The 144,179-nt window shown below is 40.0% G+C and overlaps 1 protein-coding gene across 1 annotated transcript; it reads right to left on the bottom strand.

The window, feature by feature from the left end:
- Positions 1–12,741: 12,741 nt before the first annotated feature.
- Positions 12,742–119,568, bottom strand: SEPTIN7 (septin 7). The gene is made up of 13 exons (XM_065400019.1): positions 119,472–119,568; positions 65,264–65,370; positions 53,368–53,468; positions 52,321–52,455; positions 46,315–46,432; positions 44,502–44,594; positions 38,906–39,002; positions 34,503–34,554; positions 27,413–27,538; positions 21,377–21,397; positions 18,167–18,302; positions 14,530–14,669; positions 12,742–13,959 (listed from the first exon to the last, which is right to left on the bottom strand). The coding sequence occupies exons 1-13, from the start codon at positions 119,479–119,481 to the stop codon at positions 13,920–13,922; spliced, it is 1,176 nt and encodes a 391-aa protein (XP_065256091.1). The 5' UTR covers positions 119,482–119,568; the 3' UTR covers positions 12,742–13,919.
- Between the last annotated feature and the right edge of the window lie 24,611 nt (positions 119,569–144,179).

Raw genomic sequence — 144,179 nt, forward strand, 5'->3', positions numbered from 1 at the left:
GGGCCTCTGCCAATCTACCCTGGAGGAAAATTCCTTCCCGACCCCAAATATGGCGATCAGTAGAACCCCGAGCATACAGGCAAGATTCTACAGCCGGACCCTTATTTTACCAGCGATGGCTCGTTAATGCCTAATTGACTAAAATCACGTTATCCCATCAAACCATTCCCTCCATAAACTTATCTAGCCTACTCTTGAAGCCAGAGAGGTCTTTCGCCCCCACCGTTTCCCTCGGAAGGCTGTTCCAAAATTTCACCCCTCTGACGGTTAGAAACCTTCATCTAATTTCAAGCCTAAACTTCCCCACGGCCAGTTTATATCCATTTGTTCTCGTGTCCACATTAGTACTGAGCTGAAATAATTCCTCTCCCTCCTTGGTATTTATCCCTTTGATATATTTAAAGAGAGCAATCATATCCCCCCTCAGCCTTCTTTTGGTTAGGCTAAACAAACCGAGCTCCTCAAGTCTCCTTTCATAGGAAAGGTTTTCCATTCCTCGGATCATCCTAGTGGCCCTTCTCTGTACCCGTTCCAGTTTGAGTTCATCCTTTTTAAACATAGGAGACCAGAACTGCACACAGTACTCCAAATGAGGTCTCACCAGCGCCTTGTATAACGGAAGCAGCACCTCCTTGTCCCTACTAGAAATACCTCGCCTAACGCATCCCAAGATCGCATTAGCTTTTTTCACAGCCACGTCACATTGCCGACTCATCGTCATCCTGCGATCAACCAGGACTCCGAGGTCCTTCTCCTCCTCCGTCACTTCCAACCGATGCGTCCCCAGCTTATAACTAAAATTCTTGTTAGTCATCCCTAAATGCATCACCTTACACTTCTCACTATTAAATCTCATCCTATTATTATTACTCCAATTTACAAGGTCATCCAAGTCTCCCTGCAGAATATCCCGATCCTTCTCCGAATTGGCAATACCTCCCAACTTTGTGTCATCCGCAAACTTTATCAGCCCACTCCTACATTCGGTTCCGAGGTCAGTAATGAATAGATTAAATAAAATCGGACCCAAAACCGAACCTTGAGGAACCCCACTGGTGACCTCCTTCCAACCTGACAGTTCACCTTTCAGTACTACCCGCTGCAGTCTCCCCTTTAACCAGTTCTTTATCCACCTCTGGATTTTCATATCGATCCCCATCTTTTCTAATTTAACCAATAATTCCTCATGCGGCACAGTATCAAACGCTTTACTAAAATCGAGGTATATTAGATCCACCGCATTTCCTTTATCTAGAAGGTCTGTTACTTTCTCAAAGAAGGAGATCAGGTTGGTTTGGCACGATCTGCCTTTCGTAAACCCATGTTGTAATTTGTCCCAATTGCCATGAGCTGATGAGTGGTGCCCCAGATGCAGCCTCTATTTGATGGTTTAAGTTCAACCACAAGTAGAATGATTAGCTGGAGTCCAGCCTGGAGGTGACAAAAGTCTGGATGACAGTCCATGTCTAAGACGAAAAGGTGCAGTCTCCTGGCCAGACAAAGTTTGAAGCCAGCTTTCCGTTGCTGTTTGTCCAGGAACAGTGAGGAATTCAGCATGAGCCCTAGGTTTTATACCACTTTGACACTCTGTGGTCTGATGCTGTTGGATGATGGGGAGGTTAGAATATGGCCACGGTCCTCTAAGCGTTTCCCCTTCTCACCAATATCACTCCTAGCTTTCCCGAACATAAGTTCCTGAACATAAGGCAACTGCTTTTCAGCTATCTGCTCATGCTGTCCAGGTATTGGAGAATCTCAGTGACAGCAGAGGCTGCATTAGCAGGGAGAAAAGTGTAGTTGAGTGTGATCTGCATATTGATGGTGCAGGGATACATGGCATTTCATGATTTCTGAATGGATAGATCAGCATTGAAGAAGGATGAGTACTGAGCCCTGGGGAACTGCACAGGACAGGGATTTAGGTGCAGCCATAGGAAATCTCTTGGATCTATCTGAAGGGAATGACCCTCTCAGGGTAACCCCATTAATCATTTTATAATACAAGATTTACTACTCTGTAGTTTGACCAATTGTCCAATTTAATATACAGCTGTTGAGGCACCCTGGTTTATAATCACAACCTTATTCAGTCACTTGGCCTCATTTGATTAGCTGGACATTTCAACTATTTGATCAAATGGCTTGTTTGAGAAAACTGCTAACCTGTATGTCCACACACACACACAATTGCATTCAATGAGATCTTGTTCTGCTTCTTTCCCTATTTCAGTTCAGTTTGCCACCTAAAGGAAATATCTCTATATACATTCCACCGCCACTGATGCTTGAAGAAAACAGATGTAATCAGATGTTTTCTAGGTGCCCCTAACTGCCATCGATGGCCACACAAATATATTGCTGAAATGATATTCATTTTATTGGGGTAGCGGAAGGACTCTAAAGGAAGACTGTCCACCTAATGTACATTAATCTGAATTGGAGCTGCTGTCTGTACACAATACACTTTCACTCCAACCACTTTATTTTTCTGCATTATTAAATGAAAGACTTTCCTTTGGAGTAGGTGGCAGAACATATCCTCTGAATTGCTAATGAGCTATTTAGAAGATTACGGATTAAACCTGAAACTTCTTCGGCTGAAAGAAGGAGCGATCAACAGTCCATGACATGGAAGAGGGACCTGGTGATGCAGAGAATGCTGCCACCTTCTGTTTAAATACCGACAGCTATCTACTAACCATGGCTTTTTACAAAATAATTTGCCTAGAAAGACAATTATATGTGCAGTTGTCAGGCTGCTGTTGGCAAGAAGAGTGTTTCAATTAGTCACATCTAATTCCTATGAATTTGTAACAAATTGATGGTTTCTCTCCTACTATATATTGCTGCCAGACCTAACAGCGAATACTATGCTATTCTATTCAGCTTTTGACACCACGCTCATCACCATAGTATCTGAGCATTAATGTGACTAAACATTGCCACATGTTGTTTTCTCATCATCTCTCCAGTGGGAGAAAAGTGTGCAGTGGAATGTCTTGTGCTGGTAATTTTTTTCTTTTGTTTTTAAATATAGCTGTTGCTTTGTGCTCATGCTAGAGAAGGCAAGGTTAAAGAAATGCACCTTGTTCTTGGAAGGGAAAATGGTGAGGTTTGTAACGGCCTTCTTTGCATTGCATAGCATCTGTCAGAGGAATCTATGTCCTCCTTGGGAGTGAGGAACTTACCACCTCTTTTTGCAGAAAGGGAACATTGTCTACCCACTGATCAACCTGGAAGGATCTTACCTCTCTACTTACGTGGTCCCAGAAATGTTTGTCCTCTGTCTGAGCTGCATTGCCTGCTCCTCTTAACATTCACTTCCAATCTCGTATTTAGCTCCATTCTCTTGTGAGTAATGCAGTTTTTAGAAAAAACTAAAGTAGGTGAGTAGTGTATGTTCAAAGAAGGTCAGCAATCCATAGGGAACATGCCACATAACAGAAAATTTGAGACTTGTTTGAAAAAAAGGAATTGGAAAACACCTGTAAAATTGACTATGTCACGTGACTGTAGACCTCACTGGCCCACACGTACATTGGATTGCTGACCTGAGTAGTGATGCGAGGATCTGAGCTGTGGTATTCCATCATTACAATACAAACTCCCCAGATGAGAAAGAGACCGACCAGAATCCACATGAGTTTGTGGGGCTTGCAGTTAGAAAAATCACCTTTTTACTTACAAATGGAGCAAATAGGATACAGAAAATCAGTCGTACCCAGTGACTATAGTACCTCACAATCTGTTTTTTCAGTCACATTTTAGGGTAGAACCATACTGTAAGTAAGAAGAACAAGGAGAACTTGTGGCACCTTAGAGACTAACAAATTTATTTGGGCATAAGCTTTTGTGGGCTAAAACCCACTTCATCAGATGCATGCAATGGAAAATACAGTAGGAAGATATATATACACAGAGAACATACCAACTCTTACGAGACCAATTAAAGTGGGCTATTATCAGCAGGAGAAAAAAAGCTTTTGTAGTGATAATCAGGATGGTCCATTTCAAACAGTTGACAAGGAGGTGTGAGTAACAGTAGGGGGAAAGCAACAGAGGGTCCTGTGACACCTTTAAGACTAACAGAAGTATTGGGAGCATAAGCTTTTGTGGGTCAGAACCTCACTTCTTCAGATGCAAGTAATGCAAGTAAGGGGAAAATAGCATGGGGAAATAGTTTTTACTTTGTATAATGACCCATCCATTCCCAGTCTTTATTCAAACCTAATTTAATGGTGTCCAGTTTGCAAATTAATTCCAGTTTCTCGGTGGAGTCTGTTTTTGAAGTTTTTTTGTTTGAAGAATTGCAACTTTTAGGTCTACAAAAACAACAAGGAGTCTGGTGGCACCTTAAAGACTAACAGATTTATTTGGGCATAAGCTTTCGTGGGTAAAAACCTCAGTGAAAGCTTATGCCCAAATAAATCTGTTAGTCTTTAAGGTGCCACCAGACTCCTTGTTGTTTTTGTAGATACAGACTAACATGGCTACCCCCTGATACTTAACTTTTAGGTCTGTAATTGAGTGACCAGGGAGGTTGAAGTGTTCTCCAACTGGTTTTTGAATGTTATAATTCTTGACGTCTGATTTGTGTCCATTTATTCTTTTGCGTAGAGACTGTCCAGTTTGGCCAATGTACATGGCAGAGGGGCATTGCTGGCACATGATGGCATATATCACAGTGGTAGATGTGCAAGTGAATGAGCCTCTGATAGTGTGGCTGATGTGATTAGGTCCTATGATGGTGTCCCTTGAATAGATATATGGACAAAGTTGGCAACGGGCTTTGTTGTAAGAAAGAGGGGCTTGTGTATGGGAACAGGAGGCTCTGAGTTAGACGTCGGTGGCTACTAATTTATTGCTGTTAATGCACAAATGTTAGGTTTGAGCTCCTGTGAACCCCAAATGCCTGAGAACCCGTTGGAAGCAATATGAAATCTAGTGGCGCGTGTGTGTGTGTGTGTGTGTGTGTGTGTCTGGGCCATTGCTCTCAACTAGCTGAAATTATTTTGTGGCTGTCACTTTCTAGTGGTTGACTCACAGAACATTAACCCACTGTAACAAAGCTGGTCAAAAGCTGAACAAAATTATTAGTGAAATTGCACCATTATTTCCGATTCTCCCAGGATTAGAAATGGACGCATTTTTCAATTTTTTTCAAAATTATTTGAAACATTGTTAGTTTATATTGAAAGCATTATCAAAATGATGATCTAAATGTTTCATTTAGTGAAAATCCCACATTTAGGTAAACATTTTCATAAATACTTCACAGAATTTGAATCCAAAAGCCTCAAAAAAATGGAGTCTTTTTAGAACAAATATTTTTTGGGAAAAAAATAAAAATCCATGAAAAAAGTTTGAAAAAATGCATCTAGTTTTAGTTCTGTAACTAAAGGAAGCTTTCCTCTAGCTCCAAGTGGTTGAAGTTGGGGTTTGGAAGAGAAGGTCCCCAGGTTCTACCCATGCTGATGATTGAAGCCTTTGCTACAACAATTTAAAGATCTCAGGGCTATTTCCGTAGATTCCAAAAAAATTATAATGTTCTTTCCAGTGTTTACATTTGTTTCCTTTTTGTATCATCTAAGCTTGGAGAGCGAAGCCAGTCCTGACTGTTTACGCAGTTTCACTTTCTGGGTTTCATATAGAAGCACCAGGCTGTTGTGCGGAGATTTCCAACACTGCAAGGGAATACTTTGAAAGTTTTATTTAAAACATTGGTTAATAGATTTACAAAACCTTAATACAAAACAAACTAGAGCCTAATTACTTGACTGTCTCTTTAAGCAACCAGGAAAAAATTCACTAACCTATAAATGGTGTTTCTCCAGTGAAGCAAGCTCAGTCCACAATTTAATGGGTTTTTGTTTAAGTCACTTGACCAGACACATGCAACAAGTGAAATGACAGAATTACTCAGCTGTCCTCTGCCATCTCAAGTGCCCAGACATAGTATTCAATTAGCACACTTACAATTTGTGAAGGAGACAAAACGCCTGGATGAACATTAAAGATCAGCCAAGGAAGAACTCCTCTCTAAGCAAACAAGCACAATAGTGAGCTTTCTATGTCATAGTAAGCAGTGATATACACACACATATGCATAACAAAGCTGAAACTAAAAAAAAGTAAAATAGATTTATGTGCTTATGTAGGTCCCTCCACCAGAGTATCTTAGCACCTTAAAAATGCATTTATCCTCTGAGGTAGGTGGTTTTGTCCTGTTTCAGATAGGAAATTGGCGCTCTGAGAGATTAAGACCCAGATCTTCTAAGTATTTAGGTGCCTAACTCTCATTGAAGTCAATGGGGGGGGGTGGGAGGCGCCAGGGTGGGGCTGGGAATGAGTTTGAGGTGTAGGAGGGTGCTCCGGGCTGGGACCGAGGGATTTGGAGAGCGGGAGAGGGATCAGAGCTGGGGCTACACAAGGTGGGGTGAAGGCTCTGGCTGGGGGTGCAGGCTCTGGGATGGAGCTGGGGATGAGAGGTTTGGGGTGCAGGAGGGTACTCCAGGCTGGGATCAAGGGGTTTGGGGGATGGGAGGGGGATCAGGGCTGGGGCAGCGGGTTGGGTTACGGGGGGGGGGAGGCTCAGGGGTGCAGGCTCTGGGCGGCCCTTACCTCAAACAGCTCCCGGAAGCAGCAGCATGTCCCTTCTCCAGCTGCTACATGGAGGCGCAGCCAGGCAGCTCTGCATGCTGCCCTGTCCACAGGCACCGCCCCTGCAGCTCCCATTGGCCACGGTTCCTCGCTAATGGGAGCTGTGAGGGCGGTGGCAGCGTGCAGAGTGGAGCCTCCTGGCTGCCCCTACATGTAGGAGCTGGAGGGGGGCCCATGCTGCTGCTTCTGGGAGCCGCATGGAGCTCCCCATCTGGAGTGACAGAGGGGGGGCAAGCCCCAGACCCCGCTCCCCAGCAGGAGCTCGAGGGCCAGATTAAAACAGCTGTCGGGCCATAGTTTTCCCACCCCAGCTCTAGGCTCTGAAAACAACCATCCTTCCACTGTTCTCAACTGCTCCATGCCAAACCCCCAAAGTGCTCTTCAGCACTATTTGATGAGCCACAGGGATAAGTCCTCTCTGAAAAAGGAATGATTCAACAGTAGCCAAAGGAAGGAGTAAACGCCACTCAGTATGAGGTAAATTACTTGAGAGCTCCCATCCATTTAGTGATAAGATTTTTAACCAGGGGCTCCTGGGAGCAGCCAAAAGATTCCTCCAGCACATACCTGAACTATGGTTTTTGTCACCATTGCAACTGTTTATTTGATTTCACTAGCCGTCTCCTGGGCTTTAGCTGCTACAGAGATTAGAGCTAGCATGCCTGGAAAAGTTAACAGAAAAGCAGGAAGAACAGGAGCCCCTAAGGCAACTGCACCTCAAGTATTATCTTGGCCTACTTACCATAGGCATACTAAAAAGGTGTGCTCCTCATAAAACCACGTGCTGGAGAGACACCCCCCTTTTCACTACCTCAGACCACTAAGGATGGCAGTTCAGAGGTGTGGCATCAGAGGTGAAGGCAGCAGAGAACTAGAGTTGTATTGCCTTGCCACAAAAGGAACGTTTATTAGTTTTTCTCTTAGCCTTTTCACATTTGTCAGCAAATTGTCTTCTTGTGATACTTCTCCAAAACCACCTCCCACTCTGGAGGCCCCTTGGGAGAATTTAATCTAGAGCAATCTCTGAAACAAGAGGAGAAAGCTCAGTGCTGTACAAGAAAAAAAAAAGACAGGTGCTCAGGACACCTGATATGCTGCTCAGCTTCTGTGATTTCACTGAAGTGTGTAAAGAGGGAAAACCTGTTGAGCAGTGGCCTGTGTTGTCTCACTTGGATAAAGTTATTTATTCCATACTTTTGCTGAGGACTGCACAAACCAAATAATCGTGGGAATAATGTTTGTTCCAGAACCACCAGATGTTTGTCTCGCTCTATTCAAACCATTCAAAAGTTTTTGAAAACAAAAACAACTTTCTCTGCACTCTAAAAACTGCCTCTCAAGTCATTTTCACAGAGCGTGTCAAACACTGGCATATAATCCACACTTCTAAAAAGAACATTTTAATCTGCAACGATTTAAAGCAATAAGAGAAGATGCCCAGAGCAACATTTGAATATTTCATTAGAGGACTGGCGGTGCTGTGTTAGGAGAAAAACAGTAAGAGGCAACATTTCAGAAGCACTCAACAAGGCTTCATACACACAGGGACCAAAAAACCCCACCCATGGCTGGCCTTGGGGAGCTGACCCAGGCTTGCGAGACTTGGCTCTGGGGCTGAAAAAATGATGTAGCTGTTTGGTCTCAGGTGGAGCCCAAGTTCTGGGGCTCTGAGCCCCAACATCTACACAGCAATTTTTAGCTCCACAGTCTGAGCCCAGTGACCCTGAGTCACCTGACCCCGGCCCACTGTGGCTTTGCAGCAGGTCTTTTATCCCCATGTAGACGGACCCTAAGAGTTTAGTATGTTTGTGAGGAGCCTGAGAGATCGTATGCAGGTAGTCTTCACAGTTGCTCCTGGGACAGAGGAGTGCCCTTATTTGGACACCCACCCGTGGCTACTACAGCCCTTGATGGCTTCCTGAAGGTAAATGAGAGGGATGGACCATGCGACGTGAATTGGGAATATGGAAATTAAAAAATTGGTGGTGGTTGGTTGCACTGGTTCTGTACTGTTTTCCCTCAGTTGAAGCAAGATACCTCAGGATTGGGCTGGAAATGTCATCCTTTAGCTTAAAAGCCTTCAGCTGAGACCTAACTAATATGCAAAATAGTTTCAAGCCGTTTACAATGAAATTCATAGATTCTCTCCTGTTCCAGTAGAAGACAGACTAATTTGCCATGGAAGAATGCTTTTCAAGAAACTCCTCTTGGCAAAAATAATTTTAGGATGAATATGCAGTGACCCAAGGAAAAAGATGGATGACTCGTTACCTAGGCCAAGAAAAATAAGAGTACCAAAAAAAAAAACAAAAAACAAAAAAACAAAAAAAACACAACCACCGCCACCACCCACCCCCAACCCTAGGAGAATGCAGCCTAAGCATGGTTAACATTCATTTACTGTCAGGTGACCCAGTTTAGTAGGCTTCTTATATGGGTAAGTAAGTATGGGAGCTCCTCCAAACTTTTATTACCTTCAGAGGAGTCTAAGTAGATTCTTCTTGAAAAAACAGAGAAGTAGCTAATTCAGAGGTGGGCAAACTTTTTGGTCCGTGGGCCACATCGGGGAATAGAAATTGTACGGCGGGCCATGAATGCTGACAAAATTGGGGTTGGTCTGCAGGAGAGGGATCAGGGCTGGAGTGCGGGAAGGGGTGCAGGTTCCAGCTGGGGGTGCAGGCTCTGGGGTGGGGCTGGGGATGAGAGATTTGGGGTGCAGGAGGGTGCTCTGGGCTCAGATTAAGGGGTTTGGAGAGCAGCAGGAGATCAGAGCTGGAGTGGGGAGAGGCTCAAGGGGAGCAGGCTCCAAGTGGCACTTACCTCAAGCAGCTCCTGGAAGCAGTGACATGTCCCTTCTTCAGCTCCTACACAGAGGCACGGCCAGGCGGCTCTGCATGCTGCCCCATCTGCAGGTACTGCCCCTGCAGCTCTGATTGGATTGCATAGGAGCCGGAGTGGAGCCATGCTGCGGCTTCTGGGAGCTGGGTGGTCTGTCCCCCGACCCAGCGCCACAGCCAGAGCAGGGCCGAGCCACGTGGTGTGGCTCGCGGGCCAGATTTGGCCCGCAGGCTGTAGTTTGCCTACCACTGAGCTAATCAGATTGACACCATCTAGTGGTATGTTATAGGAAAGCCGTGATGCTGATAAAAAAGGGAAATAACTGTCTAGTTAAGACCACAGTATAGAGGAAATGTGGTATTCAGCCTGTGATGCAAGAAGATTTACTGTGATATTTCCAGAGATGAAAATGGGCCAGTACAGCATACTGTTAAGAAGTGGCCATCGGTACAGGCCCTGTACACAGCCGATGTTCCTGTCCCTTTTGCCCCCGCCAGGGCCACTGGGGCAGGGGCCAAAAGGGGCAGCTGCCCTGGGCCCCGGCGATTTAAACAGGCCTGGGGCTCCCAGCTACCACCACTGCTACGGCAGCAGCGGCCGGAGCCCCGGGCTCTTTAATTTCACCACTGCAGCCCTGGGCAGCGCGGGCTGGTAGAAGGGTTGGCTGGGAGAGGCTGATGCCCAGCCCCGCCCCTTCCGGAACCCAGAGCCAGGCCCCCATACCAGTAAGTCTTTTACCCCTGAATATTTCACATGGGAAACAACTAGGCAGAGCAATCTATTACCTACGATGTATAACTAAAGCTCTTGGGCATCAGAGAAGATTTCTATATTGGATTGCTTAATTTATCAGTTGAAGGTTTTGGAGAGAACCACAAATTTGTAATCTCGTTATTCCCAGATACAGACCCAGGAAGTTTTTCTAATTAAATTAATTTTATCCAATTGTATTTAAAGTGTTAACTAACAGTATAGGCCATGTCATATACTGCAATAAAAATTGCAGCAATATATATATATATATATAAACATCTATCAGCCCTTACAACACAATTCCCCCCCACCTCCCAATTTGATAGATTTATTTAGCTGGATGTTGAGTAAGATTCCCAGACTTAACAGTTTAGGAAAAGGCTGGTTGTAAGTTTAAATTTAAATTTTAAACCAAATGATTTTATAAGTTAAAAATATTAAAATAAACAATCTGAATAAAAAACAGTTTTTAAAAGCTGTTTTACAATGAATAAAGAGCCAAACACTTTAGCCACTGATGGGATCTGCTGACTTATTATAAAGAATGGGGAAAATATGAAAATCTATTCAGAATTCCTCAATACATTATATTGTTTGAGTAAGTGTGGCAAAAGTTAATGGCATGCCAATCAATAAAGATGCATGTCTAGTGTCACAGCCAAATTATGGTATATCTGTGATCCAAAAAACCTGCTTTGATTTTAAACAAGTTTTCTTGTTCTGAAGTTGTTAGTAAATAAAATGGACAGTTTTAATATAAACTAAATAATTCAAAATATTACAATGTATTTAAAGAAAAGCCATTTCTAATGCTAGATATTGAAGAAATGTGCTCCAGTTAGGCAAACAAGAATATCAGCATCTAGTGTACCAGACTAGAATCTCCAACTTTTGGTCAAACCATACCCTATTTTGGGAAAGTTGCAGGACAAATTTACACACACACATATTAACCCATCATATTTTTGGAAAGATAGCAATTAGAACTGGTTGAAACTTTTCCATTGGAACAATTTTCTTTTGGAAAATGCTGATTTGACAGATTGAAAAGCTGTGTTTCATATCTATAATGTAGTCAACACAAAACAGTTCAATACGATTGTTTTATTATTTCCTAAATGATTTTTTCACACATTTCATTTTTGCGGGCAAGGATTTTCCTTCTGATTTGGGACAAAAGGAAATGTTCAAATGTTGGAATTGCCCAGCATTTGACTAGCTTTAAGAGCAACATTGCTACAGAACAACAGTTAAAGGTGTTGCTAGTCCTCTATAATTCAGATTATTCAATTTTTTTGGACACACACACACACACGAAGAGGCTCATGTTCTACAAAGTGTGTCTTGGGGGAACAATTGGGACAGCATGAAGAAGCTTTACGTGTATTACAATACAAAGGGTCTTGCAATTCAGATTGCTTAAAGAAAAGCTACACCCATTTTGCAGAGAACAGGATTCTGAATGCTAACATTGCAAGAAGTCATGTGTTATGTTCAAAGGGAATGATAAAAATAACTCAAATTCAGATGATTCTTGAGCCTTGTTCTGGGTGTGGCTATCTGAGTGAGTGCCATCGACACCAACAAAAGGGGAATCCTGTGCAAAAACAAACTGGAACAGAAGGCAAAATGACTACCGGATAATACAAGTGACCTTTGTGCAAGCAACTAACATATTTAATAAATTTTTATTTATCCATTAAATCAATACAATAAACTGGAAATTGGTTTACCAGTCTCATTGCTGGCTACACGTGTTCATTTTCAGTAAAATGCATGGAAGCCAAATTGGAGCAAAAGGTCAGTTGTAATTAAACCATTTGCAAATACATTTCAGTGTGTATGTCATGAGTTTTCTAATCATTCCGGTTAAGAGGAATGCAGTCGTCAGAATGCCACCTGAAAAAATATTAATAGGAAGGCTCTGCAGCTAACAATGGAAAAATTCTTATCCCAAATCAGGACTATACTCATTTCAAAGTAACACGTCTGGTTAAGCAAAGTGTCTTTAGGATTCTCTTCCCCCATTAAAGAAGTCCCTTCAGGTAACTATTGTTTCCTGCAATGTAGAACAAATTGGGAAGTATGCTGCCATATCTATTGTCTGAAAAATGTCAACATGAATCTTTCAGTTCTTTTGCCTCTATAATGGCAAATAAAGCTTAGTACATTCTCCTGTGTAAGGTTCAAGCATTTTACAAGCTACATGCCACCTTCCCAGCTACCAAGTTCAGTTCAGTTGGACTCGCTTACATTTTTGATAAGCAGTGGAGAAATCCCAGAGGCTACAGCCATCCCCTAGTGCCATTGATAACCATGAATACTTAAAACTTCTGGATGGAGTAATGGAGACTCACCCACGGAAAATATCAGAAAAGGTGTCTGAACACCTTACTATTTTGGACAATACAAAAAATGCATGAAAAGTTGATGCCCTCTTCTGGATAAGAAGTTTTTAGTTTGAAGTTTCAGGGCACAATTAATCATGTATAGTACTCAGCCACTTAAACATGTTTTATTAGGTCAATAACCCACAGATTGAATACACTTGTCCACCCCTTAACTGGGAACTTGACATATAGACAGACTAAATGCAAAGTTAATTTTTATATCTAAGCGTAGTTACATTGAAATATTTCCCATAGTGAATACTTTGCTATGCAATTCCTTGAAAGCGTATCACACATCAGCAGGTTACATCACAACATTGTTTATTATGTGACTTTTTACAATACAAACAAAAATACAGAAATGCAGTATATGAATACAGCTAAATGCAAAATGGTGACTTTTTCAAGAGGCCATGATTCCCATTTCTAGTAAAATAAAGAAAGACTGCACACAGGTAGAAACAGGTTGGTAGTTAACTCCACAATTTTGCCTAAAAATTACCTATAAATGCATTTTCCTGCTACTTACCATAAAATGTAAAAAGGGAGTTAAAGGAAAGATTTACTCACTGGTTCCTACCATATGAAAGAAGCTATATTCTATTTAGCAGGGCCAATATATGAAAAAATATCTAAATTAAATGTTATTACAAAAATGAAGCAGTAATGAAATTCTTCTGGCTAAAGAAGTTACTAAATGAGGATAGCATATATTTAAAGAATCCAAAACAAAGAAGGGTTGTTATAAAAAGCTTTTAGGTGCACTGTAAGCCTATAAGTTTGTTTTTCCATGTGTATTTTTAAACAATGGAAGTGTCAAAAAATAGGGTCAACTGTGTTAGACTAAATTACATTATTGTATATGCTGCACTGAATGGAATTCTTGTATTATAATAGAGAAGCATAGTTTGTATCATATTATGGCAATTTATCCTCACTGAAAACCTTCCAGAGTCCTTGTATTTTGGAATATCCTGTAAACAAAAAAAACCCACCAGAACATGATTGTACAACAGTAAAATGTTTTCTTTTGTGTTAAAATGACATCTGTTAAAAAAGGGAAAAAGTACTTAGAGCTGTTATTTTTCCAAGTACACAACATCCTAGACAATTCAAGGCATCTCAATCTCCATCAAAATTAACAAAAAATTTGTCATGCTGTTAAATCCATTGTTATGGATACAACTGGTGCAAAACTGGTCAAATGGATCCAACGAACACTGATGTCCAGGCTGGCATATTGGCAACTAATACATAACTGGTGGTCAATAGATGTATTTAAAAGATCTTCCCTTTCTTCTTGTTCTTTTCCAAGGTTCTAAGAAAATAAAACATTTTAAAATAAAAACATTTTATGGTCAAAAAAATTCAGCACATTATGTATATATTTTTAAAATATGCAATTTTCAGCTGTCCTAGTTTAGACACAGGAAGGAATTTTCCTTGGCATACAATGCACACAGCACTGGCATAGCAATATTTTTGCCATTACACTCCTACTTCCAGGAGATGGAAGATCTGATGCTTTCAGTCAGATGTTTGAGTTCCCAGCCCTCAAATAAAAGCCGAAGAAAAGTAAGTAAAATTAAATCAGCCTTCAAATTCTAATAAAGTTTTCCTACAGTGATGAATGGTACCTGTTGAGGTTAGTTTTATTTAGCAAGTACTGAACATGTGTGCCTGCTATAGAAGCTAGGGTTCTCCCCGTTTCCAAAATATGCTCATATATACGAAAAAGCAGTGTGACATTTTGAATGGGCCAAGGAAAAATTTTGATGGTCAAGCTGTGTAGAGATGTATTAAGATGATCAAATTTTCTTTTAATAATAATAATTACAGAACATATGGAACATTAGAAACAAACAACTTTAGCAAAAATCCTATGTACCTGGAAGAATTCTGTTGTTCCAAAATACGCTGTTGAGTTTCCCAGTTCGCTTTCTCATCCTCAAACTGGCGGCGCTTTTCCTCTAATTCTTTATGCTGCGCCTCCAAGTTCTTTTTCATTTGCTCATGGCGTCGTTGGAGCTAAGAAATTGAGGCAAAGTACATAGTCAAAAACTGCACAAACACTGCAACATTAGGAACAAGATTAGGAGTTGTATTGTACAGTATGCCACATCAGCTACTGTAACTAAGTGAGGACCCTGGTTAGAGACCAAAACTGTTGATTCCACTCTTTACCACTTCTAACCTATCTTCTTCACCATCTTCCCTCCAAACTTCTTGAGCATGTGGACTATACCTCCTGCCTTTATAATCTATAATGCTTTAATGCCTCAAAGCCACAATCCCATTATACAATCATAAAAGTGATGGTCCCTGGCCCAGAGTTTACAATCCAAGCAGAAGACTAGAAACAAACAGCTAGAGACAGACAGGGGGAGCACAAAGCCACAAGATGATTAGAACAGTATAAGCACTGATCATAGCCAACCAGCCACCTAGCCAATCACAATCAATAGAAGAGTCTCTTCAGTTTCATGCTAGATCTACTGCTTTTGAAGCAGACCATCTGTTCTATAATGTCTCTCTGGGGGTGGGGAGAGCATAGGGTCAAGGTGTTAAAAATCTCTCTCTACTAGCTAAGTGGTGTTTAAAAACATGTTAAAATGGGTTAGCTAACATGTTTTAAAACACCACCTTTCCCCCTAGTCTAGATAGGGCCTAAATGACTGACATCCTCTGGACATGTCACTGGCAATAGCTATTCATCTTCCCCTTCCCTCCACTCCCCTCTCGATTAAAAAGTCCACCATACTCCCCCTCATGGTGCCAGCATAACCCCATACTGCAGACTGAGCCTACACCAAAAACAGGGGTTTCTCCATCCCTGTAGGAACTCCACCTCCTCCAGTGACATTGGCTATGTCAACAAACATTTTTTCATTCACCTAGCTGCGTTTACACTGGGGACTAGGTTGGCAAAGCTATGGGTCTCAGGGGTGAGGATTTTTCACACCCCTGAGTGCTGTAGCTATGTCAACCTAAATTATAAGTAGACCAGGCCTGACTCCCTTCACTGGCTTCCTCTCCCCTTTGATATCAGATACAAGCTTTTAATTCTTACTTTCAAAGCTGTGCACAACCCAATCTATATTTACATTGCTGCTCTTATTTTCTCCTACCCTTCACCTGCTGTCTGTGCTCCTCTCAAGCCTCCTTCCCAAATGCCCCTTGTATTGTCTCTTGCTCTTGCCTTCACACTTGATTTCATTTCAGAACTCCTTCCTCTACTTGTTTGCCAAACAATCTCTCAGCATTCAATCTCACTGAAAACAGAGGCGTTTCAGAACTTCATTTAAATAAAGCATTGCAGCCTTGATCTTTAACCTATATTATATCCCATATACAACACTTGGACAAAGTTACGGTTGCTAATGTACTATCAACAGAGCCATCTAGAGTGCACATACCTCTCACAACTCAGTCTTAAAGGTATCTTTGCTGACAGAATGTAAAAGCATATCTAAATACGTTACATGAATTCTTCCCAAAGTGAAGTAAAAGTTAAGGTTAAGGTTGTGTTTTGAGTATGCCTATTAGGAATTATAGTGTGTGTTGTGGGCAGCTGTATGTAAAACGGAGGCCAGGAACATCTGGATATTATGGTATAGGTGGTAAGATGCAAATTGTGGTTGGTTTAGATATCAGTACTGATGTAACTGGTGATTTTCTTGATTCTACGTGACTGCACTGACAAGCAACCATATAACTACAACAACCATAACTATGTTAAAAATGTTGGGGGGGTGGGGCGGAGAAATTTCCAGGACTATTAGCAAAAGTTAAAATGCAACTGTGATATAACAATATATGCTCTGATAAGGCCTTTGAAAGTCCACCATAGTAAAGCAGCCAATCTCTGCAGGGCTCTCTCCTGAAGACTTTGTGGTGATCTGTAGGTGGGTCTGTGCTTTTATCCATGTTGAAAGTGTACTAATGTGTGCAAAGTTTAACATGAATAAATAATACACCCCTTGTCACTCTTATGTTTGTCTCCTTTCACGTAGCCCATGTTCTCTGTAACCCTCCAACCTCTTCCACACACATGTCCAGTACAGTTTTCTTCATGCTCCAGGTCTTCTACATCTCTTCCCTCCATGACCTGTGTCCTGAAAGATGTTTTCGTGCACCAGGCCCATAGTACACTCATCCTAAAGTACTCAGACATACTCCCTGAACCCAGTTCAAATCTCCCGGTCTATACCCCCTCTGCTGTCTTTGAACTTGTACAACTTAATTTTGTAGATGTTTACAAGTTCAATAGGGAGCAGAAAGCATACACTGGGAAGGCAATATGGGTTGAGAGAGGTTATGGAAGCAGACTTTAGTGGACTGGATATGTAATAGAAGAGAGTTTGGGTAGTGGGGGAGGACAACCGGGCTGGATAGTGAAGAGTAGCAGGGTATCACTGTCCACTTCTCTCCCGTTGTCCTGCCTGCCTCCTTGGCTCCTCAAAGAGTGGCTGGCAGGGGTTCTGTAAGTGCTTCTATTACTCCAAGCTTCCTGTAGGCCTGCTAAGATTTTTTTAATTTGCAGGTATGGTTGTTGCACCAGACCTCTTTGGAGAAGCTGCCTCCTAGCAGAGCTACAAAATCCACTTGTTTGATTTGTTTTACAAATGTGCCCATAGGTCCCAATCAGGATCAGAACTCCATTGTGTTAAGAACTGTATAAACATGTAATAGCCCAGGTCTGCACTACAAAGTTTTGCCAGCGTAGCTATGTCAGTAAGCTGTGTGGTTAAAAAAAAAAATCATGCCCCTAACAGACAGACAGCTTGTCGGCCAAAACATCTCTATAGACGCAGCTTATATTGGCAAAACAGTCATTATGCCAGTATATGCTGTGTCTTCAGAAGGTGGATTTGCTGGTTTAGCTATATTGGCAAAGCCGTTGTATGACAGACTAGCCCAGTCTCTGCTCTGAAGAGTTTACAATCTAAAACAATTGACATACAAAGGGACACGAGAGGTGAGTGAGTCAAATTATACAATTTTTATACAGATTTTCAATTTTAAAAAGTCACAAAAGTTGAAACGGTTGCAAGCAATACCTGTCTACTCCTTAAGCTAACCATCATGAACTGGTTGATTTGTTACAGGCATTATGGCAGAGTAGTCAAAGGATTTCAAGAAAGGCCTTTATTATTGATAAAAGATTCACATTATATAGTGCATAAATTAGCTGAAGTCCAAAGTAACGTTTTAGGGCAGCAAAGACAGACATGACACTAGAGGAGAGATTTTTAGCATGCTATGATTATGGAAGTGAAACGAGGGGATGTTTAAATGTGAAAGTTATCTTGAAAATACATGCTTGCCTCCTTTATTTAAATAGTGTAACTTGGGTAATTATTAGTGAGTTTCATTTAAATTCTAATTTAAGGTTATATTCTTAACTATGGAGTCATGAGGGAACCTCCAAAACATGTGTATGTTACAGTGTCTTTGAGGAAAGGATTCTCTCCCCATTGTCAGCACTGAGTATGTTATTGAAATTTAATACACATTTTGGTTACCTCAGCTTCAGAGTCCTTCAGTTTCTGAACTTTTTCTTTGACCTTCATTTCAAAGACCTGCTCCATTTCCATCTCCATTTTTTTCATTTTGGCCACATGCTCTCTTCTCTCTTCTTCCATCTGTGCCAGAGGGCTCCTGCCATAAACCCAGAGCAGGTTAACCAATAAAGAAGTGATCTTTTTTGCAATACAAGATGACAATGAAAGGCAAGGCAAACAAAAAACAAGACATTAAATGGAACGATGCGTCTGCATGTGCCTCCATCTTAAGTTAAATGTTCATAATTTCAGAAGACTGCATATGTTCGATCAAACCAATGTTAAACTATGAAAAGAGACATATGATTTATTTCATAGTTTAAACATCTTACATTTTTTATATTTAAATTTAGGTTAAATATAATGCAGTCATATGTTGAGAATTCTTTACTTACTACCTTTAATAGAACCGCTAGGGCAGTGGTTCTAAACCTCTGGCCCGAGGGCTGCTTCCGGCCCAATCAGCACAGAGCTGCGGCCCATGTGACATCTTCAGGGCAAAAGAGGTAGTATTGGATGCGGCCCACAGTGGTAAATAGGTTGAGAACCACTGCGCTAGGGGACAGTCAAATCAGGAAAAATTCAGTAACGAAAACTCAAAAATAGAAGTGGCATCTTCCTAGTGATCTTCCAACGCTACAGCCCCTCCAATCACCAAAATACTTGTGCACACAAAAATGGAAAGACAGCCTTAAACTAGAACAGAGCAAGAGAAAAAGAAAGTGTTGCAGGTAGAGAGAAACTGATTTTTAAATCTTAATTTCTAAGGGAATTATCAAATAAATGTAAGTTCATAATTTCAGCGTTGTGTTAAATACAATCTTTTCCTGTGCTTGATTCTTTTGAACGCACAGCAATTTTGAGAGGTTTTGAGCAGTTGGACTTCAGATTTATTTGTGGAAGTGTTATTAGCATGGAATATTTTACTTTGTAAAATGTTCCTAATTCAAATACATGTTTTTAATTTTTTCCAGACACTTTCAGGCAACTGATTTACTAATCTTGCTACTCAGTTTAAAATAGCATTTTAGAAATGTTATAGTCTTCACTGTTCTGTAAAATCCAGCATAGACTCATTCACTGTTCTGTAAAATCCAGCATAGACTCATTACATATTTCACTCTTTCTGGCTAATGGTTAGATAATGTATACACTCAGCCCCTTGTAAGAGTAATTTTTTTGGTACTCAAACATTAAGAACAGCCGGAACAAATTAATTTCAGCCTGAACATGTATGTTTTTCAAAAACATTTGAAAAAATGAGCTCTAACTAGCATATGGATGTAATAATATAATAAATATATATATACACACATCTGTTTGCGTTATCACTCTCTTGGATATTTACATACACACACACACACAAAACAAAAATGATAAATGAGCAGGGAATGTTTATCCATCTAAGATGGTCCAACCTTCATCTAAGAAAGCAAACTGTATTTGGAGTTGCTAGGTGTGATTACATCAAAAATAAAGTATTTGCTTTTTGTGCTTGAATGTGTTTTATGCTTTCAGAATTCTCCTAAAAGTATCTGAGGTAGAGTAAAGCATTTCTAATATGCAGTGTCTCTTTCATTCAAAACTTGCAACTCATTCTTTTAGGAGAGGGAAATAGGGTTCAAAATGTGTAGTCAGTGCAATGGAGGGTGTATCAAACATGTCTGAATTGTTTTGACTATTCATAGCTCATTTTTTACGTATAACTCAGCTATATGAGATTGCCACTAATGAAGTGAAAATGAAATGTATCCTATGAAATCAAGGCCAACTGAACAGTTTTTAAATTCCAGCATTTTCAAATATGTGCTTCAGAAGGTGACAATTTTAGGTATTTTTGAGATGTATCTGAACTGCTTTGCAAAATTTAGAGCAGCAGACCAAATGTTAGCAGCATACTAGATTTCAAATGGAAACTGATCCTACTCCAAATTCAGGATTTACTTTTACTGTACAAAGGTTGATTGTTAGCATCTGTACCTTTTGTTGATGAAAATAGCATATAACTTGGAGTGCTGTTTGATTACAAGCCCAGTACCATAATACATAAAACCAATTCATGAGAGGAGTGTGCAACATCAGTTGTAATGTTTTAGTGAATTTGAGTAGTAGTGTTTCTGTGTAAACAAACACATTGTCAAAACATTACAAAATTTAACTTCCTGAAGATATTAACATACCTTTCTTTGAGAGACATGTAAAGTTTTAAAGTTTCTATTCTATGTAAAGAACCATGGACCTAGGGGCCTCAGTCCTACTGCCACTTAAGTCACTGCCAAGACCCCCATTGACTTCAAATGGGAACAGAACTGGCTCCCTAATGACACCAGAACCTAAGAATTGGGTAGGTAGGTCTTCCAAGCCATATTTTCAAGAAAATTGTTCAGATTTCCCCCAAAATGTCAAGTCTTAGCCTCCTTGGAGAGTTCAGTAAGCTAGCAGGCCAATATCCACTGTGGAGTTCTTTACGAGTGGATCAGTACACAGTTCTCATTCTGATAAGCAATATCTAGAGAAATCAATGGGGTTTAAGCACAAAGGAAAAGGGAAGTCCAATAAAGCATCAGGAACACTCCCACCCTCCCCATAAAAAATAATATACATGTGTAATATTAACTCTTTAAGGTTTAGAGAAAGCTTATGTTATTCTATGTATACACAAAGTGGAACCTCTGCAAGCCATTTGTATGATAAAACCATAGTCAAATGAATTTGACTAAACTAACAAGTTTGCCAGTTTAACCCCTCCTTAAACAGCTGGAAATTTAGAGATGTGGAATTTTCATTACTTAAATTCTCAATAAGCACTAATATAACTATTACTCTGGAACTAACGAGAGACTGCAGAGCCAATCTGGGTGAATTACATAATTTACATACATCTTCAACCACTATAGTGCTCTTCCAGTCTTTGTTATTCTCATGCAATTTGACCGAAATCTTTCAAAAATAAGATGGAGTGTTCTATGAAGAATATTTGTCACTGAAGATATTTATAACTTTTAATCTAAAATGTTAGAGCAGTTTTAGAACAAAAAGCACTAAAGTAAAAACAGATGCAGAAGCTGAATAACAGGAAAACTTAAATTTTGTAACACTTAACATTAAAGGTCTTATGTGTTTAAAGAGCTTTTGTCTGAAGTCTTTGGAAAAATTTAAATAACCACTTACATGCCTTCAACTGTGTCAAATCTAAAAAACAAAAAATACAGAGGCTTAGCATGCTTAAATAAAACCACAAAAACTAAAAAGCAGTAATTAAAAAAGCAAATTCATTATAGATTCCTAAAGCTAATTAAAATTTGTTTTTTTTCCCCCAAAAGCAAATTTTCCACAGTAAAATGAAAGATTGTTAGTTAAAGCTGGTTATGTTTATTTCAAAATTCAGTTAGTTAATCACTACACCATGTAAATATTAATGCAGATTTGATGTGCAGAGATATTTCAAAGATAGTTTACCTACAGTGGTGTGACTAAAGTACGCATGCTTTTAAAGTGATTTTACATGTTTTAGTGACATTAACTTAACTACTTGCTCTAAGTAAGCTTTCTGAAACCAAAGTAATCCATCTCTAGGCTTATTTGCCTTATAAAATTTGTCACCTAATGAAGGTCATTATATTAAAAGTGAATGACGGATGTTATATTTAAAGAGAAAGACTGTTCAGGTGCTATAGAAACAGCACTTAACTTTACTGGCCAGCAGAGGTCTCACAGGAGGCTATACTCAACAGCACTAAAAAGCATACAATGTAATTACGTTTACATGGAGTATGGTATCTTAATTTGAGCTTGTTGTGTTAGTATCTCACTGACAATAGTAAAATCAGAAGAAAAGATCAGGTTTCAGCCTTCAGGAACTGGTATTTTTACATTAAATAATTTGCAACACAGTATGAAGCCATTCATACTATTAGGATTGCTCCCTAGAATTTCCTGTTCTGTCTATAGGAAGCGTAGAATCTTGGGTTTGTGGCAAGGTTATAAACATCTTAGGAACACAGTCAAAAGGAGTTAGAAGCAGTCTATGCTAAGAAGCAGTTAAAAGGATCTACACATTGCGTATTTTGTTACTCTGTGTGACAGTTTATTGAACATATCTGTAGCCAGATAAGGCTTATCTTTATGTCATTTATACAAATATATACCTTTTGATAATAAAAACATGGTTTATTTTTAATCTCACTGAAAATGTCTATTTCACATCAAAAAGTGAATATAGGACTTCTCAAATTAAGCATTTTTGGTTTCAAGTGCCAATTTTTGTATATGCCACACAGTGCACGTGTACAATTACACTTATTTGCATAGTGTGAAGAGACAAGTTATCCATATACCTGAAGGTTACCCTTTGACATAATATTTTTTAGAGATGGGATGATGTTGAAAATGTGAAGGAATCAGACACTAAACCTAAAATACAAAAAGGCTACGTAATCATGGAAAAAACATGCTTTGGATTTCTCTTAAGCTAATGTGTTATTTGTAGAACAGCTGATTAGAATATCTGCTAAGCAAGGGAGGAATTCAAGGCAGTCATTACAAGGCCAGAAAAATTGTTTTGTTTTGGTGCATTTGGACAATACAGAATATATCTTGTAGCACATATTACTAATTCTGTTTTCATAGTCAATCACTGAGGTTTGTTCAAAGAAATGAGCTAACAATTTACTCAAGGAACAGAGCTGCAAAGGCTAATATGTTTACATTACCACGGGGGGGGGGGGGGGGGGAGAGAGAGAGAGAGAGTGTGTGTGTAAGTAATACTTTCTCACAAGGAACTGCGTAGCCACAATAAACTCAACATTTAATACAAAATATTACAAAATACAGCTGTCAAAAATGACCCATAAGTACTTTTGATAGAGAGAGTGCTCCATTGAGGTCAGTAAATCTCTGATTAATCACTAGCAAGGTGAATGCAAGGTTTCTGAAGTTTTATGAATGGGCTCACCCACTTCACGTGCTCCCCTAACAGCCACAAAAATTCTGAAATAAGTCAGAACCACAAACTATCTGCCAGAGGTGTCAGACACTTTGCAGAAAGAAGGGACTGCTTTTTTCTGTCACAGCACAAGAAAAATGGCTCAAGCATTGCCTCAGATGGTTTTGTCTGTGTCAGCCCCAGAAATCACATCAGCCACAGAGAGAAGAAGTTTCTTAGTGAGAGCAAAAATAAGCCTAAGACTCCAGAGGGGAGGCACAAATGAAACTTATTTGTTTTCTTTTCCTTCTTTCTATGAAAGAATACACATGGCAGCCAGATGTGGCTACAGAGATCATCTTCCTATACGTTGCTCTAAATCTGGCAGGAATCAAAACTGGAAAAGCACAGTAAGGCAGCTCTGGAGTGGGAGAATGTGGGTGGTGACCAGTTATCCTGCCTGTTAGAATGAGCAAGGAATCCAATGTCTGCACTGTCAGAGTCAAACAGGAGTTATGCTGTAAAACCCAAGTAGCTCCAGAAAGTTATCATCTGCATTAAACAGCTGTGTTGCATTAATTACATTATTTTCAAATCAATCCCTTGGAATGTATGGTTACTGTTCTAACCTACAAACAAATTTATACATCTTGTACTCTTACTAGTAACTATACATAATTCTAAAAGTGTCCCAAAATAAAGGAAAATACTCTATTAAAACTGTTACTGAAGTGTACTGTTTCATGAAAACTATATAATTTGACTCCATTCTCTTTGCTCTTCTTTTCCTTTAATAAAAAGTTATTGGATACAAATATAGACCCTTAAAGATTGTCAGTGTTTCAATTTGTGACAATACTTATAAAACAGATGCTGTGGCTCAAAAGTTCTTATGGATGAAGCAACTGTTTGGTGAGAACAGTGACAGCCCATTTTTAATTAATATAAAAATGGGAAATGTTTCTATTTTTCAAAAAAGGGCAAGGTAAGAATTTACAATAGGAGCAAACAATCTGAAGCAAAGTAGTGGTGTGTGTACTTATAAGATACTGGAGAGGTAGAAGGCAAAATGACAGTAAGCAAACCCAGTTTTCTCTATTTGAAAAGGAGGCAGGAATCTGAGTGAGACTAAAAATTAATAAGGAAGGAACTGGGATGCTGAAAGGTTATGGGCCTCTGGTCTAGGATCTGAAGTTCTTTCAAAATCTGCAAGAAAATCTTTTTGCTTGTCTGCAAGGACTAAATCAGGTATTTGTAGATAACAGTAGCTCCACGATGAATGAAACTGAGGGCTCAAGCTGCCAACTAGCATATAAATTTACTCTTTATTTACCTCAGCTACACAGTAATGAAGTGCTATGATTCTTAATAGGATCCTAAACTGATGAGATTTGCCACAGAGAAAAAAGTGTTCAGAAGGGCATCTTTGACTTTATTAAATACATCCAGCTCAAAAGGCCAAACCAGGGACTGTAGTAAAGTGACTGGGGTGGTTTTGGTGGCAGGAGGTAAAATAATGAGCCATGCTTCTGAAAGAGAAGACCACATCAGTACCAATCCAGACACTTATGAGAACTAAAAGCATAGGCAACACCTGCTCTGAATAGAAAGGTCTTAGTGATAAATAAGGCTACGTTTTAGTCACGGGTATTTTTTAGTAAAAGTCATGGACAGGTCATGGGCAGTAAACAAAAATTCACAGCCAGTGACCAGCATATACCTATATACCCCTGACTAAAACTTGGGTGCTATGGGAGGGCGGGGGCACCTGGGACCCCTGCTGCTGCTGGGGGTGAAGGGGCAGCTGGCAGGCTCCTTACCTGGTTTTCTGTGGCTCCCAGAAGCAGCTGGCATGTCCCCCCGAAGTAAGTGCTGCCCAGAGCCCTAACCCCATCCCATACTCCAACGCCCTGCCTCAGCCCCCTCCCACACTCAATCTCCTGCTGCTGCTGGGGGGAGGGAGGCGGGGCATGGTGGCCTGAGACTGCCGCTGGCCCAGGGGCTGCCCGAGCTTCTTAGGCGGCCCGCGGGCCAGCCGCACCTGCCACTGCAGAAGTCACAGAGGTCCCGGAAAGTCACGGAATCCGCAACAGACTCGCAGCCTTAGTGATAAATGATAAGTGCAGCAAATGTAACATTGGTTTTGGAACCTCTGAATACTGTACACAGAATCTGTAGCAAGCAGCACACAAAAAAGTTTTCAATATTAAGAACAAAGAATACAATTGTATATTGCATTTTAAGGATTTACAGTGTTCAGACTACATAACATATGGAGAGAGTTTGGGTTTGGGGGCACAGACAAGTAGAAATCTGCTGACGAGGAACAAAATTGAAGTAAGGGTAAAGGTGTGAGATCAACAAAAAGTAAAACTTTGGAAGTCAAAGCACATGCAGTGTTTTCCCCTTACTTGACCCTCATTGTAAAAGCAATGGTATTAACTTCAAAATTATGTCACAAAGTAAGTGTGATCAGTTTCTTTTGTTTTTGTTGCAACTTTACATGTCTTGAAGATTCCGAGTTTACATGACATCCACAATTTAATGAGCTTTATAAATCCCATGGAGAAGGCAGAACTTATCAGTCCAGGATACTATTACCACTTCAAAGAGAAAGCACCCTCAAGTTTTTTACACTTAACTGTATTCTTTTCTCCTCTCACCCCTACATGCCCAATTCAAACATCAAATCAAACTTTTACATTTCTCCCTTCCTCCCCAGTTCTCTTCATAATCACTCTACCCCATGAAGTATTTTCTCAATAAGATTACCAAAGAGTTGATCTGAGGGATGAGAAGAGGTATTATCGCACTCTTGCCCTCTCAATCAACCATGCTATGCTATTTGTTGGCAATGCAGAGAAACTTTACAAATAAATTTTAAATCTCTCTGAGCACTCAAGAGCCTCAAAGGATGTGGAGCAGGATGTTGTGCAAGGTGAGAAACTCGGTCGTGTGTGTAACAACGTGACTAGTCAAAGCACAGATGCTGTTCTACTTTGGACTTCTCTTCACTCCAAAATTTTACTGTGTTTGAACTTGGTTGTGAAAAGCTGATTTAGTGACATGATTCTATTATGTGGCAGTCAGTGTAGCAGGGGGCACATGTTTAGCATCGTGCCAGCTAACTCATTCCTTCAGAACCATATTCAAACAGTAAAAATTTTTTAGTGTGGACAAGCCCTTAGTGTGAAATAGCCATCAGACTGCGACCTGCCCCTGCCAGATATCAGGGATACCCCTCGCTGAAAAACAGCTGTACAATTGTGAGACAGTCACTGTATAGGACCCCTACACTCTGATACTATATTGGAATGATATTCTCAGTCAATCAAAGTAGTATACCATTCATGACTAACTTGCCTCAAGAATAATTAAAAAAAAAAAACTTGAAATAATTTGACACTAGCTCCCTTAGACACACATTATGTCTTCACTATTACATAGATGAATATATAAAATTTTAAAATGTGTACTGATATCTAACAATTCTTGAAAATAGCTAACTTATTTGTTATATAAACAGAATAGGAAGAATAAATAGAATTTATATTTTGTGTTTCCATAATTTAAAATGAACTAGAATGGCATGCAAAGTACTACCATGACAGGGACCAACGTTTTTAGTTCTTTGTTCCTGCACCAGTTGGGGTTAAACTACTGCACTAGCAGCTTCCCTCTCACAAAAGCATGGAGATGGAAAGACTGCTGCTATGTGTTACTAACAAGTTTTCTATGGTGATGAGAGGCTTTGAACAATACTGAGCAGAATCCACTGAAGATGGGGAAGAGAATGTGTGATTTTATTCTTAGTTATTAAGCACAAAGATAAGGTGAATCCACTCTTCCTCAGAAACAAAATATTGAGCACCAACAGCAAGAGAAAGCACAGAAGCCAAACACAACTTGGGCCCAGAAATAGAAACCTTGATGTCCAAAAACTCTCAAATGATGAATATGCTTTAAAGATTCACAATGAACATTAAACTTCTTGCTTGTTTACACACAGCAGTTGTATAGGTTAGGTCAACTAAATAATTTTAGGTTTCAGAGTAGCAGCCGTGTTAGTCTGTATCCGCAAAAAGAACAGGAGTACTTGTGGCACCTTAGAGACTAACAAATTTGTTAGTCTCTAAGGTGCCACAAGTACTCCTGTTCTTTTTAAATAATTTTAGTGCTCTATTGTGTTTAGATGAGGCCTTCATAACTTGAGATAACTGACTGAAATTAAGGAGAAAATATAGAATGGTGACATCAAATGTTGTTACAAACTTAACACTTACTTAGTTAGCTGCCCTTTGTTTTTGTTGTTGTCAACTCCATTGTACGTAACAGCTGCCAATTTTCTGCTCCTGTAGTTCTCATAGTGTACATTGTTAGTGACATCCTTCAGGTCCTGCATGTGAGTTCTGTCAACAGAAGTACAGGCTATCAGCAGAGTTCATTCTTCATGAATATCAAACATGATCTGAAAATCAGATTAGATGACCTTCATTTTGCAGATTTAATAATCCAATCAAATTTATTCTGTCCTATCGAAACAATGAGGATTTGAGAACCAATTTTTTTTCTTTTAAATATTCTTGTTCATGGGAGCACCAATATATAAGCCTACTGTTAAATTCTACATAACTTATTCAAAGTGCTAATCAGTAAGGACAACAGAAAATTGCAGGAGGGTCTCCTTTTTTATGAGGCCTCATACTACTTTCCTATTACAAGCATTTATGCCTTCATTTCAAACTTAAAGAATGATGGTAGGGTCACAGAAAGGACAGCATATTTTGCACAGAATAGCATTTCAAAATTGAGAGCTTACTCACCTTATAAAGTTACTGGAGTCCTTCGAAATGTGTCACCTGATGGGTGCTCCAATTCCGGTGTGCCTGTGCCTTTGAATATAGATTTTTGGTAGCAGTGTCCATTTGGCCTGCACATTCTTCGTGCCCCGCATTGAGGCTAAAGTCCCACAACAGAGACTCCGAAGCAGAGGGGAAGGATGATGCGTAGTGGAGCACCAACAGAGACACACATCTCAAAGAACTCCAGTTATTGCACAAGGTGAGTAACCTCTCCTTCTTCGAGTAGTGTCCCTGTGGGTGCTCCACTTCAGATGACTCCCAAGCAGTACCCCACAAAGGGGGCAGGAGGTTCGGCGCAGAGTCCAACACAGAAGAGAGAACTACACTACCCATAGCACATCTGATTTCGTGGCAGGCACCAAGGCATAATAATCATTAGAAAAGGTAGACACTGAGGACCACTGCTCTACAGATGTCTGCAACTGATAATATCCCTAAACCAAGCTACAGGAGTAGAGAGTGCTCTAGTGCAGTGGCTCTCAACCTTGCCAGACTACTGTACCCCTTTCAGGAGTCTGATTTGTCTTGCATACCCCCAACTTACACCTCACTTAAAAAATACTTGCTTACAAAATCAGACACAAATACAAAAAAGTATCACAGCACACTATTACTGAAAAACTGCTTACTTTCTCATTTTTACCATATAATTATAAAATAAATCAATTGGAATCTAAATATTGTACTTACATTTTAGTGTATAGTATATAGAGCAGTATAAACAAGTCATTGCCTGTATGAAATTTTAGTTTGTACTGACTTCACTAGTGCTTTTTATGTAGCCCGATGTAAATAAAACTAGGCAAATATCTAGATGAGCGGATATACTCTCTGGAAGACCTCTGTGTACCTCCTGGGGTACGCGTACCCTGGTTGAGAACCACTGCTCTAGTGGAATGTGCTATCACTCGTGAAGTGTGTTGAAGCAGAGTTCATTCATAACAGATCTTAAAACAGCCAGAGATCCACACTGATAACCTCTGTTTCAAAATAACCGAACTCTTGTTTCTGTTCACAATGGATACAAATAGTCTAGGAGAGCTTCTAAAAGGTTTGGTCCTATCCAAGTTAAAGGCTAATACTTTCCTGGCATCCAGGGTATGGAACATGGCTTCTTGCCTAGTCGAATGTAATTTTGGGAAAAAACAGGAGATGAATGGTTTGATTAATACAGAAGTCTGAGGACACCTTAGGTAAAGATCTGGGATGAGCCCACTCTCTGCTGATTATTGTAAATGAAGAGGGGGTCCACCAATAAAGCCCCCATTTCTCTAACCCTTGGGACAGAAGTTATAGCTTCCAAGAAGGCTGTCTTCATTAACAGAACTAACAAACAGGTAGCTAATGACTCAAAGGGATGCTTCATAAGGCAATTAAGGCCTAGGTTCAGTTCCCAGCTAGGAGAAGATTCTCTGATTTGTGGGTAGAGATTCAACAAGGAATCTTGCTGTGGCCGAGTGAGCTATGAGTGAAAAACTCCCTATATGCTATTATTGCTGCGAAGTGTACCCACATGGAGCTCACAGAAAGACTCAATGTTTTCAATTCCAACAGGTAATCCAAACTCTGAGAAGGGGAGAACAAATAGGTGAAATCAGATGACTGCTACATGAACGAATACGGCTTCCATTTCTAAAGTTAAGTATTTCTTGTAGATTCTTTTCTACTGTTTAATAAAATGTGCTGTACCGCTGATGAACAGGATACCTCTATTCCTGAGAACCACTGAGGAACCATGCTTGGAGCCTCAGAATCTGCAGGCTGGGGTGAAGTGTTTGACCAGCATCTTGAGTCAGGAGATGACACAGAAGGCGAGAGGTGAGTCTGATTAGGTAGGGGCACCAAACTTGTCTTGGCCACATTGGCAAAGGTCCTGGCCCGATCTTGTTGAGGACCTTTAACAATAGCGGTGTTGCTGGATACACATAGAGGAGCCCCTTCTTCCATGAAATGAGAAAGCATCTCCTAGGGACTGGGGATTGAGACACCCTCTGGAACAATACAAGATGCATTTTGTGTTGCCTCCTGTGGCAAACAGATCTACCTACACGAACCCCCAGACTAGGAATATCACATGGAGGACTTGGGAGTTTAGTTCTTATTCATAAGAGAGAAATATCTTCTGAGGTCATCTGCCATAGTGTTCTGAATACCTGGAATCTATGAAACTTAGATGACTATCTGGTTGGCTATATGCACCAATTCCAGAGTTTTAACACTTCAGCACAGAAAGATGGGGAACATGCTCCTCTTTGACGGTTGATGTAATGCATGCATGCCACGTTGTCTGTCATTATCTTTATTGACTTGAACCTGATCAGCAGTAGAAAGTGTAAGCAAACGTATTTGACTGATCAATTCCAGAAGACTGATATAAAAAAAAGACACTCTTGTAGAGACCCTTTGTCCTGAACCTTGTGAGGACAGAGACGTGCCCACTCAAAAAGTGAACCGTCTGATGTTATGACTGTGTTAGAGCAATTCTGGAAGAATGTAACATCACCACATGTTTTGGTTGTGTCTTTCCAAAAGTTGGGGAACAGACAGTAATGTGCCTAGACTGTGCTTTCTTGGTTTGTAAACCTTTCGCAGCCATCCTTTTAGACCTCTGAGATGTAGTTTGGCGTATTGCATTACGAAGACACAAGCTGACAGCGGGATCCCGGGGCACCTTCCCCAGAGCACCCACAGCCACCCGCCCAAGTTTTAGTCACAGGTATTTTTAGTAAAAGTCATGGACAGGTCACAGGCCGTGAATTTTTGTTTACTGCCCGTGACCTGTCCATGACTTTTACTAAAAATACCCATGACTAAAACATAGCCTTATTGATTATAAATCAAAGAAACCTCTTCTGTGAATGATGAATAGCAATATGGGAAGCATGTGTCTTCTAGGCTGAGAGTTGCAAACCAAACTTCTAAATCTAATGAGGGAATTATAGCTGCAAGGATCACCATCCTGAATTCCTGCTGTTTTACATATCTGTTAATAGACCAGAGGTCTAAAAATTGGTCTCTATTCTTCTTGGGAATCAGGAAGTACTTGGAATAGAATTCTATTGCTCCTATGTGTATAAGTGAGCCAACCTCTTGTGCCAACAATTAATTGTGAGAAGTGTCCCTGAAAAAGGACAGGGAGAAGGAATAAGTGGGAGGGATAGATATGAAATGGGTAGTGTAATCAGATATTATGGCTTTCAAAACCTACTCGTCCGATGTTGTGCTCTCCCATGTAGTCTAAAAGTAGAAGAAGTGACATCTAAAAGGAGTGAGGGGGGTAGTATGTTGCAGCTGTAAAACCCTTGTCGACTGGATGGTTGAGACTCTTGTCCTACCCTTCAAAACTCTTGTTTGGGGGATGCTGATGGTTGGGAAGACATGGCTGTAACTCAAGACGGTTTCTTTTTAGAGGACCTTGGCCTCTTGGACCAGGGCTTAAATGGGCTACAGTAAGTTGAATACAGGGCTGGGCATGCTTTTTGTGCCATCTGAGACTTACTAAATCTCCTCTTATTTACAGTATAAATCCCTAAGGATCACAGTGTGGCTCGAGTCTTTTAATGCGTGAAGAGGTGTATCTGTCAAGTCTGCAAAGAGCTTGTAAGCATGAAAGGGAAGGTCTTCAACGGTGCTTTCAACTTCTCTTAGGAAGCCAGATAAATGCAGCCAGGATGTTCTCCAGTTTTGCAGTGATATCTATCATGCTGCTGTATCTGCAGCATCCAAGGAGGCCTAGAGAAACGTTTTTGCCAGAAGTTGACTCTCTTGTATAACCACTTTAAATTGGTCACAATATTCCTCTGGTTGGTGGTCAAAGGACTTACATTTGTCATAGTTCAGATAATCTTATTTGGCCATGGGCACCTGATGGTTTGCTATTTGGAATTGAAGAGTAAGATTTGTGATCAAAAAGATGATGCTTCTTATGGTCCTTACTGTTTGGGGTGGTCTTTGAGCTATGTGGTCTACCCTCTTCATTAATGGCCTCCACCACCAGGGAACTCGGAGCTGGGTGAGAAAACCAGAAACTCTGATTCTCTGGCAGGGATGTAATACTTTCTATCCACCTTCTTGCATGTAAGTAGTGTGGTTGCTGGGGATTGCTAAACAGTCTTAGTGGGCTCCATAAGAGCTTCATTGTCTGGAACAGCAATCTTCATCAGTGTCAAAAGTGTGTAATATGTCTAGGAGTTTATGATGGGATTCCCGAACTTCCTCTAAGGCAGGAGTGGGGAACCTTTTTTCTATCAGGGGCTACTGACCCACAGAAAAAAATCAGTCAGAGGCCACACAGCCCCATAGGGGAGGGTGGAGGCTCAGGGCTTCCCCCCGCAGTGGGTCGAGCCAGTGCTCGCAGCTCCAGCCCTGTGGGGGTGGGGGCTTTGGGCTTCCCCTAGGTTCTGGGGTGGGGCCAGAAATGAGGGGTTCAGGGTGCAGGAGGGGGCCCAGGGTGCAGGCTGGGGCAGAAGGTTGGGGATCCAGCTGCGGGTGCGGGCTCTAGGGTGGGGCTGGGGATTAGGGGTTTGGGGTGCAGAAGGGGGCTACGGACTGGAGCTGAGGGGTTTGGGGTGAAGAAGGGGGCTAAGGGCTTGGGCAGGGGATTGGGGTGTGGGACGGGGGTTCCAGCTGGGGGTATGGACTCTAGGGTGGGGATGGGGATGAGGGGGTTCGGGGTGCAGGAGGAGGTTTGGGATGTGGGCTCCGGCTGGGCAGCACTTATACCTCAGGCAGCTCCTGGTTGGCAGTGCAGTGGGGATAAGGCAGGCTCCCTGCCTGCCTGCCCTAGCTCCGCGCTGCTCTGCTACTGGAAGCGGCCGGCATGTCTGTCCCCTAGACGGAGGGACCAGGCAGCTCTGCATGGTACACGCTGCCTGCAGGTGCCAGCTCTGCAGCTCCCATTGGCCGCGGTTCCCGGCCAATGGGAGCTGCGGAGCCGGCACCGGGGGGCAGCACCCAAAGCTTCCCTGATCACCCCTCCGCCTAGGGGCCACAGAGACAGGCAGCTGAGAAGGAACTTAGCCACACAACCCCACATAGCCTCTGTGGGGAGCACGGGGATATGTGGGGCACACGTGCGGGCCGAACAGACACTTCTATCAAAAATCTCCGATCAAAGGCACTGGCACACCTGAAGAGGAGCACCCACAGGAACACTACTCCAAGAACTGCAGCATTCCAAACATTAATGTTATAAGTTTTACAAAAATAATATATTTTGTAGGTGAACTTGTAAATGAAGAGGACCCATATGAAATATAGCTCTCTAGTCTTGTAATAATGCTACATTAGATCCATCTAAACATTTGTCAGGCAACACGTTAGAGTTCCAAGCACAAACTTGACTTGAGTTTCCACATTTCAGGCTTACGAGTAGTACTTGTGTCTCCAAGATAAAGGTCAAGTATCAACTATCCACAATATCCATTCAGCAGCTCAAAGAAAATCCTCTGGAGTGAAGCTCAACTGCCAAACAGCCATTGTTATAAGAGATTGGGAAATAAATCTAAAATTGCCCATGATAAAAAAGGCAGAGAGACTCAATCACCTTTTAACACAGGGAATACATCAAATCCAACTGTCAGGAGGAGAAAAAAAGATACTTTTTTAAATTGTTCCTTGTCATATTGCATGACTAAAGGTTTTACTTTGGAATACAGGACTAATATGTTAAAAAGCAATCAGTTTATTCCATAAGTACTCTCTGCAGAAAGACAGTATAGAAGTGTTGAGCAATTCTCAAAACTCTTCTTCAAGTCTAACTTACTATGGTTCAAAGTCTGCCCTCACATACATCCACAATTTCTAGTAACTTGAACAGGAGTTGCATATTTTGAGTCAGATGTGACAAAACGTAGACACTGTACTTTAATCGGAAAAAACAACTGAAAAGCAATAGAAAAGTTCACTTTTAATCCAAATTTTCCTTATTGCCATTCTTTCCCCACAGGTTTGTTACAGTTTAGCAAACTTTTAAAAAGTTGAAAGGTATTATGTACTAAGAGGGCTTCTATTTTGTCCCTCTGCATTTCTATTTTCATTTCCTGCATATTTCACTGCCATTGATGTTAGGATAGAAACAAGGTTATTGGTCCAGCAAGTTCTAATCCACACTATTTAATGTCAGGAGCACTAGCAGCTCAATCTTGACCTATTCAAATATTTAAGGGACAGACAAAACTTCCATTGCCAATTAGAGAGGAAAAAATATATTCTGGAGGCTATGTCAGATAGCTGCATTTCATTGATTGTGATTGATGAACAAGTCATGACACGTTATGAGACTATTATTCTTGTATGATGAAGCAAGAGGTCTTGGAATTATAAAGTAAATATTCTGCACTTTTACTTAAGATAGAAAGCAGATCAATACTCAACATTTGCACAGGAGTGAAAGATGTCCTTAAAAAAGAATATACAATATAAGGAGATAGAGAACATAAGTTTCCTTCTCTTATATTCAACTGAAATCCTTTCACAATAGGTGTGCAATGTTCCACATAAAACTACTTACCTTATCAACATGTTCCTTAGAATTGTGAAGTCACAGTGTTCACCATTTTCAACTGTGAGGGAAGAAGGTAAAATGTATGTTAAGACAGTGTAACCAAAACTTGTGCCATACATGAGGTAGAGGGAGATATTGAGATTGAATATATTTGAGCATTAATGTTTTCCTATGTATAAATCTCCCATTTCCCTACACGTGCCCCCATATTTCTTTTCCAGAGAGAATTTTACACTTTTCATTCCAGATTACGTCAAAAAGCTTAATAGACACATCACTCAACCTACCACTGAAATGCAGTAGCTGTTGGACGGTACGTAACATTTCACAAGCTCAGGGCAGAAAGTGAAGAACAATTTTCAAATGAAACAGGTGAATTTAAAGTGACACCAACTTTAAAAAAATTGTGTTAATTTTTTCATCTATATTGTTACAAATAGCACCTAAGATTACTATAACTGAAAGATGAGAGTTCTAAATGTCAATGTGTACTTAATGAAACTAACTAAATAATGGCTGTTTAATGTACAGCTTCCTCTACATGGCGAAGTCTCAGTGCAACACAGAGAAAAATATTTAAGATATATCATAAGAAAATGTGATTGTAAAATAAATTGGTAGGGGAATTCAGGGGCAAGTGTAGTACTTTAAATTACACTTAAAAAAATTGATTAGATTTCAAGTTGACAGTGCCTCTATGCAAGTAGAAAGCAATAATCCCAACTGCATTTAATCATGATTCTGGAACAGACATCCATATATAGGTTTGCAAAGAGCCACTGAACCCTGTACTATCTGAGACAAATTCCATATAGGATATGTTACAAATTTTGGATTGCCATATTACCACATAAAAATACAAAATCAATTTTACAAGTGAAGTGACATCAAATTTGATACCAGGTAAGTTCTGCCAATTTAACAGATACAACAGTAAATTTTTCGAAGTTATAATGTCTGAACTTCATAGTACTGGAAGCAGACACAAATAAACCACACTTTTATGCATCACCTTTAAAATATTTACATACGAGTAAAGGTATTTAAACAATCCAGGAACTTTAAGACTATATGTTGACTTCGCCAGAGAGCAAGGGTAAGAAAAATCAGCACATAACTGACTAAACTCATTTTCCTAGTCCCCAGTGTCCTGATTTGCCAACTTCTTCCCCAAATAGGGCTCCAACACACCAAGCCACGTGCCATCACACCCACCATGTGACCTCTCCTGAGAACAAAGTCTATCAGGATCAGGAAAATCCTGTTTTTAAAATGTTGCGTGGTATTATGTATATTAACTTCAGAAAGACCAAATCTATCTTTAATTACACCCAATTAATCAAAAGTTCTTAAATTAAAAAGGAACTATGTAATCTGACAAAGAATCCTACAGTAAAAGAAAAATGTACTATAATATATTGACAGCAAATCCCCTTTCAAAAACTTGCCAGTTTACTAAAATCCCAAATATACCAATGCCCTCTTGATTTCCAATGAGAAATTAAATCAAAGCACACAAATATCTACTGAATTTCATGCTAGAATTGATGATTCTATCTTAATTGCTAATTTACACAGAGTTTGAAAATCATGAGCCTGTTAACTATGTATAGACATTTATATAAACGAACACTAACCCACAAGATGTAGGTCAATACATCACTTCTCAAGTGTATGAGACTGATAAGTGACTAAAATGGAAATTACATGTAGTTCTTTGCTTGTGAATCTGAAGTGTGGCTTTATTTACAGAATCCAATATCTGGCGAGTTTGTGTTTATAGATGGAATGGCAATGTAAACCATGGGAGAATTCCAAGAGGACTGGAATTCCAGCAGATCTACATAATGACCTGAGTGTAGGGTGACCAGATGTCCCGATTTTATAGGGACAGTCCCGATTTTCAAAAATAACAGGAGTACTTGTGGCACCTTAGAGACTAACAAATTTATTAGAGCATAAGCTTTCGTGGGCTACAACCCACTTCTTCCCGATTTTGGGGTCTTTTCCTTATATAGGTTCCTATTACCCCCACCCCTTGTCCCGATTTTTCACATTTGCTGTCTGGTCACTCTACCTGAGTGTCCACTGTTAATGGTCCCAGAATCCTTAGCAAACAGTGGATCAGATTAGAGTTGTTATAGATGCTCACTCCCCCCCCACACACACTTGGATCTGCACATTTAATGGATTCAGGTTAATTCTACACTTGCACTGTGGTCAGACCAACTGAGCAGACAATATAAAAAACCAGGACCATAAACATAACTTTCCTGAGAGCAGTTCACTGCAAAAGAATATTCTGCAAAATTGCAACCCAATGATGATCTTTGTAAGACATCAAGTTCCTCATTTTATCTTTATTTAGTATGTATTTAAATATTCAGTGGCTGAGCAAATCGAGGCCATGCACTCGACCCAATATATTTGCTTATAGATCAAAGAACCGTGAAAGACTCTGAATGATTTCTCCACCAGACAAAAAAAAGTAGTAAGAATAATAGGAGGAATGGGGGAAGAATGGGAGACAATGCTATGGGGAAGGGGACATGGGAGACAGAGCCCCTGGCATATGGGGAGACAGAGACTCTGGCATATGGGAAAGGGGATCACAGAGTCCTGGCATTGGGAGGGTGCAAACATGGAGCTTGTGGAGGGGAATGGAGGAATGCAAGGAGCCCCTGGTGTGTGCTATCTGAGCTCAGCCTATAGAAGCAATAAGGCTTGTGACCCTCTAAAACAATTTCATGCAACATCTATACTCCGCAGTTATTTTACTCCAAATAATTTTAATGCCTACTTTGACATTCCATTTATATAACTTGTGAAATCATACTCGCAGTAAAATATTATTTCTCTGATCATTCTATCAATAGGTGGTATATTCTCATGAGATAGATCAAGGAAACGTCTCAAATGAGAGTTATAAAAGTTTGTTTTTAAAGTAAAGAACGGTAGCACCATTTAGTATTTCAAATGTCTAAACCAAGAGCCTTAACATCTCCCCCCCCCCCCCCCAATGTTCTACTGCAGCTGGTTTATACTCTACACCAAAACCCATTTCCTGTCAGACATGCACTTCAAAGAACTACAGCACTTCCTTTAACGTATATGTACATAGTGTGCTGTTTTGTTAAGTACTGCATTAACTTGGTTCACAGTTAAGCTGCTTTAAAAAAAATTGGCTTCATAAAGTGTATGGATAAGACAATTATTGTGGTAAATACAATGTAAAACAATCTATGGTGGTCACTCCAACGTATGTTGCAGCTGGGTGCATACATATGCAAACCAAAGATACAATAAAACTTCCGGTTTCAGAGTAGCAGCCGCCGTGTTAGTCTGTATCCGCAAAAAGAACAGGAGTACTTGTGGCACCTTAGAGACTAACAAATTTATTTGAGCATAAGCTTTCGTGGGCTACAGCTCACTTCATCGGATGCATGTGATCCGATGAAGTGGGCTGTAGCCCATGAAAGCTTATGCTCAAATAAATTTGTTAGTCTCTAAGGTGCCACAAATACTCCTGTTCTTTTTTTAATAGAACTTCCCTTCGCAAAGGCAGCTGTTGAAGCCTCTGTGTTTGGGTTTTCATATACCACATTTATCATGCATGCAAAGAGGTAATGAATGGTATGCAGCAGGCAAATAATATTAAATAATAACGGTTCTCATAAAAACCAGTTATCTTCAAATCTATACTAAAGCAACAAACTACATATATTTCCACTTACAACAGGTACAAAAAGCAAATATCAAACTTTAATTAGACTTTACATGGGTTGTTAAATGAAAATGCAACTCTAAGGTCAACAGCTTTAGGGAAAACAACAATTTATTATAGTCTAGTGAAAATAAGATAATCTGCCAGGAATTTTAAATTGTATTTATTCTAGCCTAGATGATCAAACAAACATCCCTAATGTGAAAGCCCCTGGAAACAAGAGACTAGGAAACTGATAGTTTATGTAATAAACCATATGGACATTTCTGCAACACTGAAGTGGAAATATTATGAGCACTAGTAAACAGCTGAACATCAAGCATAATCTTGTTTATGTAATGAAGTATGAATTGAAATTAAAGTAAGATACTGCAGTTTAATTACAGTTCACTGGAATATACCTCCATGGGTCTTGAACAGATGATTCACAAGCAAAAACTTAAGTATATCTTTTATAAAACATTTAACTTTGGCAAGACTGCATTTGTTCTGAGGCTGGAAAAAGATGCTTTACACAAACTGTAGCACTGCTGAACAAAATCTGCAGGTTTTATTAAGTTTTCAGGTGCAAATACTTTAAAGTAAGTTAAAGTGTTTGAAGCAAAGACTGCAGTTTTTTTATATCTCAAGTATGCACTTACATTACAATTAATAAAAAAGCGACAAATACTGAAGAAAAGTTTACCTTCTGCAACACCCCAAGGATATTGCCTTCCTCTGACTCTCTTGCCATTGACTTCAATGATAGTATTACTACCTACCACAGCAAGAGGTAAACGGTCCTAAAAGATACAAAAAAGTATGATTTTTCAATACCAATGTGTCTTCTGCCTAAAGATATTGAAATAAAGCATAAGTATAAACTTGATACAAAACAAAGTGGAGTTTTATTATTCTGTAATCCAGCTCACCAAAAGTTCAGGGAAGCTTGTACTATTACTGATATGTACCAGTTACAGGAGATTTATCCAACTTTGAAATTCTCTGTATTCTGATTGGTCTGTAAATCTGATACCGTGATTTTATAGATCATATAGCATGCAACCCCATGTACTGATTAACAAGGGTTGTCAGCCAGTCTGAGTACAGGGTTTTGATCACTGGTTATTTCTCAACCTTTACAGTGATTATGTAATTCACTAGTCTTAATGGCTACTATAATGTTTGCTTTGACTGAATCTTGTACTCATAACTTTCGAATTGATTGTGATAAAAAATGGCTGCCTTGGCTGATACAGAACTCAAATTTACATAAAAGAAAAGCTGTCAATTAGTTGAAAGCAATATTTTACAAAGTTAACCCCATCTCTCTCCTACCTCTATTCTGCTTTTCAGTGTATAGGCTAGCAAGGCTCATCACCAGATCAATTCCTATATCTGTTTGTGTTTATCCTGGGAGAATCCTAGGTCTTCCCCATTCCAATTCTTTTCAATACACAATGCAAACAAAAATATTACATCTTTTCTAGGAAGAAGAACCTTGTTAAACCATTGGGAATAAAAAGAAATATAGCTGGGGAAATGGACTGAGGGAAACAAAATATGATGGAATGCAGTATGAGAGAAGGACCAAGGGTTTTTCAATTGTTTAAAAGTTTGAGCTTTTCGCACTTTGAGGGTGCTTCTATTTAACTCTGTAATAAGCGTACCCTGTGCTGTTGCACACCTATGCTTTGGGCCTCCAAGTTTATTCCTTATTTAAAAAAACAAAAAAACAAAAAAAAAACCCTACCAATTATTCTACAGCACTGGTTCAAAACACAAGAGTGTTACTGAAGTGTTCTTGACCACTGATTAATATTTTTAAATAAGGGATTTAGCACAGGATATTGTTACTACATTCAACAGGAAATGCTTTTAAATAAATTATTTGTATTATGGCAGCACTCAGGAACCCCAAACAAGGTTCAAGGACCCACTATGCTACACACAGTACAGACAAGATAGAATACAGCCATTGTTCCAGAGTTCACAAATGGACATCAAACAGGTAGATGAAACAAACAATGGAGATGGATTGGAAGGATAAGGAGGTAATAAACTCTCATAAAAGAGTTAATTAAATGTATATTGACTATAGTTTTTATTCTAAAATTTACTTTTAAGTAGGGTTGTTGATTAATCGCAGTTAACTCACGTGATTAACTCAAAAAAATTAATCGCGATTAAAAAAATTACTCACAATGAATCAGTTTTAATCACACTGTTAAAGAATAGAATACCAATTGAAATTTAAATAAATATTTTGAATGTTTTTCTACATTTTCAAATATATTGATTTCAATTACACCAAAGAATACAAAGTGTACAGTGCTCACTTTATATTATTTTTATTAAAATATTTGCACTGTAAAAATTAAACAGTATTTTTCAATTCACCCCATAAAAATACTGTAGTGCAATCTCTTTATTGTGAAAGGGCAAATGTAAATTTTTTTGTTACATAACTGCACTTAAAAATAAAACAATGTAAAACTTTAGAGCCTACACGTCCACTTAGTCCTGCTTCTTGTTCAGCCAATCGCTAAGACAAACAAGTTTGTTTACATTTCCATGCTGATGATGCTTGATAAAAAAATAATGCATTAATTACATTTGTGACTGAACTTTTTGGGGGTATGTCTCCTGCTCTGTGTTTTACCAGCATTCTGCCATATATTTCATGTTATAGCAGTCTTTGATGATTCTGTATTCAGATATCATCATCATTCAGAACAACCCAGCATGTTGTTCATTTCAAGAACACTTTCACTGCAGATTAGAAATCTCACATTGGTACCTTCTTTGCATTTTGTCAAAAGATAGCTACAGCACTTCACCCAAGATTTAAGAATCAGAAGTGCCTTCCAAAATCTGAGAGGGATGAGGTGTGGAGCATGCTTTCAGAAGTCTTAAAAGAGCAACAGTCCTATGCGGAAACTACAGAACCCAAACCACCAAAATAGAAAAATCAACCTTCTGCTGGTGGCATCTGACTCGGACGAAGAAAATGAACATGTGTCAGTCTGCACCACTTTGTATCATGAGCATGGACGCATGTCCTCTGGAATGGTGGTTGAAGCATGAAGGGACATACGAATCTTTAGCGCATTTGGCATGTCAATTTCTTGCGACACCGGCTATGACAATGCCATGAGAATGCCTGTTGTCACTTTCAGGTGACATTGTAAACAAGAAGCGGGTAGCATTGTCTCCTGCACACGTAAACTAACTTGTTTGAGCGATTGGCTGAACAAGAAGTAGGACTGAGTGGACATGTAGGCTCTAAAGTTTTACATTGTTTTGTTTTTGAATGCAGTTATTTTTGTGCATAATTCTAAATTTGTAAGTTCAACTTTCATTATAAAGAGATTGCACTACAGTACTTGTATTAAGTGAATTGAAAAATACTATTTTATTTTTACAGTGCAAATATTTATAATAAATAAAGTGAGCACTGTACACTTTGTATTCTGTGTTGAAATTGAAATCAATATATTTGAAAATGTAGAAAACATCCAAAAAATTTTAAATAAATGGTATTCTATTATAGTTTAAAAGCAATTATTTTTTAAAAATCACTTGACAGCCCTACTTTTAAACGAAGAGTTAGATTATTCAAAAGCTCATTAAAACGATCTCCAAAAAAGGTCATTAATTCCAACAACAAAATTGCCATCTGCAGGCTTGAATGAAGTTTCTAGTGTGGTCTATTTTGGGGGGGGGGGGGGGGGGGGGGATGGGGGCCTGAGTTTAGTGGCCTGCTAAGCAAGGGTAAGAGCTTCCTAACAAGGCTCTAGCCAGATCATCCTTCGATCCCTACTACCTTTAGCATCCCTTGACAAGGGGGTGGGGCTAATTTAGGGAGAACAGGGGTCTAAAAAGCCAGCTCGCAAGCAGAGGAGCTAGCAAACAGGAGCAGCAAACAGGGGAGTTCAGTGAGAGAGTGTTCTCCAGGTGAAGGAGGAGTGATTATGTGACCCTTGGGGTGAGTTCGTTGTGTGCTTGCTTGCCATATGCCTGCTTGATTGAAGTTTATAGTTTGGTCTGTGTGCTGAGCCTAGGCTGAGAGCTTCCTTAGAAGTTTCTAGCCTGCCATTCTTTTATATTTAGAATCCCTTGACAAGGGGGCAGGGCTTACTCAGGGAAAATGAGGGTTTAAAAAGCCAGCTTGTAATTGACCAGATGAGCTAGTGAACAGGGGACTTTTGTGAGAGAGTTTAGAGAGGGAGTGCGAGAACCAGAGACACCTAATAAATATTCTCTAACTTAGGCCAATAACCAGCCCACACAAAAAAATATACACACAGAGAATAAACAAAACCCTGCACGATTAAAAATAATGCAGGCAGAAGTCGAGTAATTGAGTCGGGGGCTATCCAGTATATTGCACTGAATGCAGCATGTATGTTTACCTGCCTTCTGGACAGGTGGCATGTTTGTGCATTTGGTGCAAGCAACTCATGGCCCTCAGAGACAGAGTACAGGCTCTTGAAACCAGAGTGACTGAACTGAAGGCACAGAGAGACAAAGTGGTACACAGACGAGACTTTCCGGGACACAGTAGAACAGTCCCATCCCAGACTGACAACCCTTATGCTGTTGAGGAGGATGAAAGTCTTGAGGAAGGAGAACATCAAGCTGGAGTGGAGAGAAATGATCCCATAGTTGGAACCCTTCTTCCAGATGATGTCATGGCATCCTCTCGCACTGAGGATACCTGTCCAGGGGAGGGGGACCCCCGTTATTAGGAAGAGACAGGCAATAGTAATGGGGGATTTGATTATTGTAAACATAGTTGGGTTTATGATGACCAGGAGAAATGCATGGTGAATTGCCTGATGAGTGTGAAGGTTATAGATCTCAAGACATTTAGATACACTTGTGTGCAGTGCTGGGGAGGAGCTGGTGGTCATGGTACATGTAGGTACCAATGACATAGGGAAATTTAAACTACCACTTATGTCAGCAAAATTTATGTGGCTCAGAGGTGTGAATATTCCACCACTCTGAGCAACATAAATTATGCTGGCATAAGCACTAATGTGCACAGCACTATGTCAGTGGGAGAGCTGCTCCTGCAGACAGAGCTACTGTCACCCACTGAGGGTGGATTATGTTGACAGGAGGGCTCTCTCCTATCAGCACAGAGCAGCTACACAAGAGATCTTACAGCAGTGCAGCTGCATCAGTTCAGCTGTGACACTGTAAGCTCTCTAGTGTAGCCATAGCCTTAGGCTGCTAGATGAGTTATTAAAATCCAGGACTTCCTTGGTAGCAGTCTCTGAAACGCTTTCAGATCTACACACAGTCATTTAGACAGGCTGAACTGCAAGGTCTCAATGAGCGGATGAGATTATGGTGTGCAGAGGAGAGATTTAGGTTTATTAGGACCTGGGGAACCTTTTGCGAAAGGAGGAGCCTACATAGGAAAGATGGGCTACACCTAAACCACCACAGAACCAGATTGCTGGCATGTAAAATGTAAGAGGTCACAGAGGCGTTTTTAAACTAAGGGCAGGGGGAAAGATCACAGGTGCAGAGGAGCATGTGGTTCAGACAGACACATCCCGTAGTGGAGGATTTATTAAAGGGGATACTCTATATTCTAATAAAGAGGAGAGGATATAACTTGGTAAATACAGGTAGGAACTGAAGAGAAGCAGTCAAACAAAGAAGTCCCATTCCATCACATCACATAAAGGCAGACAACTAAATACTGACAAATTTATAAATGCTATGGTTGAAGTCTAAATACTAAGATGAGTGAACTTGAGTGCCTGGTATTAAATGAGAATATTGATATAACAGGCAACACAGAAACTTGGTGCAATGATGATAACCAATGGGACACAGTAATACCGGGCTACAAAATACATAGGAATGGCAGAGTAGGTTGGGAAGTGGCAGTATATGTGAAAGTCAGCAGAGTAAATATCTTAATTGAATCAAACACTATCACAGAATTTCTATGGATAGAAATTCCATGATTGAATAAGAAGAGTATAGTAGTAGGAATATACTACCAGTAACTATACTAGTGACTGTGAAATGCACAGGGAAATTAGAGAGGCTACAAAAACAGAAAACCTAACAATAATGGTGACTTTCAACCATCCCCATGTTGTCTGAGAACATGTTGGCTCAGGATGGGATGCAGAGATAAAATTCCTAGACACCATTAATGACAGCTTCTTGGAGCAGCTAGTCTTGGGAGCCCTCAAAAAGGGTAAGATCTTCCCTCTCCCCTATGATGAAAGGAAATTATCTATTGGTGAACAGTATGTTGCAAAATGATCTACCTTTATCTTTTTAACCAGCTTATTTTCTTCTTCATCATCTGTTTCTGGAAATTCGTATATTTTAATTTTGTGCTCTTGGATTTCTTTCATAATCTAAAAGTGAAAACATTATGTTACTAACAGTCAAACAATCAGTAAAATTATTACTGAAGCATGCATTATTTACTTGCTGTCACCTGGTCATTCTACTCCCTCCGTTTGGCATTGGGGAATTCTCTGCTTTTTAAACTGACTTTTGCAATGAAGTTAATGCCTCAGATGATTGCTAGTGTACGTGAAAGATAGGTGAAATATACTCAGAAAATCCACCAATAATCTAATTTTTGGAAACTTGTCTGAAATTTAACCGTGGAATTTTCCATTTATTGCACATAATCTAAATAACCTGTTCTTTCAATAAAACTTTCTTCACAAAAGTTTGAATGATTTTCAAGCATAGTTAAATAATACAAGTTCCTACTGTAGTTACTGTTGTCACTCCTACTTCTGTTCACCTCCAGCTCAGCTGAATTGGCACTGCTTGAAGCAGTGTCACCTGCCTGTCCCTCTCAGCAGAATTTGTGACAGGTGGACTGACTCCAGTGGCAAGCACAGAACAAAAATGAAAATGTTAGTGAAAATTTAAGAGCAGCTGAGTGTCTTAAAAATTAAGACTCTCACTGTCCTAATTTCTAAATTACCTATTTGAAAGTTATTTTTAATAAATCTGATTTCAGTTGTCCAGAATTTTGGAATAGGAAAGCGCTATAACATTTAAAAACAGACATTGCTGTGGCTAGAGGATGTAGTGTTTTGTATATAATTTTGCAGCTTGAGAGAGGTTTCTAGTATGCAACTCTAGTGCAAGGTTTTATTTTCAAGAGACTGATTTAGGAAAAAAATTGAAGAATGGCAACAAAAATATACAACATATTAAACAAGCTGCATACTTATTAACAATAAGCAACAACATTCTGCCACCTTCCTCCTATCTTTGTACATGAAGTTCTACATGACAGAAATATCTCAAAATGGAATTCATGTCCGCTCTCCCATGGAGAGTGGGAATGGCATTCCCTTTATAGTCCCAAACCCAATTTTTTACCATGCGGTCTACCTATTTTATTAAAATTGTCTTTTCAGAAGCTGGATCCTCTAGAAACTTGCACTAGAAACAGTACAAAAAAAATTAATTTGCCTCTTCACTTTCCCACTCCTCCCACTCCCCTCAAAAGAACAAATTATGCCACTGCGATGATTCACCCTGTAGCCACCGAGGAGATGAATCTTAAGCCTATTCTACAAATCTAATACACGAGAACAATTTTGCAGCCACACCTATATCACAACAATATCACTATCTTTAAAATTTAAATACTGGAGTTCTGATAAGCAGCTTCAGATTAAGTGTCACATATAACGTCCTTTAGCTAGCTACTTGCTCCTCTTTAGTCTTGATGGTTTCATGCACTTAATTTGTTAACATTTCCATATAACCAATGAGACTGGTAAAACAGGCATTTCACACTTTGTTCTATAACTATCTCAACTTTGAAAGCTCCTTTTCATGTTTTCACTGTTAAAGACACAAATTCAGTACACATATTTCACTCATCAAGAATCCTACAGCACTTTTAATATTTCTCCCCCAAGGATAAGATCGTTCCACCAATATATTCAAAACTAGTGATATGTGTTACTCAGTTTTGCAGCTTTGAGGTACTGCTTTGAGGTTTAATCTTAACTGTATGAAAAATTAAAATTAATTAACTGCATGGAAACCAAAGCACTAAATCAGGATATGTTGTAAATATATATTAATCTTTCAACTCACCTGTTTTTTAAATTGTTGGCATTCCTCAGGTGTAAGTGTGTCTGCTTTGGCAATAAGTGGAATGATATTGACTTTTTCATGCAGGCGCTTCATAAACTCAATATCCAAAGGCTTAAGTCTGAAAAACAGCATTAGGGTCTTGTAATTTAATTCTTTAAGCACTGAACATTAGATCCCCTAAAAAAATATGCTCTGTTTTCCACAGCATTTATCAAACTTAAGAACATAAGAACAGCTGTACTGGGTCAGACTTAAGGTCCATCTAGCCCAGTATCCTGTCTTTCGACAGTGGCCAATGCAAGGTGCTGCAGAGGGAACGAACAGAACAGGTAATCATCAAATGATCCATCCCCCATTCTTTTGGGAACTCCCCTCCTTGAGGAAAATTCAATCAATTATATCCACTTCAACTCTCATGTCATGTTTAAGGCTAACCTCTTTAAACGTACAGCTCATATGCACCTGACAGGCAGTCCTGCCCGCACTTTGGAAATGCTGACTTACTGGAAGTAAAATGGATGAGTGCACTTGTTACTGCACAAGTCTCTAACAGTAGCAATAGCATATTGTTCACTTTAATGATTTGATGCTTGAAAGTAGGTTCTGGAGACAAGAAGGTGGAATACCACTGCACATTTATATAAATGAGTAATGTGGGCTATAGGTTTCTTGATAATGCTACAGAAGAGTGATTAACTGGAGCATGAACTCCAGGTCTCTCAGTTTTAAAGTGTTCAATTTTATTCTTTACAAAATAATTTTCAAGTTATTTCTTCTGACAGACTGAGAAGCCAAAGCACTGACTAAAATAAAAAGCAAGCTTCTTGACATAGCACTACCAAAGATCTTCAGACGTGACCTTCAGAAATATCCTTGTTTATCCAAGCCTGGGCCCCTCAAACAGGGAGACCACCAACTATGATTATGTAATGTGGATAAGTATCCACCAGGATGATATCAAATTCATTTTTATTTGTTTCTCCATGCCTGATAGTAAGATCACTATCGAGATTACAATCATAGAAAGATGATCTTGTTAGTGATGGAGATGTGAACCATGTCTGAAGTGTCCTAACTTTGTCTAGCATTTCTGTCTGTTCAGCGTAAAGCAGTTCGGTTGTACGAAAGCTCCAAGTTTTTCCCCAGAGCCCTAAAAATTGGCAGTCTCCCTACACTTTATTCTCATGCATTCTTTCCTATTTTAATTATGGCAGGAATTTATTAATACCACCCACCATTCTTTAAACCAAGAGCCCTAAATAATCTAAATACTCTGAAACTTCTTAAATGTTGCCTACCATCGCGATGCACAATTAGATAATTTGTTGGATAGTCCTAAAGCTTCCATCAATCCTGTGAAACAACCCAACGTTCCCAATACAGTTTGTTGTGAAAGCACTTAAGTGTTTTGAACCACCATAATGTGAGAAAAATTCAGATGCAGCTGACCCGTGAAGCAGCTAACCTTGTTAAGCACACTTTTTCAACTTCCTAACCCTTGAGATTATGACTCTCCATGCAGTAAATCAGCCTTTGTGGTTGCCACATCTCAAAAAAAGATATATTGGAATTGGGAAAGGTTCAGAAAAAGCAACAAAAATGATTAGGGGTATGGAACAGCTTCCATATTAGGAGAGATTAATAAGTCTAGGACTTTTCAGCTTGGAAAAGAGATGACTAAGGGGGGATATGATAGAGGTCTATAAAATCACGACGGGTGTGGAGAAAGTAAATAAGGAACTATTATTTATTCCTTCTCATAACACAAGAACAAGGAGTCACCAAATGAAATTAATAGGCAGCAGGTTTAAAACAAACAAAGGGAAGTATTTCTTCACACAATGCACAGTCAACCTGTGGAACTCTTTGCCAGAGAATGTTGTGAAGGCCAAGACCATAAAAGGGTTCAAAAAAGAACTAAATAAATTCATGGATAGGGTCCACCAACGGCTATTAGCCAAGATGGGCAGGGATGGTGTTCCTAGCCTCTGTTTGCTAGAAGCTCAGAATGGGCGACGGGATAGATCACTTGATGATTACCTGTTCATTCCCTCTGGTGTTGGCCACTGTCAGAAGACAGGATACTGAGCTAGATGGACCTATCAAGAACATGGTCTGAAAAGAAAGCCAATTTCCTATCTCTATACAGATGCCCCCCGACTTATGCAATCGTTCTGTTCCGGAAAGCCTTGCGTAACTCGAATTTTGTGTAAGTTGGAAACGTATACCCATATATTATGCAAAATTTTCCGCAACTCCAAAATCCTATTTCTGGTTTATGGAATTTTTTCCGTAAATGCGAAAAAATTTGCGTAACCTGGGGAGCGTCTGTACAAATAAACTTCATGGTGCAGCAGTTTCTCATGGACCTGACCTCCATTCAGAACTTGTCAAGACCACCCCATAGTCTAAGGCAGTGGTTCCCAAACTTTTCAGGGTCACGCCCTCCCTACGCTTGTCCGACCCTCCCCCACCGAAGCTGGAGTCAAGGGCAGGGGGCACGGCTCTCCTGGAGGATAGGTGGGAGAACATGGACAGGGTTAAGGGGGGAGAGGCTGGGGCCAGAGCTGGGGTCAGGTCTGGGGCCAGGGCTAGGAACAGAACTGTGGCCAGGGGCTGGGAGCGGGGGCAGAGCCTCAACCGGGCCGCAATCAGGGGCCAAGGCTGGGAGTGGGGATGGTTATGGAGCTGGTTAGGGGCCAAGGCTGGGGCCGGGTGCAGAGCTGGGGCCACGGCCAGAGCAGAGCTGGGAGCAGAGAGGGGCTGGGTTGTGCTCCCTCCCTGCCCCCCACGGGGGCTAGCCCAGGCCCCGCCACCCCACCAAAATGTTCCTCCATGCTGCCCATAGTTTGGGGACCTCTGGTGTAAGGGCTAAGTTTGATAAGAGAGCAACGGAAGTGAATCTATCTCCCCTTCCCCAAGAGATACCTAGCAGTGCTGTCAACCCCCTTTAGGCTAGAGAAAAATAGCTCAAATTCAGAGTCTGTTCTCTTGCCTGCCAATAATGATAACACTAGGCCACCTGAATAGTTCTCTCCTCTTATTTATTTGGAACAGAGTACAAATTGCAAGGTTAAATTAAAATGTACTCTAATGTTTCCCAATTTAAACTGAAACTGACCTATATTTAATTCAATACTCTGAAAAGAACGAAGAACTTTGAGTGTCAAATGTCAACAGTACAGTGGCACATTCTTCACCTAAATGATTGTTCGATAAAGTAGAATACCAATTTGGGTATCAATAGGGAATAAAGTTTGTTACTTTCATTTATTTCTTACATTCTGTGCTTGATATTCTAATATTTTAAATGTAAGATGTATTTGACAAATATAGAGGTGAGGCATTATGACAAAACACCTAGACCTCCAAGACTAATACACCAAGACTAATACTCTAAGATTGTATCTTGGAAACATGCTGCTCTGATTTATAACATGTACAGATATGACTTCAATAAAAAGCTACATTATAAAAAAAGTTTATACTGGGATTAGATCAAGCCACTGTCAACAGATTTGACTTTGTTTATATTTATACTAACCTCTCATTTAAATTTCTCCCCCACACTTGAATTTAGTACAGGACTGTTCAGGACAGATTGTCAGAACTGGAAAATTAGTGTTATACACTGAATGGATACTACATTAGCAAGGGCGACACAAGCTTCCGCTTCCACCAAAATAACCCAATCCTGGTCTAGAGGACAAACCCTAGGGCTGAGAATTCTGTTCAGCTTCCATGCTGATTAAATTATCTGAAGGGCCAAGACAATTAACAAGACTGGCAATTGCATGAAGAGTTCACCGTGAGTGGATTTATTCAGTTTATTTCACTTAAGCAGCTGGGAAACTGGATTCAAATCAGCAAAAGGCTGTGTACATTTCAACTCATCTTGTACTTTTAAAATCTATGAGAAATAGAAATTGTTTGTTCCCATGGACAAATGCTGGAATCTCATTTATTCGGTGCTATCGAACCCAGACGGGCTGGCAAAGGCTAAAAATTTTTAAAATACTACATGCACCTGAATTTCTTTAAATAATATTTATAAGGATTTAAAGCTGTAATCCAATAAACTCTCGTGGAAAGGTACTTAGCACTAGCTACTGCATATGTGGAATTAAGTGTTAGCTTTTCAACTATAGTTAAAAAAATCAAAACTTCCATTAAGCATCAAAAACAATGCATATTAGTTTGTTAAGAAAAATCACAAACATGGCGATGTGAGCCCATTTTAGCATGTCCAGGCCAAAAGCTTCAAAATTTAACACAAAACTGAGGGGAAAATATACTGAAGCAGAGAGGTATTTCACAATGTCATCGGCTGTTGTAAACAGAAATACTGGAGCTAACAGCCTCAAATAAAAAGGGAGTGGATAATTCCAGGGAGTTTTCCATGAGAGATCCAATCCTGGAACTCAATCCCAATTCTGGGTGACTACTACACCCCAGTTTGTTAATCTACTGGGCATGCCATCGGGTTCACTTAATTTCTCAAGCTATTGCTGAGGGTGTGCGTGGTCTTCAGGTGAAAGGAGCTTGGTGTCCCTGTGTTTATTTTTCAGCAGTTGGGGCAGTCTTTCTGGATTTAATGTGATTATTTTTCATGTACATACAAGTGCTAACACTTCAATTCCATTTTTATTTAATGAAAATACTTAAGAATTTTAAAACCAAGAGAGCAAAGAAAAGATACCTGCTCTACACATATTTTTACCCATTGTAAATGGAGTTTTGTTTTATTCAGAATAGACAGACAGATTTGTTTCACTTGACAATGACAATTATATAGGCCACAGTGAGCCCAGGAAACAAGATCAGACCATGTAACACCATAAAAAACAGGTAGGAAGTGAGTAATATTCTTTACAGACAAAGCAATATCCTTAAAATAAATAAAAAAAGGGGAAAAAATAGTAAATAGACCTCAGTCAATTTATATTCCCTGTGTACACTTAAGTCTTCTTGATTCAGTTGGTATTTTGGGGCAGTGTCAGATTCTGGGGTGCAATCCAGACCAGTGAGGGGCTGTGTCACTCCCTGCCCTGTAACCATGGGTACCTCACAATGCTTTGCTATTGGAGCTTCCAATCTAAGCTACTCACAACCAGCCTGCCAGTATGCAGGTCACACCCTGAGTATCTGTGTGCTAGACAGCACTGGTTCAGGAGCTCTGATCCCAGCAGCCTATCTACAGCCCTACCCTGGCTTCCACTAGCCTTGGTTTACTACTTTGCAGGGTGACCCTTGCTTTCCATTTCTAGTTTAAAATACAAATGTAACAAGCAGAGAAAGTCACTCACAAATTAATCAAAGTTGTAATACCACAATAAATTGCTGTACACCTCCAATTTCAGATTAACATGGCCCAAGATCAAGTACTTCAAAAGTGCAATTTTCTCTCTCCCCCAGTAGAGAGAAGTCTGACCAAGTTAAAAGTGAGATGGAGTGGATGAAAGTTTGCATAATAGTGAAATCTGTGAATTAAAGTAGAATTTCAGTATCAGGAGTTTTCAACTCACTGAACAAAAGCCATGCTAAGTCCCAGTATGAATTTATGGCAAATATGAACCACTTGAATATATAGGTACATTTCCCCTCCCTTTTGAGTTATCATTTGAGTTCAAAAAGAAAGTTGAAAATTTGTTGGCTGAGTTCTGGGAGCATCTTCTACAGTTAAAATTTTTAATAAATTGTGTGATAATACATACAGAAATGGCATTAGGGGAATGAAAAACATACAAATGTTCACAAAATGGGATAAACTGACAATTTTTTTCTTGGTAACTAATCTTATTTCTTGGTATTCTGATTTATTACAAGTCTGGTTTGTTAGTGTTTGACAAGCCAAATTAAATTACCCCATGAAATTAAACAGCCTGCAGTCTATAAATTGAATAATCCTGACTTGGAATTTTGCATATTTTAGGAATGCCAAAGTTTGAAAGTGCATTTGAGATAGAATTGGGGGGAAAACGCACATTAAAATATTAAGATACTAACCCATGTCCTGAAGGAGCAATGAAGTATAAACAACACTGCACCCTATTATCTGGCATCTGACGTCGATTCACACGAGATTCTGCATTCAGGTAGTCTTCAAACTTACTGTCAATGTAATCAATAACAGGCTGCCAACTACAGAGTGTACATAAATAAAAACCTGTAAGACCAGTTATACATATCGCATATGCATTAAACATCAATTTCTGAGATACACATACTGTTTATCTGTTTTCAGCAAAGTTAGTGTATGTACAGTATTGCTAGCGTATCTAGTTTAAAAATACTGAGATACTTAAATGTAGGAGGAGAGATGGACAAATTATATTCTAAACCACTTTAAAATAACAGAACTCTACTTTTAACTTGAATGTTAGCCAATGCATTCCTAAATCCTAGAAAACTTAGATTAATTTATAGTCAACAGAATTTCAAACTGTAATGATGTGCATTGCAAGTAAATATAAATTGTTAGTACAATATAAACTAAAATACTCTAAGGAGTGCACAAAGTAAAAGGGAAAGAATAAAGGATTAAATATTTTAAAGGACCATTCAACTCTTAAAAAAAGACAAATAGCACCATAGCTTTAAGACAACAGTCCACATGTCCACTGAAAAGCCCTTTAAACACATCTATCCACTGTAATAGTATTAAACTGAACACTTATGAACAGTAACTAAAGGAATACTCTTTACAGGATGTCAAAGGATTCTAATCCTGTGACATCATAGAAATAATTAGTTTCAGCTTCCTGGGAGCATTGATAACGCACAAAAGGCTGAAGATTCTGTTCACATTCGAGCTAGTTAGAGAGAAGCTGAAAGCATTTTAATCAAATTAAAATGGCAATAGGCAACCCAGCTTTTAAAATAAAATTTCTGGCTAATCGAGAAATTGACAATACAAATGTATAAAAGTTTAAAGAAGTAAACCTTATGATTTAAAAGAAAAATTGGCATCTTTAAAATGAGTTTGGATACTAAATGATCACAAGGACAATATTATTCAAATTTACTTTGGGAGATCATAAAGTAATTTCTTACCAATTGCTATTATCCACTGCATCTCCAAATCCTGGTGTGTCAACTATTGTGAGTAGTAACTGAACACCACCTTCTTTGATTAAAACTTTTGACTGTTCAACCTATAAGATTAAAAGGATTTAAATTCTCATATAGTAGTTATAATACAACAATGATTTTAAGTCACTTATTTCAATGCAAAAAACCCACAGACTCATTGTGTCTAGATAACCATTAGAATACAAAGTATACATCAACAATTATAGACTTGAGGAATTTTACAGTTCAAAATGGAAGCTGCAAAGACTCATTCTGTCTGTCATCTGACTTTTTATTTAAGCTTTAAGACAAAGTGAGGAAAATTGGATACTATCAATGTTAGAAAATCTATTTGTAAAGTATGTGAAGAGGAGCTTAATATTTTCACTAGCCGATAGCATTATCCAATATTTTTATTGGTTGGCAGCATTATTTTAATTAGTTCCAATTTTATGCAGTTTTAGAACTCACTTAATTAGAAAAGCAAAGTGACCAATACTGATAGAAATTTAGCAAAAAGATCCCAAGGCTTGCACAGTCCATACTACATCTTGTTGCAACTCAGTATACGTATTCTTACATCCATACATGTGGAAGATCATACTAAGAGAAATTACTCCACTTTACTCCCTTTAAAGGAAGTGACTATACTTTTTTAAAAAGTGAGTAAAGCCTGAAATCTACTATTTCTATACATTTTGTTTAAAAATATAATTGTTTTAGAAAATTTAGTGTTTGGTAAAAATCAGTCCCAGAACAGTCTTCCACTATAAGTGATTTTATTTTTCAGTTTTAAAGGCAAATAAGCTCCTCCTCTCTCCTTTCCTTAAAAACATATATTGATTCTTATGAATAGTTTGCAAGATTGGCAACATTAAGTGTTGGTTTCTTGGGCAGAGACAACATATATAGCTTTTTAAAAACCCAGCTGGAGCTAGTTTTGCCAATATCTGTTCTACAATATCATCCAATCAGGTTTGGGTTATGTACGCAAAGTCCCTCATCCCACCATGAGGTTATCTGTACGAGCCACCAACTTTGCATTAAATCTGAAGCTAAAATGTGGACCCCCTTTTTCATGAAGGCTTATTAGGGTTAGACAAAACCAAAGGAAACAAGATTATTAATTCTGGTCTTTGTTTCTGTCTATTGCAGTAGTCTATGCAGATTGTTTTTCTACACTATGGTAGAAAGGAGCAGATGAGAGGCTCAAGTCCTCACAACCACCTTTACTTGGGGCAGCAATCATATTTCAAGAATGTAGCAGCACTGTTCAATCCTCTGCCACCTTAAGGTGGCAACTGAAGGAATGCACATAATATGCACAGCACTTTCCAAATTGTAATGTTCCGTACCTCATCGAGTAGCATTGCTAGCAGGACTCTGCTCCAGGACTTATTTAGCTATGTAAACATCAATGACTAACTCTAGGAATGAAAGCTTTTCCATGCACATTAACTCTTTAGCCTCTCAAACTGCCAAGAAGCTTGGTGGTGGTTTTCCTGCTGTTGACTAAGACAACCAATTAAGATCTAGCAAGTTAAATGACCGTTTCCTAGACCTAGACTCAAAGAGATGTCCTAACGTTAAGAAGCTCTGTACCTTATTACCAATCTTGTAAACCATGCAGCCCTCCAGTCATGTTCATTTGAGTGAGCAAACACAGGCTACAGTTTTAGAACACTATTCCTATATATCTGTTTTCTGTATAAAATACTCCCTAGTCTGGGGCCCTTTCAATTTTTGTTCTTATGACAACTTTCCAGTGAAGTACCACTTTCACAAAAGCCTCAACGACAGACATGACTAAAAGCCCCAACTTTTACCAACAATTTCTGTTATTTGGATGGGCTTCCTCACCAATCACATGATGTAATACAATTTTGCTATTTTAGGGTACAGAGCATGTCAGTGATGCAAAGCTGTTTCTTACACATACATAGCTAACTGCAGAACACAGTGAAATCACCACACTTGAAGTCAGCTGCAAGACACATTGCAACCATTTGCCACATGATCCAACTTAAAGTGAGTCACTAACAAATGGATAAACACCTTTAATAAACCAATAAATCTAGAATATAAACTTTGTAGAAAATGAGAAAATGAAACAATAGTCTTGCAGAGACAAGACACTGAACACTATTCAAATAAGAGCAAAGAAAGCCAAGTTGCTGAGGAAGATTCAATGTTTAATACTAAGAATGATTTTTAGCCTCCTCTACATCTTCAAAACTATGAAATATCAGAAAAAGTGTGAATTAATTTATGCAATAAACAGAAGCATCTCCACACCTGAATCATATTGGCTACTAAAAGGATACATTTTACATTTTGGACACCCTCACTTGTGCCTAAACAGAAAAAAAAAAAATATCACTGGCATGGCTAGCCTTAAGTGCAAGCAACAAACACTATTGCTTGGAACCCTACACAGATTCCACAATGTGTGGTCGGATACCCTGACAAATGGATCAAGAGAGGAGGTACACAAGCCTGGATTCTCCCACCCCACCCTCCAAAGGTGGAACCAAACAAGGCCCAATCACCAAGTGAACTAAGTGAATTTGTGTCCATACATGGCCAAAATCTCAGAACACAGCAACATCTGGAACAGATCCAGACAACTGTAAACTAGTGTCATTCACATTTAGAATCCAACTGTATCCTATCATCTGGTTTTACAAGTATTCCCGAGAGATTCATGAAAAACAAATTAGTTCAAGTCCTGGAATTTAAAACTTTTCTTAACAAATCCATTCCAAATAACCATTTTCCCATGCACTTTAGTTAAGCAGGTCAGATTGGCCTATTACACTGGATCCTATCAAACTAAATACAAGTCTCAGTCTCACTACAGTAGATGCTTGTTTGCAGCAACACTTTGTAAGAGCAACCACTGCTTACTGAGAAACATTTCCCCTGGGAACACTTTCCCTACTGTGAATTGTCGACACTCCCCATGACAGCAATAGCCACTTAGGAGCAACATAGCAAAAGGGCACCGATATGTTGGTTACTAATGAGCATCTACTGTATTACTATTGGATCAAGCATTCCTATATCTCACACACCATTTAAAATATTTAACTGATGATCAAACGAAGTGTATTTTACATAAGATCGCTTACTTTATAGTTTCTTCTGAATTCACTTACCTGAAATCAACTCTGCATAATTTTTGTAAAACATTGCCAAAGTCCTGACTGATGTAAGTTACAAAGTGGAAACTGAAAATCTTTTTGTGTTTGTTTAAAAGAATCCTTAGAATGAAACTTATTTTTCATTTTTGTTATGTTTCATTTTATTGGTAATAAAACTATTACCAATAACCTGCCTCGTGATTGTCAAGCACTGCCAAAATTACAGTTCATACTTATGCAGTTTAACTTCTCTATTCTAATCACCTTAACTCCTACTCAATAAATGGTTTTTACAAGATACTGAGGAGCAGGAAAAATAAAGTGTAATTTCTAATAAGAATGTTTCAATCCACATGAACAAGGAACAGCTCAGGTATAGGTATTAACTGGGAATGATAAACCTTAGAGCCCCTGAACATGCTGAATTTCAATTCACTATTTAAATCTGCCCCAAGATCACCCAACATGAGCATGAATATGGACACATGCTGATGCCATGTGAAACGTTAATACATCAAGCACCTTCTCTACCTAGATATAATAGTTGAATTGGAATCACAATTAAATATCATCAGCCAGTGGAGTCTCTAATACATATAACATTCAAGGTCACAATTCTAATATTTTCCACTATTTACCTAAATGACATTTGAATTAAGAGACAATACTTGTTGATTTTTCAGCCATCACAAGATACAGTTGTACATGAAAAAGCAGACTGCCAGATAAGGGTAGCAACGGATCCTAAATGGATGAATGCCCTTCATACCATTACAATATAAATTTGACATCCTTATGGGAACTCCTAATTTAAGCATATGAACAGAGACTGAACAAAGTTAAACAAGTGTGGTGGAGTAGTGAGGAGGACTAATTACTTCCAAACCATATGGATGTCCAGTTTCCATTTGTGTTTCAATTTGTATGAACATAAATCAAGTTAGAATCCTCTTCAACCACAAGACACTTGATTTCACTGAATTCTTACTGGTGGAGTAAAAAAGAGGCATAGTTTTCAGGTATACGGTTAGCAGATTTTAAGGCCAAAAGGGACCATTTTGATAATCTAGTCTGACCTCCTGCATAATAGGACAAAAGAACCTCATCCAGTAATTTCTGCATCAAGCCCATAAATTCTGTTTTGCGCTACAGCACATCTTTTAGAAAGATATCCAATCTTGATTTAAAGACTTGAAGTGATTGAGAATCCACCCTGCCTTGTTCCAATAGTTAATTACCCTCACTGTTAAAAAATTGCACCTTATTTTTAGTCTGAATTTATCTAGCTTCAGCTTCCAACCACAGGATTGCATTATAATTTGTTCTGCTAGATTAAAAGAGCCATGTACGAAAATCTGTACTCCATGTATGTACTTGTAGACAGTGACCAAGTCATCTTAACCTTCTCTTGAAAAAAATAAAATTGGACTTCCGTCTCTCATTATAAATATGTTTTCCAGATCCTGAATCATATTTTTAGATTTTTTTTTAATCCTTTCCAATGTGTCAACATCCTTTTTGAAGCAGGAACACCAGATCGGGCCATTGTACTCCAATAACTGTCTCACTAATGCTGTATCCAGAGGTAATACCACCTCCCTACTTATATTTCATATTCCTCTGCTTATACATTCAAGGATTATGTTTGCCCTCTTAGGTACAGCTTTGCAATGGGAGCTCATGTTCAGCTGACTATCCATGATTAACTCCAAGTCCTTTTCATTGCCACTGCATTCCAATATTCTGTTTCCCATCTTGTAAGCATAACCTATATTTGTTCCTAAATGCATGACATTGCATTTGGTTGTATTAACATGTACACTGTTCAAGTGAGAAAACGGTTACCTACCTTCTCGTAACTGTTGTTCTTCGAGATGTGTTGTTCACATCCATTCCACATTAGGTGTGCGCGCGCCGCGTGCAAGTGTGTCGGAAACTTTCCCCTTAGTGGCTCCCGGCGGGGGGCCCCCTGAGTGGCGCCACTGCGCCATGCATATATACCCCCGCTGGCCTGACCCCCTCCAGTTCCTTCTTGCCAGCGACTCCGACAGAGGAGTAGGAGGGCGGGTGGTGGAATGGACGTGAACACATCTCGAAGAACAACAGTTACGAGAAGGTAGGTAACCTTTTTTCCGTCTTCGAGTGCTTGTTCACGTCCATTCCACATTAGGTGAATCACAAGCTTACCTTTGGAGGAGGGTAGGCGTCATGGAACAATCGATCGGAGGACCGCCCTGCCAACTGCCGCGTCCTCCAGAGCCTGCTGGTTGACCACATAGTGGGTCATGAAGGTATGCACCGATGACAAGGTGGCTGCCCTGCAGATCTCTTGGATTGGGACCTGTGCCAGGAAAGCCGCGGAAGCTGCTTGCGCCCTGGTCTAGTGGGCCGTGACCACCGGGGCCGGAACACCTGCGAGGTCATAACATGCCCGAATACAGTCCGTAATCCACGATGAGATTCGCTGCGCCGTCACCGTGAGACCTGTCATCCTCTCAGCTATGGCCACAAACAGCTGCGTAGATTACGAAAGGGCTTGGTGCGCTCCAAGTAGAACGCCAATGCTCTACGGAAATCCAGGGTGTGCAGGCTGCGGTGACTCGGGTCCGCATGGGATTTGGGAAAAAAACCTGGCAGACAAATGTCCTGGCCGAGATAGAACTGTGAGACCACCTTAGGGAGGAACTTGGGGTGCGGGCGGAGCTGCACCTTGTCTTCATGAAACACTGTATAGGGTGGCTCTGAGGTGAGTGCCCTCAGCTCAAATACCCTTCTGGCCGAGGTGATGGCCACCAGGAATGCCACCTTCCAGGAAAGGTGGAGGAGGGAGCAGGTAGCGAGGGGTCCCATGAGCTTAGAGAGGACTAGGTTGAGATTCCATGGAGGGACTGGGGGGCGTGACTAAGGGAACATCCTTTCCAGTCCTTTAAGGAACTGCCCCACCATTAGGTGGGAGAACACCGAGCCCCCTGAAAACCCTGTGTGGAAGGTGGAAATGGCCGCCAAGTGCACTCTGATCGAGGATGGGGCCAGCCATTGCTGCTTGAGATGCAGTAAATACTCTAGAATAGCCGGCACTGGGGCCTGGCCTGGCTGCACCTGTTGGGAACCAGATCAGCACGAGAACCTCTTCCAATTGGCCAGGTAAGTTGCCCTGGTAGAGGGCTTCCTACCACCAAGTAGAACCTGCTGCACAGGAAGGGAGCACTGGCTCTCCAAAGCATTTAGCCACAGAGCTTCCATGCTGTGAGATGCAGCGATTGCAGGTCAGGGTGGAGAAGCTGCCCTCCATCCTGCATGATGAGGTCCCAGTGTGGGGGCAGAGTTACCGGGGCTTCCACCGACAGCTCCAGGAACTAAGTGAACCAGTGCTGGCAGGGCCAGGCCGGGGCGATGAGGATGACAGTCGCCCTGTCCCTGCGCACCTTGAGCAGGACCTTGTGCACTAAAGGGAGCGTGGAAAAGGCGTATTTCAATCCCCCTCCCCACGGGATCGGGAATGCATCGGCTATTGAGCCCGGGTTGCAACCCTGGAATGAGCAAAACTGCAGGCACTGGGAGTTGCCCCTGGTGGCGAATAGGTCTACCCGGGGAAACCCCCACTTGCGGAAGAGCAAAAACATGACGTCCACTCTGAGCGTCCACTTGTGCATGCGGTATGACCTGCTGAGGTAGTCCGCCAGTTCGTTCCGCTCCCCCGGGAGATACGATGCCTCGAGGTGAATGGTGTGGGCTCTGCAAAAGTTCCAGAGGAGGAGAGCCTCATGGCAGAGCAGCGAGGAATGGGCTCTGCCCTGCTTGTTTATAGAAAACATGGCGGTCGTGTTGTCTGTCAGAACTGTCACGCTGTGACCACTCAGAGTGGCGTGAAAGGTCTGGCAGGCTAAACGAACCGCCCTGAGCTCCTTCACGTTGATATGGAGCGACCGTTCTGCTTCCGACCACAAGCCCCGAGTCCTGAGGCCCCCCAGCCGAGCACCCCATCCGAGGTCTGACGTGTCTGTCACAAGCGTCAGGTCCAGCTGTTGTGCGGCAAAGGGGATACCTTCGCAAACCACGATCTGGGACCGCCACCACAGCAAGGATTCCGCACCGAGGAACCTGGAGCCAACGTTGGGCGCTCCAGGCCCAGTGGCTCCAGCATGGTCTCCATCAACAACTGCTTCAAACGAAAGTCTCTCTCCTTCTTTGTTCTTGGCTTAAACGCCTTGAAAATCTTACACCGCTCCGTTTGGTGTGCGTCCCCCGGGCAACATAGACAGGAGTCGTGGGGGTCACTAACCGGCATAGGTTTGCGGCATGTGGTGCAAGCCTTAAACCTGTGGGCCTGCGGCATGCCCCACGGCCTGGGGCAGGTGCTGGAAGTCTCCAAGCACCTAATCTATTAAGTGTCCACAACAAGGGAATGCTAACTAACTGATAACAGCTACTCTAAGGCTAAGGGATTGCTTCTCGTATGAGAGCAAGAGGTTGTTCCAACGCCACCACGGACGATAAGAAGGAACTGGAGGGGGTCGGGCCAGCGGCGGTATATATCCATGGTGCAGTGGCGCCACTCGGGGGGGCCCCGCCGGCCCGATGGGAGCTGCTAAGGGAAAAGTTTCTGACACTCGTGCACGCGGCGCGCGCACACCTAATGTGGAATGGATGTGAACAAGCACTCAAAGAGCAACCCACTTTTATTTAATCCATTTAATATGGGATACATTGATTTTGTATAGTGCTTTTTACTCAGATTATTATAGGGACTAAGGGCTTGTCTACATGGTGGGGTAACATGCCATATGAAGATATGGTTTTAGAAGCGCATTAACATGTTTCACATTAATTGGTCCATGTAGACCCTGCTGGTGCACACTAAAGGTTCACTAGTGCACTTTAACACAGTGCTGTTTCAAACATGGGCATGTTTAAAAATTACATGCTTGTAGGCTGCACTGCTACTCTGTGTAGACAAGCCTGAAGTCTTTACAGAATTCTAGATATATTATGTCAACAGTACCTTTACCAACCAAATTTGTGATCTCAAAAACGTTAAATCTAATTTGTTTGACAAGATCTATTTTCCAAGGTCACCTTGACTAGCATAAATTATACTACCCCCCTTTAATAATTGCATCATAAGAACAGCCCGACTGGGTCAGACCAAAGGTCCATCTAGCCCAGTATCCTGTCTTCCGACTGGCTGGTACCACGTGCCCCAGAGGGAATGAACAGAACAGGTAATCATCAAGTGTTCCATTCCCCCATTGCTCATTCCCAGCTTCTGGCAAACAGAGGCTTGGTACACCATTCCTGCCCATCCTGGCTAATAGCCTTTGATGGACCGATCCTTCATGAATTTATCTAGTTCTTTTTTGAACTCTGTTATGGTCTTGGACTTCACAACATCCTCTGGCAAGGAGTTCCACAGGTTGACTGTGCGTTGTGTGAAGAAATACTTCCTTTCATTTGTTTTAAACCTGCTGCCTATTAGTTTCATTTGGTGACCCCTAGTTCTTGTGTTATGAGAAGTAGTAAACACTTGCTTATCTACTTTCTCTACACCAGTCATGATTTTATAGACCTCAATCATATCTCTCCTTAGCCGTCTCTTTTCCAAGCTGAAAAGTCCCAGTCTTATTAATCTCTCCTCATACGGAAGCCGTTCCATACCCCTAATCATTTTTGTTGGCCTTTTCTAAACCTTTTCCAATTCCAATATATCTTTTTTGAGATGGGGCGACCACATCTGCACACAGTATTCAAGATGTGGGCAGGGGCGGCTCCAGGCACCAGCGCAGCAAGCGCATGCCTGGGGCGGCAAGCCGCAGGGAGCGGCCTGCCAGTCGCAGTGAGGGCGGCAGTCAGGCTGCCTTCGGCGGCATGCCTGCGGGAGGTCCGACTGTGCCGCAGTTTCGGCGGCGGGGATGCCGAAGGCGTGGCACCGGTGGACCTCCCGCAGGCATGCCGCTGAATCCACGTGACCAGCGGACCGCCCGCAGGCGCACCACTGAAAGCCGCCTGACTACCGTGCGTGGGGCGGCAAAAAACATAGAGCCGCCCCTGGATGTGGGCATACCATGGATTTATATAGAGGCAACATGATATTTTCTGTCCTATTATCTATCCCTTTCTTAGTTATTCCCAGCATTCTGTTCGCTTTTTTGACTGCCGCTGCACGTTGAGTGGATGTTTTCAGAGAACTATCCACAATAACTCCAAGATCTTTCTTGAGTGGTAACAGCTAATTTAGACCTCCATCATTTTACATGTGTAGTTGGGATTATGCTTTCCAATATACATTACTTTGCATTTATCAACATTAAATTTCATTTACCATTTTGTTGCCCTGTCACCCAGTTTTGAGAGATCCTTTTGTAGCTCTTCACAGTCTGCCTGGGTCTTAACTATCGTAATTTTGTATCATCTGCAAATTTTGCCACCTCACTGTTTACCCCCTTTTCCAGATTATTTATGAATATGTTGAATAGGACTGGTCCCAGAACAGACCCCTGGGGAACACCACTATTTATCTCTCTCCATTCTGAAAACTGACCATTTATACCTACCCTTTGTTTCCTATCTTTTAACCAGTTACCAATCCATGAGAGCACCTTCCCTCTTATCCCATGGCAGCTTACTTTGCATGAGAGCCTTTGGTGAGGGACCTTGTCGAAGGCTTTCTGAAAATCTAAGTACACTATATCCACTGGATCCCCTTGGTCCACATGCTTGTTGACCCCCTCAAAGAATTCTAGTAGATTGGTGAGGCATGATTTCCCTTTACTAAAACCTTGTTGACTCTTCCTCAACAAATTATGTTCATCTAGATGTCTGACAAACCACTGATGACATACTTTCTCTAAGGGAGGAGGAACCAGCTGCACTGCTCTCTTTACAGTAACTGCTGGTTGATTTACAAAGCCATCCTAGAAAAATTTCAGAGTAAAAGATTCTTGGCAAAAAATCCTAGAAGTAATATTGCAAGTAAAAAACTATTACCAATAACCTGCCTCATGATTGTCAAGCACTATTAGCTTTTCCAAGATATTTTCCTAAGATTGATGTCATGCTAACTAGCCTAAAATTACTGGGGTCATCTCATTTACACCCCCTTTTAAATACTGGCATAACGAACTTTCCCCCCAATCCTCTGGAACTTCCCCAGTGTTCCAAGATTTGTTAAGTCAAAATTAGTAGATCAGAGAGCTACTCTTGGTGTAAGTTATCCAGTGCTGCTGATTTTAAAAAGATTAACTAGTCGTTGTTTAACATCCTCCCTAGTTATTGAGGGAATAGAAAGTTTTGAATTATCACTATAAGATATGAATACATCATCCTGCTTCTTTTCAAGATTACTACTATTAGCCAACCATGGTTTTAAGCATACTCTTATATTGCACACATTACATAATTTAAATTCATGTTACATCATTAGGATTTGATTATTGGTGTAAACACACTAGATGACATTTGCCTTGCATTAGTCTTTAACATTTAGGTTTACTAGATCTGATTTTTAAGAGTAGATAAAATTCAAAGACAAATGTTATTTAAATTATGGTATCACTTTAAAGCATGATTAATCACTGGCAATATAATACAAAGAAAATAGCATACAAAAAATTAGGAATTTTTGATCATCATCATCTTTGGTCTGAAATATTTAAATGTAATTACCTACTGGTAACATTTCCTCTGCCTGAATATAACTTTCCAGTTTTTAAATCTGCTAACTGCACTTAGTTATCTGGGATTCTACTACAGTATGACAAGCCTGTAAATAAAACAATATGAAACCCTAAACAATTTATATGGCCAAAACTATTACGAGAAAGGATATAAATTGAAGAACTGCACTGTATAACTTAATTTAGTGCAATGCATTTGAGGAAGTGTTCAGTTCCCCTCAAAGCTCTGAATATCCTGCCTTGGTCAGTTAGACCTTTTGGCATATATTTAACTTTTTCCACAACAATGCAAAGTCTTTTCGTTACGGTTAAAAAGGTGTCTCGATTTTTAACATGTATGCCTATCATGTTTTGTACACTGAACCTGAATTCTGCAACAAGTGTCTCACCCCAGCTCCCACATTTCATCAACACTAAATTCTACAGCATTGTAACATTTTGGTGTAATGATAAGATACAAAGCTATTCAAGAGACTATGTTCCTCTGTAAGAATGATGGCAATTTCAGTTTGTCCGAGATTATCATCTTAACAAGACAACTGCACTTGGGTGGCACAAAGAGGAGAAAAGGACTGGGCTGGATGGTTTGGAATCTGGAATGGGGAGAGGTCAGAAGATAGACAGGGCTTCTTTTTAAAAAGGCAACTGGAAAACAGGAAAGGCATTTAGGACATTAAACTTTGGAGAGTAATAAAAACATGAACCTAACGCGTTTATTGAATCTATATTGAAAAAGCCATGCATTTACAAAGCAATAGCTTCACTTGTACAGAGAGTTGCCTGCCTCTGAACAGGAACAACTGGAATGACTGAAGGATCAGGGACCTACAGTGAGATTTGTGGCCACCTGTCAGATAGCTGAGGGATTTGATCACATCACTGGCAATGGTGGCAACCACACAATAGAAAAACAGCTTATTTATACATGCAAGTTATTGATTTATTATAAAGAAAAAATATAGATAGAAATATGAACAAGCTTACAGTACAAGCTAGGTTTTTCTTTGGGACACTAACTTCCAGTTTGCAAATTACAAGACAAAAAACAAGCTACACACATACCTGTACAGTCTTTTTAATTCTATGTGAAGGACCTGGATAGTCTGGGGAATACAAGTCTGTTAAGAATAATGAGTTGATTAATGTTGATTTTCCCAATCCAGATTCACCTAGAAGAAAGGGGAAAGTATTAGTCCATACAATTAGAATCACCACACATAGTACGCACTTTTTATAATCTCAATCTTTCCTAGCTTCAATCATATGCTCAGAGGAAACAGACCATGGCTATTTTACATTGCAAAATGAGACTTTCACTGCTAAGTTTACAAGCATCTACTTTTCACATTGCATCCCATAACAGTCGTAAGTGCTGAATGCACTTTGCTACTTTTCCTCCCCCCTCTCTGCCCCAGTCATAAAATACACACACAAGACATTGCTATGTGAAGTTCTAAGCAGGCTGCCTATTTGGAACCGGAAGTATAGTGTACCAGCAGAACTACCTTATTTAAAATTTTATGCAATGGTTTTATTATAACAAAAGATTGTTACTTTGGTGTAGCTCTTGTGGTTCTCAGTAATTAGAATGCAGTTCCAAATGTACATGGTTTGCATGGGAATTATTTTTGCAATTTGCTCCTAAGTGACAATAAAGCAGGCACTGCTAACCTATTTGTAGAAGTAATTGCCAATTCAAATGAAGGTTACAAACCCCATAAACATTCTGCCTATTTACAGATCCACAGAAGCAGGGTATGAGGTACATCAACCACTAAAACAGTTTATAAATTAAGTCCTTGTCTTTACAACAGCAAAAAATTTAAAACCAACCACTTAAGAACTATTACAACATTCATTCACTGATATGTGAACAGAAAAAAAAAGTGTGTGTTAGTCAGGTTTGCGGCTTGCTTCAAGTCTTGGTACACCGTGCTACTCAAGGGGGGACTGAAGCAAAGGCAATGACAGAGCAATTTGCTCCTAAGCCAATAAAGACTGGATTCAAACCACTGATGACAATTTCTCTAAGGGAGGAGTAACCAGCTGCACTGCTCTCTTTTCAGTAACTGCTGGTTGATTTACAAAGCCATCCTAGAAACATTTCAGAGTAAAAGATTCTTGGCAAAAAATCCTAGAAGTAATTCTGCAAGTAAATGAATATGAAAATTGTCAAAACAAAAGCTCACGTTATTGCTTATTACTATTATGAACTGCAGCGAAGGGCTTGTCTCCACAGCAAGTTAGGCTAGGGTGAGTGGAGTAGCCAGAGCTCCAGGGCCAGATGACGACATTCTGAGGCCTTAAGCTATGTCAAGTGTAAGAGGCCCCATACCATAAAAAAAATAATTTATTATTTTCACAAAAAAGGACATTGAATATATGAACACGAAAGATTTACATTTGCATATATACAAAGGCAAAGTTGTAATTGACTAGAATAATAATCTAAAACACGTCTTGCAATATGCCTGTTTGCATTATAAAATAGTTTCAAATTAACATTTTCATCTATGATTTCTTAATTAGTAGATATGAAAACTTTAGATCTACAACACAAAAGCAGTTACAGTTACACAGATCAGCTTACTTAAGGAAGCAGTACAACCTGCAGTATGTCTGTTTGCACATCACATTAATTTTAACACTGAAATTTAAAACATTTTCTTTTGTGATTTTTGGAAAGCAAAGTCACTGATCAGATCCTCAAATGATAAGCTACGGAGTGTGTCATTTCGATGCACAGAATGCTCAGGGCAGGTAGCTTTTCTTGCAGAATTTTCTAGGCAGACATCTCTCTTCGCATTTGCTTCTCTATCCTGTCTCCCCCAGGACCACTAATTTATCTCGAGTAAACACCTCGGACACACAGAGTGACAACAAGCTATATGCACGAAAGAGAGAGAGAGAGAGAGAATTTACCAGACAAAAAGACTGGTAATCTCTAGACAGGCATTGAGAAAATGAGAAAAACTAGCCTATATTAAAGCAAATATAATGACTATTATAGGCTTTAAATAGCCTATAAATCATATGTACACATAGTTTGAAATAACTTGCTCACCAAGTACTCAGAATATTTTGATATATATATGTGTATCTTCCTTCCCTTCTCTCAAAACCCTCTATTTCTTTTCGTCAGCACTCTCCGATATTTCCTGGGAAGGTTCCCAAAACTGATAGAGGGAAGCCAACACAAATTTATCCTCATCAAGATCCACTCGACCCAAGCCCATAAGTTGATCACTTGCAAACTCAATCATGTGAAGCCTGGATAGTGCATGAAGCAGAAAGCGGAATGCACACTAAAATACACAATTGTACATATGTACAGATCAAAAGAAAGAAAGAACCCACTAACACTTAAGAAAACGAAGGAAATCAGGAGTGAAGGCACTATACGACTTAGCATGCTGGCCCATAAACAAAAGATGGCTGCCTTCTGGCTATTACCGGCCAACGGGGATGCTATACATGATATCACTCCTAGGACGAGTGCCATACGAGTATGAGCTTGGCAGGATTGCTTCATGACACTGCTGTCTCCAACCTCACATTTTCCCCGATGTTATCAGCAGTGAGATTTTATTTATTTAAATAAGTTACGAAGGCACGGTCAGAATTTTACCAGTAGGAACTGGCCAACAAAACACTGCCTTAGAAGACTGATAGCAGACTTACTTGTAGAAATACTAATTTTACAACTGCAATTATCTTTTTTCCCCTCAGCCCTGGTCTCCTGCCTATCAATAATGAACAATTAGTGAAGGGTACAGATAGGGTAAGGGTATTTGTGTAGCCAGATGTGTATATTTGTCATATTTGAACGAAAATGTCTCTATTTAGAGAGAATCTTTTTTCCCATATTTCCTTTATTTTTATCAACCGATTTTGATAAAATTTGAAATGGAGTCAGTTTTTTCTTTTTTAGAGGCCCCTCATATTGCGAGGCCCTAAGCTGTAGTTTAGTTATTTTATGCCTTAATCCAGCCCTGCAGAGCTCACTATCTAAAACTAACTTGAGTGAGTGCTTGCCTTCACAGAGCAGCAATGTTGTGCATTAGTTGATCCGTATAGACCCGGGGTAGTCAACAGGCAGACCGTGGGCCAAATCCAGACTGCCAATTTTGAATGAACTCTGACATTTTTTTATTTAAATTATCATTTTTGTTTTGTTTTTTTTAATTTTCTCAGGACTCTGGACCTTGACAATAAATAATTGATTATCCCTGGTATAGACCCTATTGGTGTGCACTAGTTTTTTTTTTACTAGCATTAAAGTACTACTATTTGAAATAACACTGAGTTAAGAGCACACTAGGGAACTGTTAGTGTGCACCAGCAGGATCTATACAGACCAATTAATGTCCTTTAGAAATCACAACCCGTACTGGTCACATTATCCCATCACGTAGACAAGCCACACAAATTACAGATCAGCCACACTGAACCTACAGTTGTGCTACCCAGCATCTGAGGAGCTGTAACTTGAGCTTTAACCCACAGCCCCTGACGGATCAACTAGCTCAAGTTCTATTAAAGCACCACTTAATTTGAGCTATAGATCTGTGTGTGGAGACGGGAGTTGGGTTAGGGGCAACACTCAAGTTCTACTTAGCGCTAACACTGCAGTGAAGTTTGTAAACTATCCATAACAGTTGAAGTCTGGCAGGCAAAGCAAGTCTTAATGATAGGCTAAAGCATTGAAGATAGCGATGAGATGGGTTTTTTTGGTTTTTTTTTGGGGGGGGGGGAGGTTGGTCAAGTTTGTTGTGCATACAGCACTGTTCTGGTAATTACTGTGCTTGCAAATAATTATTTTCTAATAGACACATACTTGTACCCTTCCGCTTACAAGGTTTTTAGTACAAGGATGCTCAAATTCTTCCTTACTCATTTTGCAACGAACAGGTGGGCTCTGATCACCAAATCTGAAGCTGTGATCAAAATTTGAGCTGAAGTCAGAATGTTGCTCATTGTGTAAGATACAACCATGTATACAAGGAAAGTTGAGGAGTCCTGTTCTACCTTTTGGCTTCTCTCTACACAAGAACACTGCCTCATTTTCTGATGTATGACAACTACCGTATATACTCGTTCATAAGCTGAATATTTTTGGTAAAAAAGTGACACATCAAAGAGAGAGGGTCGGCTTATAAATGGGTCTATACCACAATGTGATGATTTTAAAACTCTATGGAATCATTGAATTGAATATCTAATACAGGGATTGGCAATCTTTGGCCCGCGGCACGCCAGGGTAAGCACCCTGGAGGGCCAGGCTGGTTTGTTTACCTGCCGCGTCTGCAGGTTCGGCTGATCGTGGCTCCCACTGGCCGTGGTTCGCTGCTCCAGGCCAATGGGGGCAGCAGGAAGCGGTGGCCAGCACATCCCTCAGCCCGCGCCGCTTCCCTGGCGGGTCGGGGGCCAAAGGTTGCCGATCCCATATCTAATACATTGTAGTTTTGTTACCTGGAGCATCTGCAGGCATGGAACCCCTCAGCTCCCTGTGGCCGCAGTTTGCTGAACTGCAGCCACAGGGAGCTGAGGGGCTCCATGCCTGCAGACGCTCCAGGTAAACAAAACGCCCCGACCCGCCAGCGGCACACCCTGACGGGCCGGGAGCCAACGTTTTCCAACCCCTGAAATATAGGGTCAGCTTATGAAAGGGTCATACAGTTTTTGCTATTACCTATACATTTGGGGGGGGGGGGGTGGCTTATAAATGAACGGGCTAATGAACGAGTATATATGGTACTATGAATGTTACACCTTCAGGTCACTGGAAGAATCTCAAAACGCTTTGTTCTTTAACAAATATCAGCGATTGCATGGGTTGCAGAAAGATGTTGGTATGTTATATTCTGGGCTCCCTTCAGAGTCAATGATATATATATTTTTAAGGTTAGTCAAAATGTACTGCTGTTCTAAATGCCTCAGCTTTTTTTAAATGGGAACATAAAACACAGAAATCTTTGCTAAACTATTTGCCTTGGCTTGCCAGGTCAACATCGAGATTGAACATGTGGAAATAAGATTCTGAAGTTTTAAGGGATCTGATGGGATACCACAAGCTCATCCTATATAAGGTAACGTTCTCTGAACTTCCGCTCCTCAGATACTAAAGCTTTAGGCCCCTGCAGGTCTGGTCTTTCCATTACTGTAGTGGGGCTGAGGAAAAGGTTTCTTGAGTTGAAGCTGCTAGAAAAATAAGTAGGTTGACATCATTTGTGCACCACCCAGTTTTTCTATATACCTTTGTTCTTCACTAGATGGTAGACTTGGGTAGAGAGAGGAGCCAGGGAAAGGCATGAATGAGAGTTAGCTAGCCCTGGCCACAAAGCAGAATGGATCAGGAAGGGATTACAAGAATACATGACAAAATAAGACCATTAACATCTGACAACTTTGTCACAGGCTTGGAATCACTGACAACTGTATTTCTGACTGCTTACTCCCTTGTACCACCCTTTTCATTTGCAGATTCTGATTACATCATCAGTCCCTCTCTGGGATGAGAAAAAGTACAGCAGACCACCCTGCTTCCCCAGCAATTAAAGAGAATCAATACATGAGTTAGAAGCATGTTTAGTCTGCAAGCTACCAACTGGCCCACCCATAATGTATATTCTCCTGCTCACCACTCAACACCTCTTGCCTTCTTCAATACTGCTCATTGGGAAGTCCATCCGTGAAAGGGAACCAAAGTTGATTTGTTTTTTTAAATAGAAAACAAAGGATCCAAGAACATGAAAGTGTAGTAAAAAGTGAAACTACATCACATCCACTGGTAAGTAGTTCCAATGACTACGTTGTGTGTGTATATAAATTCATATTTGAATGTCAGCTTCAACTTCCAACCTTTGAATTTTTGTTTTGCCTTAGTCTACTATATTACAGATCTCTCCTACTATATCTTCAGGGAACATACGTTTAGTTGGCTATTCCCCATCACTCCTAAACCCTTCATATGAGTCACTGCTTTCTATAGTTTCCCTGTCCTGTAAGCATGGCCTACATTCTTTATGCTCAGATACAAGACCTTGCAATTGACCATATTAAAACACATTTGATTGCATCCACCTTATAAAGTGAACCAGATCACTAAGTGATGTATCATTAACCCCACTCCAACGTGTCTTCTGCAAACTATTAGCAAATATACATTTTTTAACCAGATCATTAGTATTAAATAGTGTTGGGTCAAAGAACTGAATCCTGCAAATCCCACTAGAAATTAATTTAATGATTCCCCACTAACAGTTATGTTTTGAGATCTATCAGGTAACCAGTTTAATTCATTGACTATATGCTACACTGATTTTATATGCCATTACCTGCTGCACAGTTGGGAATCTGGTCTTAAAATTCTAATATATGAATGACATTAAAATTGCTTTTCCAGTTCCAAATAGTACTAGAAGATTGGCTAGGAGCTACTCATCCTCATGAAAAGGGTGTTTTGTTTTGTTTTTGCAAGCATTGGCGTCTAAGCTTCTATAATCAAAATATAAAATAAATTAGGATTTTTTTTTTAAAAGGGTATAAATTAGTCCCACTAAAAATAGTAACTAATTTGAACCACACTATCCAATCTAGAATGATATGAAATACAGGTTCACAAACATTTAAATTCCTCCTGCTCATTGCAGTATTTAACATTTAACTTATTAGCTTTTATTTCACAGTGGCCAACATTTTGTAATGCTAACCCACTGGAGATAAAAGTTGATTATGAATGCTACAGAGCAAAGTTATACTCATTTTCCACAATATGTGCAATTTTATCCTAGCACACCACTACATTTTGAGCAGAGAACTGTATTTAGACCTATTTGAATTTTAGTTAGATTTCCCCCCCCCCCGTAAAATGCTTTAAAATTATAGGGATGGTAGGAGCAGCTCACTTTCATAAATCTCTTTTCTCAATCCTGTAAAGCAGATAATTTTGCTTAGTGCATTTAATAGTTTCGGTATGGTGTGTATTTGGTGCTATTACAGAGCAATATAAATCCACCGAATATGCTTTCCGCTAACGCTTATTTAAAATCAGATGTATGTATTCTGTTTTTGGCAGGTGTCACTATATTTTCTATGGGGGTTTTTTTTGGATGATTTTTCCATTAGACAATGTTTTTACATGAGAGAGTCCCCATCAATATAAAACTGGCACTTATAAGCCACAGGAAAAAATAATTATATCACACTGTCAGACAGTATAAAAAATAATGTATTTCATGTCTTTTCACCCTTACACAACTCACTGTACATGTATGCACACAGTGCCTGCAGCTGTATGGAAATGCCTGATGTCCTGAATAATGGCTCTGACGCAGCTGCAGCACACAGCAGATAGTTTTGCACAGGAATGAAGCTGCATGCATAGGTAAAAGTTCAGTAGGAGATGCTATATTAATTTTTTGGTGTAGGTTCCAAAGCGGATGAGAAGCAGAAGAGACTGAAAAGGTACTGAAAGATAGGATAGAACAAGCCACTTCACACAGGTGGTAAATGATGCTATGGTAAGTAAACCAAGCCACTATAGGGGACGTCAGGGTAAGACTGCAAGACCCTTTCCATTCCAAGACTTATTCTTGAACCTCTCCACCGAGATTCATTCGTGTTCACAAATACATTTTAAAAGATACATGAATACATACGTTAATGTCACTGTACTGGTATATTTGAGTAAGATAATTTGGACTTAAATAATGTGGCTACAAACGACAAAGGATCACGCAGTGCCACATTTTAGAGTTTCTAACATAAATATAGGTCTATAGTTCCTTACAGAACACATGGCCTTGTAAAAAGTCTTGCAGCATTTTAGATTAACATTCTATAAAAATATATAAAAAAACAAGAACAATCTAAACCTCCATTTAGTGATCTTTGTTCTTAAATTAACAGTTTCAGAGAAATCACATTGGCTGGAGCCATGAACAACTTTCTGGTACAACACAACAGCAGGGAAGCCTATGGCAGATGAACTTTGCTTTTGCCTCTGGGCAGTCACATTGCCAACATCAAGGTTCTGACATTCAGTGCACACTGAACAGTTCTATCAACCTCTTCAAGAGCACAAAACTTACCTTCAAATTCAAAGCAAGGCTGCTGTTAGACACTTGGAAGTCACTGTAACCATAAATACCATTTAAATAATTCAGAGAATCCATGAAGCGGTGAGGGTTGGTTAGCGAAATCTCTTTAGCAGCCATTAGAACAGCGTTTTAAAAACACATATTGCTCTCTCCATATTAAAGACTGAAACAGGACTTCCACAGACCTATTTTGACATATACCTTTGCCAAACTAACCAATCTGTCTGAAGTTTTGCAGATGTAATCTTATGCTGGAATAGAGTATTTTATGTAACAGCTGAGGCGAGCCAGACAAGGCTTTTGCATACAGAAGCTTCAGTCTTCCAAAGAAGAAGGGAAACTGAAGTCTTAGGTGATTTCTCTTTACTTTACTCTACTCTTGCTCAAGTGCCTTGTTTCAAAGGCACATGTACACTATTTGTCAAGTGCACAAAAAAGTGTCAATGCTAACCTGTAAGCATGAAAAAACTAAAAGAAACCCAAAATTTACCTATGAAGCATCTTAGGTTTTAAACTGGATATGAGATAATGCACAACGCTAGGGTAGTGATTATCTATATAGAAAAATCCCATAGTAAGCACTGTCCCTACGATCCTACTCTTAGCTTTTCACCGGCAGTAATGCTACAAGGATAAATTCAATAAAAGCTTATTTATGGGAGCTGGAAAAGAGAAGGGAATGGGCCAAATGGAAAAAGAGGAAATCAAGACAAAAAAGGGTAAAATACAGAAGGACGGGCCCTGCCCAGAGGCTTCAGAGCTCATTTGATTTGGGACAACTGCTGCCTGAGCTGAAGGAATTAGGAACCTAAAAAGAGTAAGCAGCAGAGTTCAAACTTCCTTTTCCCTGTGTGAATGGTAGTATTGAATGCAGACACTTTAATTGCCTGCACAGAGTGAATTAGACAGAACAAAAGTGACAAGAGATGTGGTCATGAAGTCTTCCTCAATTCTAGGGCACCCCTTCCTAGGTTTCCTGGTTACAGGGATGTAAAAATATAAAAACACCACTAGAATTTACAACAACTTTACACAGTCTTTCCTGTACAGTCATTCCTAAAGAATGCAGAAAGATTCAAGATAGCTGTATTTGAATTTACAATTTGTAAATTAAATGAAATTATAAGTCACAGATGAAGGTCCGTATTATCCACTAAACACTACTGCTGCCTGACTTCTGTGAAAATCTGAAGCAATACAGTGCTCCATGAATACTATGTCCTTGAGGTTATTCGTGAAAAACTGATAAAGATACAGGATTGATTCTGCCGATATGTATGGCTCATGTATTACTCTGCATTGTGCTTTTAGAAAAGCTGTTCTATGAAGAGTCAAATGAGATGAGAAGATTATCACTAACAGTAGCATGCTGAATATACTACTCCTGGAGGAATTCTGCGCCACTGCGCACACACATAATTTATGTCCCCTGCAGATTTCTTTGCTTCCCCGCAGAACAATGACTTTCTGACAGGGAAGCAAAGGGAGGCCACAAGAGCGATCATACGACCCTCCCCAACAGGATGTTTCGGGTGCCCAAGGCAGCCGGCAGAGAGATAAATCACTGTAGGGCAGGAAGCGGGACTGGGAAAGACTCGGTTGGTGGCTCCTACCCTGCACCAGGTTCAGCTGCTAGTCCCAGCTACGCTGGGGCGGACGGGACTTCCTCTTCCCCTGTACAGCAGCCAGGGCTGGGTCAGACCAACCCCCAGAATTCTTCCCTGGCTGCGGGAAGCTCTGCCAACCCCACCCCACCCCGCTTCCTGCACCTATCACTTCTCAGTTGCAGGGGGAGTGATACCTGTGCAGGGAGCTGTTCCCCCCACTTGCCCAACCCCCATACATCCAGACCCCCTCATACCCAAATCCTCCCACCGAGCCTCACCCCCTGCCGCACTCAGAACCTCCCCGATAAGCCCCACTCCCCTTGAACCTGGACCACACTGATGAGCCACCCGCATTCCCCCCACCGAGCCCCAACCAGCTGCACCTGGAGCCCCACCCCACTGATCACCCCCCCCGCCGAGCGCTATCCCCCCCCCACACCCAGACCTCCCCCCCGCTGAGCCCTATCAACCTTCACCTAGACCCGCCTGCAGAGTCCAATTACCATTGCACCCAGAATCCCCCAAAAAGCCCCTGTGCATCCAGATCCCCCTTTCACACAACACTGGACTCTTTCAAAATAAGTGCATAGCATTCTGGGCAAGTATCCCAAGATACAATATCCTGGTGCTAGGCTCAATGCATGAGTTGTTTATTGTGGTGGATTGTGGGATACCTACAGGAATCTATTGGAAAATTCTGGGACTTGGGGGTCAAAATCCCATGGATTCCTTTCGATGATATCCCATATTATTATTTTATATATTTATATATATATATATATATATATATATATATATATATATATATATATATATATATATATACACATACACATACACATACACATACACATACACATACACATACACATACACATACACATACACATACACATACACATACACATACACATACACATACACATACACATACACACACAATTTAGCGAGCACCATTTTCAAGGGAGTGCTGCCAATCCAAGGTGACCAGCAGCAACTGCAGAAATTCAGGATGTGGAAGGCCACTTTCCTGGAAAGCTGCAGAGCACACCCCGGAGCTGCAGCACGGACCATCATGAGACACCCCCTCAAAGAAGCATGTGGATGCTGCCATCTGGTAGCTTGCCACCTTGCATGGCTACCATCAGTAGCTGTTTAGTTTGGTGTTGGTAGATCAACTCTTGGGGCTATTACCCCAGATCCTCAAACTCAGTTAGGGTATGTCTACACTACGAAATTAGGTAGATTTTATAGAAGTCGATTTTTAGAAATCTATTTTATGCAGTTGATTGCATATGTCCACACTAAGCGCATTAAGTCGGCGGAGTGCGTCCTCATTGCTGTGGCTAGCATCAACTTACGGAGCGGTGCACTGTGGGTAGCGATCCCACAGTTCCCGCAGTTTCCACCGCCCACTGGAATTCTGGGTTAAGCTCCCAATGCCTGATGGGGCAAAAACATTGTCGCGGGTGGTTTTGGGTACATATCATCAGTCGCCCCTCCCTCCGTGAAAGTAACGGCAGACAATCGTTTCGCACCTTTTTTCCTGGGTTACCCGTGCAGACGCCATACCACGGCAAGCATGGAGCCTGCTCATCTCACCATCACTGCTGCTGTTGCATCAGAGAGGCTTTGAAAACCAGTTTAATGACTGGCCAGGCTTCGGTGTGTCAATTGTGTGTGTTTCTCCACCCCCTTTGTTGATTTTAATTCCCTGTAAGCCAACCACCCTCCCCCCTTCAAAATAAAGTAACTTGTTTTGAAACCATGCATTCTTTCTTTATTAATTAAAAAAAATGAGATAACGGACAAGGTAGCCTGGGTGGGGTGGGGGAGGAGGGAAGGACAAGGCCACATTGCTTATTGTAGCCACACTAAAAATCAAACTGTTTGAATGACAGCCTTCTGTTGCTTGGGCCATCCTCTGGAGTGGAGTGGCTGGGTGCCCGGAGCCTCCCCTCCCCTCTCCCCCCTCGTTCTTGGGCATCTGGATGAGGAGGATATGGAACATGGGGCAGAGGGTAGGCAGTTATACAGTGGATGCAGCGGGTGTCTGTGCTCTTGTTGGCTTTCCTGCAGCTCCAACAGATGCTTCATCATGTCCGTTTGCTCCCCCATTAGCCTCAGCATCACATCCTGCCTCCGCTCTTCGTGCTCACTTAATTCTTTCCTGGCCTCTGCCACTGAATTAAGCTGTGCCCTATCAGTGCAGGAGGACTGCATGAGCTCGGAAAACACGTCATCGTGAGTGCATTTTTTTCGCCTTCTAATCTGCGATAACCTCAGGGACGGAGATGATACGGGGAACGTAGAAACATTCTACGCTCTACGATTCTGGGGAAACTGCATGGTCACCTGTGCTGCTGAGTTCACCACGCTGACCAAACAGGAAATGAAATTCAAAAGTTCCCAGGGCTTTTCCTGTGTACCTGGCTAGTGCATCGGAGTTCAAAGTGCTGTCCAGAGCGGTCACAATGGAGCACTCTGGAATAGCTCCCGGAGGCCAATACCGTCGATTTGTGTCGGCACTACCCCAAATTCAACCCAGCAAAGTAAATTTTAGCACTACTCCCCTCGCCGGGGAGGAGTATAGAAGTCGATTTTAAGAGCCCTTTAGGCTGGTTGTGTGGACGTATTCATTTTTTAATCGACCTAACGCGGCTAAATTCGACTTAACCCCGTAGTGTAGACCAGGCCTTACTGACTTCTTTGAACACTTGTTTTTCCCAAATTGCATAGGCGCCATTGTTTGTCACCATCCCCTGCAGGTCTAAGCTAGCCAAAAGAAACAAGCATTTCTCCACTGTCATGCAAGTCCTGGTTGATAAGTTTCACTAAAACTAATGTGCGCTGGTTTGGTAAGGTGACAGGATCATTCCATTTTGTGCAACAAAAAAACGGAACTTTTGTTCACAGAACTAACCATAGACAATAGTGTGGTTCCAGCAATAGTGTGGTTCCAGCTGTTATTCTGGAAGACCCAGGTTACCATCTGCTTCCCTAGCATATTAAACCTTACTTGATGCTTGGATAGAAGATGGGAGCTGTTTAACTATACCTTGTGTAGTTGTAGAATGACTGCGGCAGGAATATTTGCAAAACAAAGAAAAGTGAAATTGTCTCCTGACAAGACTGGAGGCTTTTCTGAGGCCTTGGCTACACTCAGGACTTCCCAGTGCTGCCGCGGCAGCGCTGTGAAGCGCGAGTGTAGTCGCGCCGCCAGCGCTGCGAGAGCGCTCTCGCAGCGCTGTAAGTACTCCACCTCTCTGAGGGGAATAGCTTACAGCGCTGCGAGTGAGCGTGCAGCGCTGCAGGCACTGATTACACTGGCGCTTTAGAGCGCTGTACTCGCTGCGCTCGGAGGGGGGGCGTTTTCACTCCCGAGCGCAGCAGGTTGCAGCGCTGTACAGCTCCAGTGTAGCCAAGGCCTGAGAGATCTTCCTGTTGCTACTGGCACTTGCTGTGTTTTGCAAGACATCAGAACGCAAAGGAGAGAACCTCAGCGCTGGGTGGGAACTGGAGGTGGAGAGATTCTGGAGCACTGACAGCCAGAAATAGGGACATTTAATAGAGGCACCATGGGCCAGGAAACCAGAGTTAGGAAAGCATTTTGCTTGTACTAACAGCAAGATATAGGAAAGGAAAATGAATATAATGTAACAAAAGAAATGAATTTAAATGAATACAACATAATGCACATGCTTGGTGAGGTTTTTTTTGTTTTGTTTTTTAAGGAATGTGTTAGAGCTGTAACAATGAAATTTTTCAACCATGTGCAGTTGTAAATAACATATTTGACAAGCTAGTGCAAACTTAAAAGCTAAGATGGTGAAGAAATACCCAAAGTATAGAATGAACAGGTTTGTGAAAATGAGGGGCACACAAACATGCAGATGGGATTGTAGCCGTTCTTGTCTTGGGGGTGAAATGGCATAGGAATGGTCTGTCCCTTGCAGTTAGGGGAGAGAAAGAGGGTTCCCAGTATCCTATGGTCTCAAGAGGCTGCAGGACAGAGTTAGGTTGGGGTGTTAAGATATAAGCACTACTGTTTCTGCATTACATCGAACATCCTTTCCTGCATATGCCATTCTCTGGCCAATCAGTCCTTACACTCCTTTAACTTCTCAGCATGCTCCCCGTCTTCTCTCATTCTTGCCTAGAGGGCCCAAATCAGGACTGGGCCTTGTGCTAGACACTCCACAGACTTAGACATGAAAACTCATCCCTTCAAAAAAAGAAGTGTGGCGTCCTAGCACGGTCTACTCCAAGGGTTAGGTTGACTTAACTACATTGCTCAGGGGTATGGATTTTTCACCCCCCTCAGCAACGAAGCTGTATCGACCTAACTTTAGTGTAGGCCTGGTCTAAGACATGCAACAGGGAAAACAGGAACGGACAATTGACAGTGCTCTAAGTTGGTTGTTACACACACAGAGTAGCACTACTTATCTTGGTATACAATTATGCTAAAGTTAAATGGTCCCATAAAAAAATCAATTGGAATACTGTGGAAAAAGGTTTTAGGCAAGATTTAGATTTCAGCAAAATGTTTTCCTCTCAGCTACATTAAATTGACATTATAAAATACATCAATAAGCCTTTTGACGTCTCTAGAATAACCCTTCCAAAAATATACTCGCCTTAAATCTGAATCCTAATGCTATGTGGCCTCCTTTAAACATACATTTTAAGTCAACGTAAGCTACCTTTTACATGTGACTCTGAATTGAGAGTTTTATAAGCACCTATAGTATTGACTTTAGTTACTCTCTAAGCTTGATTTTCTCTGTTACCTTAGAAAATATTTCTACTGGACAGAAAGAAAAGAAAATGGTTCCTCTATTTGAAACTAAACAAGTTGCATCTAAATTGCTTCATATGTGGTTCAAGTAATTAAGTAAGAATGACTTACAGATATAAAAAAAATAAATTCGTCATTTTTTAAAATCCTGCTGAATGACACCTATTAGCCAGAGACAGATTAAGTAGAAGAGGGGTCTTCCACTAGCAAGGTCACGGGGCAACACTCATATTGGGGATAGGCTTCTCATCAAACATTAATCTGCTAGGGAGAGTTGCAGTTTCTACCAGTGCTACATTAATACCTTGCTTGGGAGTGCTGTGTTTCAAACAGCTGACTATTAGGTGTGATAAATTTGAGACATACCTAGCCACACCTACACTCCCAATTCTTTTAACTACTGGAAGAGAAAGAGGAGCTCTTTCCTCTTGCCTTCAGTCACCTGACTGCTACAATCTCCTCCCCAGCCTTTATTTTAGAGTGTAACACCCTATCACTACCATTGCCTGCCTCTATGTATAAAAGCTTTCCTAAATAGCAGTATGTAATTAACATGCTTATTGACCAGTCTTGCTAAATGCTCACTATTTAAAAGAGTGAGCTATCAGAAATTGTGAAGAGTAGTCAATTTAAGATTTAAATTCAGTGTCCCTTTAAACCCAATCTTTCCATTACCATTAGCGCTGAAGTTCAGCTCCTGTAGGACATTCCTTCTATAGTCCCAGTCAAAATACAGGGCTGACTGCATTTCCAGAAAATACATGGGGAGAGAGACTTTGGAGTTTTTGTTTAAGAAAAAACATCCAAAAGCTAACCACAAAAAATCAAAGCAATGTTAGTTACAGAGAAGGTGTCTATTTTGCTGCTGCAAGAAGCTTTACCAAAGTAGGGTAACATCATGCCAAATTTGCCCTCAGTCATACAAATGTTACCATACTGAAGTAAATGAATTTGTACAAGTAAAAACGAGGACACCGTTTGGCTTTTTCTTCAAGTCACTAATCTATTTTGTACTGGTCAGATTTAAAAAACTATGAATTTCACATACACTGCTTATTCTTGTGGGGACCAATTTATTTGTCTTGCATACCATGGGGTTCTGTTCCCATACTGGCCTGTAATGAGTGAACATTTGGAACAGTTGCAGATTCGATTATGGATTTTCCATATTTCCCAGTAGAACTCACTGTGCTGCAATGGCCATCTTTCATGTCATGAACAGGAACAAATAGGGAAGATTAAAAACCCACAACCCACAATAAAGGAAAAAAAGCAGAAGTACTACTGGTTTCGCATAAGGAAAAAGCAAACAAAACACCTATATACACTACATGCCTAAATACTATTGTGCAGCAAGTGTTTCCATACGAAAACTATAATCGCATTACCAATTTATTAAGAGCTAAAAGAGCTGCTGCTTGATAAAAATTCCACCTTTGGTTTCAAAAGATTATTGTAGCTAACCATCTTGATTTCCTGTGTAGTGCTGCACATTACTATTGAAATGGTATTTTACTCCACAGATAGCTAAATGACTGCGTGCAGTTAATTACATTGGTGAGGCACTTTGGGATTTTAAGAATTAGAGTCACTCTACAAATGGAAGATTATGAAGTCTGTTTACCAGAACTCTCATTCTTTTTAACTTTTCAAGGAGTTGAACATTGACAAACATGGTCTTGCGACAAGCTACAGACTACTTCCTATATGCAAAACAAGACCAACAGCAAAACTTTGCTCTTACAGTACAATTTCCCATTTAAGAAAAAAGTTGACAACTATCTCTAAGGTCCCATCTACACTTGAACTAGAACCTTGGCTTGTTTAGAATATTGTTCTTGCTAACAGGATGCTAACATGGGCTCCACGGTAAGTACAAACAGGTATAAAAAGGCTTCTAACAGTTTTATAATAACTACATGTGACAAAGTGGAAGATTGAGCTCTCAGTTCCTAATGGAAAGGGGGCAGGAGGGAGAGTTGAATCTTTAGAGACATCTTTTATCCTGTTTCAGTTACTTGTGTTCAACGGGTATTAACTAGAAAAGCCCACATTTTAAAGAGCTAAAAAAATAATTTTTCATCCCTAATGGGGTCTACTTGCATGATCACTGATGCAATAGTCCTACAGTTCTCCAATCATCTGAAGAGTCTTTCAAGGTAGCTAGAGTAGAAAGGACCTGAATTTTTAATGTTAATAGGGAGACCTTTAAGTCTCCAATAGATCACAAAGAGGCAAAAATCATGAACAAACTCATCTCATTAGAAAGCTTTAATGCCCCTTTTTGACCAAGGGAGAGTGGATTTCTGCACAATCCTCACCCACCAACTCCCCAAAGTTTGCTCTGTCCATCTTTTCCCCAGCCCACATTAACTGTTTGGGGCTCCTATTCCCTTGTACATGTCTCCTATTGCTTGTCTTTGTATTTCTGCTCTCTTTGATCTGCTGCAGCATCTTTGTTTCAGCAGCAGCAGCGTAGGGCTTCCAAGCCAGTACTTTTCCCTCAGACTGCCTGAAGCTGCTCTCACTAGCCAGAGCCAAGGCCAGGGCAGTCGTCAGACTCTCCTCTCCACTAAAAATTATGTTGCTGTACATCAATGAAGAAGGCAGGCTTTGAAACCTTGGACTCCCACCACAGAGATCAGATAATATCAGCTAAAAAGTTCTACTTAAATTGAAAAATACATAAGCGTTAAACTGATAACATTCTTAATGCTCAAACACAAGCATCAAGAAAAATATTAATGCAATAAGAAACTGATTGTATTCCACATACTATTCACAGTAAGCACAGCTGGAATTTGTAAAATACTGAAAAGCAGACATGTTATGACATTGTTTTACCTCCTGATAAGCTCTGAGAAAAAGATGTGCTGGGAATTCTATTCTGAAAGGTGAACCAAAATTGTTAGACAGTTTCTCTAGCTGAATCAGTTAGACAAGTCACAGCTACATTCTATAAATACAAACATACAGTACTCACACAGGCAGTTTTAAGCTCAGTGTAGAAAATGGAAAAAACTTATTTTAAATAGCTTATTGTAACAACCTAGTCATTGTAAGTAAAATTCCATTTCTTTATGATGTAGTGTACCTTGTACTTCATTTCTATGAATATTCAAAATATCAAATTTAGCCAGCAAAGTAGCAGAGTTTCTGACTTACCCAGGAGAAGTCAAAGCATATGCTCACAAAGTTTTTATATGTCAAGCCAAGTTTTGTTTACATAAGAGGCCTGGGTCAAATTTTTGTATGGTTATGTGGATCACTGGATACAATAAGAGAATACACAAATTTAAACTAACTGCCAGGAACGTATGGGTTTAGAAACTGCCTGATTACTGTAGCAACATACACGGTATTCTTTCCAGTGGTTCTTAGCTTAGATTGAGTTGAGAAGGAGGAGGAGGACGACAACATTATGTTCTGCTCTTTCAGAGGATGGATAACTTAATAAGTCTTCCCCATGTAATATGATAATTTAATATGAACTGAAAGAGTTTGACCATCTTTTATTCAGAAGGCAAGTATGAGAAAAGTCTTTAGAATTATTGTGCTCAGATATGCCATGGAGGAATTATAAATGTATCAGAATATTATGGCTCTGCATAACTGAATTTTGTACTTATTCCTTATGAAATCCTCCTTTGGAGGATATGAGTCTCAGAAAACATGTTTGACAAAATTACCAATTGGATGGCAGAATCTACTTATATAGTAAATCTATGACCAAGGTTAGGGTGGCACAAGGAATTGCACTTAAGCCTTCAAGATCATACACTCAATAACCAAAAGGTGTAATCCACAGAAGGGAGAAAACCATTTATCTAAAAGTTCTAAAGAAGAATATGTTTATAAAGGCAGAACATCCACCATGCAGGATTTTGCCTATTTTCAAAAGACCAAGCAGGATATAGACAATTGAATAAAAGTCATAAGGGAAACAACTTCTATTTACAAAAACTTCTCCTGCACAAGATTTAACAGATTTGTTTTATGAGAGATGAAGACATCCATCCTCCCCAAGGCAGGATACCCCAACAAGGAGAGAATACTTAGGAGCTAACTACAAATAAAAAGTTGCTTTGCCTTTTATTCTATTTTCCACTCTCATGTTTATGTTTCTGGCTTTTAACATTAGCAGATCCTCACTTTCCAAAGACAAATTAAGAATCATAACCAAATTTCAGAAATGAGCAATTGTATACATTAGGAACAAAGCTTTTAATATATACATTAACATACGTGTTGCCTTAAATCATTTAGTGAAAATATTTAAGAAAGTTACTAGACAATGTTTACAAGTACATGACAAATTTCCAAGTATCCTTCAATATTAACTAGACAGCTAGCTCCTGGGAGTTTAAGTGGCAATGCCAACATGAAATACAATCTGAGAATATTTATTAAGACAGCAATATCAGAGGTGCAGCCAGAAACAGAAACAAGAGCTCTCCCTATACCTCTTATTAGGTATGAAACAGCGTGAGATGTACATGCACTTGAAAGTTAAGTTGACAAATTCATCTCCTCTCCCCCGAGCACAACAGTTAAGCTGACTGAACTCCCAGGGCAGATGCGGCTATGTTAACGGAAGAATTTTTCTGTCAACCTAGCGATCACTGTTTGGGGAGATGGATTACTATTATTGATGGAAACCCCCCTTCCATTGCTGCAGAAATCATAAGTATTGCCACTGTTAAAGGTCCATCAAACAAAACATCTGAATTAGAAGGAATATGCCTGAAGTTTCAGTTTAAGAAAGGTAAACGGGTGTATAAAAAAAAGTAAAAACGTATGGTAAGTCTGCACTTAAAACTCTCCAGCTGTGCTGCTGCAGTTTTTCAGTGTAAACACTCACTACAGAGATGGGAGAGGTTCTCCTATTGCTGTACTTAATCCATCTCAGAGATGCAGTACCTAGTACGGTCTACACTGGGAGTTAGGTCAGCATAGCTGTGTGTCTCAGGCTTATGGATTTTTCACATCCTGAAAGATGTAGCTATGCTGATGTAAGTTTTCAGTATACATCAGACCTTATTTTATTATGGGTAGAACTAGTGAAGTGTTCAGTGTAATATGTGAGTTTACTGGGAAATTAATTTTATATAGCAGGTATGCCATAAATAAATACTGCGCATGAAAGAAGGCTAGCATTATTCCCAAAATATTCTAGAAAATTTAAAAATTGCAGGAGAGGAAAAAAGGAATGAAAAACAGCATCAATTCTAGTGTGCCAACTTAAATTTAGAGTTGGCATCACTGCGTGCAGTATTTCCACCTTTCTGTTGGAGTTACAATTTCATAACTTTCCTTTTCTGTGATACTGGGAGGTCTCAAGCTCATGACTGGGGGAGTGCGAAGAGCTCAAACTTTTACAATCACATGCCAATTAGAGCATCTCTACAGTAATTTCAGTTTACTGAGTTGAGAGCTCTGCAGAATTTCTTTTTAAAAAAAAAATCTCCTTTCTGGAAACAGTAGGAAGTGGCCCAATTTTATAGTATAGCTGCAGAAATTCCGGTTGCCTATAGCTACCAACCAAATCAACAGACAGCCTTATTCTTCTGGAAATAAAAGGTATTTTACACACAAAAAACAGAGGCTGCTGTCTTAACTTCTCACTGCATATCTGTTAAGGTACCTTCACAGAACTGAAGTTCTATAGCTAAGGATATGTATTATAATATCCTAGTTTTTAAGTATAATGAGATCTGCGAGTTAAAGTATTTAATCATTCAGGGGAAAACAAAGTTCTAAAAAAATTAATGAAATTTTATGCACAATACTAAAGAGGAACTTCACATTCACTAAACTTGTTCTGTAGATTCCCTTCCAAAAGAACAAGATTAACAGTAGAGGATAACTTGGAAAGAGACTGAGGAAGGGGTAGAAGGAAAGGAAATGATTCTGCACTCGCCTGAGACACTAGTGCAGGGGTCGGCAACCTTTCAGAAGTGGTGTGCCGAGTCTTCACTTATTCATTTATTCACTCTGATTACGCATGCCAGTAATACATTTTATCGTTTTTAGAAGGTCTCTTTCTACAAGTCTAATATATAACTAAACTATTGTTGTATGTAAAGTAAATAAGGTTTTTAAAATGTTTAAGAAGCTTCATTTAAAATTAAATTAAAATGCAGAGCCCCCGGACCGGTGGTCAGGACCCAGGCAGTGTAAGGGCCACTGAAAATCAGCTCGCGTGCCATAGGTTGCCTACCCCTGCACTAGTGCATCTATTGTTTTGGTTCAGTGAGTTAGTTTATAAAGATTTCAAGGCTGGAAAATTTAACCAGTTCTTACTAGCCTAAGGACTAACTCCAGCTAGCAAGGAATAAAAACACCAGTGCTATCAGAGCTGCTACACCTCCTTTTTACCCCACCCCCAAGCCAAAACCCCTTGCTGCACTACCTCATTTCTTTAAATTGCAACTATTTATTGCATATCAGCTTTTTATTTAACACTTTTTTTAAAATGCTACTTCATAAGGCTGGTCAAATTACAGAAAAGTACTGGTTGAATATATTTGACAAATTCTGCTATTATTGTAATATATTTGCTGATTGCTTTGTGGTGTTCAACCAATATTAGTCTTGAGTAAATTTTATAAATATCTGTAAAATATTTGTGATGTATTTGACCAAGATACTTTATCCTTTGCCTTTGTAACTTTCTCTTCCTGTCTTCACTCCTTTCCCCAGTAAGATCATTATTTTTCTCCCAGAGTTTTCAACTGAGAGTTTCCTCTCCCCATGCTCCCTCTTCCATCTATGTCCACCCTTATTTTCTCTCTTCTATTTCCTCCCCCCAAAAAAACTTTTCTAGAGCATACCTCTAACTTGTCCCTTCAATAGTTTCCTTCCTACCACTGGACCCAACCAAAGGCTTGGGAGTTGCAGCAGATTTCTAATCACCAGAAGGTTAAGAATTAACTACAGACTATGGAAGACAAAGCCGCTACTGCCAAATGTACAGTCAAGCCGCTCCAGCTGCACATATTCTTATTAGGAACCTATTCAGTGGCTCCAGTGTCCATGTCTTTCCTGACCAGGGTGGATAAACATAATTAAAAAAAATAAATCTGGATTTATTTAAATCAGTTAATACATCTTACTTTAAAATAAAGCTATTTAAAATTAAATTTGAAAGTATGACAATTCATGTTAAGACTTAAGTTTACTATAATTTATTAAAATCAGTTACATTACATAATATTCAAGCAGTACATGTTTGCTGCCAAAGTTTTAAAGAAAGTCAAACCACTGAACTAGTGGGAAGTCATTAACCAACAAAACATGTGAAACCAGGAGTTTGCTGAAGGGTTAAACCAGCTTTTGGACAGCAGTAGCCTCTTCTGCAGGTACAGAAGAAAATATTTTCTTCATATGTTTACTCAACTGGTTCAGTTCAATGATTTTCATTCAAAGTTGAGAAACCAACTAGGAGTTGGAAAAGGAAGAGCTTTCCTGCTTCTATCTATCAATAAATATGAGGTGCAAAGATGAGATCTACTTGTAAAATCTTGAAGATTATAGTGACCAGAAACAATCAGTTCAATTCACTAACTACAGATAATACTTCAATTATTTTTAAATGCAAAACATATTGCTACTTACACAAGAAAAAAAGTATCTAGCACATTTAAGGTAGCTTTATTTAATTTTTTATTTGTTGTTTGTGCATTAATTGAACTCCAATTTTCATCCAAATGCTGTTTCACACAATCATGGGTAAAAAATTAATTTACTGAAGGAAAGCATCATTCATCATTTTCTAAACGTAAAAATTAAGAATCTGACCAGTGTATGATAGGCTACAATTGCTTAAATAAATGTGTAGTGATAATGTATCTTCCTGGTTATCAACAAGCAGTACCAACTTATATCAACCAATGAGTATCAACCTCTCTTTAGGGCAGGGGTTCTCAACCTTTTTCTTTCTGAGGCCCCCCCCGACATGCTATAAAAACTCCACAGCCCAGCTGTGCCACAACAACTGTTTTTCTGCATATAAAAACCAGGGCCAGTGTTAGGGGGTAGCAAGCAGGGCAATTGCCCAGGACCCCTCACACCATAGGGGGCACTGCAAAGCTAAGTTGCTCAGGCCCTGGGTGGAGGGGTTTGGGGCCCCAGGCTGCAGTCCCGTGTGGTGGGACTTCTGCTTTCTGCCCTGGACCCTAGCAAGTCTAATGCCAGCCATGCTTGGCGGACCCCCTGAAACCTGCTCGCAGCCCCCACGGGAGGCCCGGGACCCCTGGTTGAGAACCACTGCTTTAGGGAAATAACTAAAAAGTACAAATGCAAAAGAAAATTAAAGTAGACCATTTAAACCAAGGTTTTCTGCTTGCTCATTTAAAACATGATTAAAATCACGGTTTTAATTCAATCCACCCATGTACCTGGCTAGGTTTCTGATTTACTTGAAACCCTTGAGACTAGTTGTCAAAGAAAAAAAACCCCAAGCCCCCAAAAACCCTTAAACACATTGATATTTTCCAGCTTGTTGGTTCAGGAATATTTAAGCATTCTTTACAAACAATTAGAGTTGGAACATGTCTTGTGCTATTTGAAAGTTTTGATTCCAAGCTTATACCTCTAGAATTTCTTGAGAGGAAAATTGACATGTCAGAAATTCCACATAGTCAAGAGAAAGCTACATAATAATGAAATTACTAAAGTCCAACATCTCAAACAGCTAATGAAGTCCCAGTTTTCATATGGTGTAAATTATTTCTAGTCCAGGTAATTCATGAGATATTTAGATTACAAAAATCAAAATACCCTTTTGCTGGTACCTCAGTCTAGTTGTGCTTTTTTGGCACAAGTTCAGGATTCAAACAAGTACCAGACTACAGCAAACAGTATTTTTTCCTCTTGCAATAAATAGGTACACCGGACAAAAATCTTGCGTGTCCATGAGCAATAAAGAAATGGTGTAAATGTAATACAAAGTATGTGTCAAGTAAGCTTCAAGAAAACAGAATTAAATGAGCTAGCCTGGAGATTTTCAAACTGATCTATGGCAGAGTTACTAAGGACCCATGGAGAGCTGTTTGGTCATGTAATGACAGCTTCTTATTTACAGCTACCAAATCATTTAAAAAACCTATTATAATTTTACTACTCTTCCACAGAAATGCTGATGTAATTACAAAACAGATGTTATATTATGAGGAAAACAGGGGTCCATGAAATAGCCAACATAAAATGTGGTCTGTACTAGAAAAAGTATCAATTTGGTTGAACACAGCTACTATGTGAACAGTACAAAAGGTTAGAGTGCCCAAGTTAGTACCATTCATGTGAACATGTTCATTACTTTCCTTTACAATGTACTTACGGGAAAAAAAGATCCAATTTCAACCCATTATTTAGTACCAGTTTATTTACACTGTACGAAGTTTTAGGCAAGCACTGGTCAAGACAGGGTGGATAAATCTGATTTTTTTTTTTAAAAAAAATCAGTTATTTTAAATCAGTTTATTTAAATTTAAAATAGGTTTAATTTTTAAAAATTAAGTCTATTTAAAATTAAAATTGAAAGTATGACAATCTATGTTAAGCCCTAAACTTACTCTCATCTTTTAGACACTTTTAAATTAAAGAATAAAATATTTAACAGTGTATGTTTGTTGCCAATGTTTTAAAGTCAAACCACTGAACTGGTGGATGTCACTGGCTAAGCACCTGGAACCAGAATTTGTTGAAGTGCTGAACCTGATTTTGATAGCAGTAGCCTCCTTCTGCATATAGAGAGAGAATATTTTCTTCATTTCAGTTTATTCAACTATTAGTTTAATGACTAATTCATTCAAAGTTAAGAAGCCAATGGGGAGCTGAACAAGCAGAAAATCTATGAATAAAAGCTAGGTGTGAGAGGATGAGATCTACTAGTTCTAAAATCTTGAGGACCACTGTGGCCAGAAATAATCCATTCACTATTACAGATAAGGCTGCGAATCTTTCACGGAGGTCACGAATTCCATGACTTTCCAGGACCTCTGTGACTTCCGTAGCTACAGCGGCTAACCCCAGGGCCGCCCCAGCAGCTAGGGTGGCCCCAAGCAACTGGTCCCGGGCACTGCCCCAGAGCAGTGGTCCAGGAATGGTGGCGGGGCCCCAGACTCTCCCCCTCTCCCCCCGGGAGCAGCAGTGGTGGCAGGACCTAGGGACGGACACACACACACACGAGTTGCAGTGTCCACTGGAGCACCGTTCCTCCCCCTCCACCCCCCCGGTAAGATTTAGTTAGGGGTATTTTTAATAAAAGTCATGGACAGGTCACTGGCTGAGACTTTATGGTTATTGCCCGTGACCTGTCTGTGACTTTTACTAAAAATACCCATGACTAAATTGTAGCCTTAATTACAGATGTTTCCATAATTTAAAATAAGATTTAAATGTAAAATATTGATAAACATATTTGTGTCCAAAAAAATTGCCAGTTATTTAATAACAAAAGCATTTTTGTGATTGTTTTAACTGTCTGACTATCCACCCAATTATAACTTTACACAAATAAAAAAATCAGTAATTTAAGAAATGCATCATTCACTATCACTAACAAAGTAAAAAACTGAATAAATCTAAGTTAAATAATTGCTTAAATGTGCATAAATGTATTCTCCTAGTTAGCAAAAAAGCATCAGATTTAGTGCAAAGGCTATATTTGGTTGCAAATCATCATGCGTTAATGGTTACCAACCAGTGAAAATCAACCTTTGTTTAGGAAAATAATTAGACCATCTGAATGCAAAACATGATTAAAATAGATGTAAATCAAAGTTTACTGCTTGTTGAGTTATCCAGAAAAGCCACTAACGGTGGTACAACATCTCTGGAGCACAGGGATACACAATGGAAGCTGCCTAGGAGCACACTGCCCAAATTAGTTCAGCTATTCACAAGTTCATATTACTGTTTTATAACCTTAAAGTTGGTCCTCCCCTGGATTTCTGGACTTTCCTTATTTATATTTTCTACTTTTAATGCCACTTCCCTTTCCATAGCATTCTCTTTTTCTAGGTTTCTATTTCTTCAATTCCGCTAGATGTCTCACTCATTTGCCCTACCTACCTCTCTACTTGGATTTTCCTTTTGATTCCTGTATCCAACATATGAAAGTTCAAAATAAAGGCTCTTGAACTGGTATAAAAACACTGTACAGGAAACATACTATTAATTCCAAATTTTTTGCTAGAGTTCTTAGGCACATCTGACACACCCTGTACTTTCTGTTAAAGTAGTAATAATGCGTATGGAAATGTCACACCTCTGCAGACTGGCACCAATATGCAAAGATGCATTGACGCTACAAGATGAGCATCAGGAGTGCTGCTGTTTTTCTAGCATTCCTCCCTCTCTTCAATGTTACTTTAGCTATTAATCGGTTAAGTGGATATAGCTAAAAAATAGGATTTCATTTTTCCCCCCAGATACAGTATGCAGGATAATCACATCTACCCCATCTCAAAACACACTGATAAGCACATATGCTTTCAAGAGTAGTTGCAATAACATTTTAAACAGGCTCTAAGAGTATCTTACTTCTAACAAACTCCGCAGATAACTTAAGTATCTTTCTAGCAAAAAGCCATATAAATACAGATCTTTAAAAAGATGCATCAACACTTTGTCTAGCCAGTATATGCAAAGCCGTTGTGGCAGAGTTGGCTTACTGTTAGAAGCAAATTAGTTACACAGTTTCTGTGTTTTAGACTTTTTCATCTTCTCTAATTTACAGTGGTATAAGATGCATTATAATTACTCTAAACAACTATGATTATGCAGACACTTTACAACTTTCTATTACATGTACTTCTAAAATTAGTTTTCTAGTAAGTTACAATTTAAGCCTTAAGAATCCTGTGTTTTTTAAAGTATGCTTATCAACAGTTGCAAAATGCCCTCTTGAGCCAACTCTCCTCAATTATCTTAACATTTGAATTTAATTGCTTCTGAGGGCTTATGTCAGATGACAGAGTTGAGGATAAAAACCTTACCAGACACCATCCTTAATTCACACGACAATGCAATAGCACATATGGTACACAGGATCACATACACAGATCCCTGTACTAAGTAGGAAGAACTGTGACAATTTAAGACTGGATTATCAGACCAGATTTTAGCCTCAACTCCAAATTTCTTTGCTTTTGTGGGTTCACCATATGCACAGCTATTTTTAACTTCATTAAAGATACACAACTGTTGACATTGTGAATACATACAGTGAGCAGTAAAAAGAGAAATTAAATTCAACTACATAAAAGTTACGCATTACAGAAGCATAGCCTAATGAACTATATTAATGATTTATTTTCAACCAGTTCACCCCACTTGGTCCATCTTTAATCAAATGAATCAGTTAATCTAATAATGAAGGAAAATTTAATAATGGATGTAATGTGCATGGTAAGTAGTAAATTCAATTTTTAATTCTTGTCAAATGTATTGATGAAATCCATCAACTGGCTGCTAGAACACTGATTTTTGTTCAACTTCAGCTAATTAGAACATTTCTCTACCCTGGGGAGGGAGGAAAGAGAAAGAACATATCCTTGAAATAATTCTGTTTCAGTCCAGAAGTTTAACAGTCTTGGACATTCCCAAGACGTGAGTCCCTTTATCATAGTGTTTCCTTGAGCATTTTGCATTTATTATTTTGAGACTGCCATGTGACAATAGTTTTCCATTTGTATTCTATCCATCTGCAAGAGGCAGGAGGAGAATAGAGATGAGACAGACTATAGTAAGCATCTCTGTCTACGGTAGGTTTACTTTAGTTGATTGTCAGTTACTTTAAGTTAGCTAACATTTGTATGTGCTGGTCTGGACACCCCACAAATCATTGTGGCAGGGCACAAGTTGTGTTTCTAGACTGAGTTCTGCATTTGCTAAATTGTGTTAGATGGCAACGTTTTATACTCCGTGGTTAGCATTTTGTTTCAAGCTGTATTTCTTTCAATCTAGAGAATATCATACTACGTGAATTGTCCTTGGGACTTTCAGAATGATGAATAATCACCAAATTTGATGTGTCAATAGAAAAACTTCATAATTCAGAGCTGTGAGCAAGGAAAGGGAAGAGAAGTTATTCACAAGATAAAACAATTTACAGAAAAATGGAATACAATGGAAATTCTTAACACTTTAGGTCAGGGCTAGTCAATAGGTGGACCACAGGCCAAATCTGGACTGCCAGATGCTTTTGAATAGACCAGGAAATTTTTTATTTACTTACAATTATTGTTATTGCGGTATGAAAAATGTTTCTCTGGAGTCTGGACCTTGACTATACATTGACCAAGAAATTTGGACCTTAACAAAAAACAATTGACTATCCCTGTTTTAGGTAAATCTGGAGATGTTCTGAGATTATGTTTTGCCACTATGATTCTAAGGGCTTGTCTACACTTGCACTGCTGCAGCAGTGCCTTTGTAGCACTTAGTGAAGACCCTACCCATGCTAATGGGAGCACTTCCTCAAGGGGCAGGCGAGCTATGTCAATGGGAGAAGCCCTCCCGTTGACATAACACTGTCTACAGAGGTGGTAGGTCGATATACCTGTATCACTCAGGAGTATGGATTTTCCACACCCGAGCGACATAGTTATATCAACATAAATTGGAAGTGTAGACCAAGCCTTAGAAGCTTAACAATGAAGTCTCCTTAAAAAGAGTTTCATTACAGTGTATCATAAGTTGATGAGCTGAGGAGAGGAGGAAAATATACACTAAGATAAAGGATAGGTGGCATTATTAAAAAAAAATAAAACAAAAACTAAAGTGACAGTCTCAGTGAAGATTTTAAAAAGCAAACTCAACTTAAAGTTCCTCTTCAAATCCTTATTTGTAGAATCTATCATAATGGCCAATGAAAACTTTTGACTTTCAAGTCTGCTGTTTATACTTCATGATAATAGCTGAAGTGGTCAAAGGGCATTGGGAGTAGGCTGCTTAATGTCTTCTGGAAAAACAGGTCCACAGCTATGAACATCAAATGCAACTGCTGAATCAGGAATATACTGACAAAGATAAGAGATGTGAGTAACAGGAAACGTGCTTCAACCGACTGGTTCAGTTCTGTAAAACTAGTAGAAGGGTGAAAAATCACTGACTTTCGAGTCAAATTCAGGATTTTAAAAAATCTCATAATAAAGGGTGCTGAAGGGTGTGATCAGTTCTAATAGCAACTCAGAATGGGAAAAACCTGTAAATAAGAGTACATGTGGCACCTTAGAGACTAAAATTTATTGTAGCATAAGCTTTCGTGGGTTACAGCTCACTTCATCGGATGCATGTAGTGGAAAATACAGAAGGAAGATTTTATATATAATAAATAAATATATAAATATATAAATATATACACACACACACACACACACACACGGAACATGAAACAATGGGTGTTACCATATACATTATAAGGAGAGTGATCAGTTATGGTGAGCTTTTATCAGCGGGAAAGAAAAATAACTATTTGTAGTGGTAATGAAAATGGCCCATTTCCAGCACTTGACAAGGAGATATAATGAACTGTGCGGGGGGGGGGGGGGGGGGGGAAGGGAAGGAGAGAAGAGAAGATAAGCATGGGGAAATAGTTTTACTTTGTGTAATGGCCCATCCACTCCCAGTCTTCATTCAAACCTAATTTAATGGTGTCCAATCTGCAAATTAATTCCAATTCAGCAGTCTCTCGTTGGAGTCTGTTTTTGAAGTTTTTTTGTTGTAATGTTGCCCTTGAGGAATTCCATCATGATTTCAACAATTTCCACCCCACCATCAACCTCAGCCTGGACCAGTCCACACAAGAGATCCACTTCCTGGACACTACAGTACTAATAAACGATGGCCACATAACCACCACCCTATACCGGAAACCTACTGACCGCTATACTTACCTACATGCCTCCAGCTTTCATCCAGACCACACCACTCGATCCATTGTCTACAGCCAAGCTCTACGATACAATCGCATTTGCTCCAACCCCTCAGACAGAGAAACACCTACAAGATCTCTATCAAGCGTTCTTACAACTACAATATCCACCTGCTGAAGTGAAGAAACAGACTGACAGAGCCAGAAGAGTATCCAGAAGTCACCTACTACGGGACAGGCCCAACAAAGAAAGTAACAGAACGCCACTAGCCATCACCTACAGCCCCCAACTAAAACCCCTCCAGTGCATCATCAAGGATCTACAACCTATCCTGAAGGACGATCCATCACTCTCACAGATCTTGGGAGACAGGCCAGTCCTTGCTTACAGACAGCCCCCAAACCTGAAGCAAATACTCACCAGCAACCACACACACCACACAACAAAAACACTAACCCAGGAACATATCCTTGCAACAAAGCCCATTGCCAACTCTGTCCACATATCTATTCAGGGGACACCATCATAGGACCTAATCACATCAGCCACACTATCAGAGGCTCGTTCACCTGCACATCTACCAATGCGATATGTGCCAGCAATGCCCCTCTGCCATGTACATTGGCCAAACTGGACAGTCTCTATGTAAAAGAATAAATGGACACAAATCAGACATCAAGAATTATAACATTCAAAAACCAGTTGGAGAACACTTCAACCTCCCTGGCCACTCGATTGCAGACCTAAAAGTCGCAATATTACAACAAAAAAACTTCAAAAACAGACTCCAATGAGAGACTGCTGAATTGGAATTAATTTGCAAATTGGACACCATTAAATTAAATTTGAATAAAGACTGGGAGTGGATGGGCCATTACACGAAGTAAAACTATTTCCCCATGCTTCTCTCCTCCCCCCCCCACAGTTCCTTATCTCCTTGTCAAGTGCTGGAAATGGGCCATTTTCATTACCACTACAAACAGTTATTTTTCTCTCCCGCTGACAACAGCTCACCTTAACTGATCACTCTCCTTATAATGTGCATGGTAACACCCATTGTTTCATGTTGTGTGTGTCTATCTTCCTTCTGTATTTTCCACTACATGCATCCGATGAAGTGAGCTGTAATCCACGAAAGCTTATGCTACAATAAATTTGTTAGTCTCTAAGGTGCCACAAGTACTCCTATTCTTGTTGCGGATACAGACTAACATGGCTACTACTCTGAAACCTGTAAATAAGGTTAGAAATTCTTTTCAATTCATTACTCTTATCCTCTCCAGGCCTCTGAGATTTACATGTGAAAGAAGCTGACTGACCAAACCTTAAATCAGAATCCCTTAAATCTTTCTGGAGAAGATTCCTGTGATCACCCTATTCATCCCAGGATTATAGACTGTTCTGAGAATTTAAAAGTCTGGTCACATATTCAAGACCAGTGAAATAATGACACCTAATAATGACAAATTTGACTAGGGGGGAAAAACAAGTCAGAACCTGTATGTGGGTTGTCCAAGCTTAGAGCAACAAACTATTTTGCTATTCCAGGCCTGTTGAAGACCGTTGTAAATTTCAATCCTGAATATCTTGTGCCTTTATTACTTTTCTGAAGATTAGAACAAACCAGGTTACTGAAAGGTCTACTACACTTTTCTAATACACATTGTTCGCTATCAAGTTTATCATTACAACAAAAGCCACTTGACCTGAACACTGCTTGACCTGAACACTTGGCTAGTTTGATGCAAGTCACCATTGATACTCTGAGTCCAAACCAACCCCCTTATTTCAGGTAGTTTTTCATTGTGCCTTACAAACTTCACTCTTATCTCTCTTCTCTAGAGAGGTGAAGTGTCTGTACTGCAGTTGAAATACTTTGAACACTGGTTATTTGACAGTTTACCACTTGAAAGTGGTATTTGGTAGTGTCTTATTCAGCTTTCAAGTCTTGTTCTATAAGCGTGTCTGAATTTTTCAAAAGACTATTTTGAAAACAAAGAACTGTTGAAGTTCATGTCGTCAGGACTAGAAAGAGTCTGAACTCCAGTGTTGGTACACAAAAAATTTAAAACATTCCTGTCTACCCATGTATTCATTTAATGATTGGAGATTGCAACTATTTTTAAAAAGCATTTCAGTTCACAATTAGAGAGTGGAGATCTGGGAATGCTTCAGATTCTTTTCAAATAAGCATGTTGTCACCTGACATAAAACACTGCCCTGTTCCATGTGCACACGGAAGTAAAAACCACAAGCGTGCAAGTGAACCTGCTATGACTAGCACATGATCTTAAAATGACTTACCACACTTTCAGTGTTTTACTAGTTTAATTCTATCCTATAATTTGTGTCATTTCTTTTTCTGAAAAGTTCTGATGGTTTAATAAATTGTCCCAGGTCCTACACTTTTTTCACTCTTCACAAGGACAGACTCTTCAGAAGTCTGCAGTGTTGCTGCAGCTGTGATGGTCCCATGATGATAGAGAGAGAGGGTGGGTGAGGTAACAGCTTTTACTGGGCCAACTTCTGTTGTTGAAAGAGACACGCTTTTGAGCTACACCTCAGAAGGTACCTTTCCTTTCTCAGACCTGAAGACGACCTCTGTATAACTCGAAAGCTTGTCTTTCGTCACCAGAAGTGGGTCCAATACCAGATATTCCCGCACCCATATTGTCTCTCTAATATCCTTGCGAAGAGCATTCAGTCATGTGCTTCACAGCACAATTTTATCAAAATCACAGATGGATATTTAGGGTCAGATCCTTAATTAGATAAATGGGAATAGTGTTAGTGACTCCTTTGGAGCTATGCTGACATACAGCAAGTGAATTTGGCCCATAAAATATTGTCAAAGTAAGGCGGAAGGCTAAACTTTAAACTCATCAAAAGAAGCCAAACTGACTTGTTACATTCAAGCTCACAAATTATTAGAAGTCTTGTTTCCAGCAATCTAAAATTAAGACACTATTACACGTGGAGTAACTTCACCCAATAAAACGTATATACACACTCCTATTTATCAAGGGATGAGTCAGGAGATATTTGCAAGAATTCTCTTAAAAAAGAACTGTCAAGGATACAAGTGTAGCAGAATTATCTGCCGCAAAGAAGATGGGCCAAGGGGTAAGTCAGCAAGAGATGAACATGGAAAAATGTGGAGAAAGGAGATGTGGAGAAAACCAAGGAGCAGCCAGCAGCTTTAGCGAGACTGGAGCAAGGACTCTTCCCAATTGCTGGGAAATCTGCATGTTCTGAGAGAATGCTTTCTCCCTCTGCAGAATGTAAGCAAAGAGACTGAGGGGGTCATGAAGGGAAATGGAAAAATTACTAAACAAATTAAAGGTGACATGCATATTCTTCTAAAAAATGATTTAAGACTAAAAACTTATAAAATTTCCAAGGACCTATCTGGGATATTTCTTAATGTAGATATTAGATTACAGTAGTAAGTCTGAGGTGCCAATATTTATGCTCAAACTCCCATATATTGAGCAGACTATCCAGAAGCACTGAAATGAGAAAAATTCACGTTCCTGCAGCATATTGAAGGGACACCAAGATAGAGATATTAGTTTCTTTCTATATGAGTTAGGCTATGTAGGGGAGAAGAGAAAGCAGGGCAGATGAGTGATATTCAACAAGGGCATTGAATGGATTCACAATTTTGATCAATGTGCATTGCCAACATTACATAGGGGAGAAGCATCTGTTTACTGAATCAGAGGCACAGGTCATATTTAAGAGGTCAACGTGGCTTTACTACAATGGAAAGGTTGGACCACAAACAGTCCCTCCATGAATATCAAACCAGGATACAGAATAATCTATTCTAAGTATGCAATTTTGTTTATTAACATTCCTTAACACTGCAAGGGGATATAAAGTTTCTATCAAATCTGCAACAAGCTTGTTTCCTAGCCCTTTAACAAATGTGACTCTACAAAATTTGATTTCAGACCCATGAATGTTTGTGGGTAAAATGTGAAAGCAAAAATCAGACTGGAGTTTGGCAAAATAGGAACAAGCAGCACATGAATGCTTCTGGTGTGCAACCAGCCAGCAAATGGCACAAACTGAAAATAAACCAATAAGAGATACCTACTGGTTAAGCACGTGCTTTAAGATGTATGTTGTTTATAGACTAGTGTTTCTCACACTTTCCAGACTAGTGTACCCCTTTCAGGAATCTGAAGCCCAAGCCCCACGGCTGAAGCTTGTAACTTAGCTTTGTGGGGCCCTGGGCAACTGCCCTGCTTGCCACCCCCTAATGCCAGCCCTGTACTTGCAACCCTCTTAGGGGGGTCACAACACCCAGGTTAATTGATCTAGAGGAGTCTCCCCCTGGAAGACCTCTGTGTACCTCCAGGGGTACACATATCCTGGCGGTTCTCAAGGATACTGCATTAAGAACATAAGAATGGCCCTACTGGGTCAGACCAAAGATCCATCTAGCCCAGTATCCTGTCTTCAGACAGTGGCCAGTGCCAGGTGCCCCAGAGGGAATGAACAGAACAGGTAATCATCAAGTGATCCATCCCGTCGCTCATTCCCAGCTTCTGGCAAACAGAGGCTAGGGACACCATTCCTGCCCGTCCTGGCTAATAGCCATTAATGGACCTATCCTCCATGAATTTATCTAGTTCTTTTTTGGTCTAGTTCTGTTATGGTCTTGGCCTTCACAACATCCTCTGGCAAGACGTTCCACAGGTTGACTGTGCGTTGTGTGAAGAAATAACTCCTTTTATTTGTTTTAAACCTGCTGCCTATTAATTTCATTTGGTGACCCCTAGTTCTTGTGTTATGAGAAGTAGTAAACACTTCCTTATCTACTTTCTCTACACCAGTCATGATTTTATAGATCTCAATCATATTTCCCCTTAGCAGTCTCTTTTGCAAGCTGAAAAGTCCCAGTCTTATTAATCTCTCTTCATACGGAAGCCATTCCATACCCCTAATCATTTTTGTTGGCCTTTTCTGAATCTTTCCCAATTCTAATATATCTTTTTTGAAATGGGGCGACCACATCTGCACACAGTATTCAAGATTAATCAATTTGGTGTCTGAGTACCTCCCACTGATGCTTGAAACAATGTGATTAGTCTGTCAGATATGGGGAATGGGTTTCCATTATAGCACAGACAGACAACAATATCTAGTTACTCGGTAGGTTGTTCAGTTTTGAAAAAGAGAAAGGTGAAAAAATCTTTAAAACAGTTTGGAAAGAATGCCTGGCCTTTAGTCATGGAGCTGTACAGTATGAAATGCATCAACTACTCATTAGCCAAATGTGGATCAAAAAGACATTGTGGTTGTTGACATTTTTAACTGACACTGAAATAAAGCATCTGTAACCATGTATCCAAAAGGAACTGATGCCAGATTCAAATAGTTTTATCATAGCAACTAAAAGCACATTGTGTGTTCAGTAGCAACCAGTATAGACAACACATCCTCCATTCTCATGTTATTTCATCTAAGAGTTCACTGAACAATTCATTAGTGAGCTAGCTCAGGAGGACCATGTAGAAAAGCATATACTTACATATGGGAAAGTGGTACAGTATAAACTACTGCACTGAAGACAGCAGGTATTGTAAAGTAACTTTGCTGATGTTCAAACTACAATTTTATAGATAAAAGCACAAAACTAGTTGTGTTAAATATTGGTGCATCTGGAGAAGAATGATAAATAACACCTAACCACATTATGTAGGGCTTTAATATTTTATGAAGTTGCTCTCTGCGACACTCCCTGAATCAGTTCTCCAATTCAAAATCTGCAAAGGGGTGAGGCAATTTATGCTGCTTCTCATGAGGCCACTGAGAATGAATGTAGTCAGAGTTGACAAGTCAAGTGGACAATGAAACAAAACTGGTTTTTTTAAAAAAAAGAGAACATTTTCACTTGTTTTCTACCTGAACTGAAAACCAAGTGAATTACAAGTAGCTTGCTGCCAACATTTCAGTTAACTACCATTAGTTTGCACCCATTAAGGTTAGTGTCAATTTATATATTGCAAACCCATTGCTAAGAAGCCTGACAAAAAGGTATATTTAAAATATAGAAAATTGGAAATACTCTATGATCTCAAAAGTAGTAGTTATATTAAAAAAGTAGTAGTTGTATCAGTTGGGGGAGTTTAATATCACACCCAAACTTTTAAAACCCCTTTTTCACCTTCCCCTTAAGTCATCTATAGAATATTTATATACAATACTTGCACACAACTATATACTTCAAGTTCACTGTAGTTATCTAGAATTAGAACACAGGATACATAAATTTGTGTCCAGATGATAGGGAGTTTACCACAGATTTTTGCCTCCTTATTCTGATGAAGTATTAGCATGAAGAGATACTGTAGTTCACTCTTTACATACACTTCCTTACAAGTCTGATATCCGTATAAAAGTTAAAAATGCAAGTCTATTAAAGAATGTTTTGAGAAAGCACTAAAGCCCAACTATAACATTTATAGAAAGTTACCTGCAAGGAAACACCGAGAATTGAAATCAAATCTATTTCAAGCCACACTAAAGCCAATTTTAAAAACGTTCTAAAACCAATTTTTTTAAACTCTCCATTTTCAGATGGAACTAAAGAAAAATGTCTCATTCCCTCGAAACTACAAAATCTAAATGAATATAATTTTCTCCTATGCAGGCTAAATACTTTCTCTTTAGGCACAGCTGTTATAGTAGATTCACTTCACTTCAATTTATTTGATTTTTTTGCCTACATCTGGATGACTGAAAATGCAGGAAGTTTCCACCCACACCAGAGAAGCCTAAGAAGATAAGAGCCAAGAAAAACTAGTAACTATTGAATGAATGTGAATTAACAGTTTTTACCTAAAGGAATCTCAATCAAGGCAAGGGGACGATAGAAGTATACAAATTAAGTCTGACATGAAGATGCAGAAAGTCTTGGCTTTTCTGTGTAAGTAGTAAACATAAGTTAAAGGACCAAATATACATGCACAGATGCCAATGAGGTCCAGGAGATATAACTGTGGGCAGAATTAGGCTGTTTAATTATTTTGATGATTAGGTATACCTCCTAATTCTTTACTGCAGCACATATAGAAAGCGAACATGTATTCTAGTGATGCTATGAAATATAAAACCTCAGTTTAGAAAACAGTAAAAGATTACTCATTTCTTCTCTTAGGAAAATATTTTATGAATGTATTTTTAAATGCCAGTGTTATATTGTTAACTTATACCTTTTGTTTTCAGTCTTTAAATATTTCTGAACTTGAGCACTGAAATTTTTGCATTAGGGTATGTCTGAGCTTTCACAGATGTAGAGATAGAGCTGCAGTGTAGGTGGTGACAGGGAAGTGAGATGGAATTTTAAAATAGAACGTGGTGGAGCAAAGTGAAAAGGGAAGTCCATTCTTTCAAGTGGCACATTCGCTTTTTAAAATGGAGTCAGCATGGCAAGAAGAAATGGAAACAATCTTGAGTTTCTCTGGATTACTAATCCAATTAACTATGACATTTGACTGACATCTGAAAACTCAAAACACCCATCCTAAAATTCTCTTCTTACACCATCCTTTGGATTTTGCACAATTCTCTTCTTTCCCCAGAACTCCCAAACAGAATGAAAGAGGACTGGAGGCGAAGTCTCTTACTGCTTCCTTTTTCAGATGGGGCTGTCTTCCAAGTTCATCTATTCTGCCCCCTCACAGAGAACCTATACCACAGCATTCCCTCCTACATCTGCTCCTTTAGTCAGATGCAACTAAAGCAAAACAGGGTCCCTTCCAAGGTATGTGGTACCTCCACAGGACTCCCAAGCATTGAGAGAATAAGACTAAACTGTGTGTCTACTATTCAATACCTCTACGTCACTACTATAAGTTTATTTTGGACTCTACCTTCCTCCTGTCTCCTTTCCCTTCGCTTGTCTTGACCAATGTATTTGTGCTCACGAACGATGTCCTTATACTGAGATGCTAACAGTGGCCAGAGGCTATCAATTTTAATGTGCTGAGGTCATTGCTGGAAAAGTGTGCTGCATCCACAAGACATAAGTGTAATATCCTTTGGAGGTTTTGCTTGCTGGGGAATTTCAACGATACAGGAAGTTTTTATACTAAAACCAGGGATGTCAGGAAATAGTCTGGCAACGGAAATATAATCTGTTTTTTTGCTGAGGCGCTGGACAGGATTGTGAGCAATTACATCACTACAGAACCTAGGGAGGTTGTGGACCCTGTAACTCCCTACCCCCTCTCCCTTGAGGACGAGTAGTAGCAGCAAGAGTCAGAGGTGGATTATGAGGAGAGTAATGAACATCTCTCCCTGGAAAGCCAGGATCTCTTTGGAATTAAGGACACTGAGGCCTGCTGTGCAGGAATGAAGCCCAATTCCCAGCCAGAAACCCAGCCCAGGACTTAGGAGGTAGATCCTATCAAGGGAACCTCAGTATGCAAGTATCTATCTTTACAATTTATTATATTATACTGCTGTGCTAACTTCTGTTCCAGGTGCCCCACTACTGCAGCCATCTTTGGCAGATATGAGCTAGGAGACTAAATCTTCAATTCCTGCCTCCCTTGGGTCTATGCTGTCCCACCTTCATTCATTCCTGCCCCCAGCAGACATTTTCACAATGGTGTCTTGAACAGCTGGGCAATCAGCTTCTGTCTCATGCTAAAGCCCCAACCATCAATTGTTATAAGCCCCTGCCATGGAGGAGACACACCCATCTACATACCTATTTCCTTTTCACCTCCCTGAATCTCTCCTGCTTGCCAAATGTCATCCCCATGTCCCAAAAAACTATTCACCTGCTCCAGATGGTATATGGCACCAAGGCACAGCTGCAACCTCTACCCCACCTGCCCTCTGGCAGCATATTTGAATAATGAAAAAACATTCAGTTGCGCTAAATTCAACTGTTTATTGAGACAGTAGTTACAGGAAAAGTTTGGTTAGTATTCTCAGTTTACATGAGGTAGACATGGACATTGCTTGCCCATAAAGGTACTAAGGCTACAGCTGAAGTATACATACCCTGTAGCATACATTTGTACATGAAAAGATGTTTACTTTAATGATAGAACAGCCATACTGCTCTTAATGGCTTTTCAGAGACTTACATAGAAAGACTGGGTGCAGTTAAGGCTTCAAATAACCAGTGCAGAACCCTATCTTTCTCTGCGCTTCCAGCACATCTGCAGGGAAGATAAAGAACCTAAGATTGAGAAATTGATTTTGGTATAGACATTATGTGGGATAGCGGCACAGTCACTGCCTTGGTATAGCTCACAATTCACTCCTGCTGCATTTTGGGGAGTACCAACTTGATGAATAACTTCACAGCATCTCTCTGATCTGCCCTTTGCCTTTTTAAATAAGGCCATTCTCTGCCTCCTAGTCACTCGCCTCAATGTAACGTCATCGAGAGTCAGGATAGCGCAAAGTGGATGTAGAGGGGATTACTTTACAGCTCACCCCAGATGCCCTCCACTAACCCCTCCGACCCATATAAGCACATCCCAAGGCACATCAAAACTGCAAAGACAGACCAGTAACACAATTCCCAACACCAGACAGTCTGCCACACACCACTGCACACCCAAACAGCATACAGTGCACATTGAAAAAATCCCAATCTAGCAATCCTCAAACACATACACATACCATCTACCATCTTTGAGGTCCCAGACCTCACTACAGATTCCCCAAACCCCCCTGAAAAAAACAGACAGCTGGAGGTTGTATTTGAGGTTTGAGAGGGAATGACAGGGAGCTACCCAAAGAGAGCATTCGCGTGGCCAGACAGCGTTGCCATGACCAAAGACACTGTAAAGCAGTGGTTTTCAATTTATTTTCATTTGCAGACCCCTAACAATTTTCAAATGGAGGTGTGGACACCTTTGGAAACATCCTAGCATTGAGAACCTTTCCAAACCACCCTGTAAAATGGTCAACTGTGCTTTGGAGCATCATAGAGAAATACCCTTTTCCGTTTATAAAACCAGAACCCTGATACATGAGGCAAATGATAGGCAGATTAGTCTCATTGATTGCCCTAATACAATTTAAGACCTCCCTGAATGTAAAAATCGATAGCAAGCTTTAAAACTCAGTGCAATAGTACCTAATGCAGGGGTTCTAAGGACAAATATTGTGGTGGCCGCACTTTGTGTGTGTGTGTGTGTGTGTGTGTGTGTGTGTGTGTGTGTGTGTGTGTGTGTGTGTGTGTGTGTATATATATATATACACACACACACACACACACACACACACACACACACACACGTCCAAATCATTGTAATTCACTTATTGCTAACTAGTAAGTTTGCTGTGAAAAGTGATATTAACAAACGTACAAGTATCACTTTTCACAGCAGACTCTCTCAGCCCTGCCAAGCCAGGGGACAAATAAAGCTCTGGATGGTGGATTTGGGGAGACAACAGGGGGCACTTGAGCCCCATGGCCAGAGCCCGAAGCCCGCATCCAGAGCCTGGGACCTGACGCAACGCAGCTGGAGCCTGGGGATGAAGCCTGAAGCCTCTCAGCCAGAGCTTGCCACCCCGCCACCTCAAGGCTGAAGCCCAAAGCCTGAGCCCGGCTGCCCCTGGGAATGTGGGGAACTCACCGGCTGCCTGGTCCTCCCGCATTGTACCCCAGTTGTCTCCAGAGGTGGGCAGGACCCAACCCTTGCTGGTGCCTCCAGGAACAACAGGGAGAGGGAAGGGCTGCTACTTTGTCCCCTTCCCCCAAATCACATCCCAGGAGGCTGTAGCCACAAGGAAAGCCTCTGGTGGCCTCAGGCGGCCACGGTAGTGATTCTTGAGAAACGCTGAGTCCTATGCATGACATCACACCTGGGCATGGCTATGGACCAGTAACATTTGGGAGCTTCCAGATGGCGATGATGACCCCCTTCTCCGCAGATATGGGGCACTGCATGTTGGCATGCTACCATTACTGCTCCAGGGCTAGTTCAGCACACATCTCAAGATAGGTTGCCTTCGCCTTCCTGAAGTTCTCTCGCAACAGTTGATCACCCCAGGTCTGCAGAATGATCCTTTCCCACCAATCAAAGCTCGTTTTCTGAGCCAAGAAACAGTGCTGCACTGTATGAAGCTGCTCCATTAATAGCTCCTGTAGTAGCAGTTGCATGGTGTTATCCTCGTTTTCCTCCCTCCGCTGCTGCTACTGCCTCATCTGCTTGGTGGTGCAATGGGTGAAGTTCAAAACCAAAGCCACTTGTCTCCAAGAGCTCAAATAAAGCCCAAACAGACTCTGCGTATTTACAGTTGCAAACACAGTAGCACAGAGCATTGCTGGGTCCATGCTGGCTGACAGCAATTCAAAAATGGCACTAGTTCCCGTCTCCCTCCCCCCCCCCCCCCGAAAAGAGAAGGATGAGCATGGTCACACTGGATCAGACCAATGGTGCATCTAGCCCACTCTCCTGTTTCTGACAGTGGTCGTGCCTCATGCGTCAAAGATCATGAACAGAATAGAGCAGTTATCAAACGATCCATTCCTTATCATTCAGTCCCAGCTTCTGGAAGTCTGAGGTTTAGGGACACCTGGAGCATAGGGTTGTGTCCCTGATCAGCATGGGAGAGCAAAGTCATGGGATTTTTAAAATTTGTCCCCAAGACCTAGAATTCCACTAGCTTCCATCTGACTTCCACTATATATGCCACAGCATGCAGTGAGAAAAAAATCCAGAATACACACTGTTCAGCATCAAAGCAAAGGCCCATAGGATACTGTCCCAGAATGCCATGTGCTTAGTGTGCCCCAAGCTCTACTGTGTACACACAATGGAGCAAACTGAGTCACGTGCATGCAATTACTACGACTTATGTACTGTGCACCAATTAGTGGGTGTCACAGTGCAAAAATTAATCCCCTATGTAGACAAGGCCCAAGGCAACGAGTGGCACAGGGCCTAATGTAACTAAAATTAAGTGTTCTCAAGCAAGAGAATTTGGAATCAGTTCTGATATCTTCCTTATAAATTCAATAAAACTTGTATGTAAATATTTTTAAAATTTTTGCTTTTATTTTTATTGCAGTAGGGTACAGAGGCTTCCAAACAAGAGTCCCATTGTGTTAGGCATGTACATATACACCTCTACCTCGATATAACGCTGTCCTCGGGAGCCAAAAAAAATCTTACTCCGTTATAGGTGAAAACGCATTATATCGAACGTGCTTTGATCCACTGGAGTGCACAGCCCTCCCCCCCCCCCCCCCCGGAGCACTGCTTTACCACGTTATATCTGAATTCGTGTTATATCGGGGTAGAGGTGTAGTAAGAATCCTTGCCCTAAAGAGTCTAAACCAGTCGAGACCAAAAAGTCTAAACTTTACAGTCTAAACCAAAAAGACAGAAAAAGAGGGGAGGGGAGAAAAGTATGGAGGGATGCTCAGATACTATACTGATGGGTGGTGATACAAACCCTAAGGAAGACAGAAGTGGAGTGACCTGCCCAAAGTCACAGGAGGTCAGAGGCAGAGGTGGGAACAGAACCCCCCAATCCAGTGCCCTATCCACTCCTATCCTCTTCATAGACTATTTCCCCACATGATTATCCCCCCTCACCATCCCCAGAAAGATTTAATGGTTTTGCTTCTGGATTTAGAATTATTCTATGTGGGCATCAGCAACACAACAGTAGCAGAAGACCAGCACAAGCATCTCAATCCTCCATTTCTTCCAGCTCTGCTGCATCAAGCAAAAGTCCTGATCACATGAGCCTAGACATAGGCTGTGGCAGTGACTGTCTTTGTTGTGTGTGTTTGTAAAGCAAATATCACAACAGGATCCTGCCCCAGGACTAGAGCTGCTACAATAGCACAAATAATAGGAAGAGTAAAAACTTTCAGTCCTAGATAACTATTTCCCATCCACTTATTCCCAAATAAGCTCAATTAAGCTCTTCACACTGGGCCTTTAACAGTTAGCAGAACCATTTTAAAACCTGGTTTTAAAAGTATTTTAAAGTGGTCAAGTGTTAGAGGTTTAGCGTAGACAGGCATGGAAAGTGAACTGATTTCAATGTAAATTTTTTTAAATACTAGGAAATGAATAATCAACAGCTAATTTTCAAAGAATATTTTAGCAATTTAAAGATGTTTTGTTTAAAACACCCTGAAGGTGACTGGCAAAGCTAAAGCCTGATCAGTGTTGAAATGACACGTTGAACCAAATTTAAATAGACAAGTTACAATTCAAAATAGCTTGAGACCTTTGTTACACTCATCTTTTGGTAGAATAGCTCCTTTGATACACTTGCTGGCTTCCATTAAGGAAGCTATATACCAAGGTGAACAATTTAAGAGGGCAATTCTAACCGAAATATGGACAAGTACCAGAAGAACCTAACTCAACTTACAGCAACTATGCATCTTCCATTAAAAAGACACTTTAAATTACAAAAGTGCTGTTTTAAAAACTAAAGACTGTACTTTGGCTCTTTTCAAGTCTGTACGTGTTCTTTTGTATAAGAGTCCAAGCCTAAAATAGTCAAATTTAAGTTTGACTTTGAACTTCATTTAATTTTTAAGTATATTCAATACCCACAGTATGGGGTACATCATCTTTCCCACAAGCTGGAACCCAAAAATTATCTACAGAGCTAGGATAAGCACAAATGCAAAGTAATACAAGAGGCAGATACATAGGTTGAGATTTGAAGTGAGCGTTTAGAGTCAGACAAGAGCTACAGAAAACCTATTCAGGCAACAGGAACTGCAGAGAAAGCACTTGCAGCAAGTCACATGACTGTGTGCAGACAGCAATTTACAACACATATGCTTGTAGCTGCAAAGATATGTAAGAGCCCAAGCCACAAACCATCCAAACTCACCAAGTCTGAACATCTAACATTTACAATTGTACATGCAGCTAAACCAGAGGACAAGACAAAAGTCATAATGAAACTCTAAGCAAGAGGTGTTTCTAACACTGGAAAGAACTATGAAGCCAAGATTTTGTTGCTCTTCATAGCTGCAACTAAAAGGAAAATATACTGCAAATAGGGCTGTCGATTAATCACAATTAACTCACACAATTAAATCGGGATTAATTTTTTTGAGTTAAAAAAATTAATCGCAATTAATCACACTGTTAAACAGAATACCAATTTAAATTTATTAAATAGTTTTGGGTGTTTTCTACATTTTCAAATATATTGATTTCTATTACAACACAGAATACAAAGTGTACAGTGCTCACTTTATATTATTTTTATTACAAATATTTGCACTGTAAAAATGATAAAAGAAATTGCATTTTTCAATTCACCTCATACAAGTACTGTAAGTGCAATCTCTATCGTGAAAGTTTAACATACAAATATAGATTATTTTTGTTACATAACTGCACTCAAAAACAAAACAAAGTAAAACTTTAGAGATTACAAGTCCACTCAGGCCTACTTCTTGTTCAGCCAATCGCTAAGACAAACAAGTTTGTTTACATTTATGGGAGATACTGCTGCCTGCTTCTTATTTACCTCACCTGGAAGTGAGAACAGGTGTTCGCATGGCACTTTTGTAGCCAGCATTGCAAAGTATTTATGTGCTAGATATGCTAACCATTCATATGCCCCTTCATGCTTCAGCCACCATTCCAGAGGACATGCTGATGATGCTCATTAAAAAAAATAATGCATTAATTAAATTTGTGACTGAACTCCTTGGAGAAGAATTGTATGTCTCCTGTTTTGTTTTACGCACATTCTGCCATTTATTTCATGTTATAGCAGTCTCGGATGATGACTCAACCAGCACATGTTGTTCATTTTAAGAACACTTTCACTACAGATTTCACAAAACACAAAGAAGGTACCAATGTGAGATTTCTAAAAATAGCTACAGCTCTCGACCCAAGGTTTAAGAATCTGAAGTGCCATCCAAAATCCGAGAGGGACGAGGCGCAGAGTATGCTTTCAGAAATCTTAAGAGAGTAACACTCAAGATGTGGAAACACAACCAGAACCACCAAAAAAGAAAATCAACCTTCTGCTGGTGGCATCTGACTCAGATGATAAAAATGAACATGCGTCGGTCCGCTCTGCTTTGGATTGTTATCGAGCAGAACCCATCATCAGCATGGACGCATGTCCTCTGGAATGATGGTTGAAGCATGAAGGGACATATGACTCTTTAGCGCATCTGGCATGTAAATATCTTGCGACACCGGCTACAACAGTGCCATGCGAACGCATGTTCTCACTTTCAGGTGACAAACAAGAAGCAGGCAGCATTATTTCCTGCAAATTGTAACCAAACTTGTTTATCTGAGCCATTGGCTGAAGTAGGTCTGAGTGGACACGTAAGCTCTAAAGTTTTACATTGTTTTATTTCTGAATGCAGTATTTTTTGTACATAATTCTACATTTGTAAGTGCAACTTTCATGATCAAGAGATTGCACTACAGTACTTGTATTCGGTGAATTGAAAAATACTATTTCTTTTGTTTTTTACAGTGCAAATATTTGTAATCAAAAATAAATATAAAGTGAACACTGTACACTTTGTATTCTGTGTTGTAATTGAAATCAATATATTTGAAAATGTAGAAAACATCCAAAAATATTTAAATAAATGCTATTCTATTATTGTTTAACAGCACGATTAATTGTGATTAACTTTTTTAACCACTTGGCAGCCCTAATTGCTATCTAGCCTAGTAACATCTTAAAGGAGGTGCAGAAGTCATTCTGGGCATAGGAGAGCAAGCCCCACTGAAAGTCTAGGGGACTTGCACTCAAGTCATAGGCACTTATGAAAATCCCAACCAAAATAACTACTCACAGTAATACAACAGTTTAAAGATCAGATTTTATGTAAGGTAACTTGAACACAAGTGTCAGGCATGGTCAAGGTGATATTTTAGTCAATGTAAACTACCATTTTAATTAGACTGGATGAGGTCCATCTTACTAACAACTCAGGTTAAACTGATGTGCTTTACTGTGAGCTACCAACATGACTGCAGAATGCAATGGGCTCAGAAAATGTTCTCAGAAGTGGAACTTTGCCTTGCACTTTACTCCGAACAAGATGCAGTGAGAAATGAGATTCAACTAGGTTCTCAACTACTTCAACCATCTTCAGGTCCTCTATATCTCATACTTGTTATCCATGAGCCAGACAGACAACTTTTGGTACCAGTCTGTGTTGGCAAATTCCCACCTAGTTTTGAAAGGTCCATGCATACACACTACAAAAATACTGGTGGTCCTTTCTGCATGGTAGCTTAAAGGTGGAGTTAGGCCTCTTTCCATGGAAAATGTACATGTAAGTAAGATTCTAGGATGTTGGTCCTACAGTTGAGTTCAGTATTATTGCTGAAGGTTCCATCAGCAGTGTACTGGAGGGACAAAACTACAATTGAGCTGTCAGACTACATAAATCAGTGTATGAGGCCCTGCTTTTATATCTGAATGAACACCACCTGATTCACTTAGAGCCCCAATGACAATAATCCAGATGGAAAAGTTGTGCAGCAATACTACACAGGAACAGCTGAATGATGTCCAAACATAGGACAGATGTTTGATGATCTTTCAGCTTTCAACACACACCTGAACTTCTTGAAGCATGAAAATGGCAAGCTATCAGCATTCTGGATTAACTACACTGATATGGTTGAGGTGGCTCTTGGGCCTATTTGAGCATCCAGAGAAGGTGACTGGCTTCTTCACCTAGCAATGGTAAGAGCAATGATACCCTGGTACTTTGCTTAAGACAAGCAGAATTATGCAAGATGTCTGTTAGTATACTACACACAAATGACATGGCTGAAATAGAACGTCCTGAAGTGTATGATAATTTTTAAAAAAAGGAGGCTTCTCTATACAGATGAGGTTATCAAACCACTGGGGATCAAGCCATCGCAGAGACTGTCAATAAGGGCACACAGACAGCAGGCAAAACCAAAGGATTCGGTCTTACAGCTGGGGAGGGTGCAGAAGTACTTGTCTGAGGAAAATAAGACAAATTATCAAGGTCTAAACACCTGGCATATCTCATGCAGAACCATCAGGCATACAGAGAGTTGAAAAGGATGTGAAGTCACAGACGGATACACTGGAGAAGACGGTGTCAATCCCTTTTCAGAGACAAATGAGTTAGGCTGTCTCCACCGATTCTGTAGCTCCTGCAGGCATTTGAGAGGATCTGTTACATGCAAATGAGAAAGGAGAAGGTGCATACATAGCATTGACATGTAACTGGCTAGAAACAGTGCAGCCAACCCAGAACATCTATGACAGTCTGCCAAAGCAAAAACTGAAGACATGCAACAACACAGAAATCCAGTAAAACAAAAGCCTCAAAGAAGATTATATAAAAGGCAGATCACAAGGTTTTTTGGCCATATGCTTTTGGTAGCAGCAAGGAGGAATTTGGACATGAGGGAAGTGTTGCAACACCCCTTAGGACCACTGCCCTTGGCTCTCTCCAACTTTGACAGTACTAAGGGTACGTCTTCACTTACATCCGGGTCCGGATGTAAGCAATCGATTTTCTGAGTTCGATTTATCGCGTCTGGTTAAGACGCGATAAATCGATCCCGGATCGATCCCGGAAGTGCCCCGGATCGATCCCGGAAGTGCTCGCCTTCGACGCTGGTACTCCAGCTCGGCGAGCGGAGTACGCAGCATCGACGGGGGAGCCTTCCTGCCGCGTCTGGACCGCGGTAACTTCGGACTAAGGTACTTCGAATTCAGCTACGTTATTAACGTAGCTGAATTTGCGTACCTTAGTCCGAAGTGGGGGGGTTAGTGTAGACCAGCCCTAAGAGGAAGACAAAGCAGCCCTGGCAAGGAATCTTGAGAGAAGAGGGGGGGGAAAAGAGTAACAACAGCTGACAATACCTAGTCATTCTGCCTGCATCATAAATGGAATGGCTCTTGTACAGAAAATAAATATTGAGAACAAAACATATAGTGATCTGTCAGAGCACGTCTGTCAGTCGTGAAGACTGGAACTGACAACAACAGCATAGATATGATCTTTGATGTGTAAAATAATATCTCCATTAAAAATTCAGAGAGGGAAAACAGAAGGTCTGGCCCTGGAGGACTACTGAACAACATTATATCTAGTTACAAGATCCAATAATGGAGGCACAGCGTTCTTGGATGTTATACCAGCAAGACTGCTCTCATCAAGTTCTTACGTGATTAATTGAAAAAGCCCCATTTCCTGGAGAAACTAGGTGAGAAAACAGTGTGACATGCCAGAAAGATTGTAACAAGTTTAACCAGAGAAGGGGCATCAAACTTTCTGAACTTATAGTCTTAACTTACACTCTGATTATGTTACATGCAAAGCATGCATCAAAGAACCATGAATGAGTTATTGTATCTGTGGACACTGATGTGGTAATTCTTACTCTTCCTCTCTTCAGGGACATCAGCAAAATCTACATAAGATGTGGTATCAAAAAAGTGCATGAAGTATATAGAAGCAAGCAACATTGGCAGACTAGAATGTCTGAACACCCATGTTAGGAATGCATGCATTCACTGGATGTGATTCTGTTAGCACATTTTGCAGAATGTCGGGAAGTGATTGGCCTAAAGCTGATCACCAGAGAAGAGACTCTTTCAGAGAGCACTGGCAGAGCTAGGGCAACACTGAGTCTTGTCTGCAGATCTCTCTCTTCTTCAAAAATTCACGTATAGAACGTATGCAGCTTGGTCAAATATCACAGAGGGGAATGAGCTAAGATACCAGCTGTTCTATGCTAAGAAGGGAGATGCTGAATCTAGCTAGCTGCCTCCATGGAAAGACTTCCACTAACTTCATGTTTTGTGTGCCAATTACCAGACTGCTGTCTGGTGTAGGAGCCTGGAGAAGTATCCTGTCATACCCAGCCCTGAAACATGGCATGGCTGGGTCATGGAGGAGGGTGAACTGACAACAGAATGGATGAAAGGCCCACCCGCCCCTGAAGTAGTGTTGCAGCTGGTAGCTTGTAAATGTAATACAGAATATAAACTCCCTGTTTTCTAGTGCCTTGCAAATGGACTCAAATGCTCTCCAGCATGTAGGCTGAAAATAAATGAAAACACGAATGAGGAGGATGTGAAAGTTAGTATGGAGGACAGTTCAGATGATGACATTACAGTTAGATGTGGAACACTGGATTGTTAATAGGTTACCCATTTTATATTATTGTAGGCTTGATATGTCACTCAATGTTATGGCAGAACATACAACATTAGTAGCATTGAAAAAGCTTCAAAAAACATTATGTGGTATTTAGATGGCAGAAGTGGTTTAATTATATATTTTGTAGGTTTAGATTTGAAATTAATGTCTAACATACCAAAATACTCTTTTTTGCTTATTAATGAACAATGTGCTAAATAAAATATAATCAAAGTGTGTTAACTTTCATTTAAATTATATAACAAAAATTTGCATATAAGGAATTTTTCCAACAACAAAAATAGGTTCCGTTCTACCACTAATCTATTCTGCAGGAAGGTCCACCATAACTTTTTATTATCCACTGACATGGAGCTATCCAAAACTCAGGAAGAGGTTTTGCCCACCTAATGATACCAATGGACTCTATTTTAGGGTTTAGCTTATGGACTATTGAAAACATATGGGACTTCTGAAGACTGGGGTCTGCAGAGACAATGGATATTGTTCAGATTTTTACACCTGTGTGCCTCAGTTTGTGGAATGCTTTTATTCCTGACCCTTAGACGTAACCCTTCTGAAACCGTATTTATAAAACTTAATTTCAAAGACATCCAGCACAGAACATTAATTTGATTATGAGTTTATATTTCTGTTTTTAATATGCTTTATGTCTTATGCCTAAGGGATGTCTAATTACTTTTGTTGTTCCACAGTGAACTGAAATGTAACACCATTTCAGTTACATAACCTTGCAGGATTGGAACAGGATAGCATAGATATCACCTCAATTTTTTTCCCCTAGTTTTCCACACAGATGCTTTAATTTCAGAACAAATTTCAAATGCAAGTGGTCAATTAAGGAGAACAATTTGGGTTACTTTGGTCTAGCTTATAATTAAATGTTTTTAGAGCTACTCTAAAAGGAAACAATGCAATTGTACTTATTGGGAAAATACAGGTAAGTTTCAAATAACTTGTCAACCTATTAATGTTAACCGAGGCCAAATACAATTTAAAAAAATAATGACTTCTTGTAAGTATATAATAATTCCATTTAATTTTAAAATGTCACTAAAATAGTAGAATGTGAAAAGCTTACACAGACCCTACTTTCTAATCATATATACACTTTATAGTAAAAATTACCATTTATGGGATGAAGTTATTCTCAGTTACCGCACATTTACATATTTTAATGCAATATGTTCTGTAACCTCAAAGAAATTGATTCTGCATTTACAGAATTTAAAAATGTTTTAACACCAAGATGCCCAATAATTAAACCCACTCTCCTAGCTGAAATACACCAGTGTCTTAAGCCATGTCCCTCCCAATTTACACCTACCCAGTCAAGTATGTCCTGCTGATTGGGCCTAAAGATCTCACTCTCCTGCTGGCCAAACTCTCTGTAGGGTCAGGCATTGAATTGGAGATGCAAGCACTGATATCAATTAATTTTTCCACAAACATGTACACAAGAAATTAATACTATCTCCAAAAAACCGAACAGTGGTGGGCCACTTTTCTGCACTCTTCCCCTCCTCGTCCCCCAAACAATGTATGCTACCTCTCCCACAAATAAATTAATGCTGAAAGTTCTCCCAAAACACTTAAGTGTAGATTGATTACAGACTCCTTTGATGGGAAGACTGGGGAGCCCACAGGCATCCCGTTTTAGGAGATGCAAGAGAGCAGGGGACCCTAAACCTAACACTCAGTGCCTCTGCACGCCCCATGTGTGCAACCATTCCAACAGCAGCCAGCAATTAAGAGCTCCCACACAGGAGTGACAGCTCCATCATCCTGACAATAGAGCTAACTTTGCAGGTTTATGATGACATCACTTCACAGTTTACACTCAGTTCATATTTGGAAGGTTTTCTTTGCAACTGTAAGCATGCCAAAATTTTAGAAGAAAGGTGAGATTCTGCAGAAGTTGATAGCACTCACTTAGCAAAAGATTCCTACCCACGCTGGGCAAATGGAGTTTAAGATAGTTAGTATATAGTGATTTAATTTATTTTTAAATGTCCTGCATTTTGGATGTATGACAACTTGACATATCACATGCAGTTAAACTGAGCCGTGGATCTTTTCTACCACACAATCAATCAGAAACTAACCTGGCTACCAAACACCTGAAACATTTGCTCTTCTTCCTCAAAATAATGTAGTTAATATTGAAAAATGATTAGCTTTAAACTACCTTGGTGAGGAGATCAGATTTATAAGATTAACAGTTCATTCCAGACTATCTGAACAATTGGAAAATAATTTTAACAGGAAATTGCAATCTATGATTTCAAATCTATAGAACATATGAAAATAGTCATTAGACACTCAAGGTTTGCAAGCCCCAAACATGACCTACTTTATGTCCCTGTATCTGTTTGGCAATTCCACATTGCATTTTTCACTCCAGAACAAATGGATAATACACTGACTTTGAAGCATCTATAAATAAAATATAGCCAGCAGGCACTTATGTGGAACCCCACGGTAACAAATCAGCATGCATCCATGAGGGAGGAAAAAATTAGGAAATATTTTAGTTAAGCTTCCAAAGGGCCATTCTAAACAACAAGACAACATTATGCAGCATATATACTATCTTTTCCAAATGTATCAGCTAATACTCGGCCACAAACAAATCTAAATATATGCTAGTAACTTGAGTTGCTCAAGTTTCAGAAGCTTATATTAGTCCAACATATTCCATTGATAGAGTTTCTTCTTTACTATTAATCATTTACATTATGGTAATGACTAGATGCTTCAAATCAAGTCAGTGCTCCCCTGTATTAGACAATGTACAAAAATAAGTGACAATCCATATTTCAAGATTATTGGAGTCTGTCATAGTTGAGTTATAAAACAAAATGAGATGTTGCAATAGATTCATAATCATCTTTATGTTTAAAAGAGATACTTGGAATCCTTCATATTTGGAAGATCCAGGGGAATTTCTCTCTTAAATCAAAAGCTTTCCAAATGCATTACTTGGAAATCTCAGAATGAATTCCTCTCCACCTCATATTCTATTTAAAAGGCTTAATACATTTCACAATTGTTACAATACTTCTTAAAGTAGTTAAGTATTCCTAATTTTATCTGTGACTAGAACTGTTGAAAAAAATTAAGCTTTACCTTTCTACTACTACTTGTCTAAAAACCTCCTATTCTATTGTTAAAAAAAAATTAAAACATTCTGTTTCAGCAGGCTCTCTTTTAAAAGGCTCTAATTGTTTTCTACTACACTGGAGTCAAACATGGCAGGAAATAAAGTGAAAAATATGCTGTAGCTGTACCATATGGGTTTGTGTACTATTCCACATTAAATACTGACCTAGTGTTATAGGGAATATGTTCATCCAATCGAAGACCAACTTCTGACATTCAGACTAAGTTAAGTCTATGAAACACCTGGTAATTTTTTTTTAATGACCTCTCATCAAGGAAATCATTCAAATTTTCAGAGAGCACTTATGGTCTGTGCACAATAATGTATTAACTTCCTGCCAATGGAAGTTCTGATCATTTGCCAGAATGGAATGTGAATCCATACTAGGAAGTACAAAGATTTGATACTAAAAACAAAGTCAGTAATTGCAAGGCTTCACTTCTTAGTTTTCAGGTCAACCTCCTATTGCAAATCTAATTTTTAGATTAAAGTTTCCTAACTAACCACCAATATTTTTTTTTAGCACTCCTCTGAATGCATCTGCACTGAAAACTGCTTTAGATGCTGAAGATTTCGAGTCATGAGGAACAGAGATAGATACTAACAAAGTACAGCTTGCTGGTTCTTAGAGATTTGTTTTCCATGAGATTTAAAAGTTATGGTTTTAAAATAGTGACTATAGAATAAGCATATCCCATTTTATTAAATGAATTTGCCAATTTTCACCTCTCAGCAACTACAAACTTATGAAGACAGTCTCTGTATAGCGTGATTATTTTCTGAACTCATCCTTGTTTAAGGACAGCATGATTCCTAACTTTTACATGTTGAAAAATGAATAAATTTTTGGTTGGTAGAGGTCTAAGACCAAATGGGGTTTTGTGCTTCATGACAAGTTATGCAGCGGAATGCATGTTTATAATGGAACTTTTAAATAAGCCCCAAACTCAAATTGTGTTATTCCAACTCACATTCTTCATTTCCCTGAACAGTGATTTGTAATGAGTTAGATCCAATTTGACCTAGATTTGTAACTCAACCAATGGGTACTATACTTGTGCACATTCTCTTATAGGGACACAATGATTACACAAGCTATCAGTTCAATTGATTAACCAATAAGTGTCTCAGTATTATTTAATCAAGCTACAAGTTAGATGGAAGTACTGATGAACAAGGACAGTTGGCTATTACAGGATGTGCCCATTTTAAAATTTCTACTCATTACATTGTTCATCACAAAGTTACAAAAACGTGAGCAAAATCCAAGCAAGCTAAGTAGTTTTTGATCCACTTCAGGATTTCAAGTTCAAGGAATGAGGGCAGGACTGAACAGCTACCTGTCACTAAAGCATACTTTTTTTTTTTTAATTGTACCTGCCCTGTTAACTCAGTTACACATCCAACAGTTAAGACAGCAATTTGGTTCAAATCTAAACAGCAGAAAAGTAACACTATCTTTCATCAAATTAACAAAGCAGTGGGGCATGGTCAATGGTTTCTGTAGCAAACTACCTGTTGTGAGGCAGCGTCATTTAAATTCACAAGCTGGGATTTTTATATAAACATTAAAATAGAATCAGTACAGCACTCCTTGTTTTTTTTTTTTTTTTAATCTTTAAAAAAAACAACCCAGCTTTACACTAACCTCATATTTAGTTTCCAAGGTACTGCAGATATTTCAACTTTGATCACACAGCTACATCATACATATAGTCAGGGGGAAAATGAAAGTTTGACACCCAAACAGCATGGATGGTAATTTAGCATTATGGGATAAACTCATTAGCAGAAACATCCATCTAAAGTGACCAACAAAGTTAACTCATATGCCGAAGACCAACTGTTAATTTTACCATCCCACTGTAATGAGCAGGATTAGCCACACGTATCTGTGGTTGTTTCAAGATCTCTGAAGTCACTGGAAAAAACACTATCAGCTTATACAGTATTTGTTTTTGTTTGCCATCATGCAAACTATAAATGTTTCTTTACATGAAGGCTTGGATTCTGTAGCAAAATTTTGGTGCCACAAACACAGGATACACAGGGTCCTGATTACTGGATGTGCAAGAAGGAAGGAATCCAGCTAGACTTTCAGATCCCCAGCTGAAACTGTTCCATTGACAACTAAAAAACATTTTTACTTGTAGACTGAACACACATGATGCTGAGCTCTAGACCTCAATGACTTCCACTACATCATGTTTGCAGACACTTTTCAGTAGATCTACATTAATGTTTCTGCATAGGCTAGCACAACACCCCCTCTCTGCTGAAGGCTCTTTATCTTCCCCATTTTCTATCCCTATTCATCTGCCTATGTAACAGAAGACAAAAAAATGAATGTTCAACTGGACGGTATGCCCTAAAAAAACACTTTAGAATTTAACATTTTAAAAAACAAAAATGTTAAGTATAATATACATTCTAATTAGCTTTCACAAATGAGGTAAACACATGAATAGCTGAAACTTCAGTTACTCCAAATTCTTTTGGGGAAGGTGAATCACCAATTAGATGCATAAAGAAAACAACTCACCTACTACCATGAGCGTGAATTCAAACCCTCTCTTCACAGACTTTCTGTAAACTTGATTTGGGAGATTTGCAAACCCCACATATCCTTCAAGGTTCTTCTGTTGCTAATACAAAAACAAAGACATTTAAATAGTCAAAAGAAATGCTTGTAATTTTTTAATACACTTCAGACTAATCTTCATTAGCTTTTAACATCTGTACAACTGTTATGCCAATCCTGATTTAAATCAAGATGTTTATTCATTAAATTGTAGACAATTTAGTAAACTGCAGCACCAGGCAGAAGACTGGAGTGGGGGATAGCCAGCCATTGTCTACAATGGTATTTTGCATAATTATAGCTATACCATTGGGGTGGTACTGGTGCAAACTCCCAGTATACATGGCACTGCAACAATATAAAAAGTGACTTAGGCCATGTCAGCACTATAGACTTCTGCCGTCATGTTATTTTGATCGAGTGTGAAGAGGTGTGATCCCTGACTGAAATAACTGTCAACAGAAGTCCCTACTGTGGATGCAGTTATACCAGAAAAGATGCACTTTTAATGGTACAAAATATTTTGCTTGTGGGGGGTGGTATGAGACTGGCAAAACTGCACTTTGTATCAGTATATCTGCATCCACACTACCAGCACTTTGCTGATCTACTTTACCTGTATTCCTATATCAGTAAAGCACTCCTAGTATAGATATGCCTTTGCATTGGTGCAATTTAGCCCAATCTGAAACTGAGGCAAGTCACACCAGTGCACCACTTCTACATGGGATCATCACTAGTGCAGCTAGTTCAGTGTGATTGTACTGGTACAAAAAAAACCTACTGTAGATGTGACATAAGTCTCCATTTCCTCACCAGTAGTTCAGAAGGATGCCTTTTGTAGGGAGAGTTGGGAAGGATGTGGGTGTTGTCAGTGCCTATTTTGCCACCTATTAATAAAGGCTTTTGCAGGTGCTTAATCCTACCCCTTCTTCAAACTAGATCAGTGGTTTTCAACCCACTGGCCACTTGCAGCCCAATCAGCACACAGCTGTGACCCATGTGACATCCTAAGGGCCATACAGGTAGTATATATATTGAGTGGGTGCAGTCCATGTAACACAGAGAGCTGCATATGAGGCCCACAATGGTAAATAGGTTGAGAACCACTGATTGAGAACCAGTAATACCCACATGGCTGGTATCTCCTGCTGTTGCTTTAAGGGAACCTTAGGACTGTTCATTTCAGATGTGTGAGGGGTGGGGCTTGTTTTTAAGGGACAGAAAGTTTAGTTTCATCCTTTATGTCAAGTTTTAAAATGGTTTTAAACTGTTTCTCTCACGGGGGGGGGGGGGGGGGGGAAGAGCGCGCCTGAGAGCCTGTTCCATCACACTGTGCTGGGGGTGGGGGTGTTACACTTTGATGGTAAGCTGCTGTGTTCACCCCTATGCTATACTGTAGAGGAGAAGTTGCTTGATCCCAACCCCACTCCCACTAGGACCAGGACAAATAAAGCTTCTACATACCACACAGTGAAAAAGTCTTTGACAGCCCTGCTGCTATGAAGAAACCCTAGGTGGAACAGTAATTTCCCATAGAGAGTGGAGGAATCTTGTGTCCCCACAAAAATTAAAAACAACCTATATTGGTCTATTACGGACTACCACTTTTCTGAATCACCAGTGGATTAGAGAGGAATATGGTCTTCAATACTTGAGAACAAAAACAACTAGAAAAGTGAATATGCGCAGCATAGAGCTTCCCGATTTAAATGGGAAGAAGCTCATGATGGATTTTTCAGTGACAGGTCCTCAATACTAGAACCCACTTCCTCATTTGCTCCAACAGAGCCCAGATCTGTTGATTTCAGGTCATGCTGCACGGGTTATTTTTTCAGTTTCCCTTTCCCCTTTTGAGCTATAAATCCACAATTAAATTGCGTGAAAGAACAGGATTGAGCCCCTAATCTACATTATCTTGCAAGTACATTGTGCACAATATTTTTACCAACAGTTGCAAATTAATGTAGTTCAGAGCAGTTCTATGTTGTTAGCCTTGCCATGCTTTTGCACTAAGACCCTAGGCTAAAAATCTTTCACCTCAGTGCATGTGCAGCAGACATTTTGTAAAATAATAATATGCATGTGGTTTGGTTTTTTTAAACTGAAGTGGTTAAAGTCAGTGGCCATTACTATGTACTATGACCCATCAGTTTTCATTTTAGGAAAATGCTTTTTCATATATATATTTTAAAGAGAACATAAGTTAAAAGCTTTTCTATAGTACATTTCACACTTGTGTCTTCATTAGTACTGTCTATACTCAGTAAAAGTGTTGCTGTGATATCATTACTGTAACAAGAAAAGAAAAAAAAAACCTTTCCTCATACACATCCTGAACCTCAGGAGGAATAAATTACTTTAAAAAGCCAGTTACTCTACAAGTTTTGCTTTGATTAGATGCAGTGTTGTCTTTTTAATCAGTGTGGTTAAAGAGTTATTTAAACTATATACATTTCTTTTTAAAAATAAACCTATCCATAATCTATTACAATCATTTAAAGATATGCTGCATCAATGAGACCTCTTTTTAATGAATTAAACAGTGCTGCTTTTTTCATTACACAAAGAATGGAGGGAAGGGAATATCTAACTTTTGAGGTGATCTCAAGCTTTCTAGGTATAGCACACCATGACTGGCTGTATTAAATATTATTTTCAGCCTTTAAAATGGAGTGAATTTTGGTATTTATATTTTTCCAAATGTAAATACTTTCAGTTAGTTGTGAAAGCTTTTGCATTCATTATTTTTTGTTTCAATTTAGTTGGAGATGCAAAGAATATTTCCTTTACCTCAACTAGTTCAAAGTTGAGAAGTTTTCCTCTTGCAACTATGAATTAAAAACTAGGTGAGAGGATGAGATCTACCAGTTCTAAAAACCTAAGTGACACAGGACCAGATTTGCAAAGGATATATAGATATCTAATGGGATTTCCAAAAGTGCCCAAGCAGATTAGGCACCTAAATAGGGCACCTAAACACCTTTGAAAAGTCTGGTCACATAGTAAATTTAGTGAGTTTTAAATGCAAAACATGTCTTGGTATTTTTTTCCTAAATTTCTTATGTATCCAGTACATTAAGGTAGTTTTATTTAACAAAAACTTTAAAATGCTGGTTTTGTGCATTTTTATTGAATTCCAATTTCAATCCAAATGCAGCTTGACAAATGCTGAGTAAAAATTACTAAAGAAATAGTTCATTCACCATTTTCGAGCATAATAAAACAAAAATAAATCTCTGAATAAACGCATGTTAAACTATATAACTGATTGAGCTGCAATGACTGAGTGGTTAAGGTGCTCAACTACAATCCTCAACTTCATGGGTTCGCATCTTGCTCGTTCTCACACTAGAAGGTAACCTCCAGTTCACACAGTTGTAAAACGGGTACCTGACCCGTCAGGTTAGGGCAGTCAAAGACAGTGAGACATAATGCTGGCCACATCACTATCTTGTGTACCACTGGCTATGAAACTGACATGCCTTAAACTGCATCAGCCTGATGAGCCATTGCTTTGGAGAAACTTTTACTTCACTATATAATTGCTTAAATAAGTGTACAGATGCAGCATATACTCCTGGTTAGCAAAAAGTAGTACCAAATTTAGTACAATGTTCATTATAAATCAACATAATATGGTTACACACATTAATGAGAATGAACTTCTCTTCAGAAAAATAACCAAATGTAAAATGATAAAAATCAAGTTTAAATCATAGTTTCCTGCTTGCTGATTTAAATCATGATTAATCCCATTCCGCTTTTTATTTTCCAGCAATTTACTAAATTCTTAGCTTTTAAATTCCTCAAATGGTTTTTTAAAGCTGTTTTTGCTACTATTTCATTGATTTACTTCCACACTGTGAATCATTATACCAGGTCAGAACATCAAGTTTTAAATACCTACAGTAGCTTAATGTTTTTATCCTTAGCTTGATTTTCATCCAACTGTATTCTGTAAAGTTTTAGTTCAACAGTTACTCTAAACAAACCAACACTTTTTTTAGTCTAAGTGTAATTGTAAAAGTAATGATACTCACAGCTACTTTGTAAACAACATATTTCCATCATTCCAGTGTTCCAGATATTGAGAGAGTAGATCCAACAGTAAAAAGTGATGAATTCCAAGCATTGCAATGACAGGTCCAGCAGCACGCAGCAGAACACAAAGCAAGGGGAGGAAAAATGTAAAGTTACTTACATTTGATCAACAATCATTTTAATAGTCTACAGAATTGCTTATAATTTGATTTAAAAAAACCAAATGTTTATTCCTTCATAGTACAGACTACACTAAATCCGTACAACCATAATTTGGCTTCCTGGAGCCTATGATTACAATACAGTCTTAGTCCATGATCACATAATTTTTTTCTAACATGACCACCACCTCTTTTTGTGAACAGGATAGATGGGCTCTTTAAATTTGTTTCTCATTCAATGTGCAACCCAGGCCTTTTTAGCAGACACCATCCAAACCCCACACTGAATACAAAATTATGAATTTCCCCATGATCTTTTCTGTGGTACTCTGACTAGTATTCAAGTGCTATACAAACAATATCTTCACAAAATCCCTGAAAGATGAACTGATACCACTGCATTTTACAGTGGGAGAACAGAGGCATACCAACTAAGGCCAAAATCATCGAAAGTGCCCATTACTTTTGAGTTCCCAATTTAAGATACCTATGGCTTGATTTTTCAGAATATTTAGCATTTTTATTATTTCTTATGTTCAATGAATAGCTCCAATTAACTCCACCTGCAGTTTAAGCACTCGGCACTTCTGTAAATCTGGCCCCAGGTGTCTTGAATTAGGTGCCCAGAAAATGAAGAACACAACTAGTGGCCACAAGTGAAAATTCTGGCAAGTGACCTAACTAGCATCACATGGCAACTCTGTGGCAGAGGCACAAATAGAATCCATTTCTCCAGGGTGGCATTTAAGTACCTTGACCACAAAAGCATCCTTTCTCTTCCTGCCATTCCTTGCCCTGTCCACAGAACACCTCTGCAACAAATGAGGTTGGGGTCCTACAGACACCTTTATTCACTACAGAAGCCTAAATTAAACCATGCTCAGTGCACCAGTCATGCCGTGCACTGTATGAGGGGAAAAAACAGTATTTAATCATATAATTAAAGACTATCATAATACACATTCACATGGGGGCCAAACTGAAGCTGCATGAGCAGCCACAATACTGGTATTTCCTAACCTTTGAGGACTTGGCTTGGCAACTGTAATTTTTTTTTTAATATAGTTTTTATATTTCTTCATTTTTTAAAAAATAAGTAGGGAAAAAACACCTATCATGCAGAACCATACAGACACCCACATGAATTAAGCAGCAGGTTTGGAACTATTTGAACTAAATGAGTAACTGGTAGCACCCTCCAAGTGAGCCAGTGACTAGAGGGGGATGAGAGACACTTTGCTAGTGGCTTTCCCAGACACCTGCTGACATGATGAACCTGGATTCAATTGCACTTTCTGGAGGGGAGTGTTCTTTACTGGCCATAAACTCTTTTGTACCATCCCTCAAGCCTGTCTGTACCTCTCTGCTCCTATCCACCCACTGCCAGTTGTGTCTCAGCCACCTCACCCCCCAATTCATTCATGGTCAGCTGCTTCCTCTTCCACATTGCCTGGGCACCAGCAGCAGGAGCAAAGGAGAAAGTCTCCCTGCTCTCAGTTCTGCTGCCTGGTGACTGTGGGGCCTATTTCCGATCCTCCGTCCGTTCACACATCCAGGCAGAGTTCCTCTGGGCGGCATCCACTGGCTCCCTTGACGTCTTCGAGGAGCAGTGGGCGCTGTCCGGGGTTCTCTGCTCGGTGTCCCGTCAGGTTCCCTTCATTTGACCCTTTGACCTCACTCCTGTCCCTGTTATCTCATTAGTTGTCCCCCAGAATCACTTGGTTTCCAGGTCCAGTGGATCCTCCCCTTATGCTGGGGCGAGGTCCTTTAGCAGTGGGCGGGCTTCTGCCCACCCACTTCCTGGATCCCAATAGGATCACAATGGTCCCCATACCTCCAAGCTGCTAGAAGGAGCAATTGCAGATAAAGTCCTGCTCAGCACCTGCAGCCCAAGACAAAGCATACTCAGTCGCTCTGTGGGGGTTAGTAAATGCACAGTCTGACTGACACACAGCAGCTGTTTGGAGAGGTAGCATGCTCAGTGCTGAGAATCTTTTGGGAATTTAGCTTCCAGTCTCTAACACACCTCCAGCGAGCATAGTGAACTTCAGATTTTCAGAGGCTTGCAACTTGGCGAATAGGCCTTCATGGGATTAGCAAAAGGAACATCCCTAGCACCTGGGTGACCTCCAATGTCCTTGCCAAAATGTGGTAGAACTTTTTTTAAAAAGGTCTTATTCTGTCACTAATGTGGGCAAAAAAATTTTCCTTGGCTTTCGTCTAAGAAATGGCTGTACTGTACCATTTTAACTGAAACTTTCCCAAAAAGTTCAGCCTGAGTCAGACACCTATCATGGAGAATTCAGCCCAAACAGTTGACTTTTGGCATAGTTACAAGCAGCTGAAAGCAGGATTTGAAAATAGAAAGCATTAGGCAACCTTATGCACATTTGGGAACATTTTATAGAATGTAATGTGCCACATTGGTAACTTACTCTTGTAAGAAATCCAGATAAATGGAATGCAGGCTTTTCTTTGTACAAAAGTTGTTTCGGAAAAAAAACTTGGAGTTTGGCACCTTAAGAAACTGCACTTGCTGTATCTATTTTTCCCCAGTAAAGATGTTTAAACAGCTCCCCCTCAGAACTCTACCCCACATTCAATTTATTTGCCTCTATGTTTTTACTCAGCTGGCTACAGGCCCAAGATGCTGTGAATAGAGTCAATTAGTAGAATTTCTAGTTTTAGGTTAAAAGTGACTTAGGCCATGTCAGTACTACAGACTTCTGCCGCCATGCTATGTTAGGTTAAATCAAACCACAATTGAAACAAGTAGTTTGTTAACCTATGGTATGTTTAAAGAGTTACAATTTTTACAGTGTTAAAAGATTTTGATGGACCCTTGAAGTCTCCCACACTTGCTGGAATCTCAAGGCTTCACTGCGGATTAAGTTTTTGACATATGTCAAAACACCACTGAAGACTACTGATAAAGAGGTTTTACTCTAAAGCTTGTCATAATTTACCTAAATATTAAAATCTAGAAAAGTATACTCCTGTTAATAGGGTGTATAACACTGTTTCTTCCTCTCACTATCATCCTACACTCCTGAGACATCCCAGAAGCAAATGACGAGGTAATTACCTGCACACATACTCTGAAACTGGCAATTTCTGTTACAGTGATACTAGGGATGGAGTACTAGAGTGGGGTCATTTAATACCACGGTGTATAACAGGACTGTGCAAGGCCCTAGCATCTGCTTTTAGGCAGCACTATCAATCATGTTTTTATGAGCACTACAAAAACTGGCCAAATTCACATAACTCACCCTGAACAAGTGCATAGTAGAAATGGCATAAAAGGGAAAACAATTTATTCTGTCTTATCCCAAAACTTCTGCAAACGGGAAGAATTTTTCCTTCCAGTATTCAGTTGAATGTAGAAACATCTGCTAAGTCAATAATGAATAACTGTTATGAACAGGGTACCAAAGGTTTAGCACTGACAGAAAGGAAACCAGTAGAGCTACTCTCACCAGTGCGAGTCAGCTGCAGTCAGCAGAAATTATAAGGCTTTTAAGAAAGTAGGATTATTTGGTCTTGAAGGAAAATGTAAGGCTCTGCCCACGCAAGAAAATTAAGCTAACTTTTCCACCTGAACTGATTGAAAAGCACCTCACAAGATAACAATAACTGCAGCTTTCTACTGAAATATCTACGGTATGCCCTGAGTCCAGTTGACTGAGTCTCAAACTGGCACATCTGATGCACTGTCAACTCAAGTGTCATCTATGCCCAGTTAGATTTGGAAGAAGAGCTGGAAGCCAAGAAGCTGTGAGGAGCATTGCGACTCATGCTGCTCCTCTTGCTGCAATGCCAGACAGCAATCATCCATGGGTATTGCTCACCAATACTGATAAACCAGCTGTCATTTGTCAAAACAAGAGACTCAACCAGGAAATCAGCTAGTCACCAACTAAGGCACAGCAGCGCTAGAACAGAGGACAGCCAGAAGTAGCAGGACACTGGGAGGTTATGGAGAGGAGTCAGAATGAAGCCTCCTCTGGTGAGTCACAGATGAATCATCTACACCTCTATCCCGATATAATGCGACCCAACATAACACTGGTTCGCATATAGCGCGGTAACCCCGGGGCTCCGGCAGCGGGGCTCGGGTGGCGATTTAAAGGGCCCGAGCTCCCCGCGGCCGGAGCCCCGGGCTCTTTAAATCACTGCTGGAGCCCTGCCGCCGCTACCCCGATATAACAGGGTTTCACCTATAACGCGGTAGGGATTTTTGGCTCCCGAGGACCGCGTTATATCGGGGTAGAGGTGTAGTGGGGAAAATGAAGACCAAAAGCAGGGGGCATTTCAGAGGTAACATGGGTTACGTTGCTGACTGAGGGTTAGTGCAAGGAGCAGAGAAGACTCAGTTGGCAAACCAAAGAGGTTCACCAGTTGAGGGACCCGTCAGCTTTAACAGCCCTCATATTTTAATCATAGGAACATATGGGCAAACCTTAAACCAGTGGTCCCCTAACTTTTTACCTCTGCCCTTCTCTCCCCCCGGGGAGCCGGCTCTGGGTGGGTGGGTGGGGAACCCAGACAGGAGCAAGGAGGCCGGCAGCCGGGACCTGAGCCAGAAGCAGAGCTGGGTGACGCTCCCTCCCCGCCCCTCCGGGGTGGCTGACCCTGACCCCAGTCGCACCCTCCCCCCCAACGTTCCTCCATGCCTCCCTAGAGGGCATGCCCCACAGTTTAGGGACCTCTGACTTAAACAGATAAAGAGTGGCTAGAGTGGACACAATCAGCACTCCGGACTGAAACAACCAATGAGTGCCTTAGCACGAGCAAATCAGGCTGCTATCTAGAAAAACAAAACTAACTGGCAAAACTCAGTTACTTCTAAACCCAGACACTTGCATGCCTCTCATATTAATTTTTTTCTGTCAAAGTTTAAAACCTTTACAATAGCATGATGCAATTTTACAATTTTACAATGTAAAACTTCTACATGGCTTCATTCCCACATGTCACTCAAGTCAAACATGCACTGTAGATAATCAAGCAGTTCTCATTTAATGCCACACCATTCGTTTCATTATATGCACAGAGCTATTCCATTCACTATTATGAGAGCAATGTTTACCTTATTTCTTTGCATATTCTCAAGAGTTCTTTGCCATTATCAATACTACTGCATTTCTTCTATTTAATATTTAATAGCATCAAAATCTGAAAGTTTATAGAAATCAAGAAACTACACAAATGACCTCTTGTTAATTTTAACTTATTGGCAGCAGGTGATTTTTTTTTTTTTTTTTTTTTTAAAGTGTATGCTACCATCAGTAATGAATGTTTCAGGTCTTCCACTGTTCAAGAGTTGTATGTGTTGTGGAAGCACACAATTGGAGGCTTGGGAGGCTTTTGGTTCTCGCTCCTCCTCCTCTCCCTTCCCCCTCCCCCCCCCCCCCCCCCCAATTTAGTGACTGCATTAATAAAGGAAACTAAGTTGGAACAGAAGTTTCTCACACTTTATTAGAAGTGGACAAATTGAGTTTGGTACAAAACTGCTCATTGAAGCAATATTCAACAGCTTTTTCTTTTTTCTTTTTTTTTTTTTTTTTAAATCAAACCAGTCCAAATATTTCATACAGGTCTTACAGATTCCTGTTCTCGTGTTGTGTCTTCCACCCTTGTACACATGCAGACAAGTGGATGTTACAAGAACACCTCTCTCTGAAGAGCCAGAAGAATAATTTAAAGATTAAGATTCTAGAATAAGTCATTTTACTTTCTTCTCTGTAAAAAGGGTGAAAATGTTGAGGTCACAAAAGCAGGCCAACAAGAGAACAGAAAAGAAGCAGGATATTGGGAGACAGCTCAGTACAGAAATGGGGAAGAATATAAGGAGAGTAAGGCAAGGTAGTATGTTGTTTGTCAACATTAGAAACAGCAGCAAGTCCGTAAATATCAATTGTATTTTAGATAGTTTATCCAATAGACACTTGCATTTTATTCCTTCTTCCCACCTCTTCACCTACACCAGACATTCTGGCAGAAGGTCAGGCAACTGCCAGCATTAAGCTGAAGTTGCAAAAGCTAGCTAAGTGTTTTACCCCTAAAATTAACAAAAAAGAATCAACTTTAAAAAAATGTCTTACAATTTTTACAAGTGACATCTCACATTACTATAACTGAAAGATAAGTTTCTCATGGGTTCAGTTGGTGCATACCCACAAGTATGTCAAATTCAGTTTCTTCAAGTTGTGTGGGACGTGATTAGAACAAAAACAGATGTGGGGATTTGGGAGCAAACAGTATATGCAAATGCTTTCAACTCCTTTTATAACATCAACTGAATTACAAGATGACAGAGTCCCTTCAAAAAGGAAAGGTGATTTTTCCAAAGATAGTTTGTTCCAAATTTCACCTAGGCTGTTTTTAAATATATTCTCCATATCTACCCAAGGTGAGTAGAAAAATATTTTCCCCTCAGAACATGCAGTTTGATTAATTCATCAATTATAGCAGGTGTCACCAGATGGTGTTAGTACCTTACAATTTCTTAAGAGTGCAAGCAAGTTTTAGCCTTGGAAGAAAATGTGACTTTCTTGCAAATTTCTAGGAAATGCTGAGGTAAGCAGTCAGTGTTTTTTCCACCTTAAACTCTCTAATTAGAGAGAATTCTTGAGGAAGAGAAGCTCGCTGGAAGCCAGGCAATGGTGTTTGAGTTGATATCCCTGAAAGGGAGGCATTGCATGCATGCTGCTTGTGACCACTGCTTTTCCAAGTGTAAAAAAACCAAACAAACTTCACTGACAATATACTCAGACTCCATGTTGCGTATTTCTCTTCCGACTGGAAGCCACCGTACACATCTACTACAGCTCAGAGGAGCAATATCTTTCTTTAAAATATTCCTGTACTCTGTAGCCTCTCAAGGCTTTATCCACTGAAATAAAGACCAAATGTTTTAAACATAGGCACGACTGACATATTGGCAGACCTTCAAATTCCTTCTGCAAACATTTAGCCCTGGGAGAAGCTACTGTTAGAGAGTTTAGCCCACTTACTCTTGAACATTATTTTGCTTTTGATATATAAAGTAGTCCTAATTTTCTTTTCTATAATTTTAAGAATGGGTCATTTTTATACTTGCTGTTGATGAATTCTCATTTTAGATCACTGAAGATGGAAGAGTTCTTTAAAGAAGTCTGTTTATTCTGACCCTATTCCCCATGTTTTGGGAACCAATAGTCCCCAAAGTTGAAACCACCTATTTCTTTATCTTTCCTCTTATTTTCCCCATACCAGTTCTGGGTGCTTTTAACACTGTGGCTTATACGAACCACTGCTACCTGAGTTTAGCTAAGAAACAATCTGTTTGAAGCAGGTTGTGTTTTCAACAACTCCTATTCTTCACTATGTACAACACATTTTAGACACTAAAGCTAAAACCAAAAATCACAACCTTCTGAACATTTAGTTTTTACTTTTAAATATTGCTTTAAAAAACTGTCTCCATTAGCATATCTGTTTGTCAGGATCTACTAGTAAAAAAATGCTTTGTTACAGGTCAATTGGATTAGCAGCATTTAGAAAGTTTCTACATTTTCCTGGAAAGAACTCAGAATTAAGTCTAAATTACGATTTTGGAAGCTATCCCCTGAACATCTGAAGACTTCCAGTTTTATCAAAATATTTGGTGGATGGTTATTAGAAGAAAGGAGGGATTGTGAATTTGTAGTCATTTTAAGAGAGTGACGTCAATTCAAAACATCAAAGTTAGGCAATAAATTGGAAACGTTTGACCAAATGCACTCAAAACTATGGTCTGTGGACCACTAATGGTCTCGAGCACAGAGCTGGCTGGTCACATCATGTTGGTACTTCTTGTTTTCAACTGGAGAATTACAACAAGACAGCTAAATAAGAAATTTTAGTGAACATGACCATTTCAACCTAAACAACTGCTGTAGATGCCAAAGATGTTTGCTAGTATAAATGGGAGGGAAGTAGTCTACAAGATTCAACAGATGTATAATCCACATTGACACCCCAAACTAGACTAAACTAAATGATAAAATGTACTGTTAGACAATGATTGCAAGTGTAGTGATCATACAACTACATAATTTATGTACTGAAAGCTGCAAACCACTAAAATTTAGCCCATTTCTGATGCTGTTCATTCTGGGCTAAAAATTGACTTTAGTTGCAATTGTTACTACTCCAGATGGTGAGAAAAAAGAATTCATCTAACAGTGTACTGATTACTAGCAGCTCAATTGCTCCAGATGGAAAAGCTGAACAGAGTGAGAATACTAAAGCTGTAATACTACAAAAAGCATCATTCAGGTGGACCAAAGCATCAGCCTGCCAACTGAGATTCTCTCTACAGGATCATCACTGCAGTCATTTTCAAAGCTTGCCCAAGACGATTCATTTGGATAATAAAAATTTAAGAACTCTGTAATGACCAAAAACACCCAAACATTAGAATAGTCTACTTTAAAGTTAAATAACCAAATAGTCTGTATAGATCACTTACTGAACATTTCAGATGTGTAAAGATTTGCTGCTTTTAGAATTCTAGCAGATCATCTCAAAAGAACTGTTTCATGTGAATACAAAATAAAATCACCAGATACCTAACCCACTACCTGTAGAAAAATACAAAGACAAGAAAAGGAGGCAGTACACAAGCAAAGTCCTGGGACAACTCCCAGATGAATAGCCCAGCTCCCTTGCCACTAGCTACTAGGAAGTGGGAGAATGCTGGGATTTCTGTTGCTTACTCCCACTTGGGAGTCTCCAGCCATCATACAACCCCAACTAATAGATGGCAAGTTTGAAGATGACTCTTCTTGAGCTGTATGAAAGAAGACAGCTTCCTGTCTTTTCTGAGAAGAGACTGAAGGAGAGATTTCTACTATACTCCCTCCCCCAGTGATAAAATGTATTGCCTGTTTCTGCTTTACATATCAGTAACAGCCGTTTGAAACTTACAAATTCTTGACACTTTTGCGGATGCCAGAAGATTCTGAATAGCAATAGTGAAACCCAGTACTTGGTACAACTAAAAACAGCAGCCATCACTAGAACTATCTGCCGGCAACTTAGGAAGACATTCCTTCATTAATGTACAAATTGTTCTTCTCTAAGGTTTTCCTCAACCATAAATGTAAGCTTATATCCTGCAGAGGTTAATTGTGTAGTTTCTCTCATTTGCCAGGGAATAATTCTCACTTTCCTAGGGACAGTAGATTTTTTCAAATCCTGATGTCACATTACTTGGCAAAACCTCCAAAAGGCAACAAATATAAGTCTTAGTGGTTTTCCCCCCCTCCCCCTTTGCTTTATTAAAGAATATTTGAGTTTAGCTCCTAAATTAACAAGTGCTGTTTGCATTTTCAGAGACAAAAATCAAGATGGGTTTCCTGGCCTCTTTCCACTTTGGAAATTTCCAGTGTTCCAATTAAAAATTAGTTCTATTTAAGCCTGCATTTGCAGCCCAAATGTTTGAGCCTTAACTCAGAAGTCTACCATACCCTAATACTTTAAAATAAAAAATTAAATATACATTTACAGAATCTTTCATTCCAGAGGCTCTCCAAATGATTTAAGCTTTATCCATCACTGAAATGCACCCACTTCTGTAGCAGCTATTTAACAGTAGACAACAAAACTACACAAAAATTTAGGACAGGTCAACTACAACTGCAAGGTGAATTTACCTAGGCAGAATGTTATCAAACTGCCCAGGATTAACAGTCCACTTATGAAAAATGCAAGAGATCTTTAGTAGATGCCAGTTTGTCATGATCTCAGTTTTACATCTTATTCAAAAAACAGCAGCATACTGCCGTGTCATGCTAGGCCACTGGTTCAGTACTGACAGACTGAAGAGTGTTACCTGCTTAACCACCAGTAGTACTAACTGAAGCTTGTGAGAGTATATTTTGTCTTTCAAAAGTCTTAGACTAAGTATACACTACATAGCTTACAGTGGTACACCTGTACTGCTTCACTACTGTAAGGACTCCCATATAGCCACTCTATGCTGACAGGAAAAAGCTCTCCTAATCAGCATAATTAAACTACCCCCAACAAGTGACAGTAGCTATATCAGTGGGAGAGCATCTCCCGCTGACAGCACTGTCCACATCAGTGAAGCTTATGTCGGTCGGGCAGGGAGTTGGTTTTTTTGTTTGTTTTAACATCTCGGCCAACAAAAGTGTGAGTAGACATAGCCTTAATATTTAACATTAGAGAGACAAGGTGGGCAAGGTAATATCTTTTATTGAACCAACTACTGTTGGTGAGAGACAAGCTTTTGTGCTTACACAGAGCTCTTCTTCAGGTCTGGGAAACATACTCAGCGTCACAGCTACATACAAGGTGGAAAAGATTATTTAGCATAAGTAATTAACATTTAAAGGGACCACTCAAGGTGAAGTTAACACCCCTCCAGTCATGGGGGGAAAGGAAGGCAGGGGAAGACAGATGAGGGGATAGTTAGTGGCTTATAGATTGTTGTAATAAGCCATAAATCCAGTGTCTATTAATCCATGACTCAGTGTCCAGCGAAGTTATAAATTTAAGCTCCCAAGTTTATCTTTTGAAAATGTTGTGCATGTTCCTTTGAGGATGAGGACTGATGTCAAATATAGAGTGACCGTTTTGTGAAAAGTGTTCACCCACATGTTTAACATGTCTGAATGAAAGTGAAGTTGTGATTATACCAACAGCAAAAACCTCTTTTCTCCAGAGCCTTCTGCCAAGGCAATTCATCTCTCTGCCCCTGGGGGACTATGGGTCAAAGACACTCACTCCTGAAATCCCTAGACTGCTACCAATTTTCAGGCTTATTAATGTATAAGAAAGCGTATATATTCAGCAGTGGGGCAGCCCAAAATAGGACTTTATTTCATTGTTGCTTATTATATCACACTCATTTGGCTTAAGAGGACCAACTGAACTTGAATCTTTGGTTTTATAATGCCTCCCAAAAAAAGACAAAAAGATAAGACCTGAAAACTCCAGGGACACCTAAGTACTTAACTCATTTGTTGCACTCGAAGTAACAACCTCTCTTAGTAGCTGCAGTTTGTGAGATCACTTTGAAGGTAGACCACAAACTCCTAAAGCTGTTTGTTGCAACCCCCAAGTTTCTTCGGATTCCATTTTTCCACTCTGGAATCCATTTCTGTAGTTATTCAGGATTAGAACTAATATTAGGTACTTAGGGTGGAATCTCCTAGAGGTAAAGAGCGGAAAAAATGGAAAACAAATATGTCTGATTTGAAAATACAGGAAGAGAATACTAAAACTTTCTGAAAGTCCTTGTAGAAGGACAAAGATAGATGCTAGAAGGTCACTAAATCAAACACTGGTATATTAGGTTTTCCACTGATGCCCTACAGGGATTTTAGTGTTGTTCTATTCTTGTAATGAGAGGGTCACAATTATCAAGAGCATTCATCAGATATTTTTAATTATTAAAAATGTTTACTTCTGTGTCTGTATCTACTACTTTCCTTTTAAAAAGCTATAAATAAGGAATGACTAGCGAAAGAAGTATGGGGAAAAGGTAATATTTCATACATTTTAAGATCAGAGGTGACTATTAGATCATCTAGTCTGACCTTCTGTATAACAAGCCATAAAATTTCAACATGACTAAAATATCTTCCAGAAAGGCATCCAGTCTTGATTTGACAACTTCAAAATGAAGAATCCACTCTTCTACTGGGAGTTTGTTCCAATCACACTCAAAAATTTGTGGCTTATTTCTAGTTTGTCTCTTTTCCATGTACTGGTTCTCATTATGCCTTGCTCCACCAGACTGAAGAGCACTTTAGTATCCAGTATTTTCTCTCCATCAAGGTACTTAAACACTTATCAAAGAGGTCAAGGTCACTTGATTAACAGATTGAGCTCCTTGTAGTCTGAATGTGGGGCATTTTTTCCAGCCCTCGAATCATTTTGGGCTCTTCCCTGAACTCTCTTCAAATTTTCAACATCCTTTTATAAATGTTGACAGCAAAACTGGATGTAGTATTCCAATATTGGTCTCACCAAAGCACTATACCGAGGTAAAATCTATCTACTGTTTTCTCTATGCTGAGATAAAGAAGTGAATCATATTTGATTATTTTTATTGTTTAGATGCAAAACTTTCCCCATCTAGATATAAATCATTCTCCATGATATCTGAGGCCTTTATCTGTTTTGGGACAATATTTTTCAAAACTGGTTGCAATCATCTATACAGTGGAGTCGCGTCTTACGCGGGGGTTAGGTTCTAAAATCAGCATGTAAGGCGAAAATTGCATATAGTCAAAATTATCCTTGAAAATCCCTTAAATCACCCATAAAGTACAGTATACATGGTTGTGTACAGATTACAACCCTATACAGTAATATGTATAAATGTATAATGTATACAGTAGTGTACAGTATATAATAAAGAGTACATATGCAAAATATAATTTTACAGTACTGTATTTTTAATTACGTAAGAGAGACTGAAGAATGAAAGAATAAAAAAGGAAAACAGTAAACCTAACCACTCCCCATTCATTCTGGATATTCTTGCTAGTCTACGACGACGATGACACTACTGGGGGGTCATCTGGGCTTGATGTTGATCTAGAGGATGATGGGCCACGCTCATCTGCTGCTGGTTGTTTTTTTCTTGAAAAACATGGTGATCGGCAACTGTCGCTGTTTCTTGAGCTGCTCAAACATTTCTTGATACGGTATCAAATCATCCATAATACAATGTGTGATTTTGAGGCTTCGTTCCATAGGGGATTGTATTCAGAAATTAAATCATTCAAGTGTTTTGCTGCTTGGAACACTTCAGCAAATGTATAAAGATTCCAACTTGCTGGCTCTTCCCGTTCGTGGTCGTCATCATCGTCTGTAGATGATTTTATCAGTTCCTCTAACTCTTCGTTAGTCAATGTTTCTCTATGGCTCTCAACTAATTCTTCAATTTCTTCCTCAAGGATGTCAACGAAGCCATAACCACCCACTTGCCTGGTCACCTGAACAATGCATTTCACTTCTTTGTCAATGGTCGGGAAACCCTTAAAATCATTCACACATTCTTTCCATAGGTTTCGCCAACATCCATTGCCTGTTTAATATAAGTGATGCAATCGGCAATGTTGAAGGACTTCCAACACTCCATCACATTAAGATTGGGATCAGCATCCATAGCACTACTTATCTGAGAACATAAGCCTCATGTACGTGGACTTGAAACAGCGAATCACGCCTTGGTCGAGAGGTTGGAGGTGGTATGGGGGGGGGGGGGGGGGGAAGACGACTTCAATGCCATTATGCGAAAACTGGACTGCCTCAGGGTAGCCAGCATTGTCTACAATCAGCAACACTTTAAAGTCAAGTCCTTTCTCTTCGAGGTACCGCTTGACCTCCGGAATTAAACACTTGTGGAACCAATCCAGAAATAATACTTCTGTCACCCAAGCCTTTTTATTTGATTGCCAGAACACAGGCAGGAGATTTTTGTTCTTGCCTTTTAGGGCACAGGGATTTGCAGCCCTGTAGAGCAAACCTGGCTTTATTAAATGCCCAGCCACGTTGCCACAAAACAAACACAGTCACACGGTCTTTAGCTGCTTTGAAGCCAGGGGCTTGTCTTTCTGATTTCGAAACGTAAGTGCGATTGGGTATTTTTTCCCAGAAGAGCCCAGTCCTGTCCGCATTAAAAACTTGTTCCAGAAGATGGCCCTTTTCTGCTATGATTTTAATTGTTCGGGGTAGGCTTTTGCTGCCTCTTCATTGGCAGATGCAGCTTCACCAGTAGTCTGCACGTTTTTGAGGTTGAAGCAGTTCCTAAAACTGTTAAGCCAACCTTGGCTGGCTTTGAATTCCTTCTCATCAGAAGGCTGTCCCTCTTCGGCGGGAGGTTTGAACAGCACGTAGAAACTAAGAGCCTTTTCTCACAACGTGTTGCCATCAATAGGCACACATTTACGGTTCATGCCTTCCAGCCATAAGTTTAATGCCTTTTCAGTCTTCACTCAAGTCTTATCATGCACCTGGCTCCTCACCTTAGCAGTTACTGGAGCACTTTATGCCATGGCTTGACGAATTTCTCTCTTGAATCTTGATAGCATGGATGCTAGATTCATTGTGGCCATATTTATGTGCCACGTTGGAGACTGACGTACCGTCTCTCAATAAGTCCAACACAGCCAGTTTTTCCTCCAGCGTTGGAACAGATCACTGTTTCTTCGGTTGAGCACCAGATGAAGTAGTTGGCTTGCGTTTAGGGACCATGTTGTACGAAAAATATGTATCTTTAAACATTAGAATCACACTCAGCATGGTGAGATGCTCACACTATGAGAGGCACGCAGGAACTGAGACTGAAGGAACAGCAGATTCATGTCTCCCATCTCATACTCACCCGGGGGCATATGCTCATTGCGCGCATATAGTTGAATTCGCGTAAGTTAAATGCGTGTATGATGTGACTCCACTTGTACACTAAACTTTTGCCCTTAACATTTTGTCACTTTAAGAAACAACAGTGGCATTTTCCTCAGGAGAAAATTTAGAAGAGGAAACTTAAAATGAGTCAAAACCAAACCACTAGGAAACAAACTCAAGTCTGTATTCTCATTCCCCTCCTCCCCCCATGTGAATCAAGGGATTTAAAGAGACTAAAACATGCAGAGTACTGGTCTTTCCAACAGCACCAACGTGTTCTGTCAAGCATGTGATCTGAATGTTAGTCTTCCAGTATCCAGGGATCTCAAGCTGATTCTATCAGACTTGCAAATGGAATAGTAGTGACGGCCAAGAAGAAAATGTGTCAGTATGAAAAAACTGGGTGATAGCGGCACGATAAAAACTATGTTGTATGCAGGGTAATCTGGTTCTAAAATGAAGTCAACGTGGTAGTATGTGTGTTAAAACAAGGTTCATTCTTTTATATACTACAGACAAATTGGCCACTTTCCTCTTGAGAAGTGCTATTTTCTAAGATGTTTAGCAACATGGTATCTACATGCTCTATTATTAGGGATAACTAAGAGTACACTAAACAGCTATTTTTCCTCACATCCACACTTGATCAATGCAGTAAAATAGGTTTTGCAAAGCAGCTGCACTTAACTCTGAAAGCGAAGCTACAAAAATTTGATTAGTAATGCAAAAAATCCCCTACCTAAAAAAAAAGCTGCCCCCATCCTGGTACAAGACATTAAAAACAGTACTCTTAAAAGTGATTAAAATAGGGGTTAAAAAATTCACTGATCAACTCACCATTGGCAAATGGGAAGTTCTCCGACAATTGAAAGAAGAGGAGAGATTATCAAAACTATCAGATTCTACAGAATTTAAGCTTTCATTAAAATTCAGCTTTAGCCCTTGCAGTTGTGAAAAAGCTTCACATCACCTACGCTATGTTTCACTCCTCCTCACCCACAACACCTTTTTGTAGCCACCTCTGGCTAGGTATCTGCAGACCACTAGGTAAGTACAATTTATACACTAGCCCACAGTTGAACACTACTCAAAATTCAATTACTAATTTAAACACTGCTCAGGCAAGCTACTCAAGTCATGACTAAAATACCACTACTTACAGAGAAAACACTTGCAGATAGCTTGTGTCATTCATGGGTGAATAAACCAAATTTCAGAAGTGAGGAACATCTGCACATGCCTGTGTAGTCTCAATGGGTTAAGTGAACATAAGCCCTATCGTAAATTTAAGTAAAAAAAAAGTATACCAAAATAACTACAATCCCAATCCCATCAAGATACAGGCCTCATCCTATAGTTAGTTCTGTGAGTAGGCACTTGCAGGAGTGGGCCTTATGATTACAACAAAACTTACTAAAAAAAATGTCTATCACCCCATTCAGACCTCACAGGTACAGTAACCAAGGATCTGCTGGTCCTTTTGAACTAAAACGTCCAATTATTTCTCTAACATTATGAGCATATGGTTTATGTAATCTCAGTTACTCTATTAATAACCTGGCCAAGTGACAAAGGACAAGTCTGACCCCAACCAGAGCAGGGTAATAGAAACTATCAACTCAACAGCTGTATGCCAGTTTTAAAGATAACTTTGTTCGGATCATGTATTGTAGGATATAAGTTTTCAGATGTATACAATCAAAATCCAAATTTGTAACTACCAGGAAAACACTTGTTTTATTATCTTTTATTTAGAATTTAATGTCTGATGGATGTTTTTGTATATTCTTTGAAGATGTTCCATTAAAATAATTTAAAGAACACATCTAAAGCACCATTTTAAGTGAGACAAGTTATAAAACAAGACAAGTTATTTGGTTTTGTGGGTAAACTGAAGGAAATGCTGTGGTGTTTTATAAGAACATAGTTTAGAGTTCTGCTATATCTGTGTCAGTCCCAAGAGGATGAATTACTAGTCTTCTTTTTACACTAACAGATATAAAACAAAAGTGTTGGACTTATATTAACAAGCAATATTATGGGCAATGCATATTACATGCTTGAACCTTATCATTGAATACCTATATGTTTATAGTAGCAGTGCATAAATTGTGTAACGGGGGGAGGGATAGCTCAGTGGTTTGAGAATTGGCCTGCTAAACCCAGGGTTAAGAGTTCAATCCTTAAGGGAGCCACTTAGGGATCTGGGGCAAAATCACTACTTGGTCCTGCTAGTGAAGGAAGGGGGCTGGACTTGATGAGCTTTCAGGGTCCCTTCCAGTTCTATGAGATAGGTATATCTCCATTTATTTATTTACATTCATCCAAAAATGAAGTTACCTTTGCGGACATCTATATGGGGTGATCAGTTTAAAGTGACCAATCTAAAAATTACTGATCTATTTCAATTTGACCAGAAGGAGACAGGGTGATCCATGCAATACCTATAGTTACCCCAATAACAGGATGAGCTAAAAGGTACTCAATTTTTCAGTTTCAGGGATTATAAAGATTCCCTCAGGCAGAAGCAATAGATCCTGACATGGTTTAAGTGGATACTGATATTTTCAAAGTGAGTCCTAAAATATCCTATCAGCCCCTAAATGCAACATCTGGATGATTCTGTAACCGTTATTTTTTAGCCACTTTTCAAAGCCTGTATTCACACACAACTTCCATTTATTGGTGCTGGTTGTTAAAGTGTCTGCTACTAAAATGCAGATAATATTGCTTTGAGCTAGAAAACAAATGCTGCTCTGCTTTGGATTTCAATGCTATCAGCCCCAATCTGCTTATCAATTTTATACTAAAGCGTGATGCAAAAGTGTTACAGGATAAGGAGACATGAAAAAGTTACTACAAAAATGCTTTACATAGTACTTCACAGATGCACCAAAAAAAAGCGCAAAACACAAGTATCCCATTCATTCACTAATATTTTCAGCAAGTAAATCCCACCTACATATGTTTTAAGGGAGAGGGAGAAGTTACAGGGAAGTGTTTCCCTTCTTCCCTAGAATAAAGTATATGTCTGCACTTTAAAAAAAAAAACACCACCTCACTACCACAACAGTTAATCTAATATATGGTCTCATCTGACAATTTACTGATTTTCTTTAACTTAAATAAACATTATACTCCAGATAGAGACTAATTCAGGCTTAACTGGGAAGAGAGAGGAAATGTAGGGAGAAAAGGGCTGAATATCAACAGGCTATGTTAAAATACCTTAAAATAAATTTAGATTACTTGAACAAGTACTGTCATCTAGGAATAACCAGAGTGATCCAATTGGTATTTGTTATTTTTATGATAATCCTAGCTTCATAGCCCCCAGTGGAAAAAAAATCAGTTTATATAACTCAGCAAACATTCTGGTATTCTAGGACCAATAAGGCATTGTTACAGAGATTAAAGAGGTATTAACTACCTCAGTGAAATGAAGAGGTGTACCCAATTCTCAAAGGTGCTGAGTACACATATATACACAAACAATGCTGATATTTTAGGCTTTTTTTTTGTTTTAATTGGACAGGGTTTTCACTAAACACATTAATACAGAGCTTAGACCAGGGGTAGGCAACCTATGGCATGCGAGCTGATTTTCAGTGGCACTCACACAGCGGCCAGGTCCTGGCCACCAGTCCGGGACACTCTGCATTTTAATTTAATTTTAAATGAAGCTTCTTAAATATTTTAAAAACTTTACTTTACATACAACAATAGTTTAGTTATATACTATAGACTTATAGAAAGAGACCTTCTAAAAACGTTAAAATGTATTACTGGAACGTAAAACCTTAAATTAGAGTGAACAAATGAAGACTCGGCACACCACTTCTGAAAGGTTGCCGACCCCTGGCTTAGACTTTTCAATGTACAAAAGATTATATATCTCCTCCACGAACTTAACCTTTCAGGTATAAAGCATTACACGATTGAAAACCTATATATCACAGTGCCTCTCAGATGGAGATTATAAAGGACAGTAATAAAGAACAAATTATAAATAAGTATTTTCAGATAAGATATTACTCCCCTGAGCCTCTGCTGTGTTATTGTGTCTTCACAAGGAAACATGCCCAAAGCTGCATCCAAAGATATTTAAATGTTACACTTTACATATTTATACCTAACTTTCCTAGGGACTGAAGTCCTACTGCAACAAAGTCACAGTATCTTAAAGTAACTAATACTTCCCCCAAAGTTGCCTATTAAGTTTCGCATATCCCGTCACAACATTTATTTGGTCGTCTGTCTTAAAATGTTAGTTAAGGCTTTGTCCCAACCTCTTTTGTAGGTTTCTTTTAAAAAAATGAATAAAATAGAAGTTGTGTATCTTACATTTATTTAAAAAAGCTTTCAAAGGACAAAAAGTACATAGGTGGACTAAGTTTAAATGAATATTGAGCAACTCATTTACTATCACTTCAATTACAACAAAGAATCAAGGCTTGGTCTACACTTACCCCCCAAGTCGAAGTAAGGTACGCAAATTCAGCTACGTGAATAACGTAGCTGAATTCGACATACCTTACTTCGAACTTACCGCGGTTCAGACGCGGTCCACACGCGGCAGGCAGGCTCCCCGTCGACTCCGCGGTACTCCTCTCGTCTAGCTGGAGTACCGCAGTCGACGGCGAGCACTTCCTGGTTCGATTTATCGCGTCCACACCAGACGCGATAAATCGAACCCGGAACTTCGATCCCCAGCCGCCGAACTAGCGCAGCAGTGTAGACATACCCTCAAATACACCATGAAACCCAGAAGTCTAACAATACAGCAAGCTCTTATGGGGTGTGACTGGATAACTCCAGTGAAAATGAGCTCTCATTCACAATACAGGAGTGGGGCTTTGGGGGCGGATGAAAGAGGTTAAAAATGTGTGTATACATCGACTATGAAAAAGCTTTACCGAATAAAACACCCACAACTCACAGTAACTAGGAGAGAAACATGCTGCAATTTCTCTCCTATCTCACGCTGCCAAACACACATTAATTCCCCCCCCCCCCGTGATTTCAGTCCCACCCGCTTCTCTCTTGCATATTTCTCCTGTCTTAATTCCTGCAGCAAATTCCTCCCTCCCAAATTTGGGCGCAAACTAGAGGGGAGGGGGTACCAAAAAAAAAAAAAAAAGCCACACCTCTCGAACATTTCCGATTTTGCACCGGTTAAAAAAAATTACAACGCAGGAAGTTGGGGGGGGGGGTGCTGGAGCCAGTGGGGGGGGGCAGGCCCACGTTGGGGGGGGGCTGGAGCCAGTCGGGGGGAGGCAAGCCCACGTTGGGGGGGAGGACGGGCTGGAGCCCTCAGCTCTGAGGATGCAGCGGGGCGGGGTCCCGCGGCGGGCTGCGCCTGGAGCTCCGGCTGCAAGCGAGCTCTCTGGGGCGGGGTGGCCCCAGCGCCTCAGACTGGAAGGGGGCGGCGGCTGGGCCATACCCGGCGTTACAGCCTCGCGGGCGGCGGAGAGACCCACCCTCCTCCCTGCCCGTCATGGAGACCCCGAGCCGCCGCCGCCGCCCACAGGAAACGCCGCCGCCCCCCCGCTCCAACTGTCACAGTCCCGGCGCAGGGCGGCCCCGCGGGCCCCGGGCTGGACACTCACCCATGGCGCTAGCGGCGGATCTGCTGCTGCTGTTGACGTTCCTCCACCTCAGCCGCGGCGGCACTGACCGAGCTTCCCCCTCCCCTCACCAGCCAACCCCAGCTACTGCTACTGCCGCTGCCTCCGCCCCGCCGATTCGCTAACGTCCCCTACGCCGATTCCGCAGCGTAGCCGCCCTGCACCACGCCGCCCCTACGCACACGAACTAGTGAACAGGGGGACTTCACTTCCCCACGCCTCTCCTAGTACGCAGCAGCTTCCGGCCTTGCGGCCTGAGGTCCCGGACACTCTCGAGAGATTTCTCCTCCTCCCCGCCCCCTGAACGAGATTTGACTATTGCCCCGCCCCGTGGAATTGCCCGGCGGCCATTTTGAATCCGGGCAAATCCGGACGATGAAACGCTGTATTGCATCTGCGGCGTTCGCTTGGCTCAGCGTCAG

The sequence above is a fragment of the Emys orbicularis genome, chromosome 2, assembly GCF_028017835.1.
Source record: "Emys orbicularis isolate rEmyOrb1 chromosome 2, rEmyOrb1.hap1, whole genome shotgun sequence".
Classification (NCBI taxonomy): Eukaryota; Metazoa; Chordata; order Testudines; family Emydidae; genus Emys; species Emys orbicularis.

Bases quoted from the DNA above. Each gene is read 5' to 3' on its own strand.
- SEPTIN7 (XM_065400019.1), bottom strand. The intron at 18,303-21,376 runs GTAAGTGGTTAT...GGTTTATGGCAG, and splicing joins TTTGACACAGTTGAAGGCAT to GAGCCCTCTGGCACAGATGG. The intron at 14,670-18,166 runs GTAACCAAAATG...TCAATTTCTTAG, and splicing joins TGAAGGACTCTGAAGCTGAG to CTCCAACGACGCCATGAGCA.